This window comes from Pristis pectinata, chromosome 31, assembly GCF_009764475.1.
Source record: "Pristis pectinata isolate sPriPec2 chromosome 31, sPriPec2.1.pri, whole genome shotgun sequence".
NCBI classification, from domain to species: domain Eukaryota; kingdom Metazoa; phylum Chordata; class Chondrichthyes; order Rhinopristiformes; family Pristidae; genus Pristis; species Pristis pectinata.
In genome coordinates this window covers 16,095,416-16,239,594 of record NC_067435.1, presented here as the reverse complement: position 1 = coordinate 16,239,594, position 144,179 = coordinate 16,095,416, and the positions used below count along the sequence as shown (strand labels likewise).

Sequence of the window (144,179 nt, the reverse complement as noted above, 5' to 3'; positions counted from 1 at the left end):
TTTATAAAAACCTGGCACTTCCCTGGGCATTGGACATGCCAAAGGCAAGTCCCCCTCCCTCAGCGTTTGGAGATGAGCTAGAACAGGATTCCACAAAATCATCAAGCAACAACCTCATTATCCTTGCAGGATCCCACTGTACAGGTAATATCCTTAATTCCTCCATCCTGATCCCTGGGTGTGTCTTGCCTCACTTACAGGGCAGACCCAGCAGAGAGTCGGCACAGTGGTGCAGCTGGTAAAGCTGGTGCCTCACAGTGCCACAGACACAATCCTGACCTTGGGCTCTCTCTGTGTGGAGTTTGCACATTCTCCCTGAGACAGCATGGATTTTATCTGGGTGGTCCGGTTTCCTCCTACATCCCAAAGATGTGCAGGTTGGCAGGTTAATTGGCCAATTAAATTTACTCCAGTTAGTAGGTAAGTGGTAGAATCTTCAGGAAGCAGATGAGAATGTGGGAAGAGTAAAAACTGGGATTAATGTAGGATTATTACAAATGGGTGGTTGATGGTCAGTGCGGACTTGATGGGCCGAAGGGTCTGTTCCAATGTTGCGTCTCTCTATGACATGATTTCAGTTAGGGGGGAGTGGACCTGGCAGATCACAGCCTTGACTCCAGACCCTTTTGGCTTCAACTGAAATACTTCAAGGAACCCCCAAGCTAATTGGCACCCCTTGCCCTCCTCAACTGATGAATAAGTCCTCTTCCAAGTTAAAGGAACACTGAAGGCAACAAGGGCAGAGAGGTTACCCTAGGCAGGAGACACACTTCAATGCCCATCACCAAGATTGGCTTTGTGGCACCATCACTGGATACCGCTGACAAAGATCCCATATTGGGCCTGTGTTGGATGGAGAGAGAGCTGACACGAGGGATAAAACTATTTTGTCCTGTCCTCACTGAGTCACCAGTCTCGAATACAGAGTATTGATGGGAGAGACCACCACATCCCTGAGGAGATAAAGTCTTGTGTCCACTCTGAAGACACCCTACATCAGATTATGTGGTATGGAGCATTGGAGTATTGGTTTATTATTGTCACATGTACCTAGATACAGTGAAAAACTTTTATTTGCATTCCATCCAGACAGATCATGCCATCGAGGTAGTTAAAAGAAAAACAGAATGCAGAATATAGTGTAGTAGCTACTGAGGAAGTGCAGTGCAGGTAAACAAATAAAGTGCAAGGCTTCGATGCGGTAGATTGGGAGATCAAGGGTTCAAGAGTTCATCTTTAATGAATGAGAGGTCCATTCAAGAGTCTTACAACAGCGGGATAGAAGCTGTCCTTGACTCTGGTGATACATGCCTTCAAGCTTTTGTATCTATTGCCTGACAGGAGAAGGGAGAGAGAGTGACCAGAGTGGGAGGGGTCCTTGATTATGTTGGCTGCTTTCACAAGGCAGCGGGAAGTATAAGATAAGATTTCTTTATTAGTCACATGTACATTGAAACACCGAGTGAAATGCATCTTTTGTGTAGAGTGTTCTGGGGGCAGCCCGCAAGTGTCGCCACGCTTCTGATGTCAACATAGCATGCCCACAACTTCCTAACCTGTACGTGTTTGGAATATGGGAGGAAACCTGAGCACCCGGAGGAAACCCACGCAGTCACGGGGAGAACGTACAAACTCCTTACAGACAGTGGCTGGAATTGAACACGGGTTGCTGGTGCTGTAATAGCGTTCTACTAACCACTACACCGTCATGCCACATGAGGAAGACGAGGAACAGGTTTATAAACTCAAAAGAAAAGCAAAAAATCTGCAGATGTTGGAAGTCTGCAATAATAACAACTGCTGGAAATACTCAACAGGTCAGTCAGCATCTATGGAAAGTGAAACAGTTAATGTTTCAGGTCTGGGACCCTTCATCTACAGTACTCCAGAGCTTCATGGGCCCAGCATATCTCTCACTCTACCATTACAATGAATCTTGGTAACCAACCCATTTCAATGAGGAGTTTCAAGCAGATGGCTGAGTTCTACAAATGAAGCCCCAAATGGGTGAAGCTACAGCAGAGCAGTACTTCATCTGTCGCAGTGGATGTCTGCAATCCATGGCGTGAAATGGTGGTGAAAATTAAATAGCTCGTGGAAGGAGCAAGATCCAAGAACATTCCCCTGCTCAACAAAGATGGAGCCTGGTGCATTAGGTACCAGAGACATTGCTGATACTATGGGAGATTTGGGCAGAAGTGACAAGCAGATGATCCACCCTGGCTACCTTTGACCTCTCTGCATCACAGAAGGCGGTCTTCAGCCAACAACTGATTCCAGTTGATATCAAGAAATAGCTGAGAGCACGAGGGACTGGAAAGGTTTTAGGACTAGACAACATTCCCACAGGTGGCACCTGTAGTCACTCTGCTCCAGTACACTTACAACACTGGCACTGACATTGTCCAATTACATCCTGCCCATAACAGAGGACAAACTGTATCTGGCTAGCTCCTGCCCCGTCAGTCTCCTGTCAATCATCAACTGAGTGACTGAGGGACAGGACTGTTAAGCAGCACTTTCTCACCGATTCTCAGTTTGGTTTCTGCCAGGAACACCCAACTTTCAATCTCATTGCAGCTTAGTGGATTCTAGAGGTGAGGTGTAAGTAATAGGCCTTGCAAGCAAAACCGCACTTGATCGTGTGGGATCCAGGAACCCTGGCATAACTGGTCAGTCATAACGAAAGGAAAAAATTCTTCATTGGCATAAAGGAAGGTGGTTGTTGTCATTTGAGGCTCTGAGATCTCCTGCAGGAGTTTCTTGAGGCACAGTGAATACAGGTATGTTCACTAATACCTGCATATTATTCAGTAACTTTCATAACCCTTCAGGTTGTGATATGATCAGTCCATGCTCTCATGGAGTAAGTCCTGAAGAACATTCATTCATCTGTTGGGAAATGGTTTGCATTTTTCAAGGCACTCTTGCGCCAGACAACAAGCACCTCCAGCAAGAGAGAGACCAGCCACTTCCCCTTGGTGTCCAATGGCATTACCATCATGGGATCCCCCACTACCAATATCCTGGGGTGCACCATTGACCAGAAACTTAACTGGACTATCCAAATAAATACAGTGGCTACTTGTGGAGGGGTCAGACGATGATTATCCAAAAACCCTTCCACTATCTTCAAGAGTGTCAAGGAACGGGATGGATTCATCTCCTCTCACCTGGAAAAGTGAAACTCCCATAACACTCAAGAAGTTTGACTACAGGCAAAGCAATCTGCTTGAGTGGCAGCCATTCTCTACACCAGTTACTCCTTCTACCATCAGGGAGGTGTACGACAGCATTTTTAAAAACCGTGCCCCTATCACCTTTTTGAAAGACAAGGACATGGAAATGACAGGCCTGGCAAGTTCCCCGCCAAGTCACACACCATACTGACTTACAAAGGTACTAGTGTTCCTTTGTCATCATTGGGCCGAAGTCTTGGGTCAAACTCTCTACTCAGCACCTGTGAGTGCACATCTTCACCTGAAAGATTAGCAGTTTGAGAAGGTGGTTCACCACCATCTTCTTGAGGGAAATAAGAAATGGGCAATAAGTGATGGCTTTGCCAACAATACTCAAATCCCCTGAGAGAACTGGCCCCTGCAATTTTGCTCCCATCAAATGCATTTGTAATGTTCCACTTTTTTTGAAGATTCTCCCTAGTTGGGTTTTTTGGTCTTTACCTGCATGTTGAGATCCTCTTCCCAGTTCTAATGATTATTCTATTGATGGTCTGATGGTTGTTTAATCTTGTTTATTCTTCAGCTTTTCCTGAGAGTTCTCACTTTGTCAATTCCTTTAAGTGCTTCTTTCAGTAGTTAAAAGTGGCCACTGTTAAAGCTCTACATTGAATTTACCGTGAGATGCTGGTACTTAGATCTCCAAGTTGTTTGATATTTAATCATGTTCGCGATACTTCTTGGTAAGAAAACCTGGTTAAAATTAGTAGCTTCAAGGAGGATGTGAAAATAGAAACAACAATAATCAAATAAAATGACACCCTGGAAGTGTCACTTATAGGATTCTGAACTCTCCTGGAATCCTCAACAATTGGAAAATCAACTTCCTGCTGCCAGTAAAACCCGGAAGAGGAATCATAAGAGCAGTCAAAAAATAATCAATTGTTTTGGACACCATCATTTAATGTCTTTGGGAAAATTCCAGGCCAATGAAGGCAGGGTGTCTTGTGATGAAGCCTCCAGGAACTGGTAACTGGGGCTTCAAATAATCTTACTGAGAAGCATTTTCAGCAAAATGTCACCTTAGTTCAAAGAGGTGATGGTGGAGTCGGGGAGGGGGGCAGCTCTCCTTTAGTGCAGTAAGGTTGCTTTCAGTGTGGAATGCCCTTGTAATCAGGACATAGTGCCAGGAATAGACTATTCAGCCCCTCATGTTGCAAGCTATATAGGACCCTGGTCAGACCCCACTTGGAGTACTGTGCTCAGTTCTGGTCACCTCACTACAGGAAGGATGTGGAAGCCATAGAGAGGGTGCAGAGGAGATTTACAAGGATGCTGCCTGGACTGGGGAGCACGCCTTATGAAAACAGGTCGAGGGAAATTGGCCTTTTCTCCTTGGAGCGACAGAGGATGAGGGGTGACCTGAAAGAGGTGTATAAGATGATGAGAGGCATTGATTGTGTGGATAGTCAGAGGCTTTTTCCCAGGGCTGAAATGGTTGCCACAAGAGGACACAGGTTTAAGGTGCTGGGGAGTAGGTACAGAGGAGATGTCAGGGGTCAGTTTTTTACTCAGAGAGTGGTGAGTGTGTGGAATGGGCTGCCGGCAACGGTGGTGGAGGTGGATATGACAGGGTCTTTTAAGAGACTGTTGGATAGGTACATGGAGCTGAGAAAGATAGAGGGCTATGGGTAAGCCTAGTAATTTCTAAGGTAGGGACATGTTTGGCACAGCATTGTGGGCCGAAAGGGCCTGAATTGTGCTGTAGGTTTTCTATGTTTCTATGTCCATTCCTGTCTCTTAACTCCATCCCCTCACCTTGGTTTCCAAACACCTCGGAATCCACATCCCACAGAAGTATAGAGACACAGGTGCAGGGCTGATGCAGGGTTTCGACCGGAAATATCGACAGTTCCTGTCCCCCCACACTTGCTGCTCGACCCGCAGATTGTTTGTTGCTCCAACAAAAGTATGTTGACTTTGGTGGTGAAGTTTTCAATTGATCCTTAGTCTCAGCTTCTTGAAGGGAGTTTTACATTTCCACTCCCTTTTGTGTGACATAGTTAACCCCATAACACTGCTTAACCCCAAGTGACCCTTAACCCTTAATGAGTTTATCTCCAACAATGGTGCCTGTTTAACTTCCATCTCTGTGTTACTCCAGCGTCACATCAATAACATTGCTGTTTGACTCTAATAACTCTCCTGGTTTATCCCCGAGTTAACCCCAATAACACACTGTTACTTCACTGCAAACTCATAGATATACAGATTAATCACAAAGAAGTGAAGCTCCTTTGGGGAATGCAGTGAGGAAAATGGAGATGGAGAGAGTGAATCCTAGCCGGTTATGCTTGGCTTGGTTAGCCCTTTGCTTCCCAGGGTGGCTTGAAGCTCATTATCTTGTTCCTTCCACTCTGATGTTGATTGGCGTGCTTTGACCAAAAGGGCCTGTATCAACAATGAAGATAGCCAGTGGGACCAAGGGCCAGAGAACGCAGGAAGGCCTCAGTATCTGCACATGCCACAGTGCCTTTCCTACGCTGCCACTAGCCCCCGAGTGTTTGCCTCCAGGGCCGGTCTTGCCAGCCACACTTGGACTCACCAACGAAGACTGCACACGTGACATCATCAAACTCGATGGTCAACCGGCAAGGTTGACTTAAAGCGGGTGGTTAAACATCCTCTGGTTTTACGTGAAAGGCCCCACCGAGTGATCATATGGTTATCGGAGAACATAGACAAAGTACAGCTGGATCTTCTCGAATGTAAAAAGCTGAGTTGAGGGAGGAAGCGGTGGATCTGAGAACGTTATCAATAGATGTCGCATCTGCTTCAATGACCCTTGGAAAGAGAATGGAAGATGGCAATGTTTCCCAAGAGCAGAAAAGTTCAAGCAAAGACGAAATAGAAGCTTTTTTAAGTCATGAATGTTTTAGATCGAAAAAATAAGGAGAAATAGTTTGCTTTAGCTGGAGGGCATTAATTTAATTGGCAAAAGATCCAAAGGGATGAGTGATGGGAACGTTCTGTGTGGCGAGTTATGATCAGTGATGTCTCTATCAGTGCCACTGTCAGTGCCTGATAGTGTTGGAAAGAAAGATGAGTAATTTTAAATGGGTTACAGTAGCATAACGGGTAAGTTATTGGACTAGAATCTGGATGTCTACACCATTGATCCAGAGACAAGTTCAAATCACCACTTAGGCACCTGGAGAATTTAAATTCAAGTAATCAAATCTGGAATTGAACTAAAATCTAGTCTCAGTAATTGTGACCATGAAGCTAATGGATGGTCATAAAAACCCCGGAGAAACAAAGGACTGCAGATGCTGGAATCTAGATGAAAACACGATGATGCTGGAGGAACTCAGCAGACCAGGCAGCATCCGTAGAGAAAGGCAGGCGGTCAACGTTTCGGGTCAGGACCCTTCTTCAGGACCCCACCTGATTCACTACTGCCCTTCGGGAAGGGTATCTACAGTCCTTACATGGTTTGGCTGATATGTGACTGCAGGCTCACCAAAGTGGTTGACTCTGACAGCTTCCTCAGTTCAGGGTGGCACAGTGGTGCAACTTGTAGAGCCGCAGCCTCACAGCTCCATCGACCTGAGTTCGATCCTGACATCTGGCGCTGTCTGTGCGGAGTTGGCACGTTCTTCCTGTAACCGGGTGGGTTTCCCCTGGGCGTTCTAGTTTCCCCCCACATCCCAAAGACATGCGGGTTGGTAGGTTAATTGGCCGCTGTTAATCGCCCCGAGTGGTAGAATCTGAGGGTGGGGGGAATTGATGGGAATGTGGGGAGAACAAAATGGGATTAGTGTTAAGTGGGTGCTTGATGGTTGGTGTGGAGGACTTGTTTCAAACCGGCACAACTGTAAATAAAAAACTGTATACTTGAAGGAAACAGATGTACAGGGTCACTGGGGAAACAGCAGAGCACAGAAACCATTGTGTGGCTCTTTCCAAAGCCTGGGCACAGGGTCACGATGCTGCTTCTGTGCTGTAGAAAGTTCCGTGACCTCAAGGTGACTGGGAGGAATGCATGTTATGCAACAGCATGACACTCTCCAGGAACTCCACTCAAAAGTGCCCACAAATGTATTTATTGAGTAGCTGCCGTGTTCCAATATTTATGACAGAAGCCCTCCGAGAGTTCAGTGGTGCTGCTCTGATTGACGCCGCGTTGCTGTGTACTGTGCTTGGGTTGCTGCCATCTTTCACGGGTAGCTGCAATTCAGGACCCCTCTCCGGTGTCCCGGAGGAGAATTAATATTTAAAAAGCTTTTAAAGAGCCCTTGTATATCAACTTAGCACTTCCTAAGAGCATGTCCCAAAGCATCTTACAGCCAACGAGATATCTTAGAAGTGCTGCCTTCACTTATCTTTCATACATTGAACCAGCAGCTCATCAGGTCACAGGAGAGGGATGGGATAAATGACATCGTTTCGTTTCGATGCCTTGTTGACGTCACGGGAGATTTCTTCTTTATACGGAGAGAAACAGTTAATGTTTCAGGTCCGAGAACCTTCGTCAGATCATTCTGATGAATGGTCTTGGACCAGAAATGTTAACTGTTTCTTCCTCCATTGGTGCTGCCTGACATGCTGAGTGTTTGCAGCATTTTTATTTCAGATTCCCAGCATCTGCATGTGTCTTTTTTTGGATTTCTGTACAAACTGCATCTGATCAGGCAGATATGTTAGAACATAGAATAGAGAAAGTACAGCACAGGAACAGGCTCTTTGACCCATAATGTCTGCACTGAACATGATGCCAAATTAAACTAAATCTCTTCCAGAGAAATAAAGGACTGCAGATGCTGGAATCTAGATAAAAAACACTATGATGCTGGAGGAACTCAGCAAGCCAGGCAGCATCCGTGGAGAATGCAGGCACGGTAGTATAGTGGTTAGCGTAGCGCTATTACAGCACCAGCGACCTGGGTTCAATTCCGGCTGCTGTCTGGAAGGAGTTTTTACGTTCTCCCCGTGACTGTGTGGGTTTCCTCCGGGTGCTCCGGTTTCCTCCCACATTCCAAAGATGTACGGGTTAGGAAGTTGTGGGCATGCTATGTTGGCGCCAGAAGCGTGGCGACACTTGCGGGTTGTCCCCCAGAACACTCTATGCAAAGATGCATTTCACTGTGTGTTTCGACGTACGTGTGTGTAGTATGAAAAGCCAGGGGTCAGATGACAGTGACAACACTACTGACCCCCATGGTCGGATGATAGCATTGCCTACCAGGTCGGAAGCTATACCACTATCAATCAGGGGTCCGGCTCCGCCCCATTAGGTAAACACCTTTGTTTTGCTGGACCACTCGGATTGGTCTGTGCGAGCACCTTTGTTCCTGGCCACATCTACTATTGGCCTGTTTAAAACACCTTTGTCCTTGCTGGGCCACCCAGCCCCCCAGCAGCATAAAAGTGCTGCATGTTTGGTTTTTCTTCCTCTTTTTTTCTGTGTCGAGGATGTTGAGGTGAGCTGTGCACTACTCCAGGGCAGTTAGTTAAGGACTCCCGAGACCAAAGGGCCAATGTTTGTCCAGAATCAGGGTGTCCAAACATTGTATAGTTTATTCCTTGATCACTTGTACCCAGTTATTGTGTGTGTGTGTGTGTGTGTGTGTGTGTGTGTGTGTGTGTGTGTGTGTTTGAACCTCACCCTCTGTCGCGATTTCCCTCCACGTTCATGATCTCATGCTTGAGAGTGCGTGAGTGTGCATCTGTTCCCATTCATTCTGTCCCGCATTTGTCTTTGTTAATAAACCATTTTTAAATTACAAAGACTGTGTGTCCAGACCTTTATTTTTAAGATACCAAAAGAACCTTTCTCACAACAGTGTGTCTAATAAAGATATCTTATCTTGAAAGCAGGCGGTCAACGTTTCAGGTCAGGACCCTTCTTCAGGACTCTTCTCTTCTGCCTGTATATGATCTGTATCCCTCCATCACCTGCATATTCATGTGTCTATCTAAAAGCCTCTTAAACGCCACCATTGTATCTGCTTCCGCCACCTCCCTGTCAGTGCATTCCAGGCACTCATCACTCTCTGTGTAAAAAAACTTGCCCCGCACATCTCCTTTAAACTTTCCCCCCTCTCACCTTAAATGCATGTCCTCTGGTATTTTACATTTCTACCTTGGGGGAAAAATAATTCTGACTATCTAATCTATCTATGCCTCTCATAATTTTATAAACTTCTATCAGGTCTCCCCTCAGCCGCTGCCGCTCCAGAGAAAACAATCCAAGTTTGCCCAACCTCTCCTTATACCCTCTAATCCAGGCAGCATCCTGGTAGATCTCTCCTGCACCCTCTCCAAAGCCTTGTCTTCCCTCCATGGCCTCCCCTCCATGGACTCTGTCTACACTTTTCGCTGCCTCGGTAAAGCAGCCAGCGTAATCAAAGACCCCACCCGCCCCGGACATTCTCTCTTCTCCCCCCTCCCATCGGGCAAAAGATACAAAAACATGTACCACCAGGCTCAAGGACAGCTTCTATCCTGCTGTTATAAGACTATTGAATGGTCTAGTACAATAAGATTGACTTTTGATCTGACAATCTGCCTCGTTATGGCCTTGCACCTTATTGTCTGCCTGCACTGCACTTTCTCTATGACTGTAACACTTTATTCTGCATTCTTTTCCCTTGTACTACCTTGATGCACTGTGCAATGAATTGATCTGTATGGATGGCTTGCAAAACAAAGCTTTTAACTGTACCTCGGTACATGTGACAATTATAAACCAATTTACCAATTTTCTGAAAGATGGCAACTCTGACATTGCTGCAGCTCTCTCTATGGCACTGAAGTCCCAACCTGAACATTGTTCTGGAGTGTTTCCAGCATGATATTTTGTCTTATTACGATCCGCTGAAGCTATTTGCCACATTAAAGTGACCACGTAACAACAAGAACCCTTTGTATTTGTTGGTTTGTGAAGAGTTCATCTTGTTGCGGGTTCTTGGGCACCACGTTACTGACCCTGAAGTGAAAATTTCACACCTCTTGGTGCTGGCAACATAACACAATAAAGGAACATCCAGTGGTTAAGGACTAAAGTTATTGACTGACTCTCTGGGCCCCAAACTACTGTCTGAAAATACTCTTTGCTAATTGCAAGCACATGAATGAGACAGAGTCAAGGTCTAGGAAGTCAAGACTCTAAGGAGAAGATCTGGGACACCACCATCCTTGGTCAGCATCACTCAGTCTCTCTTGGTGTCTATTCTGTCACTGACACTCATAGAGCCATAAAGAGATACAGGCCCTTTGGCCCATTCAGCCCATGTTGACCATTAAGCGCCCATTTTTGCGAATCCTTCACTCATCTGATTTCATTCTCCCCACATCCCCATCAACTCCCCCCAGATTCTACCCCTCACTCACACACTAGGGGCAATTTACAGCAGCCAGTTAACCTACCAACCCTCATAGAGAACATGGAAAACCTACAGCACAATTCAGGTCTTTTGGCCCACAAAGCTGTGCCGAACATGTCCCTACCCTAGAAATTACTAGGCTTACCCATAGCCCTCTATTTTACTCAGCTCCATATACCAATCTAACAGTCTCTTGAAAGACCCTATTGTATCAGCCTCCACCACCCTTACCGGCAGCCCATTCCACGCACTCGCCACTCTCTGAGTAAAAAACTTACCCCTGACATCTCCTCTATATCTACTCCCCAGCACCTTAAACCTATGTCCTCTTGTGGCCACCAATTCAGCCCCGGGGAAAAGCCTCTGACTATCTACCCTATCAATACCTCTCATCATCTTATACACCTCTATCAGGTCCCCCCCCATCCTCTGTCTCTCCAAGGAGAAAAGGCCGAGTTCCCTCAACCTGCTTTCATAAGGCATGCTTCGCATCCCAGGCAGCATCCTTGTAAATCTCCTCTGCACCCTCTCTATGGCTCCCACATCTTTCCTGTAGTGAGGCGACCAGAACTGAGTACAGTACTCCAAGTGGCGTCTGACCAGGGACGTATATAGCTGCAACAATGCCTCCCGGCTCCTAAATTCAATTCCCCGATTGATGACCCAGAGTCAACCTGCGCCACCACTTGAATCTTTGGGATGTGGGAGAAAACTGGAGTAAATCCACCCCATTACAGGGACAACGTGCAAACTCCACACAGACAGCACCGGAGGTCAAGGTCGAACTCGGGTTGCTGGAGTCGTGAGGCACCTCTACGCCGCCCTGAACTGAGGAGGCCATAAGGGTCAACCACTTTGGCGATCCTGGAGTCACAGAGAGCCAACGCATGTAAGGACTGTAGATCTCCTTCCCAAAGGAGAGACGTGGGGCAAGAGCTGGCAAGTGATGGGTGCATCCAGGTGAGGAGGGGTGATTGGCAGCTGGAGTCAGGTGGAGAAGGGTGGAAGCCTGCTTGTTCTTGCCACACCCTTCCTCCTCACCTCTTTATACTGGCCACCTCCCCTTTACTCTTTCAATCCAGCTGAAGGGTCTCGACCCGAAACATCGACTCTCCATTTTGTTCCACAGATGCTGCCTGATCAGCTGACTTCCTCCAGCTGCTGGCTTTTTAGACGGGAATAGAAACACCTCCATCACCTCAACATTGCATGTGATGCATATTTGCTATGACAGCTTCTTAAGGATCTCCGGAAACAGAAGACATAAGCCAAATGAATGGGGGCAATTGGGAAGTATGGTCATTGAAATGTTTTTAGAGCTGGAAGAGTTGGCACATTGCTTTGAACACCCTCTTCTCAAGCACTCACATCAGCAGTGCCCAGAGTGGGATACTGGAAGGCTTTGAGCAAACCCGCAATTTTTCTAGCACTGAATAAAAGAGAGAAACATAGAAAAAGTACAAGAAAATCGATAACCCAATGCTCAAACTCATTGCCTTGTTAAAAGCATTAAAGAGGAATAATTTACAAGGCTCTGAACAGATAGCAGTAAACATTCCTTACTCACGATAGAATTTACCTTGAATAATTTCTGTAAATTAAAGAGAATCTTAGTGGACCAAATCTTATTTTACATGGCAAAAGGCATTGAAAATCAATTGGCTAAACATCTCCCTATTCAATCGCACTGCGCAGGATGCCAGTGGGTTATGTGCTTCCTATTCAATCCTATTCTACACAATCCCTCCCTTTCCCTGGTGGGCACATAATTTTGTGAAAGGTTCCATATTTTTCAATAACGATGATGTAGAGATTAGCATGGCCTCTGTGCAAATCCTTTTTCTTCCTTTTTACTGCAACAACACACTCGTTTTTAAATACCGCACAGCCATTACAACTGTTTGAAGAGTATTCACAATACACCACAGGAGGGCTTTGACAATGAAAAGCCTGGCTGAGCTACTGAGCTGCACACTCAATCTAAGCTCCATCACTCGGGCAAGGCACTGGAGCCCAAAGGTCCTGATGCAGGATTTCGACCCGAAACGTCAACAATTCCTTCCATCTCCCCCCACCCCCACCAAGGAGGCTGCCTGACCCACTGAGTTCCTCCAGCAGATTGTTTGTTGCTCCAGATTCCAGCATCTGCAGCCTCTTGTGTCTCCGCTGGAGCCTAGCTGCTGTCCAGGAGCAACTTTCTCCTGGGTAAGAGCTGAGGTCCTGAGGCAAGAAAAGGGAGGGGAAGTCTTGGGAAAGATGCCGCTCAGTATATCGATCTTTCTAAGGATTAACAATTGAATACAGCTCCAATTTTCAGCCCTGTTACTGTAAACCTCAGAATTCCTTTAAATGTTCATTGAAGTTGAGCAACACTAAGATACTGCAAACAATATAACAACAGGTACTGCAAGAAACTATCAAAGAATTAAATGAAGGGAAATGCTACAAATTGCAATAAACTACCATGCACCACTACAGCCCTTGTACTCCAAAGACTTTGCACACCTTTAATTCTTAATTGTTTTCTCTGCTCACATATAATTACCTCTAACTCTTTCTAAATGGTGTTGACCCTTGTCTGTACAGAATGACCTTCCTGTCTGTAGTTTCTTTATAAGTTCCCCTTCAAACTCCTGTTTTAAAAGAATCGCGCCCGTGACAATCAATTGATGCAAACACCATCATTTTTGGTTCTCCCTTCCCTACACAGTTATTTCTTCAGTCCTGTGCACCTTCACTCAATTAGTCCAGTGTCATCAATTGTCACAGGAAGGTTATTTTGATGGGGAAAGCATCATGTAACGCAAGTTATTGCAGGAGCTCTGAGATCGAAATCTTTGAACCTTTGCTGTCATGACAACACACAAACACATGTACTTAATCTCTGTGAGAACACAACTGAACCTGATTTAACCAGTTTTCTCAGGGACTATGTTCAGATTGGATGCTTGGTGTGTGGTCTGAAGGCTGCCCTGCTGTCGGCAGGTAAGCAGTGGGCTGAATCACATTGACTGGAACCGACGGCTTCAAACCCCTCCAACTGAAGCCAGAACTGAACTCCAGCCTCATCGAGAGGAACATTATCACCTGAAACATGAACTGTCTCTCTTTCCACAGATGCTGCCTGACCTGTTTGCTTTTTCCTGTATTTTCCACCTTTACTTTTAATATCACGTTGGCTCAGTTTATCTTATGCTACCCATATTAGTCTGGCCTGCTGGGCAGGTCCAACAACCTGGAACATGCTGCTAGGGAAGTTGTGGAAGCAGATACGATAGCAACGTTTAAGAGGTATTTAGACAGGTACATGAACAGGCAGGGAATGCACAGAGCACGTCCAGGCAGGTGGGATCAGTTTACATTGGCATCATGGTCAGCATGGACATTGTGGGAAGAAGGGCCTGTTCCTGTGGTGTACTGTTCTGTGTTCTATTTAACCTTACCATTAACAACACATTACACAGACCAAGAAACCTAACGTAACTACCTCCATCAAGCCATTTTGACTTGGCCTATCATAGACGTTCCCCTTGTTCCACACATCCTTCCCCCATCTTCTCTCCGACTGAAACTTAGCTTTCCCAGTTGTGATGAAGGGCGGCAGACCTGAAACATTGACTGTTTCTCTCTCCACACACGCTCCACACTCGGAGATTTGGAGGTCCAGGCCCACCACATTGTCCCCATGGAGTCCATCACAGGGATCTGGTCTGGCCAGGATTCCCCAGCATGGGTAACCTCTTGCTTCCTTCTCCTGAGCTGCACTGCTGCCTAGTCTAAGGTCTCATTGATTTCTATGCAGATTCTTGCTCTGAAGATTTGGAGGGCAGTGGGAAGCAAAGTTTTTTCCAATTTTGCTTCATGTTAATTTTTTAAAATTCTCTTGAAATTGATTTAATTAACATAAAAACAAAGAAAAATAGCTATTAAAGTTAAGCTGTATATTTTAACTTTTTACTGTTCAACAGTTTATTTCTGAATGTCAAAGACTTTTACTGCTGTTAAAAGCTTTGCTACAGGACAAAATTTTTTCACAGTTTGGACTTGAGGGCAATTGGAAGAGGCCCTGACTGAGTCCAGAATCACAGAAAGACGGTATGGAAGGAGGCCATTCGGTCCAGCAGATACCTGCCAGCTTGATGTAGGAGGATGTCTGGTAGTTCCACTCCCACTGTATAACCTGGCATATTCTTTCCTTTCAGATGCTTAAGCAGGTTCCTCTTGAATGTTACAATAGAACTTACTCCACTGCTACCCCTGGCAGAGCATTCCAGACGATGAAATACTCAGTCATGTGTCCTGTGGTTCTCCAGCATTTTGCCAATGGGAACCATTTCTCTACACTCCCTATTCCCCCTTGTGATAATAAATACATCAATCAGATCCCCTCTCTATTTCAAGTTTTACCAGTCTATCCTCATAACCAAAATCCCTCAACCCTTGAAATCATTTTGATGTCTCTTCCGTGCTCTCTTTAAAATCTTTATATCTTTCCTGAAGGTTAAACGATATTTGGCCATCTGACGATTTTGAAATCCTGACAGTCCGGCATCTGGCTCATCGGAGCCCCTGTTCCCCTGCTCCATTTAACACACTGGGTACCCTGCTCCATTTAACACACTGGATCCCCTGTTCCCCTGCTGCATTTAACACACTGGGCCCCCTGTTCCCATTCTCTATTTAACACACTGGGCCCCCTGTTCCCCTGCTCCATTTAACACACTGGGCCCCAGTTCCCTAGCTCCCTTCAACACACCAGGATCCCCTGTTACCACATTTCCTTGAAACTCACTGGAGCCCCAGTTCTTGCACTCTCTTGAAAGTCACAGGGCCCCTCGTTCCCTTTAAGCTTACTGGGGCCTTGTTTGCCTGTGCCCCCTTTAAACTTAGTGGGTTAACGACAAAATGTATTATTCTGATGTGTAACAAATAAAATAGAAGTGAATTATAAATGTGTTGGGGTATTAATAGGGAAAACATCCAATACTCCAGACACACGAGTCAGCAGATGCTGGAATCTGGAGCAATAAATAAAATACTGGAGAAACTCAGCAGGTCAGGCGGTATCTGTGGAGGGACTGTGGACTATCCATTTCCCTCCACAGATGCTGCCTGACCTGCTGAGTTCCTCCAGCATTTTGTTTGTTGCAATAGTCCAGAAAGTCTGTCAGTCCAGCAAAATCCCGAGCTTACTGGATTAACGGAGTTTTACTGTCCATGTACATCATGCAGCCAGTCCTTGGCTGGTGCTGGGTACATTTGTAGATGGTACACTCAATCCCAATGGCCTTAGGTGAGGCTGAACATGTGCGAGCATTAGGTTATAAAACACTAATCATCTGCAAACACGTCCAATTTAGCTCATAAGCACCTTGGAGAAGCTTTTTACAAAGTGAGTTATTACGACCGGGAACACACGACTGAAAAAGGATGGAAACCAATTCAACAGTGACTTTGGTAAGTTACAGAGTCATGCAGTGGGAAATCAGCCCTTTGGTCACTGAGTTCACACTGATCATCAAGCACTCCCATGCACTAACTCCATCTTATTTTATTCTCCCCATATTCCCATCAACTCCACCAAGATTCTATGACCAACCTACACACTAAGGCAATTCACAATTAACCTACCATTGGAGGATCTGGGGGAAATCCCTGTTCCTTGGGGAGAATGTGTAAACAGACAGTACGAGAGGTCAGGATTGATCCTGGATTGCTGAAGTTGTGAGGCGGTAGAGCTGTAGATGTGTCACTGTGATGCCCAGTTCATAAAGGTGCAAAGTGTGCTGAGCTGTGGGGAGAGGTAGGGGCCGTAGTGAAGTAATATTTACTCCCTTGTTATAGCACAGAGGAGGCTATTCAGACCTTCAGATCCATGCTGGCTCTCATCAGTCTCATTGCCCTTCTACTTATCTCCATGTAGCTCCTCAAATTCTCTCTCATACACCCATCTTATTAGGGGCAGGCACGGTAGTGTAGCGGTTAGCGTAACTCCATTACAGCGCCAGCGACCCGGATTCAGTTCCCGCCGCTGTCTGTAAGGAGTTTGTATGCTCTCCCCATGTCTGCATGGGTTTCCTCCGGGTGCTCTGGTTTCCTCCCACATTCCAAAGACGTACAGGTTAGGAAGTTGTGGGCATGCTATGTTGGCGCTGGAAGCATGGTGACACTTGCGGGCTGCCCCCCAGAACACTACGCAAAAAATGCATTTCACTGTGTGTTTTGACGTACATGTGGCTAATAAAGATATCTTATTTTATTGTTTATTAAATTTCCTTTTGGTAGTAACCTACACAAGGGGTAATTTACAGCAGACAATTAACCTACCAACAGCTCAGGGGTGTGGGAGGCCAGCAGAGCACTGGGGGTGGAATCCTCAAGGACACAGGGCAAATGTACAAGCGCCCGAGGTCAGGATCGAACTCAGCTCCCTCGGTGAGTGGGAATAATTGGATAATGCTTTCAAACAACTAGATATGAAGAATCACTGACTGGGCAAAGTAGTGGGGGCAACGGGCAGTTGGGCTAGGGGAAAGGAACCAGGCATTTTGCATCCCTCAGAACACAGCCCTGAATTCAACACTTTTAGATAACCAACCATTATACAGTTTGTCAGAACAGGACAGTTATGGGTGTATTTAAGGCAGAGATTGATAGGTTCCTGATTGATAAGGGGGTTAAGGGTGACGGGGAGAAGCAGGGAGAATGGGGTTGAAAAAATCAGCCACGATTGAATGGTGGAGCAGACTCGATGGGCTGAATGGCCTAATTCTGCTCCAATATCTTATGGTTTTCTAGTTTCAATGAAATGTTGTCAATCTGCAACATTAATTCTGCTTTCCTCCTTTCACAGATTCTTCTGATGCGCTACGTATTTCCCCTTTATTTCAGATTTCTGGCAACTTTTGTGTGTTATATCTCAGTTCCAGCATTTTTGTTTTATCTTTCTCTTCTGTCCTCATTTATCTGCTTCTATTACAAATCTTCCAGACAACTGAACTGTGATTTAACAAGCTTTAACTTCCCTCAGACTGAAAGAGTTACAGGGTCATAGAAAAAAGTACAGAAACAGGCCCTTCAGCCCATCAAATCTACACTGACCATCAGCCACCCATTTACATTAATCTTACATTAATCCCATTTATTTTATTCTCCCCACATTCCCATCACCTCTTTGCAGATTCAACCTACACCTACACACTAGGAGCAGTCTACAGCGGCCAATTAACCTACCAACCCGCACATCTTTGGGATGTGGGAGGAATCCTGCACGATCACAAGAAGAACAGGGAGGAATTCCTTCTCCCCCCAGAGATGCTGCTCGACAAGCTGAGTTCCTCCAGCAGCTTCTAACTCACTCACAAATTGCTCCATGCGCTTTGTTGTCATGAGTCAAACAGGAACAACCAGAGCCCAGTTGCACCATGTCACCCATGAATTAAAATAGTAACAGTTTGACTTCCCTGCTCTTCAAGCAGAAAATGACAGCATTTACAAACCACAGCCTTTCTTGAGCATTCCCCATTCTCCCCATTAACTGATCCCAGAGGGGTTTGCGCACAGTTATTCCCACACATGTACACAGCTCCTGACAACTCAAAACTTACTAAAGAGCTGTGAACCATTTGGATGTTTCCTTTTCTTTTTCCCACTTTGATGACGGACTCCGTGCATTAGTGTTGGGTGTCTCAGATAGCTGGATTCTGACTAAAGCTCTCCTGGCAGTGGTAACACCTGCAACTGTCCTCTCATGTAACAACCCTGATGCTTATTACAGTGACATTATGCCAAACTAAGGACAATTTAATTACGTGGGCCTCTGTTCCATAACGATTGCAGAGAAACTCACTGTCCAGTTCACACTTCACATCCTTAGCTAGCAGAGAGGACATTGATATCTGGCTTCAGCTTAGTCACGAGATATCCAACCAGTTGTGGTCTAAGTGCCTGATACTTGGTGGACATGAATAAGTTCTGTGTCACTTGTTTATTCAGAGGTGAAAGAAACTCACCAGCCGTCATTGTTGGCCTGACAAAATGGCGATCGATCTCAGTCAGAGATATAATGAATCTACGGCTTTAATAGTCACCCCTTCACCATCCGCAGAACACAATAGAACATAGAACATTGCAGCACAGTACAGGCTCTTTGGCTCACGATGTTGTGCCGACATTTTATCCTGCTCTAATATCTGTCTAACCCTTCCTTCCCACATCGCCCCCCATTTCTCTATCATTCATGTGTCTATCTAAGAGTCTCTTAAATATCCCTAATGTGTCTGCCCCCACAACATTTCCCGGCAGTGCATTCCATGCACCCACCACTCTCTGTGTAAAATACTTACACCTGACATCCCCCTTATATCTTCCTCCCATCACAAACTTATGCCTCCTCCTGTTAGCCATTTTTGCCCTGGGAAAAAGTCTCTGACTGTCCACTCGATCTATGCCTCTTATCATCTTGTGCACCTCTATCAAGTCACCTCTCATCCTCCTTCTCTCCAAAAAGAAAAGCCCTAGCTCACTCAACCCATCCTCATAAGACATGCTCTTCAATCCAGGCAGCATCCTGGTAAATCTCCTCTGCACCCTCTCTAAGGCTTCCACATCCTTCCTATAATGAAGCAACCACAACTGAACACAGTACTCCAAGTGTGGTCTGACCAGAGTTCTATAGAGCTGCAACATCACCTCGTGGCTCTTGAACTTAATACCCTGACTAATGAAGGCCAACACACCATACACCTTCTTAACAACCCTAATGCAACAATGCAGAAATCCACTGAATTACTTTAGCAACGGTACCCAGAACCTTGAGTTCTACCTCTGCGAAGGACAGGAGAAGGAGTACCTCCAAATCACACATATCCTCACTTGGACATCAGTCAACAATGCTCCTGGATGAGAAGTTTAGATTTCCCTATCTCATACTGCTAGATAACACAATATCATTAATCCAGTGTATCCAGGTTCAATCCTGACCCCCAGTGCTGTCTGTGTGGAGTTTGCCTGTTCTCCCTGTGACCATGTGGGGTTTCTCCCACATCCTGAAGGTTAGTAGGTTAATTGGCCACTGTGTGTAGCTGAGTGGTAGAATCTAGGGGAGTTGATGGGCATGTGGGGAAAACAAAATGGATTAAGGTAGGATGAGCGTAAATGGGTGGTTGATGGGTGGCGCGGACTTGGTGGAGTGAAGGGATTGTTTCTGTGCTGTGTCTCTCTGTGACCTTTGTGGTTTGTTTGAGTGATCTTTGTATCAGATCACATGCATTCGATTTTTCAACGATGTTAGCTGAAGGATAAATTTTAGCAACGAGACCAGGGAGAACTCCCCTGCCCCTCTTCAAATAAGACCCCCCCTGGGGTTCTTTTAATTCTAACCTGGAGAGCAGCAGTTACTTCAGATTAACATCTTATGTCAAAATTGGGATCTCCAACTGTGCAGCATTCCCTTGGGACTGCAACGCCGTGCAGCCTGGGTCATAGAGTCACACAGCACAGAAACAGGCCATTCAGCCCACAATGTCCATGCTGAACATCAAGCAACCATCTATACTAATCCCATTTACCAGCACTTAGTCCATAGCCTTCTATATCTTGGGGGCTTAAGTGCTGGTCTAAGTAATTCCTAAATCTTGTGAGAGTCTCTGCCTCCACTACCTTCTCAGGCAGTGCCTTCTGGATACCAACCACCCCCTGGGGGAAAAAAATTCTCCTCAGAGTCCCCGAAATCTCTTACTCCTTTTCCTGAACCCATGTGCTCAAGTTCCTGGCGTGGGCTCAGATACAAAATTCAAGCAACTGAGTCAAGCTATTCAACGCAACGGGCATCATTTCACAAGACAAATGGTGCAAAGTTTCAGTTTGTCCTTGTCCAGATTCTCAACCTGATGTTCTCAAGGAGCATCTGCAGCCCTTGACCAGCTTTTAGCTTCCTGTAAAACTGCAAAAGCTGGTAACTCACTGCAGGTTCTCCCCAGGTTACGGCTGGGTTCCGTTCCTGAGAAATGTTTGCCATCCGGACAGTTCGCAAGTTGGAAATGCGGCCGTGAACCGAGTTCCCAGCCGGCAGAAGATGCCTGCAGCCCCGCAGCAGCTGGTAAATCCATCCTGCCCGTCTCCCAAACGCTCGCTCGTATGTAGGAGCTGTACATAAGTTGGGTGTTCGTAAGCTGGGGAGGACCTGTGTGTGGTAACATCGTGGGCGAGTTACTGAACCAGCAGGCAGAATTCTGGAGAGACACAAGAGATGCTGGAATCTGGAGCAACAAACAATCTGCTGGAGGAACTCAGCGGGTCGAGCAGCATCTGTGGGAGGAAAGGAATTGTCAACATTTCCGGTCAAAATCCTGCATCAGGACCGACCTATCACAATGGACTCATTGTGCATTAGTCCTGATGCAGGGTTTCGACCCAAAACGTCGGCAGTTGCTTTCCTCCTGCAGATGCTGCTCGACCCGCTGAGTTCTTCCAGTAGATCGTTTGTTGAGCCAGAGTTCTAGTCTATTAATCCAGGGACCCATGTCTGAATCCCGCCATCGATGCTGGGGACTTCAATTTCAAGTAATCAAATAAATGTGCAATTAATGGACCGTAGTAACTGTAATCATAAAACCTTCTGGATTCTTGTTGAAAACCTACAAAGCAATCTAGCATCCTTACTCATTCTGGCCAATGTGTGACTCCAGACCCATCACTGTGGTTGAATATTAACCAGCTAGAGCAGTACATTAGGGATGAACAATATATGCTGGACTCACCAGTGACACTCATATCCTGTGAGCAAATAAATTTGAAAACTTTCCTCAATCCTTCTTTGTAACCTTCACTTTGAATTCCTTATCCCCAGCTCCCTGGATAGTTCCTTACTAGAAGGTTATTTGTGAGAATCATTTGCCTGGTAAGCTATCTTGTTTTGACTTCACACTGTTTCTCCAAGGAACCTGCGTGTTTTCCATTGCTGTAAGTTAAAGCTAAAAGATTTCTGGTTTTCCTCAGTGTCACAATTAGCACCTTCTCCAAATCTCTGTAGTACAAGTCTATTCACAATGAGAGTCCCACATAATCCTGGCATGAACATCAAATTAGACCTGCAGTAAATTGCCTCTGCAAATGAATTTGTTGATACAATGATCACTCAGTACATATAGCCCCATGTGGACATAGTGAAGCACAAAGTAGACCATTCAGCCCATAGTGTCAATGCTAGTGCTTTGAAAGAGCTATTCAATAAGTCTTACTTCTCTCTGTGAATTTCTCTTCAAATATTTTATTCAATTTCCTTTTGAATGTCCATATTATATCTGCCACCATCACCTTTTCACACAGTGCATTCAAGATCACAAGTCCTGCAAACTCCATTGGTTCTGCATGATTACAGCGATGTCATATTAAACCAAGACCCCCATCTAATCAGGTGGTCATAGACAATAGTTACTCTGTTTTTAAAGCAGTTTTCACTGGCCAACAAGTAACTCTTAACCCAAAACCAGTCCACTATCACAAGCTGATTGTGGGATCTTGCTTTGGCACAAACAAGTTGCTATGACATCCAACAACAGTGATTGTATTTAAGAAGAAATTCTTCGGCTGTGAAGTGCTTTGGGATGTGATAAGGTTGTAAAAAATGCGTGATGTCCAGACCTTTTTATCATCCTCCTTTACCTCTGCTTATCATCCCACTTGCCGTTAGGAGACTTGCTGCATCTACTCCAGAAACAGCCTCAATTCCCACTGATCTCTCCTCACTACATGATTAACTTGGCAGGGCTGCAGCTAATGCCTATCCCTTAACCCAGTGACGACAAAGAACTGGGAAGTCAGGTGGGTAGGTTAGGTTGAGGAACAGGCGGCAGTTGGTGCACTGTTCAGACCTCTTCCTCCTTGGACACATAAGAGTTAATGGTAGTTGTCATGCTGAAGTAATCTTGGCAAACTGGTGCAGTGCACAATGTAGATAGCTCACTCCATGGTCCAAATAGTCTGCGTTGGAATGGAAAGCAGGTCCAGTGGCAGAATATTATCAACTGTCTGCTTTACCCATAGTCCCTAGTTTCTTGAGTGTGAATGTGGCTGTGCCCATCGAGATACATGTAATAGGATGATTCAGTCACACTCCTAACTTGCGTCTTGTAGATGGTGGAAGAAATTATCAATCAGGATGTCTGCACCCACCATATGGTCTTTATCCATGTAGCTACGGTGTAGATAAGGTTCTATCAATGCAGGTCCCTACTGTGGGAGCTTCTCAATGGACCTGTGGGAGATCAGGAGGAGGTGGCTGTGCCTGGTTGGGGTCATCACTGTCTGTCTTTTATGAAGTGCCAATGATACCAACCACTTGGACTTAAGGCTTGTGCTCCTTCTGTATCTCGGCATTCCAAAAAACAGTCGTGAAGGTAACTGTGGAACCATCTGCAAATGGTCTTGGCACCAGGCTCAAGTACAGCTTCTATCCCGCTGTTATAAGACTGTTAAATGGTCCCCTAGTACGATAAGATGGACTCTTGACTGCACAATCTACCTCGTCATGATCTTGCACCTTATTGTCCACCTGCAGAATGAAGTGTAACTGTAACACTTCATTCTGCATTCTGTTATTGTTGTAATGAATTGATCTGTATGAATGGCATGCAAAACAAGTTTTTCACTGTACCTCGGTACATGTGACAATAATAAACTAATTTATCCTGGGATCATGTAAACCCAGGAGGTAACATCACTCAGCATTGTATGCAACATGGTGAGTCTCAACTAACTACCGATTAATTACCAATAAACATTTTTGCTTTGCCTGTCTCTGGTTTTGGGTGTCCCATAAGCCCATACAATGGGTGTGTAATGGAAAGGCCTCAAAAGGCAAGCATCACTCTGTTCTGCAGCCCTTCAAATTTATCCATGTTGCAGAGCCTACCATTGTTGAGGAATATTAATATATCATATTCCCATGTGCCTGATGCCCTTGTACAGATTACGGGTTTTGAGGGGTGCTGTTGGAGTAGCCTAGACTAGTACCTGCAGTGACTTGTGTAGATGATACACACTGCTTCTGCTGTGCGCCTGGTGTGAGAAGGGCCAAGTGTATAGGGAGGATGGGGTGCCAATCAAGCAGGCTGTAGTACCCTGGATGGCATTGAGCTTCTTGAGCGCTGTTGGAACTGAACTACCTCTGCCCGTGGGAACTATTCCATCACCCTTCTGAATTGTAGATGGTGGAGAACTCCGGGGAGTCAGTGGATGAGTTATGTGCCACAGGGTAACCATCCTCTGGCTTACCATTACAGTCCTTATATAGCTGGATGACAAGATCCTGATCGATATGGTCCTCAGGATGCTGATTGTCGAAGATTCAGTGACGAAGTGGCATTGAATGTTGAAGGAAAATGACTGGACTCTTTCTCTCTCTTGTTGGAGATGTTAGTTTCCTGCACCTTCACAATCCCAAGTCCAAGTAACTTCTGAGTTACTACTTCAGATTGATGAACTACTTCTGACGAAAGGATATCGACATTATACTTTAACTCTGTTTCTCTCTCCACGCATGCTGCCTGACCTGCTGGGTAGCATTTTCTGTTTTTATTTCAGGTTTCCAGCATGAGTAGTTTTTGTTTTTCCAAATGGCTTCATGTTGGTGAAAACAGAATGCACCTAACATCAGATTGTTGGGCACAGAGTGTGTCTAACATCAGACTAGTGGAATAGAGTGCATCTAACATCAGACGGTCGGCACAGAGTTATTCAACATCAGACTGATGGCACAAAGTGATTCTAATATTAGGGGGAAGGTTGGCTCAGGCAGAACCCCTGAAGACAACATGTTGAATATCTAGGCGGCTAAGATGATTGCCTCCAGCAATCACAACCACGTTCTATTGTTCAAAGCATCAGCCCAGCCAGTAGGTCTGACCTCATCCACCACCACCTTCACCCCACCAGCCCGCCACCAATTCCCACTGACTTCTTCCTAAGAATTTCTCACATAAGGTTAACACGTGCTTTGACGCCGAAGGCAGTTACTTTCATCTCTTTTCTGGAATTGAGGTCTTCTGTCTATGTTTGGTCCAAGGCTGTGTTAAAGTCTGGTGTTTACTGGTTCTGGCAGATCCCAGTTGAGCACCAGTGAGCAGGTTATTTTTAAGTGGTGTTAGATAGCGCTGTTGACAGCACCCCACATCAATTGCTAATGACTGACAGCAGACTGATGGGGCAATAATTGTTTGGGTTAGATTTATCCTGATTTTTGTAGACAAGCATTCCCAGACAATTTTCCACATGGTTGCATTGATATCCATTCTATAATTCTTTAGGGGCATTATACGTTCTGGAATACAAGTCTTCAGCACTACAAGTGGGATGCTGTCTGTTCCCTTGGTCTTTGCTGTATCCAGCGCTGACAGCTGTTTCTTGATATGATGTGGGGTAAAATGAGTTGGTTGAAGACTGGCTTCTGTGATGGACATGGCCAATATGTCCAACTGAAGATGTCTGCAGACACACAAACCTTCTCTTTTGGACAGGTGCTAGGTTCTACCATCAGGGGGAACCTCCCCTTGAATAATTTTCTCAATTGTTTTTGACTCAGCTGCAGATCTTTGATCTGATCAGTTGGCTGTGAGTTTGCTTAGCTCCGTTTTTCCATGTGCTTTTGCTGTTTATGAGGCCAGGCCTCATCTTTAGGTGTACTTGGTGTTCCTCCCCTTCTAGATGCCTCACTGAAACAGGCTTTGGTCCTTTGTTTGATAATAATAACACAGTGAGAGATATGCCTGGCTTGTAGACTCTTGTGTTGTTGTGCACAAGGACAAGAGCTCGCAACAGAAGGCAGTCTCTCAACAAGCAGCAGTGTCCAATCCAACAATGCATCAAGAGTCACAACACATGGTACATTCTGTTCTTAAATGTACACTTACACTTGTGTACACAACACTTCTCCTTAAAAGCAAACGCTATAAACCATCAACTATTCACATACATAAAATTATATGGTTAACTGCATACATCAATATCCATTGTAAATCCAACTAACCATAAAATTATGGTTGCTTTGTTCACTGAACTCTTCAATGCAAGCTACACTTGACATCTCTGAAATATTCACTCCGGGCACCAAATAATTCCAGTGGATCACTTCTCCAGAGAAGCCTTATATACTGTACATCTGGTCTTGTGCTGGCACTTCTGTAGACAACAGCTTTTGCCCAGTTCATCACTGACCACAGCAAAGTAGACATATGCCCAGTTCTCACTGACAGTCCCGGAACAGTCAACACTGTGAGTCCATGACCGTTAAAGGATGCCTTTGCTATTCTCTACATTTTTGAAGATATATTCTTTGTTAATGCCACCCATTCTTAATGTTGCTTTAACATAATTGTCTTCATAATTGTGTGAAAATTATTAGGCATTGTTGCATTATTGGTAACCACTGCATACACTAAATTGTTCACCTGAAACTTAACACAGGGCTAATAATCCTTATCCACAGCTACAGTGTTTACAATTATACATTGTGCTTGGCAGATTTGCTGGGTACTGTGAACACAGTTTCAACCATCTCTATTTTAGTTGTTCCTTAAGGATCTCCACATTTGCACCTTGCATCCTCACTTCCTGAAACATTAGAGCGTACCATGGCAGTAGTGTGTTCCATCTTTTCTGTGGCTCTCCCTGAAGTTACAAAGTCATCCCTGACTTTCCTCCTCTGGATTTTCTCCAAGGCTTTCAACTGTTTTGGTCTGTCTTGTCACACTCTGGATAAGCTGTATTGGTCTGACAATAAATAATCCATACCTGTTGTGACATTCCTAACAGAATCCACAGTGCTTTAGAACCACTTTCACTTCACAATGCAATCCTCTCTTAAAACATCCAACTTAATCTGTGCTTGAGTTAGGTCATTCAGCAACTCAGTGAACAACAAGAGCCTTGTGAACCTTGAGGTCATGCCCAGAACTTGTATGGTCTCATCATCAGTATTGTTACTATGTCCTGCTGAACCTTGTGCTTGTTGGTGGACTCCTGTATTGGCCCTGCTGCTGTTACTCCTGTGATGTGACACTCCTATTGTTCAGGTGATGGATTCTCTCTCTGAACTGCTTACCTTTGAGGTTTGTCAATAGACTCACTGTTCTGAAAATGCTAGGTCACTGTTGAAGTGTCATAGAGTCATACAGCACAGAAGCAGACCCTTTGGCCCAACTGGTCTATGCTGACCAAGGTTCCCATCTAAGCTAGTCCCATTTCCCTGTGTTTGACCCACATCCCTCTAAACCTGTCCTATCCATGTACCTGTCCGAGTACCTTTTAAATGTTGTTAATGTACCTGCCTCAACCACTTCCTCTGGCAGCTCATTCCATATACGGACCACCCTCTGGGTGAAAATGTTGCTCCTCAGATTCCTATTAAATCTCTCCCCTCTTACCTTAAACCTGTGCCCTCTAGTTCTTGATTCCCCAACTCTGGGAAAAAAAATGTGCATTCACCCTGTCTATGCCTCTCATAATTTTATATACACCTCTGTCACTCCTCATTCTCCTCTGCTCCAATGAAAAAAACCCCAACCTGCTCAGCCTCTCTCCATAACTCAATCCCTCTAGTCCCAGCAACATCTTCAAGTGATGCCTTTTACTGAGGTTACTCATAATGGACCATATTTCACTGGCTCTACACTCAACACATCTTCCCCTCAGCGATGTCCCACCCTGATCCAATCCTCTATCTTGTTGCTTGGCTTTGCAGGTCTGTTTTCCAATGTTGCTGCAGAGTCCACAGATGCTCCTGTAACCTGCCCCAACACCTCACTGCCATCACCAGCTAACCTGTGGCAAACATATGTCCAGCCCTCGCTGACAGAACAGTCAGCACTCCCAATCCATGGCTCTCCAACTGTGTCCTCAGTATCCTCTATGTCTCCATGGTACACTCTTTGCTTGTCATAGAGAGATACAGCACAGAATCAGACCCTTCAGCCCATCAAGCCATCGAGTCCATGCTGACTATCAACCACATGTTACCCACTCTCATTGCAAACGTGCTCTGGGAGTCCACACTGCCTTACCACAGCCATTGGCTCAATATTACATGACCTTGTTTCGATTTCCTTTGCACTTTGGTTTAAGCGGCTGTCTTCCTCCTCCCATTTAACTGCTCGTCCCTCCTTTCAACCCAAGCTTCGCACTGAGATGGTCAGTCATCAAATTCCATCTGGGATGGTGCTAGTCCGTTGTTTCCCATTCCTTGATCCCACAGTTTCCCCAGTGGGGAGAACTGCCTGTATTCACTGCCCTCTCATACCCTGTTGAACCTTCTCTCAATGCTCCAGAGGTAGCTGCCCAGCTGACATCAAACCACCATTTGGCATGGTTGGAGCTGCAGCCCATAGCCCCAGTCTGTCAGTGCCCCTCCCAAACCCCACCCAACCACCGATCTGCTCGGGCAAGGCCAATGCATCGAAGCCTGAGTGGCTCCTGCAGCTTCTTGCCACACAAGGCTTTCAAACACATATGTCCATAACCTCTGCGGCAGACTCATCACCTGTAAATATGATAGGTAACTGGAGTCACCTGTCTCCACTGACAGCCTGACAGATCATTGCCATAACCCGGAGGGTCCCTCCTGCATAAGTTCCCAACACCATTTGGTTCTGCCTCAACAGGAAAGTGGATGAGGCATATCTGATACATGTCCTGTTCCATGACGGACTGACTTACAGCTGGTTCCTCATTCAATAAGGTGGCTTTAAATATACCCCCTGTATCACCCATCTTGGGTGCATAATCAATACCATTCCACATTCCCCTGATCCAATGCTACCACATGTAGAATTCCCAGCCCTCAGATATTCCATACCCTCGACCCCTTGCATCTGAGACAAAGGGGGATTATTAGGAGATACTTTCGTCAAGGCTGTGAACCTACCAGGCATCCTGCCTCAACCTTTTACACCTCATCATTGTGAATGGACATCCTGAGGTTGAGTGGCTCAGGAAGCATCCATGGCAAGGACTCCCCACCTTATGTACCCAACATGACCTGCTGTCCTCCTACTCAACCCACTTTAGCATCAGCGTGACTTGGCCCCGGAGAAGACTTGTCGCCCATTGCCACTTCTACGTGCTTGTTTTGGAATTGGGTCCTGAGTGCGAATGACTCATGTTTTCAAGCAACGTCTCCACCTTGGTGGCGCTCTGTGTGCTCCCTCGAATGCCATGCCCAGCTACAGAGTCCCACCTGCAGTTCCTCACCAATCAGTCCACATACTCAGCCACCCTGCAGTGCCAGATCTGAAATGGTCTGGAACATTTTGCCATTTCTTGACCTGAATGACTATTCACCATCCATTTCTTCTGGTGCCTGTGCCAAACCTGAAGCTTTCAAAAATCTCCCACAGCAGTGGAATAAAATGACCCTTCAGGGCTTTCACTCTGTCCTCCTGTCAGATCACGTCTGTAGTCCGTGGTACTGGTGAATCACACGTGACGTAAGTCTCCTGCCCTGCCTCCAGCAACTCTACAGCAACACTGCCTTCTCCTTCTCACGCACTGCCCGTGTTTCCCTGCTCTGTGATCTCACCAGAACCTCAGCTGTGGTGTTTACTTTCAGAAGTATCTCCACTCGTTCCATGCACAAGATGAATCATAAGTCCGCTTGGACCTCTGGAACTTCCTGACGTATCCTCCACACCCTGTGCCAGCAGCTGTCACAACTCTGATTAGAAAATACACAAAAAGTGCTAGAGGAACTCAGCAGGTCAGGCAGCATCCATGGAGGGAAATAAACAGTCGACGTTTTGGGTCGAGACCCTTCATCAGGACCGGAAAGGAAGAGGGCAGAAGCCAGAATAAGAAGGTGGGGGGAGGGGGAGGAGCACACGCAGGCAGGTAATAGGTGAGTCCAGGTGATAGGCAAGTCCAGGTGCGAGGGGGAAGGTAGGTGGGTGGGGGAGGGGGGAAGATGTAATAAGCTGAGAGGTGATCAGAAAATCCTGTTCTCTATTTCTTCCGCATTGTCCAACCATTCCCTCAAGCAGCATCATCCAAAACTCAGCGCCAATCGGTGATCTTTTGTTACTCCTTGCAAAGGCAAATATCAGAGGCAAAGCTGTCAATCCTCTACTGAAGGTAGTAACTCTCAACCTATGGCACGGTTCGGTATAGCAATGTATGGAAACCATACCGCATGGTACACTCACTTCTCAAAGGTACATTTATGCTCATAGACACCACCAGCTCGTAGCTGATGGAACATGATTCACTTGGTGCTGAAGGGATATGATGCTTCAATGCCCATCCACCTCAATATAATAGTGTACATCCTCAGTATGATGATGGGCCTTTGTCTCCACAAGAACACAATCGTCAACGTTACTAATTTTTTTTTGTACAGATGCCCCTGTGACAAATGGTTTGCTGAGGTCATGTGTCATATTCATCTGTGTCTTTCTCTTATGACACAGAAGGAGGCCATTCAGTTGCACTGCTCCTATCAATCCCATTCCCCCACTTCTTTCCGTGCAAACCTGTTATCTCTCACATGCCCAGAAATTCCGCCCAATTCTCCCAACACCCACAGCCTCCAGCGGCCCTTTACAAAAACCAATTCGCCAACCAGTACGCCTTTGGGAAACCGGAACACCCAGGTCACAGCGGGAGTGTGCAAACTCCACACAGACAACACCGGAAGCCAGGATCAAACCTGGGTCGCTGGAGCAACGAGGCAGCTGCACTACCTGCTGTGGTGCCAGACAGCTGAGGCCATATGGATTTATCTCTGGGTCTGGCTCACCGCACCTGGGAAACTCTCCAGTCAGCACACCTCAGAAACTGACTGGTGTGCACTCAACCCCGGCATCGGGTGTGAGTGTGGCCTCAAAAACCCACGGCTGTGACCAAGCAGGTCAGCCATTGTCTGGCTCTGGAGGCCTGGAGCGATTTCGAGTTCACTCCACAGCTCTTGCAGTGGGTCCTGAATCCCCGACTGGCTGAAGTCTGGGGAGTCTGGGGAGTTCCCAGGTGTGTGCGTCTCCCGGTGAGCCTCGAGTGTGCCAACTGTGTGATTCAGTGTGCACCACATCTTGCACTGCACTTTAGATTCCAAGCTCAAAAGGTCCAGAGAGGGGGAGGACCTTGTGTTCATACCCAAGGACTCAGACCGGGAGGGAGAGCATCTACATTGCACCAATATCGGCCATCCCATGGACAGAATTATTCTCAAGTGTTACCACTGTGAAGAACAAGCAAGTGGACAACGAATTGACTCAAAGCCAATATATTATTCTAAATTAAAAAACAAACTGCCGGAGGAAATCAGCAGGTCAGGCAGCGTCTGTGGAGGGACTGGTGTTTTGGGTCTTCATCTGCACTGAAAGAGTAGAGGGCAGATAGCCAGTGTAAAGTGGTGAGGGCGAGGGGTATGGCAAGAGCTGGCAGGTCCTCACCCTTCCCTCTGAGGTCATGACAACCTGCCAATCACTCCTCCTCATCTGAATCCACCTACCACCTGGCAACTATTGCCCAACCACTCCCCTTTATTCTTTCAGTCCAGGTGAAGGGTCTCGACTCGAAATGTCAACTGTCCATTTCCCTCCACAGATGCTGCTCGACCTGTTGAGTTCCTCTAGCAGTTTGTTTTTTGCTCCATACTCCAGCATCTGCAGTCTCTTGTGTCTCCATGTTATTCTGAAATGTTAGCCTGACGTATTATTACAACATATTGTTCCAACATATTATTATGATATGTTATTCCGAAATATTATGCTGATATGTTATTCTGACATATTATGTCCTACGTATGTCCAGTTCCTCATGTATGTGTCTTAGGCTCCTTGTTGCTTGTCCTCATGTGTTCACTGACCTTGTTTGCCTTGATCACATCTAAAAAGACTTTTGGTCATCACAATGGAGGGACTAATGCTCAGCGTTTGACTCACCCTATATGCCTCGTGCTGGCGAATATCTCGGTCCAGTGCGCAATGACATGACTGCATTCTGCAGTCAGACAGAAACATCCCTTTTCGCTCTCTCTCTCTCATTGAGATGATGCATGTGAGGACTGCAGCAAAAAAAAATTCAAAACAGAGTCATGGGGTAGTCTCGTATCTCAGGCTCGCCGACAGTCTGTGGAGAATGGGTTAGGTTTCAGGAGAGAAAAAATGACTCCTCATTAGGAACGAGCACAAAGATCTTTATTCTGCTGATCAATTACTGGCCATTTAGGGGACAACAGAAACTAACAAGAGGCTCTATTAATAACCAGACAATTCAGACAGACTCAGGCAAAGCACAGAGATCAGACTACTGTAAACTCCTCCGTTCAATAAACAATGCTCTCGCCATCACTAATCGGCAGGTTGTCAAGTGTGATCAGAAAACACCATGAGGCATCAGCAACACATTGGTCATGGAGTGAATAAAATAGGACCAGAATACAGACATCAATTGCAGGAAACAGCCACCTGCTGCAAAACACAGAAACCAAGTGCAGAATACAGAAACATGCAGCAACGTGAACACACCTACTGCAGGACACGACAAGGCACAGCAGAACAGAGGAACAGAACAGCTAAATAAAGGCAGCTTGGAGAAAACAAGCCCCTTCTGCTGAATGCAGATATCCACTGCACTCCAACAATACACACAGCAAAGTGCTGACAGCCGCTTCAGAACAGATACAGCAAAACGCAGGCGACTGCAGCAAAATACAGGCAGAGATGGCAGAATGCAGACTACTGTAGAAAGCAGGCAACTGCAGCAAAATACAGACAGATATGTCAGAGTACAGGCAACTATAGCACAATACAGACTACTGTAGAAAACAGGCTACTGTTATGAAATAAACCTGCAGAATGCAGGCACGCATTACAAGATTGAGATCTCTACTGTACAATAAGGTACCTACAACAGAATAATAAGAATGGTCCTGCATTGATGTCCATATTCTCACTAAAGACACTGACTGCATCTTATTGCAGCCCACTTTAGCCACACTAGAGTTTGCATTTTCTGGCGGCTGATGTGAGACTGTCTGTCTCAACACCAAGGCAACATTTTACCGAGCTTGGTGTTCAAAAGCCCTGGTAGTACAGCAGTTAAAGGGATTCACGAGGAAGACTCTGCATTGGTTGGAGCTGCAGCCCGCACAAAGGAAATAGTTGTGTTTGTTGAAGGGTGAATCATCTCAACTCCAGGAGATCATCTGTGTGACGTTCTCCACTCAGTTACCTACAGCTGCTCCATCCACGAGCGCCTGTTCATCAGAAGTGGGTGTGCTCACCATTGATTGTTCAGTTCTCACCCCCATGGCAACCCTGGCCTCATCCTATCTCAGATATCCCCTTTGTCCTATTTAGCCCTCTCGCCACTTTCCCTGCAACTTATAACTACCTTTTCCCCGTTCAGATGAAGGGTCTTTGACCTGAAACATTGACTCTGTTTCTCTCTCTGCAGACGCTGCCTGACCTGTTGAGTGTTTCCAGCATTCTCCGTTTTGTGTTCGGTTCTACTCACAGTTCTTCAGGTAAAGCAGCAAACTATGCCCAAGTGCCGTGACATTCAGGAGCATGAACAAGTCAGCCGTGTGCTGCACATTGTAAGGGGTCTATGACAATCTCCAGTAGAAGGACCATCTCTAACTAACTAACCAGCTCAAACCACCAGCTACAACCAAGCTTTCCACTATCAGCCTTCCAGAGATCACGGTCAATCAGAAACTAACCAGACCACCCATGTAAATACAGTGACAACAGGAGTAGATCAAAGACCAAGTACTCTGCAGCAAATGGCTCAGCTGCTGGTCAATAGATATTAGTCTTCACAATTCTGCCCAGATCTTACCAATGGATAAATAATAGTCATGACTGTCATGGACTTATACAGCACAGAAACAGACCCTTCGACTCACTGAATCCAGAACAAACATCAACCACCCATTTACATCAATCTTATATTAACCATATTTTGTTTTTCCACATTCCCTTCTTCTATTTTCAACTTCTCCCAGGTGCTATCACCCACCTACGCACTCGGGACAACTTACAGCGGCCAATTAACCTACCAACCTGCACGTCTTTGGGATGTGAGAAGGAACCAGAGCACCTGGAGGTAACCCACACGGTCACCGGGAGAACATGCAAACTCCACGCAGACAGCACTGGAAGTCAGGATTGAACCCGGGTCGGTAGAGTTGTGAGGCAGCAACACTACTGGCTGCACCGCTGTGCTGCCATTGGAATATTTCCACTTGCTTGAATGAATGCAGCTCAAACAATACTCATGAAACTCAACAGGAGCTATAGAAAGCAGCCCAGTTGATTGACACCCAATCCATCACCCTAAGTATTGACTCCCTCCACTACCTGCAACCTACAGACAACTGCTGCAGAATACAAACATGCAATGCAAAATACTGACACCGACTGCACGAGATAGATATTAGAGTACAGACACTAGTGCAGAATACAGGCATTTTGGGCAGAACACAGAATCCCTCGAGGTGCTGAGGCCTACTGCAGAATATAGACACCTATTGCACATTATAGGCACAGTTATAGAGTCAGAGAGTCATACAACACAGAATTAGGCCCTTCGTGCCACCATGTTCATACCAACCTATCCTAATGGCATTTACCAGCACTTGGTCTGCAGCCTACTATGTCTTGACGATTCAAGTGCTCGTCCAGGTGAGAGTCTCTGCCTCCACCACTCACTCAGGCAGTGAATTCCTGACCTCAATCACTGTCCTGGTGAAAAAATTCTTCCTCAGATCCCCTCTTACTCCTTACCCTAAATCTATGCCCTCTACTGTTAGACAGCTCTGCTCTGGAGAAAAGTTTCCTATCATCTATCCTCTCTATGAGTGTCACGGTTTTGTGTGCCCCTCTCTGGCCCACCCCCTCACCTCACCCCCCCCCCCCCCCACTGCCACTTCAGTCTTCTCCATTCCAAGGAAAAACAAACCCAGCCCATCTCGTCTCTCCTTATAACTGAAATGCTCCACCCCAGGCAAAATCCTGGTCAATCTCCAATGCACCTGTTCCTGTGCAATCACAATCGTGTGGCGACTGAAACTGTACACAGTATTCCAGCTGTGGTCTAACCACTGTTCTATAAAGTTGTATCATAATCTCTCTACTCATATACTCTATGCTTCAGCTGCTGAAGACAAATATCCCATCTACCTTCTTTGGCACCTTCAGGGATCCTTGGACTTGCACACCAATGTCCCTCTGTTCCTCAATACTCTCTGGGGCCCTACTGTTCATTGTGTATGTCCTACCTTATTGCTTCTCTCCCAGTGCACTTATCAGAATTAAATTCCACCAGTCATTGTTCTGCCCAAATAGAGTGCAGAAGCCTCCCAAAGAATAGAGGTAACTTTTACAGAATAGATTTATTATCACACTCTGCAGGCAGCGACTACAGAATATCCAACTATATCTACAGCCCAATGCTGGTATTTACGTTAGAGTGCAGATATGACTCAAGCATACGATATGCCATAGGCACCTACAGTTGAATTCAGATACTTGGAGCACTATAGATATGAACTGCAGAATATAAGCACTGGAATTCACGGACATTATTGTAGAAGTAAGAGAGCCTACAGAGTCATGGCTTCATACAGCACAGACAGGCGCATTGACCATCAACCATCCACTTCTAACCCCACATTAATCCCATTTTTTGTTCTCCCCACAGTCCCATCAACTCCCCCAGATTCTACCCCTCACCTACACACTTTGGCTAATTTACAGCAGCCAATAAACCTATCAACCCGCACGTCTTTGCAATATGGGAGGAAACCCGAGCTCCTGGAGAAAACCCACGCAGTGACAGGCAGAACTTGCAAACTCCACACGGACAGCCCCCGAGGTCAGGGCTGAACCCGGGTCTCTGACACTGTGAGGCAGCGGCTCTACCAGCTGTGCCACTGTGCTGCCCACAGAATATGGGCAGCCGTTGCAATTGCAGGAAACTGCCGCACAACACAAACACAACACAAAACAGGGCTCTGATCCTTGTAGAACCACACAGGATACAGGGCCAATCTGCAAATACAGGAATCATTTGCAAAATTCAGGTGAGAAACAAAGGACTGCAGATGCAGGAATCTAGATGAAAATCACTGTGATGCTGGAGGAACTGGAGGAAAATTCATGTGTAGACCGCAGATAGAAAAAATACTGCAGAGTGCCCAGACCCAGTGCAGAATGCAGACACCTCTGAAGAATAAAGAGATACATTCAGGAACACATGTACTTACTGCAACCATCACCATCAGCTGCTATGTTTCTGCTATGAATATAGATGTGTATTGCAGAATGCAGGCAGACAGTGCAAGTTAGACACCTTGTGCAGAATACAGACACCCACTGCAGAAGACAGGTTGTACTGGACACACTCAGTGTACATGAATTGAATGCAGATTGTAGGAGCCTATGGGAGTAAAAGGGCAACTACTGCAGAAACAGACATGTGCAGCAAACTACATATGCATACCAACTGCACAATGCAGGCAGGCCTTGAGGTAAACTGATACCAACTGCAGAATGTAGACACACACTGAATACAGACACATGCTGCAGAATACACCTCCCGCCCATAGCAGATAACTGCTGCAGAATAAAAAGACCCAATTCAAAACACACGCCTTCCGCAGAACACAGACACACACTGCAGAAATAAGTGACTGAATGGGGAGAATCCATATACCTACTGCAGTGTAAAGACATTAATTGGAGAATTTAGGAACCTACTTTGGAATACAGGCTTTGAGCTCTGAAGGTAGTGACTATCTGATATAGACACCTACTCAGAATGCAGACACCCACTGCAGAATACAATGATGTACTGCAGGGTACAGGCTCCTAACACAAGGTATAGCAGGTTACAGGCACACTCTGTGGGAAACAGCTCTAGGGAAAAATACAAAGAATTAATGCAGAATACAAACAGAGTGCAAGCATCAAAGCAGAGCACAGCAGTAGCTGCTGTATATAGGGACCCCATGCTTTATACTGGCGTCTACCACACATTACACAGCAACTAATGCAGTCAGTAGGCAATGTTGTGGAACTCAGGCCCCTAGAAAAACCAACTGACTGCACAATGCAGACATCTACTGCAGAACACAGAATCTGCAGAAAGCTGATATACATGGCAGAATACAGACAGTTCCCTGTAGGTAAAGAGGAACCCACAGCCCACTGCGCGTAACTATACCCAGTCCAGAATATGGGAGCTCATGACAGAATAATGAGTTTCACAGCAATAAACTGAAACCTCTCCCCTTACCAGTAAACTGTGAGATAATAAATTCACGAACCAGAAAGTAACTATGGTCAAACACAGGTACCAAATGCAGAGTACAGGAACCAAATTCACTCCATTAGAATCTCCAATGAAATAGAACACCAATACCTCTGACAGAATAAAGGCAGAATTAATACAACTGCTGTAGGATATAGATAAGATAACATTTCTTTGTTAGTCACATGCACATTGAAACAAACAGTGAAATGCATCTTTTGCACAGAGTGTTCTGGGGGCAGCCCAGAACACTCTGTGCAAAAGTGTCACCACCCTTCCAGCGCCAACATAGCATGCCCACAACTTCCAAACCCCTACGTCTCTGGAATGTGAGAGGAAACCGGACCACCTGGAGGGAACCCATGCAGACATGGGGAGAACGTACAAAACCCCTTACAGACAGTGGCTGGAATTGAACCCGAGTTGCTGGCGCTGTAATAGCGTTACACTAACTGCTACACTACCGTGCCAAATATTATAGGGTATATTTAAGTACTGTAGGATAGAGACAGAATACTAGCTAGAGGAAGTAGGCAACCATTGATTGACTACTTAGAGAAGGATGTGGCCACCTACTTAGAACACAGGATATTGCAGGATATGACCACCCACTGCAAGATACGACCACCTACTGTAGGCTATGGTCACCTATGGTAGGATAGTGTCACGGACCACACAAAATGGACACATTTTTGTGTGGTTAGTGATGGTATCCTAGAGTAGGTGACCATATCCTACAGTAGGAGACCATATCCTACAGTGGGTGACCATATCCTATAATGAGTGACTAAATCCTACAGTAGGTGACCATATCCTATGGTGGATGACCATATCCTATAATAGGTGGTCATATCCTACAGTGGGTGAATGTATCCTACAGTAGGTGGTCATATCCTACAGTGGGTAAATATATTCTACAGTAGGTGGTCATATCCTACAGTGGGTAAGCATATCCTACAGTGGGTGCGCATATCCTACAATAGGTGGTCATATCTTACAATAGGTAAAGAAAGTTACAATGCAATATAAGTGTTACAGAATGCTGATGCCTGTTGTAGAAAACAGACACACATTGCAAAGTGAAGACACCTAAGGTAGAACAGAAGCACGTACCATCAAGTTCCACAGCCTAATGCAGTATACGAATACATTCTGCAGAATGCAGTTAATTGCTTCAAGCTGCCAAGTGCAGACACCCAGCACATATTGCAGGTAACCACAGTACACCACAGAAACCCACGGTGGAATGCAGTCAGCTCCTGCATAATGCAGACAACTGCACGAGGATGCAGATGCCAGAATACAGATACCAATGCACAGTTCAGATACTGCAGAATTCAGACATCCACCGCAGAGTATGATCACTGCAGAATGCAGTGAACGGTTGCAGAATACAGGGACTGAATGCGCAGTGCCAACATTTACTGTCACATAAGGCATGTAATGTAGAACGTAGATAACGGCTGCAGTATAAAGGGACTGCCTGCACAATATCAAAAGCTACTGCAGTACACAGAAAATATATGACATAGAAAATTGCTGCAGAGTACAGATATCTGATGCTGAATACACATAACAAATGAAAAATGCAGTAAATTAAAGGCAAATACCTTCTGTAGAAACAAGCCCCTTCTGCTGATTACATATAGCTGCTGAACATTGGTACTTAGTATGAACAAAAGCAACCCTTCCACCATACTAAAGCTAATGCAGAATGCAGGGTACAGGAGAATACATCCCACTGGGAGAAAATAGGGACACATATGGAATTACAGGCATCTATGTAAATATAGCCACTGATTTGAAGAATAATACAATTACTGTCAAGTGCAGAATACATGGTGAATACAGGAGTTAACTGCAGATTACAAAGACCTATTGCATTGTCACCCACTGCACAGTGGAGACTGTGCCCAGTGTGTTACAGCAGGGAAGACTGCAGTTCTCTAATGCAGAAAAGAGACACCCAATGCTGTTTACCGACAGCCACCATTTAACACTCAAATCTATGCATCTGCTGTATAATACAGCACATTAACTACAGTACATAGGCAGCTTCTGCAGAATAGAGAATTTTTCAGAAGAATACGTCCTTATTACAGGAGTATGCATCTCCATAGGAAGACTGGAATCCATTACAAACTACAAGCATTTAATGTAGAATGGAGATTGCTGCTGCAGAGATAGGAATGGACTGCCACGTGCAGGCACCTTTGATACAAAGTGCAGTATACAGGCACCTGCTGTGTAAAGCAGATAACCTGCTACTCATTGACGTCACTAATGAATAGAGATACTTAACGAGGAACATAAAGGCCTACTGAAGAAGCACCTACTGCACTGAACAGAAAGTGATGCAGATTACATACTGGTCAGTGTTGGGAGTGGAATTTGTATAGACCTTCCCTGGAGAATGGTCCTACTGGTGTGGGATAGGGGGTTCTAGGACTTAGACCCAGCAGCGATGTATCTTCAAGTCGAGATCGTGTGTAATGGAGGGAAACTTACAGATGATGGCATCCCCATGCCCCTGATGCCTTTGTCCTTCTTGGCAGTAGAGGTCATGCGTGTGGGAAGTGCAGTCAAAGTAGCCTTGATGAATAATTGCAGTGTATTTGTAGATGGCACACACTGCAGCCATGGTATGGCAGTGGTGGAGGGACCAAATAGATTAGTGGATTGGATGTCAATCAGGGCAGGTGCTTTGTCCTGGGTGATGTTGCAATTCACCCAGGACAAAGCAACTACCTTGATTGCTGTTGGGGCCCCACTGATCCATACAAGTGAAAAATATTCCCTCCTGTATTCAAATACACTGAAGATTGTGGAATTACTCTGGGGTATCAGGAGGGGAGTCACTCACTGCAGGATACCCTGCCTCTGACCTACTCTTCCAGCCACAGTATTTATCAATCCCACTGAATCCCAAGGGTAAATGGATAGACTGATTAAGTCAATCACTGTGGGGTGATTGTTACTTGCCGTGTTATAAGCCCTTGACCAGCTGTGCATGGCTTAATTTGCTGAGTAATTGTGAATGGAAGGGACATTGGGCAGTCATCAGCAAGCAACCCACTTCCGACATTAGGGAGGGAAGGTTACTGATGAAGTCCAGTACACCACCCTGAAGAAATCCTGCAGTGCTGCCCTGGGGCTGAGATGATTGACCTCAAATAATCAGAACCATTTTCCTTTATGTTAGATATGACTTCAACCATTTGACTGATTTCCCCTTGATGGCCATTGACCAGTCTTACCGGGGCTGCGTAGTGCTATATTTGGTTAAGTGCTGCCATGATATCACTTTCACCTCTCCTTTGTAATTCAGTTCTTTGCTCCATGTTTGGATCAAGGCTGTGTTGAGGCCTGGAGCTGTGGTCGTGGTGAAACCCAGACTGGGTATCACAAGATAGCATTGTCAGTGGTACCTTCCATCACTTGCTGTTGATTGAACGGAGACTGCTGTTGTGCTAAGTAGCTGGATTGGACGTGTCCTGTGTTTATAAGCACTACCTAAAGGGGTGCTGGAGGCAGAGACTCTCACAACATCCAAGAAGTATCTAGATGAGCTCTTGAATTGCCAGGACAGAGAAGGCTACAACCCAGGTGCTGATCAATGGGACCTGTATAGATGGGTACTTGATGTTCAGCATGAACACGATGGCCCAAACAACTTGCTTCTGCACTGTAAGACTCTCTGACCCAAGGAAACACCTTGGCAATTGTCCAGCTATAATTTATCCCCAGCGTTGTAATTGTACTGGAACGGCTTGGCCAGCGTCACAGCTAGTTCTGGAGCACAGGTCTTCAGTACTACAGTTGGGATGTGGTCCACTCACATAGTATTTGCTGCTCTTAAGTCGTTTCTTGATATCACTGGAGCGAATGGACTGCTGGTGTCTGTGAACCTGAGTCGGAAGCTAAGGCTGATCATGAACTATACACGTCTGGCTGAAGATGACTGCAAAAGCTTCAGCCTGGTCTTTGACACTCTCGCACCAGGCTCTGAGATTGGATATTTTGGAGCCTCCTCTTCCTCGTGTTTTTGATTGTGTAACATCACAGATTGTGGCATGGTTGCACAAGTTTGATCTGATCAGTGGGATTGCTTAGCTCTCTAAATGCTGCTTTTGCTGTTTAGCATGTAGTTTGGCTTTTTAGGTACATTTGCTGTACTTCCCACTGAACCAGAATCCTCTGGTTTGATAGTAACAGGGTAGTGAGAGATACACCAGGCCTTGAGGTTATACTGCAATACTGTAATACAGTTCCGCAGCCGTGGGTGGTCCTCATCGCTTCATGGAGAGTGGAAGTGGCCGGGTTACCACAGGGTTCCATTCCTGAGAGCCCGAACTGTTCATAAATTGGAAAGGAAATGAAACAGCGGTGACGGGAGTGCGAGCAGGTGCGGGAAGACTGGCCGCCGGCTGGCCTCACTGACTCAGTGAGTGAGTGAGTGAGCCTGCTCAGTGCGCCCAGCTCTGCTCAGCTCCACCCAGTCCCCGATCATTGCAGCTCAGGGATGGGGGTGTGGGGGTGGGTGGGTGGGGGGGTAGATGTGGGCAGAGAAGGCACATGGAAACGCCCCATCTCCACCTGGCAGGAGATGCCTGCAGACCCGTAGCGGACGGCAAATCCATCCTCATCCATCCCACCGGTCTCCCAAACACTCGCTCAGATGTACAGGCTGTTCATAAGTCGGGTGCTCGTAACCTGAGGAGGACCTGTACCCAGTATAAAGCAGACATGTCTGTTCTGTTTCCATCCCATCGATCACACAACACAGTGCAGGATACCTTCTGTGTGAAGACATCACTCCGTCTCTGCAAGAACTATGTGGTGGTCACATCTACCAATACTGTCCTGAATAGATGTGTTTTTAGAGGGATGAGATCTAGTGAGCACTCATCACCTGCCACTCACCCATTGTGGACACAATGCCTTTCAGGACTTGGCCAACTTGCCAGTAATGGACACTGAAGTACCCCATCCAGAGTACTAACAGTGCCCTTGTTACTCTAAGTATTTCTTCCAGTGTTATTGAACATGAAAGAGTCAAGTCGAGTTCATTGTCATTTGCACAAGTGCATGTACGCACAGGTGCAATGAAAAACTTACTTGCAGCAGCATCACAGGCATGTAGCATCAGATAAGCTGCATTCACAAGAAAAACATAAATTAAACCTAAATTATACACAAATTTTACCAGAAGGAACACAATTAGAAGTAAAAAAATACAAAGTTCATTTTAGTGCAAAGTGATCAAAGTGGTCATAGTGTAGCTGAACTGTAGAGAATAGGGTTTTGCTGGTCGGTTCAAGAATCGAATGGTCAAAGGGAAGTAGCTGTTCTTGAACCTGGTGTTGTGGGACTTCAGGCTTCTGTACCTCCTGCCCGATGGTAGCTGCAAGAAGATGGCATGGCCCGGATGGTGGGGGTCTTTGATGATAGATGTTGCCTTCTTGAGGCAGGGCCTCCTGTAGATACTAGCAATGGTGGGGAGGGATGGGCCCATGATATACTGGGCAGAGTCCACTACTCTCTGCAGCTTCTTACATTCCCATGCATTTGAATTGCCGTACCAGACCGTGATGCAAACAGTCAGGATACTTTCAAAGGTACATAAGTTTGTTCTTATATATTGAACATATACATTTTATATATTCATATACATTGAAGATATATAATTCATCAGCTGAAGGTGATAATCACCAGGAGCTTTCCTTGACCATGCTTGACACTACGTTATGAGTCTTCACATGGTCTGGAGTTATTGCTGAGGACTCTCAGGAACGTTCCCTTCTGGTTCTATTTCAGTAGCCACCACCTCTATTGGGCCTCTCCTACCAGTTCAGATGTTGGAGGAACAATTCAACCGAGAGCCATTTGAGGTAGTGGAGAGCAACAAATTTGCCAGCAGCAATAAAAAGCTGAGAGAAATCATGTGATTCCATTGCAGCACTCAAAAGCCTACCGAGGTAGGGTGAGTTTTTGGATCATGCACTCAGAGCACGTTCTAAGAGATGCAAGAATCCTGTCAAAGCTGTTAGGGTCAAAGAGACATCCCACTTGATTTGTCACGTGGCGTTTTCACTTCCATGGAAATGGCAGCCAAGAATGTGACCACGAGGAGTACGAGTCACGGTCATAGACACTGTCATCAGTCATGCCCTGTGCAACTTAGAGAGTTTAAGACCCTCTCATGACAAAGAAAGGATGTGCAGCAGTAGCTACAAACTGAACCACAGCAGGCAGGAAAGTAGGCTTGAAGGCAATGTCAGCACAGAGAGAAACCAAAGGGGAATTACAATCCCATAAAAAGTCACCAAAAGGGAATTACAATCGCTGCGTGAGAAACAGAGTTTAGGTTCTGCGGATCAAAACTACAAGCCACCATATTGTGCGACAGCAGGACCATCAGGTCAAAGTCCTGATTGACAGAAAGTTCTCAGCGATGTAGATTGACACACTGGTGGGCTGCTTCATCATGGAAAAGGATGTATATGATGAGTAGTTCAGTCAGTAGTTGAGTAGTAAGGAACAAGGCCAGGTGTAAGGAAGTCTTGGGACAAATGCAATGCATGGTATATTATGATGACTGGTTCCTCATTACCCAGAGTTGAAGTGCATGGCAAAGGGCAACCAGTGATAATAGGCAAAGACTAGTTGGTAAGATTGGAAATTTATTGGATGGAAAGGTTTACAGCTCAGTTGAATGATATTGGAAGTGTAAGTTTGAGTTTCACAGTGCAACTTGTGCATGAGCATTATCAGAAAGAGCTAATGAGATTGTTCAAGCGATTCAGTAAGATGTACTAAAGCAGGTCTATGTAGAGAAGGTGGAACCGGCTAGAAATGTGTCAAAATGAATCTTTATAGCCATTCTATAGTTGCATGTTGAATTATCAACAGATAAAGTGTATGTAAGTGGAGAAATGTTCTCAGATAAAGAACTGTGGAAGAGCTACATGCCAAAGACACTGGAATTGTCATTATAAAGGCTTCTGCTGGGAGTTCCGGGTACTGGAAAAATGTAGATAAATAGATGGAGGAAGTCACGTCAATGGTTGAAGCAATGCAGTCCAATACCATGTAAGAAACCATCATACTACGGCAAGGGCTGTTTGTGACCTCTCCTAGGGGTCCCTGACAACCGTTTGTCTATAGGGGAACAATTATTTCCTTGTGCACACACTCAAGATGGATTAAATTCGAATGTAGGTATTTATATTACAATGGAGTGAACTAATGAAGATAAGTCATAGAGTCATACAGCACGGAAACAGGCCCTTTGGCCCAACTGGTCTATGCTGACGAAGATGCCAATCTAAGCCAGTCCCATTTGTGAACCTTTGCTACTCAAATGATACCAGCAGAATTAATGTCCAACAATGAACCACAGTAGTTCACTTTTCATACTGTATATATGACAGTTTCATGCAATGTAGTGGCCTCAAATGTTTATTGCTTTCTTTGTACCAAGTCAAGAGTCTGCAGCCTCACAAACAAACTTGTCAGTAACAAGTACCTAGCTAAGGAACCCAATCGACTGAAGGAGACAGTCAACAGATCTGTAATGACTGTGGGTAACAGTGGGAAGGGTTAACAGGGTCTTCTTTGAGGAGGGAGAGCACTGTGGTGTGTGATGCTCCTACATCCTGTAACTCTTATAAATAGGACTTAGCTTCACTCTAGCTATATCCAAGGTGCCAATGAGCTGCAGAGAGATTTGTACATGTGTTAAAGAATCCTTGAAAAAGCAAGTTTTTCAAAATAATGAAACATAGATCAACTAATTTCTTGTTTAAATACCTATGACTTCACACTCTACCACTGACTATACTCTGGAAGAGCTGTTAATGTATCACAACCTCAGCACGGGGTCGACCTTGGTACAAACTAATAGGGGAGAGTATAGAGAGGCAGCAATTGAAGCAAAATGGAATGTTTCAAGGAAAAGATAAACAATTTTGATTCGGTGAGACAGTTGGAGTCATCAGACCACTGAGTAAGTACGAGACTCAGCAATATGAAGTAATCCAAATCTATAGTCTAAAAAGGTATTTAGTTCACATCGGAAGTCATGTCAGATATGTCCATGCAGATCAAATGATCAGAGCTAGAGTCACATCAGAAGGCACTGAAGTAACATATGATCACAAGTCTATTCCTAACGTCGATGCAAAATCAGCTACTGTTCAAGAGTCGCAGAGCAGCAGTGAGCCAAGTCAAGAGGCCTCAGGTTTCTCAGCTTCAAATCTGTCAGAAGCAAGTACACAGCTGAGGAGTCAAACGGACTGAAGAAGCTGGTCAACAGACTGCATCTGTAATGACTGTGTTGACAGAGGTCTTCTTCAAGGAGGGAGAACAGACCGGTGTGTGAAACTGCTGTATCCTGTAACTGTTGGAAGCAGAACTATGCTGTACTCCAGCCATGTCCAAGGTCCAGTTGATGATGGATTACACTACCCCGGGACTGTGATGGAGGAAGCTGCGACATTGGCTGAGAGAGCTATGATTATGTCAGGCTGCTCCCTGACTAGACTGTGGGACAGCTCTCCTAATTTAGACAGCATCCAGATGTTCATGAGGAAGCCTTTACAAGGTCGACTGAGCTGACAGCAAGGGCATTGTTTGAAGCTGGTGCCGAGGTTTAATGCCAGTTGGTGGCCTGATTTTGCAGTTGTGTTTTAATGTGGCAATATTTGCATCAACCGGATGGTGTGCGAGATTATTTCACGGCATGGACAAGACCCACCAACTGCCATGGAGCCAGACGCACAAATAGGTCACCGTGGGCAGAAGCGGCAGATCCAATCAGTGGAGAGTGAGTCATTAAAGAGAGTGAGTCATTCAGGGAAGTGAGATTGTGGTGAGTGAGTCATTCAAGGGTGTGAGTCATTCAAAGGAGAGTGAATCATTCAGGGGAGTGTGAGTCATACAGGGGAGTGAATCATTCAGGGGAGTGTGAGTCATACAGGGGAGTGAATCATTCAGGGGAGTGTGAGTCATTCAGGGGAGTGAATCATTCAGGGGAGTGTGAGTCATACAGGGGAGTGAATCATTCAGGGGAGTGTGAGTCATACAGGGGAGTGAATCATTCAGGGGAGTGTGAGTCATACAGGGGAGTGAATCATTCAGGGGAGTGTGAGTCATACAGGGGAGTGAATCATTCAGGGGAGTGTGAGTCATACAGGGGAGTGAATCATTCAGAGGAGTGTGAGTCATACAGGGGAGTGAATCATTCAGGGGAGTGTGAGTCATACAGGGGAGTGAATCATTCAGGGGAGTGTGAGTCATACAGGGGAGTGAATCATTCAGAGGAGTGTGAGTCATACAGGGGAGTGAATCATTCAGGGGAGTGTGAGTCATTCAGCAGAGTGAATCATTCAGGGGAGTGTGAGTCATACAGGGGAGTGAATCATTCAGGGGAGTGTGAGTCATACAGGGGAGTGAATCATTCAGGGGAGTGTGAGTCATACAGGGGAGTGAATCATTCAGGGGAGTGTGAGTCATACAGGGGAGTGGGTCATTCAATGGAGAATGATTCAGCCAATGGAAAGTGATTCAGTTAGTAGAGATTCAGCCAGTGGAAGGAGAATCACCCAGCCAACAGGAACATGGGTGAGGGGTGACTCCAGAGCCGGGGAGGTGGACGTGGGCTGGCTGTGCAAACTGAGCAGGGGACTAGGCACACGGGTTGGATCAGGAGGTGGACACTAGAATATGGTTGGGAACATGGACAGGAGGATGGGTGAGGGTGTGTGGGGATGAAAAGCAAGGAGGGAGGTCACGGGCAAGGACCCTGTGCCTTAATCCACAGGCGTGTGAATGTAAGAGTGTGTGTGCCCGTGAGAGTGAGTGGCAGCAGTGTGTGTGCCCACCTACGTGTGAGCATTCACACCTATGCAGCGCGCAGGATGTAGTCACTACAGGAAAAACGTATAAAGGGAGTTTCTGCTCTACAATACAAAGTTGGGACCTGGAATGTCAGGACCCTCACAGACAATCCCAGTGGTGACAGACCTGGACACTGCTCCGTTATCACTGCTTGGGAACTCAGACACTTTGACATCGAGTGCTCCACCCTGAGTGAGACAGGTTAGGCAGGAGGTGGCCAGGTCAGAGAACAAGGCGGTGGGTACACCTCCTCCTGGACGGACAAACTAGAAGAGGAACGACATCTTCATGGAGCGAGCTTCACCATCAGGAATGATCTGCTCCCATGTCTCAGCCACTTTCCCTGTGGAATTAATGAATGCCTCATGACCCTTTGAATCACTGTAGAACAGAACCTCATGCCACAGTACAGATGTTCCAACCCTGGAAGGTTGAGATGAAGCCAACGAGGAATTCCACTCCGATCTTGTTAAGACCATGGTCCGCATCCCAAAGGGAGCCAAGCTGATCCTCCTGGGTGACTTCAACGCCAGGGTAGGAAGGGATACAACCAGCTGTCAAGGCATGATTGGTAAAGAAGGAGTGGGGAAGGCTAACTCCAACAGGACCCTTCTCTTTACAAAATAGTGCTGCTTCACCTCAACAAACATCCTGTCCCTTCAGTGGGATGCTCACAAGATGGTCATGGTTACAGCATCTCTGACATATTCTGGTATATCCTCTTCTTCCCAGAGGTGGATGAGGAGGTAACTACCTTCAGTAACCACATTCCAGAACCAGGATTACCCAATCCTAAATAATTGGGCTGCAGTACACAGACAATGCTTACGTCTGTGCATGCTAGAGGCTGAGCTCCAAGCCATCATTGACTCTTTCACTGAAACAAGTGGAGAATGGGTCTTACACTCAACATCTACAAGACAAAGATCCCACACCAACCTATCCCTGCTGCAACATACAGTTCTCCAACAGGATAGGGGTCACAGAAACTGTGAACCATTTCCCATTTCTTGGGAACCACCACTTGAGAAATCGGACATTGATGATGGAACTCACCTAATCGATTGGGAAAATGAGTGTTTGATGATTAGGGCTCAGACCTGGCACAAAACTCACAGTCTACCAGCCAGCAGAGATTCCTGCGCTCACTTATGCTTCTGAGACCTGGACTATCTACAGCAGGTATCTCAAGGCACAGTAGAGATACCACCATCTCTTCCTCTGCAAAATCCTGTAAATTCACTGGAATGACTGAAAATCCCTCCTACATCAGCATCTATAGCACTGAGACCCTAGTGACACTGGTTGGCTCCATTGTCTGGTCATTTCCATCACATGCCTGGTACCAGAGTCTCAAAACAGGCATTCCACTCCCAGCTGAGAATATCAGGGAACAGAGGAAAAGGCTCAAGGAAGTGGTCAATGAAACATCCCCACTAGCTCACGGGAATCACTAGCCCAAGGCTGCTCAAAGTGAAGGAATATTTGAGATGGTGTTGAGAGCCTTGAGTCCATGCACGAGGAGCCCTTCATAAGTGGTGGAAGAAACACACCACCTCACAAATTACCCCAGCTCCTGCCCCATCTGTGGAGGGGTCCACAGTTCCCACATCGGCCTCATGAATCACTCCAGAACCCATAGAACTGGAGTGGATCACCCTTGATCCCAAAGGCACTGCCTGTGGAGAACATTCAGCCAACTTGCAGTGACTCAACCAGCGGGGCACGTCTTTTTACACAGAGATTGGTGGGTGCCTGAAATGTACTGCCAGGGATGGTGGTGGAGGCAGATACAATAGAGGCGCTTAAGAGGCTCTTAGATAGGCACATGGATGTGCAGGGAATGGAGGGATACGGACCATGTGCAGGCAGAAGGGATTAGGTGTCATTAGCTTAATTAGTTCAGCACAACATCGTGGACCGAAGGGCCTGTTCCTGTGCTGTTCTGTTCTATGTTCTATGTTTAGTCACATTGTCTCACAACTAGGAGGCCAATTCAGCCCAATGCTGGCTCACAGAGCAAGCCCCTTCCCCCACATTTCCCTGCACCCTCTTCTCTCTTACGTGCCAACAACTCCACCCTGATTTTCCATACAACACAGAAAGAGCACAGTGATTAACTTAGTGCAGAGTGACTCATCAGTGGAGTGACTCACCAGCATCCAGTGCAGAGTTAATCATCAGTAAAGAGTGACGCATCCAGTGCGGAGTCACTCATCACCTCAGTGACTCATCCAGTGCAGAGTGACCCAGGCTGCTTTGATTGTGTCAACTAGTGTGGAGTGATTCAGCCAGTGCGGAGTGATTCAATGATATAGTTATTCAGTCTACAGAGGTAAGCCGAGCATCATTCTAGTAATCCATGCAGCTATCACCACAACTATCATAACCAGTCTTGGGGTCTTGCTGATTGGACGGATGAAGGAATCGCCTGTGGCTGTTTTGTGTGTGAGTGTGTGTGATGGCAGTTTTCTCTGCCAGGGACTGCAGCCTCATAAAATTCCTCCAACAATGCAGAAGAAATGAATTTGCTCCATCAGTCGTGTGTTTTGTGATCCAGCCTGGGTCCAAGCTGCGTGCAGTAGCTGAGAGGAGAGCTTTCTCTATTGGAAAGTAAATGAATGGCTCTGCACCCGTAAGCCCCATGTCAGGTGCTCCAGTGCACCCTCACTGCAAGGTTTCTCCCCTTCCCAGGCTGCCAGCTGCAAAGGAAAGCACGCAATGCAACACTTAGACCGCGATCAGCGAGGTGCAACACCACCGGTTAAACGTGTTCACTACTGGGCTACATCATTTGGATCGCACCAAGCCCAGCCAAATGCAAACCCAAAATCAGCAGCCAAATATATCTGCAGATGTAGCACACCTGTGTGGCAACAACAACAAACTCTGCATTTATATAACGCATGGAAAAATCCAGTACTAACTGGCACAGCCTGGTTGCATGGACTGACAATGCAGAGCACAGCACAGGCAGGCACAGCAATGATAAAACAGTCCAACCAAGCATTCAACACCCAGCAACTGAAGTGCAATCCACCTGGGCACTGCCATGAAGCTGCATCAGACACATGGCTGATTTTCACCATTAACCCCAGTAATATGCCCTCGAAAGAAACCATCAATTTCAGTCCATTCCTTGAGTGTCCCAGACCTTGGGTGCACATCCATCCCCACCCACATCAGCTCCACCTCATCCTCATTCCGTAAACCCCACGTAAACTGACCATCCTCACGGCAGGTCAGCTCACGTGTCCCAACACTGAAACCTATTTGCCACAGTCCTGCCCACTGCCAGCATCAAGCCTGTGTGTCTTCTCACGCAACAGACGAAGCGCTGGAGGAACTCAGCGCTGGAGGGTCAGGCAGCATCTGTGGAGGGAAATGGACAGCTGACGTTTCGGGTCGAGACCCTTCGTCTGGACTGAAAGAGAGAGGGGGGTCAGCCAGTGTGAAAAGGTGGAGGGAAGGGGTGGAGTAAGATCAGGGGGTGGGTCCAGGTGAAGGGGGGTGATAGGCAGATGAGGGAGGGGGAACAATTGGTCTCGATGAAAAAAAGCAGGAAGATGCTGGAGGAACTCAGCAGGCCAGGCAGCATCTGTGGAGAAAAGCAGACAGCAAACGTTTCGGGTCAGGATCCTTCTTCAGGACTGAAGATAGGAAAAGGGGAAGCCCAATATATAAGGGGGAGAAACGGTGAAAAGTGGACAAAAGAGGGGAAGTGGGGTGGGCACAAGGTGGTGATAGGTAGATGCAGGTAAGAGATAGTGATAGGTAGGTGTGAGGGAGGAGGGGAGAGCAGATCCACTGAGGGATGTGTCAAAGGTATGGAGACAGGCGATATGTGGGGGAGGGGAAGAGAGAAAAAAATATAGGTGAGGAGAAAAAAGAGAGATTGGCTAGGAAGAAAAGAAGAGGCATGGTGGGGGGGGGTTGGGTTACTTAAAGTGGGAGAATTTGATGTTCATGCCATTAGGCTGTAAGGTCCTCTCTTCTGTGGTCTTCTTCTGTGTCCTCTTCCCCTTTTTAAGGGGGTCACTTGGGATCGAGCTTTCTCAGGTGACAGATGTGGCTCATGTGAGTCAGCACGGACTTTGGCCAAGTATGGAAGAGTGTTTGAAGACCAAGACCTCAAAGCCGGCATCAAGACTGATGAGACTCTTCTGTTGGTGGGTATAACGGGACAGGTTCCACAGGTTCCCAGGGAGACTCCGTGGCTAGTGCCATCCCACCTGCTCCTCTGGGTTGGGTGGTTACTTGCCAGGAACTTGCCAGAGAGCATGTTATACTTTTTCATAGAGGCTTTGGGAATACCATGGAAGCGATTTCTCCATCCTTCTGGAGGCTGCTTGCCGTGACGGAGTTCGGAGAACAGCCTTTGTTTCCGGAATCTGGTCTTGGGAATGCAGAGTTTCTCACTAGTCCTGTAGATAAACTCTGTTCCAAGATCATATCACACATCCGTTCTCTGCCCCTCTGAAGGCTGTTGCTCATTCAGTGCTCCAGCCAACAATCAGTTGGACAGGTACGTGGATCAGCAAGGTTTAGAAGGTTATGGGCCAAACGCTGACAAATGGGACTAGCTTGGATGGGGCATCTTGGCTGGCATGGACCAGTTGGGCTGAAGGGCCTGTTTCCGTACTGTATAACTCTATGACTCTATAAGTACTAACCATGAAGAGATTAGCAATGTGACAATGATGAATGCACCTTCCTGACAGACACATCACAGGGTCATAGAGTCGTACAGCACAGAAACAGGCCCTTCGGCCCACCATGTCCATGCCGACCTTTTTGCCCACCCGCACAAATCTCATTTGCCCACTTTAGCAACATATCTATCTGTGCCTTGCCTATTTAAGTGTCTGTCTAAATGCCTCTTACACATAGTGATTGTACCTGATTCCACCACCTCCTCTGGCATTGAGTTCCAGATAGCAACCACTCTCTGTAAAAATCTTACCTCTCAGATCCCCCTTAAAACTCCTTCCTCTTCTATGCCCTCTTGTTTTCAATACCCCTACCATGGGAGAAAGATTTTGACTACCTACCCTATCTATACTTCTCATATTTTTATATACCTCTATCAGGTCACCTCTCAGCCTCCTTCGCTCCAGGAAAAACGAGCTCCTTTAGAGCTGGGAACGCTTTCATTATTAAGTGTGAGGCTTAACCAGGTTTTCAGCTATCTCTTGTAACTCACCTTACAATTCTGATTAACAAATGCACTGCAGGCACCTTCAAAGGAACAAACTGTTCACAGTCAGATTTGCTGCAGATACTACACACAGATCACAAAGACACAAAGACACATCTCCTGGATGCTTCCCTGATGATGTACACAGCAATTACAAGCAGGTTCAGCAGAAGTAAATCGTCTGCTGCTTTGAGAGTCAGAGAGCTGTAGGTTCAAGTCCTGTCCAGAGACTTGGACACAAAATCAAGGCTCTTGGTCCAGTGCAATGTCAAGGGCCTCAGTACTGTAGAAGGAGCTTTCTTTCACATGAAATGTTATACCATGGACCCCAGCTATACTTTCAGATGGGGTACTGAGACCCCAGTTACACTCACATTACTACATTGGGCAGGACATATCACCTGCCTGTTGGAGAGTGTTTGCTCCCCAACAAGTCATTCTATTCTGAGCTCTTCATGGGAGAAGATTATCAAGCGGACAGAAAAAAAGATGTGAGGTGGTGCTCAAAGCTTCCTTGAGGGGTAACATCCCCACTGACTCCGGGAACCCCTGGCCCACGATTGCTCATAGTGGAGACGGAGCATTCGGGATGGGACTGAGAACCTCCAGTCCTTGCATTGGGAGCACACAGAAGCCCTGTGTAAGCGGTGGAAGGAACACACCACCTCACTAATCACCCACCTACACTGGCTTTGTCAGCTACCTCAGAACCCACAAAAGTGGAAGCAAGCCATCCTCGATCCCGAGGGAGTGCCTAACAAGAAGACTGTAAAACTTTCCAGGGTAAGACTTTGAAGAGGTGCCCCAGAACATAGGAACTAGGAGTTGGTCATGCAGCCCCTGGAGCCTGATCCACCATTCATCAAGATCATGGCTGATCTTCTACCTCAGCACCATGTTCCTGCCTATACCCATATCCCTTTCAAATACAAGACCTGTAGATGCTGGAACTTTGAAACAAGAATAAAAAAAAAACACCAGAAACACTCAGCAGGTCAAGTAGTTTCTGTGGAAAGAAAAACAGTTAAGGTTTCACGTTGATGATCCTTCGTCATCTGTTCTGATTGAGGGTCATTGACTGTGTTTCTCTCTCCACAGATGCTGCTGAGTTCTTCTGGCATTTTCTGCTTTCACCCATGTCTCTTGATTCCTTTAATATCCAGAAATCTATTGACCTTGCTTTGAATGAATGCAGTGACTGAGTCTCCACAGTCCTCTTAGACGGAGAATTCCAAAGGTTCACCGCCCTCTGAGTGAAGAAATTTCTCATCGCTTCAGTCCTAATGGCTGACCCCTTATTCTGAGATTGTGACACCTCCAGTTCTAGACTGCTCAGCTGTGAGAAACATCCTCCTTGCATTTACTCTGTTGACCCTTCTACACTTATCCCTTACATAACATTAGCTGGCCAACATCACATTGCACTTGTGGGAGCCTGATGTTCTCGAAGTACTATTCTGTTTGTAAGGACAGTCACCCAATACTTCAAAGAAATCTTTGAGTATACTTTGGAACAGTCTAAGAATGTGTTTATGTGCTTCTCTTTTCCTTCCATCCACCTCACCTGTGGAGAACCTTGGGACACCCCTGATGATGTCCAGGATGCTATACAAATGCATGTCCATTCTCTCCTGGTTGTTGCTGCAGGACTTGGCATTGTTTGTGTGTCGAGCATTGTGGAAATAATTAGTCATGGAATTGTACAACATAGAAACAGGCCATTCGGCCCAACTTGCCCTCACCAACCAGTAGGTAGGCACCCTTCCATATTAATTTTTCATCATCTCAGTATTTTTTCACTACGGCCTAGAGTGATGCTGGGAGTATTTTGGGGAGGAGGAGCTGCTTGCTAATTCCATCTCGGACTGATGATGCCATGATTTTGGAGTCTTGACTCAGCTGGCTAAAGAAGTTAGATCTGTTTTTTTTTTAGAAAATTGAGGGAGCGTTGTTATCGATAGGTATGACTTCAAGGGGGTGTGATAGGGAGGATGTGGAGACATTTCCATCAAGTGGGAGAGTCGCAAACAAGGGGACGTAGGTACAAGATTTGGAGGCAGTCATTTAAAACTGAGATGGCAGGACCTTCTTCACCAGAGGGTGGTGAACCTCTGGAAGTCTCTACCCCTAAAGGGTTGTGGGGGCTTGGGGCAGATCAGCCATGAGCATATTGAATGGCGGGGCAGGCTTGAGGGGCCAAGTGGCCTACCCCTGCTCCAACTTCTTCTGTTCTTCTTATGCTCTTAGGCAGCGTTAACAACAAGTTGCAGTTAAAGGGTTGGAACCTGGGCTCAGACGCTAACCAGAGGCAAGAGAAAATGGAGCGATTGCAAAGGACGTCTGGAAGCTTTGACCATTAGGAGGGTAAAGCAAAGCATGTAAAGTAAGACATGGCAGTGCAGGCATTTAGGGAGGGAATTCCTGACGGTAAGGAGATGAAACCAAGTCCAACAATAGTGGAAGAATAGGTGGGCAGTGGCTAGAGCTGGAGAGATGTAAGGAAATGTTTTAGGGCTGGAACAACACATCCTTCATGACATCAGGGCATCAAAGACTGCTTCAAGGTGTAGTTGACACCGTAATGTAGGAAACAAGGCGGCCAAATCTGTGCATAGCAAGATCCCATAATGATGTAGGTGGCACAGTGGTGCAGCTAATCGTGTTTAGCACCAGTGACTGGCTGGGGGGAGTTGATGACCATGAGAGAGAGAATGGATTGCAGGGAAATAAGTGGGGGAATGGGATTGATAGAATTGCTCTGAGAGCCAATATAGATTTGATGGGCCAAATGGCCTCTTTCTCTGTGTAAATAGAAATATGATTAGAATACGTATTTTAGTGATGATACTGAAGAAACTAAGGGAGCAGTTAGGCAATGAAGTAACATACAATATAAAGCAAGTCATGTTAATACTTGAGACAATGGAGAACTTGCACAAAGGGCTGGTGGGTTGCTGAATGCGGCAAGGGTCAAAGACACCGTTATTAAAAAAATTTGTTGCAGACTAAGAGGTCACCAGCCACCTTTCCCACTCCGTCTCTCCTGAGCTGAGCTGAATGTCTCCCTCCAATCTCTTCACAGGGACCCCTCCTTCCACGGATGCTGTGGCTGGGCGGAGACCCTGTGTTTCAGACAGCAACCTTCTCAGGTCCATGTCAGGAGGTCGTGGGTTCCAGCCGCAGTCAGGAAATTCGGCCCAACTTCAAGGCTGGCACTCTGATGCAAGAATGAGGGAGTGTTACACTGTCAGAGTTATCATCTTGGAGATAGGAAATTAAACCCTCACTCTTCCCTCTAGAATGGATCCCCTAAACTGCTCAAAAGAGCTGGGAAGCTCCCCCAGGATCCGTGGCCAAAATCCACCCCATGATCAACTTCATTGGAAACAAATCATTAGCTTAATTCGGCATCATTAGCTTAATTAGTTCAGCACAACAGAGTGGGCTGAAGGGCCTGTTCCTGTGCTGTACTCTTCTGTGTTCTAGACGTTCTATTGTGGTTTGTGAAGTCTTCCTGTGCCACATTAGCTGCTGGATTTCCTCCCTTAGAGCAAGAGTAGGCCATTCAGTCCCTTATGCCTGCTGGACCATTCAACCAAGATCATGGCTGATCCACCTCAACAGCATTTCCCAGACTAGCTCTTGATTCCTCTCACACAAGCGACCTCTGCATTACAGGCAGGTTGCATTCCTAGAAAATGTATGAGGAGCGTTTGATGGCTCTGGGCCTGTACTCGCTGGAGTTCAGGATGAGAGGGGATCTCATTGAAACCTGCTGAGTATTGAAAGGCCTGGATAGAGTGGATGTGGAGTGGATGTTTCCAGTAGTGGGAGAGTCTAGGACCAGAGAGCACAGTCTCAGAATAGAAGGACATCCCTTTAGAACAGAGATGAAGAGGAATTTATTCAGCCAGAGGGTAGTGAATCTGTGGAATTCATTGCCACAGACGGCTGTGGAGGCCAAGTCATTGGGTGTATTTAAAGTGGAGGTTGATAGGTTCTTGATTAGTAAGGGCGTCAAAGGTTACGGGGAGAAGGCAGGAGAATGGGGTTGAGAGGGAAAAATACACCAGCCATGATCGAATGGTGGAGCAGACTCGATGGGCCGAATGGCCTAATCTGCTCCTCTGTCTTATGGTCTAAAACAGTATGTATCACGATTTTCTAAACACCAAGCCACATCATCTGTGCACTCATGAAAATCTGGGAGTTGAAAAAAAATTGAACAATAAATTCTGAGACTTTTTGGTTGTGATTTGTGAAGTTCCTTAAGGGCAAATTTCCGCTGCCCAAACTGCAGTGCAGTGGTACTTGCTTGCACTGAGAAATCTGTCTATCTTTATCTGGAATGAACTCAGTGACTGAGTTTTCACAGCTGTCGGGGTCGGGGCATGGGGTGGTGGGCAGAGACCTCCAAAGATTCACCACCCTCTGAGTGACAAAACTTCTTCCCTTCTCAGTGGCTGACCCATTATTCTGAGGCTGCGATCCCTGGTTCCACACGCCTCAGCCAGGGGAAACATTCTCTCTGCTTCCAGACTGTCGAGGTCTCTGATGTTGTATGTCTCAATTACAGCAATGACTACACTTCAAAAACATTTCATTGACTGTAAAACTACTTTGGGACATAGTTATAGGCACTAAATAAAAGCAAGGTGGGTGAAGATGAAAATCTACCCCCGTGGTCTGTTCAAGCAGGGCTGTCAGGAACTATTAAGGCACACATAAAACACAATTGCCATGCAAACTGTTGTAGATTTTTATCGACCACTTTCATATTATGGCTCAGGCCTGTGATCAGTGTATTAATTATGTATTTTAAAATGATGGAGGAGCAGTTCTGAGCTTGGCAGCAGGTTATAAATAGTGGCTGGGTTCCAGCCAGGAGCTCCCTGGGTTGCGACAACACAGATGAGATTACAAGCCTGAGAGGTGGAGTGATTTTTCTCCCCACACCTCTCTGAGACATGGCTCGTGCTTCAGAGGTTGCACCTGAAACACTGTCGACTCTCAGAACGCAAACAAGTTCACACGAGGAACGCTGACACAAGAGGCAGCGGATGCTGGACTCTGGAGCAACACATAAAAAGCTGGAGAAACTCAGTTAGTCAGGCATTGTTTGTGGAGGGAAACAGACAGTTCACGTTTCGGGTCGAAACCCTTCATTTGGACTGGATAAAGGATCTCGACCCGAAATGTCGACTGTTCATTTCCCACCATAGATGCTGCCTGACCTGCCGAGTTCCTCCAGTATCTTGTGTGTCACACGAGGAATGACTGCAGACTCTCAGACACAGAATCCTTCAAATCATTCACCGGGCAAATAGTTGGCACTGAATGGTTTAATGTTTACTGCCCATCCTTACATCAACAGTGGCCACATAAAGAGGCCACAAAAAGGGGTTGAAGCTGTTTAGAGGGATTGTGTGGGTTTGTCATGGGTCAAATGGTGGGTGTGGATCAGTGGGTAACATTCCCATTTCCAAGTCTGCCGCGTATTTATGCCACTTGACTAGACTAAACTAGGCTGAAACCCCAGTTTAATACTGCTGCATTGTCACCAGTACCATCTGCTGGAGACTCAGTCTGCCCTCTGTGTTGGGTGCAAAACATCCTGTGGTACTACCCTGAGGAATAGCGGGGGGGATCTTCCCTGTCTGGAGTGTATCAATTACCTTTGTGCATACTCATTCAGCAAGTCTGGATTGGTTGGTGAGTGTGTAACTCACTCCATGAGTGTGGTTAGCCCAGTGAGTGTGTAACTCACTCCATGAGTGTGGTTTGCCCAGTGAGTGTGTAACTCACTCAGCAAGTGTGGTTTGCCCAGTCAGTGTGTAACTCACTCCATGAGTGTGCTTAGCCCAGTGAGTGTGTAATTCACTCCATGAATGTGGTTTTCCCAGTGAGTGTGTAACTCACTCCATGAGTGCGGTTTGTCCAGTGAGTGTGTAACTCACTCCATGAGTGTGTTTGCCCATTGACTGTGTAACTCATTCCACGAGTGTGGTTTGCCCAGTGAGTGTGTAATCCACTGAGCAAGTGTGGTTTGCTTGGTGAATGTGTGATACACCCAGCGAGTGTGGATTGCCCAGTGAGTGTGTAACTCAAAAGGTGTGATAGAAAAACTACTTCGACTAAACACAGAAGAAAGTGGCAAGCAGTCAAAACAGAAACAGACTTGACCTGAATCCTGGTTTCCAGAGCTGACCAGCCAATACTGTCACAATCCTCAGCACCACAGCGGCTGCTAGGCTCAGTGGGATGGGCTCCTGTTTCCCGAGGCAGAAGGTGGCAGGTTCACATCCCCAACGTGTCACAAGAAGGGGTCCTTATCAAGATGCTGTCTATTGCAGATGGCATGAAGGCCCACCTGCTGTCTCAGGTGTGTGGCACCAATCAAAGAAGAGTGGGGGATTCTAATCCAGGGTCCCGGACAATGTTTATGCCTCAAGCAATACCACTGAAAGAAATCATCTGTTCGGTACTACCCTGCTGTTACTGGTGGCTTACTCTGCACAGATTGACTGGCATGTCCCCTGTGTTACAAGAGCAACTGTTCCTCCATTGTACATCATGGGTCAAAAACACTCTGGGATGTTCAGAGGTTGCAGATTTTCTTTCAAACCGTCTCAGAGCGTATAATTATATTTTAACTTCATATCTATCCACTCCTACTGCATGTCATTTCTTTAAAATTGATATTATCAGAAAAGTGACTGGATCTGAGACAGAAAGCTTCTAATTATTTTGTGAAATATTTGTATCATAAAAAATTGTTTTGTGTTTTTGCTAAAGTGACAATCGGTGGACTGACTCTATTCCAAAGGTAAATACCACATCAGAATTTAACATAATCTGTCATCTCCACATGTATTAACTCTGGTTCTTTGCAACACTTGAAGATGCAAGGTCGGAACCTGGGTTAAATTCAGCTGACGGAACTGGACACATCAATAGACACAGGCAATTCCACAGGTTATAACTAGGGACAATGTGAGGACAATGACTAAAGGAAGAGGGAAATACTGATGGGAATATTTTTGAGTGAGGAGGGCGATGGCTGGGATGAGGCAGGAGATGATTGGTTTGGCAACTGCTCTGCCCAAGACCGCAAGGAAATGCAGAGAATTGCCAATGCAGCTCAGTCCATCACGAAAGCCAGCCTCCCCTCCATGGACTCTGTCTACACTTCCCACTGCCTCGGGAAAGTGGCCAACATAATCAAAAACCCCTCCCTCCCCAGACGTTCTCTCTTCTCCCCCCTTCCTTCAGGCAGAAGATACAAAAGCTTGAGAAAACCTATCACCACTGTCAAGGACAGCTTCCATCCTGCTGTTATAAGACTCTTGAAAGGATGCTTTGTATGATAAAGATGAACCCTTGCCCTCACAATCTACCTCATCATGGCCCTTGCACCTTATTGTCTGCCTGCACTTTCTCTGTAACACTGTATACTGCATTCTGTTATTGCTCTTCCCTTTGTCCTACCTCGATGTACTTATGTTCTGAAATGATCTGTATGGATGGCGTGCAAAACAATGTTTTTCACTGTATCTCGGTACATGTGACAATAATAAATCAATTACCAATTGGGATGAGAGGGGAGATGGTTGAGATGAGGAAGGAGATGGTTGGAGGTAGGAGATTGACAATGGCTGACATCCTCTCCCCTTCCTCACCTAAAGCACTGGACAGGGAATCTTAATTAACTGTATTAACGGATCCTTATGTGTATTCTGGTACAAACTTTTGAATTGCTTTATACTGTTTATTGGGGAATATTAATGGATACTCAGAGTGAACTTATTCTTTGAAGAACATGGGTCCTTGTTTAAGTTTCAAAAATCACACGGTGAATTTTAATACTTGTGTGTGCTTCCATGTCAATCCAGACCTTGTGAATTTTAAAACCACTTCATCGTCTGTAAAAAGTGCTTCAGAGTTTTCTGAGGTCACAAAAGGTGCAATGGAAACATTAGTTTGAATAAATGCAGAGAAACTGGCAAGCAGCTATATCAGAAACAGACTTGACCTGAATCCTGGATGCCAGAGCTGACCTGCTCAATGTGGTTGCAAATCCACAAATCATTCATTAGGACATGCAGACTCCTTTGTACCTTAGAGCTCTGCAATCTCTCACCATTTAGACAACATGCTTCCTTTTTATCTTTCCTGCCAAAATGGACAATTTCACATTTTTCTACATTATCCACCACATTATGCTCCAATTGCCTGATCTTTCCCCATTCATTTAACTTGTCTCTATCCCTTTTCACAAGTTGCGGTCCTACCTATGGAGACACAAGAGACTGCAGATGCTGGAATCTGGAGCAACACACAAGATGCTGGAGGAACTCAGCGGGTCAGGCAGTATCTGTGGAGGGAAATGGACAGTCGATGTTGAAAGGTCTTGCCCGAAATGCTGACTGTCCATCTCCCTTGACGACTCAACGTATATTTGTGTTATCAGTAAAGTTTATATCCATGCCTTTGATGCCTTTGATGCCTTTATCCAAGACATTTTTATAAATTATAAACAATTGAAGCCCCAGCACAGATCCTTGTGGCACATCAAGTGTTACATTTTACCGACCAGAAAAAGACCCATTTACGCCTATTCTGTTTCCTGTTAGCCATCCAATCTTTTATCCATCCTGCACCGTGAGCTTTTATTTTCCAAAGTAACATTTGATTCACGACCTTATCAAATGGCTTCTTGAAATCTAAGTACCCACAACACATGCTACTTCTCCAAAGAATTCCAATAAATTGATCAAATATGGTTTTCTTTCACAAAACCATCTTGCCCTTGCCAGAATATTTTGAAGTGCCCTGCTATTCAATAGTAGCTTCTAATGGTTTTCCCTGTGATAGATGTTAAACTAACTATCATATAGTTTCCTGGTCTCTGTCTGCCTCCCCCTTTGAATAAAGAAGTTATGTTTGCTCTTTTCCAACCTAATGGGACCTTCTCTGAATCTGGGGAATTTTGGCCAATGCATCAATTACCTCACCATCCACATACTTTAAGACCCTGGAATGAAGTTGTTCAGAGACTCCAATGATTAACTCCATTCCCACTTCCCTGGTGACAGTAATTTTCCTTCCTTCCTTCCTTCCTTCCTCAGACTCATGGGGTTAAAGGTGGACAAGTCACCAGGACCCGATGGACTGTACCCAAGGGTTTTAAAGGAAGTGGCTGCAGAGATAATGGACCAGTTGGTTAAAATTTTTCAAATGCGTTAAGTTCCAGAGGAGTGTTCCAGAAGATTGATAAACAGCCAATGTGACTCCTTTCTTCAAAAAAAAGGAGAAAGACACAAGGCTGGGAACTACAGGACAGTTGGTTTAACACCTAATGTTGGCAAGATGCGAGAGTCAACTATCAAAGAGGAAATAACTAATCATATAGGAAAGCTGAATATAATCAAACCTAGTCAACACAGTCTTTTGAAAGGTAAATCATGTCTGACAAGCCGGCTGTCACACAAAAAAAAAGATAAGATTTCTTTATTAGTCACATGTACATCGAAACACACAGTGAAATCCATCTTTTGCGTAGTGTTTTGGGGGCAGCCCGCAAATGTCACCACACTTCTGGCAACAACATAACATGCCCACAACTTCCTAACCTGTACGTCTTTGGAATGTGGGAGGAAACCGGAGCACCCAGAGGAAACCCGTGCAGACACGGGGAGAATGTACAAACTCCTTACAGACAGCGGCGGGAATTGAACCTGGGTCGCTGGCGCGGTAATAGCGTTACGCTAACCGCTACACTACCGTGCTGCCCACTTGGAACTGTGGACCAAGAAATCTCCCACTAGAGATCCTGTGAGAAATCCTTGGAATCTTGATGAGTTGGAGCGCGGCTGGTTGTGAACTGTTCTATTGGATGCTCATCCTGTCAAATCACCCCTTACTGCAACTAATAAAGAAATCTTATCTTTTTTTTCTGTGTGACAGCCAGAATTGAACCCGGGTCACTGGCACTGTAGTAGTGTTACGCTAACCGCTACAGGACCGTGCGTCGTTTTCAGACTGGAGGGATGTAACCAGTGTAGTACCCCGGGGGTCGGATCTTGGCCCTCAATTTACATTGAGGATCTGGAGGAGGGAACAAAATGTAAGGTTTCCAAGTTTGTTGATGATGCAAAGATGGATGAAAGGGCAAGTTGTGATGAAGACAATGTGATTCTGCAACGGGATGTAGACAGGTGAAGTGATTGGTCGAAAACCTGGCAAATGGAGTTTAATGTGGGGAAGTGGGAGGCCGTGTATTTCAGCAAGAGGAATCAAAAGGCAGGTTATTATCTAAATGGAGAAAGACTACAAGCGAGTGAAGTTCAGAGGTATCGAGGTGTACAAAATCACAAGACGTTAGCAGGCAGGTCCAACAAGTAGTTAAGAAGACAAAGGGTATGTTGGCTTTCATTGCAAAGGGGTTGGAGCTTAAGAATAGATTTTGTTGCAGTTGTACAGGGTGTTGGTGAGGCCACACCTGGAATACTGTGCACAGTTTTGGTCCCCTTACCTGAAAGAAGGATATAATTGGATTGGAGGCAGTCATTCACCAGGCTAATTCCTGGAATGAGACGGTTGTCCTGTCAAGACAGGCTGGACAGTTTGGGTCTGTATTCCTTGGAATTTCAAACAATTAAGATTCTAAGGGGGTTGACAGGGCAGTTAAGTTTTCACCAGTGGGAGAGTCATGAACAATGCCCCAGCGGGTGGTGGAAGCAGGATCATTAGAACAATTGGAGCTGGATAAATATTTGATGGATCGAGGAACAGAAGGTTATGGAGAAATGGAACAGAAGGGGAGTTAAGGCCAGCATAGATCAGATTGAATGGTGGGGCAGCCTTGACGGACCTGGTAAGCCTATTCCTGCTCCTACCTTCCTGTGTTCTTGTGTTTGCTTTCAATTCCCGGTTTACAGCTATTTCTGGGATCCTCTGCAGTAGAGACTGATGCAAAACACCTTTTTAATTCATCTATCATCTCCCTGTTTTCTATTACTAATTCTCCAGACTCACTTTCTATATAACCAGTGCTCACTTTGTTAACTTTTCTTTTTAAATACTTACAGAAACTCTTTCTATCTATTCACATATTTCTGTCTAGCTTTATCTCCTAATCTCTCTTTCCTTCCTGATTAATCTTTCAACATTCGTTTCTATTTTTATATATATTCTGTCCAATCTTCTGACCTACTACTTGTCTTTGTGCAAAAATATGCTTTCTCTTTAAGTCTGATACTATTTTTAACTTTGAATTAAGCCATGGGTGGTGGGTCTTTCCCTTTGAATTTTTGCTTGTCATTGGGAACTATGTATTCTGTGGACTCTGCATTTAAGCCAGTTCCATTGCATGGACATTCTGCCTGATATTCCTGGCTCAGCATCATTCTTGATTTTAGTCACTCCATTCCCTGCCTTCAACTTCCCTCTCTGCCTCTCTGTCTATCTCTCTCCTCCCTTAAGACACCCCTTGCTACCTCTTTGACAAAAGTTTTGCTCATTGACCCTAAAATCTCCTTATATGGCTCATAGTCAAATTTTATTTGATGACACTTCTGTGGTGCCTTAGGGATATTTTACTTTGTTAAAAGTGCTGTATAAACACAAGCTGTTGAAGCGCCTCTTTGGGACCCACATTCACTTTTGCTCATTTCTTTCTTTTTTACATGGTTTTAAATGCTCTTGCAATCCATTTTAATACCACTTACTAGCTTATCTGATGTTCTATTTCCTTGGTCACATTTTGCCGATTCTGACAAGTTTTTCAATCCTCGAATATATTGTTCAGACTTATCAAATGATCTCATTCAGGCATCGGAATTAATTACATTTAAACAAGAACAGGTTCCACAATTATCTTTTCTGAAAAATACTGTGTTTAATGTGTTGTGGCTTCAAAGTTTAATTCACTTAAATTGATAAGATGAAGGAAAGGGACAGAATTACATTAAATATCGACCTCTGAATGTCCCAGAGCCAATGAAGAGTTTTACATGTCATTATGTGGTAGTAAATTTGCCCACAGTAACTTCCTAAAATACCACAGAGAAAATTAAACCACTTTAGTATTGCTGATTTTATATATTTATTGACCAGGAAATCACCGGAATTTTGAATGGTTGATGGCATACAGGGCTTCAGTTTAAAATCTCATTCAAAATATAGCATTGGCAACAGTGGAGCATGTCCTCAGCACTGCACTGTGGTGTCCACCTGAGCTTTGTACTCAAGTGTTTGCTGTCAGGCCTGAATTAACAGCTTTCTGATTCAGAGGCAACAGTGCTCCTCCTGACACACTGAAGGATTTACAGGAGGGTGTTGGGGCCTCAAGTTCCTGGGAGCTGAACCAAACCACTGCAAAGGATCAAGAAACTTCAGACACAAATGACATCTGGTACAAGCTGAGTCTTCACGATTGTTTTTGTTTCGGGTTGATCAAGAGCACAAAACAGTCCATGGCATGTTTCTGCTGACTTTCCAAGACTTTAGACTCATTGGATGTGTTGGAACTTATAGACTTCTCCAACTTAAGTGTATTTGTTCCTTCTTTCAGTTTGCATCTGGACTGGCCACTTGTGCTCACCATTGTTTTTTGTTCCATTTGTATAGGGGCAGGCACGGTAGTGTAGCGGTTAGCGTGATGCTTTACGGTGCCAGTGACCTGGGCTCAATTCCGGCCACTGCCTGTAAGGAGTTTGTATGTTCTCCCCGTGTCTGTGTGGGTTTCCTCTGGGTGCTCCGGTTTCCTCCTATGTTCCAAAGAGGTACAGGTTAGGAAGTTTTGGGCGTGCTATGCTGGCGCTGGAAGTGCGGTGACACTTGCGGGCTGCCCCCAGAACGCTCTACGCAAAAGATTCATTTCACTGTGTATTTCGATGTACATGAAATCTATCTTGTCCTCTGCTGGGCATGTGTTGTGAGAAATCCACATGGCTGTCACGTGACAGTAACGACACTGATCCCCGCTGACCGGAGGACAGCATTGTTCCTCTGATCGGAAGTGATACTACTGTCAATCAAGGTGCGACTCCACCCACCTCTCAGGTGTGAGAGTACCTTTTGCCTCTGAACTTGCCTGATCAGTACCCTGTGTCTCTGAACCTGCCTGACCATTGGCTGTGGCAGGAACCTTTGTCTTTGACTCCCACACCATTGGCTCGTTTAAGTCACAACAGTGAGGCTCCACCCAGCCTCCTAGCACCATAAAAAGGGCTGCATCCCCTAGCCCTTCCTCATTTGATGACCCCAGGAGTAGTGAGACAACGCTGCAGAGATCACTGGTAAGAGTGCATCACCACATGGTCTGGGAGCATTCCACTCAGACTCCAGGTAGTATTAGAGCCAATGCTAGTGTGGGACAGGCATTGAAGTGTTATATCCTAAAGTTGTACATTGTTATTGTGTGCTTGTTTGTATCTGTGTGTGTGTGTGTGTGTGTGTGTGTGTGTGTGTGTGTGTGTGTTTTACCCTCATTGCGATCCCCTCTCGTGTTTGTGGTATCCTGCGTGTGAGTGAGTGAGTGTCTGTTCCCATCCATTCTGTCCCGTGTTTGCCTTTGTGATTAAACTAGTTTTGGTCTACAAAGCTCGTGTCCAGAGTCCTTGATCCTTAAGACAGAAAGAATGATTTCACACAACAGCATGTCCCAGGAGGCCAAACTAAACCACACCCCCCACATTTCACAACATTAGCAACACAGACTACACAGACAGAAGAGCTTAACTGTCTATTCAATGGCTACATTAATTCACCGGATTACAGACATTCTGTTTGTTCCATCTACTGCCCTCCTTTGCCTTCCCTGCCACACAGACGAATACTTTCTCTCTTTCTCTTCGACCTGGAATATTAACGGTCTCTCTTCCCACAGAAGCAGCCTGGCCTGCTGAATTTTCCCAACATTTTTTGTTTTTAATTTAGACTCATGGGATTTGACTGTTTCTTCAACAATATTAATCACTTTAAGTTTCTCCCTTTGATTCAATATTTGGATCCCCATAATTTCTGGAATGTGCTGTGTTCTCTGCTGTGAAGAGAGAAAAATATTTGTTTAACCGCTCAGCCATTCTCCTATTCCTCATTATAATCTCTCCCATCTCTCCCTTTATGGGAGCCACATTTTTACAATGTCTTTTCTTATTTCTTGCCAGCTTATCTCAAACTCTCTTGTTTTGACTGTACTGTGGTGATCCTGAAAACTTTGCAAAACTTTAATATCGTCACTCCTCTGGTAACACTGCCAACCACTTTGATTAATCAAATACCATTTGGAACTTCTCCAGTTAACTATAGCTGTATCAGTTTTCCAGTGGAAGTTTATTCGTCAAGGGAATGCATAACTGTTGAGAATTCTGAATTATTTTATTGAATATTTTCCATTGCTTACCTACCTTAATAATTGTTCCGTCTTTAAACTAATTTCCCAAGCTATCTCAGCTAACTCATCCCTCAAACATTTGTGTGGGCAAGGCTGAAATTGAAATTGCTGAATTTGTGATTTAACCCATTCACTCTTAAAATGAACTGAATTTATATCACATTATGATCACTCTTCCCCAGAGGATTAATCACTTTAATGCCAATTAACTCTGCCTCATTACATGAAGTCAAATCTAAAACTGCCTGCTCCCTAGTTAGTTCCTCAGTTTACTGTTGAGTGCATTCCCTGGAATTCACACCCAAGCCTGTTTTATTTACCCAGTCCATATAAATATATCCAGAATTATTAGTTTCTGTCCACACAATGATTGTTATTACCGAGGCTACAAAAATTTCAGTTTCTGCCCTCTGTTTTTTTATATCCCAATTGTTTTGATCTTGATCTTTTCCCTCTACAGCCTTACCTCATCTTTTATTTACCAGTCAATTCCTTTTTCATTTTGTCTGCCTTTTTTGTTTCCATCCTCTTTGTAGTTAACATTTCGGTGTTTATTTTTATGTACAGTCAGTCCTCATTATCTATTGATTTGCTCTCCTTGGATCAACCTACTCTCAACGTTGGCCTCAGACTCATCTTGATTTTTTTCTCGCTAATATATCTATGAACAGATACACATTGAGGAGCCGATCACTGCCTGTGTGAATGCAGTGACAGGTTTCCAGACCATTTGTGTCAAATGGCACCCAACTATGTGCTGTTCTTAGAGAAAGCCACCTCTGCAAACACTGCTGCATCTTGTGATTTCAAACCTCTAACTGCTTGTAGGTTTCAATGGAAGTTTCACCTTGTTAGCTAAAAGCATTTCCTTTCAGGTGCTTAAGCATTTTAATGTGCTTATTAATGTGTGTTAATATTTTTAAAACACTAGAGGGTGTATTTATGTTTATTTAGGGGTGTATTGGGTACAAAGGAGGAGACTTTTGTGTTAGCTGTTACCTGCAGAATGTCTGTGATACTATCCCTCATGGACAACGAGGACTTAGTGTGATTCACTCTTGGGATAAGATACTATTTTTATTGTCCATCCGCACTTTCCCTGAAGCAGGTGGTGATTCCTCTTAGATCACTGCAGTCACTTAGGTAGATGAGCCACGTTGATGCCAGGCAGGGAACACTAGGATAACCCTGTGATGATGAAGGGATGGTGAGAAATGTCAAGCCAAGATGGTATCTGTGTTAAGGGGAATCTGATGGTGCTGATATTTCTATGCCCTTGGACAACCTGTTCATTCTAGGAATCAACCTACTGAACCTTTGAATTGGCCCCAACACCAGGCTCTCCCCCCTTATACAAGTAGAACAAAACTGGACACGGTAGTCCAGGTAAGGATTCACCAATGCCCTATAGCTAAATTCCCCACCCTTACTGCAACAAAGCCCAACGAGCCATTTGCCTTCCAAATTATTTGCTATAACTGCATGCTCGTGTTTTGTGCCTCTTGCACACGGACATCCAGATCTTCCATCAAGGAGTCTTATTTACTTATTACAGCAAAGAAGGAGGCTATTCGGCCCATCAGGTCCATGCCAGATCCCATCCGAGCAATCCCATCAGTCCCGATCTCCTGAGGCCCTGCAACTTATTCTCTCTCTCTCACACATGCACAGCAATGCCCCTTTGTTTTTTATCAGCCACTCACCTACTCTAGGGTTATGTTACAGCGGCCAATTGACTTACCAGCAAGATGTGGGAGGAAACCGGAGCGCCTGGAGGAAGCCCACACGGTCACAGGGAAAACGTGCAAACTCCACGCGGACAGCGCCTGAGGTCAGGATCGAACCCAGGTTGCTGGAGGTGTGAGGCTGCGGCCCTGCCTGCTGCGCCACTGTTTCTTCTGTCTCTTTTCTTTCTCCTTCTAAATCATGTCTTTATTTCCCTCTTTAGATTTCCTTCTGTCCCTAACTATCACACAACATTTAAGGAGTATCTTGAATCGACAATGCACAGCAGGCTATATGGGCTGAGTGCTGGAGAATGTGCTCAGTGTAGATAGGTACCTGATGGCGTATGGATGTGGTGAGCTGAAGGCCTGTTTCTGTGCTCTGTGACTATATAATATGACCCTAATTCACCTGCTACCCCTTCTGTGATCTTTAATGAGATTGGTTAACACAGACACATAGAAATATGGGGCCGGAGTAGGCCATTTGGCCTTTTAAGGAGATTTACTGTTGCTCCTGCCCTTCGCTGGGGTCTTAAATGCCCCACTCTATCACCAAACTTACAATTCAATTAAGTTATGTCCCCTAAAAGACCGTTAGGAGCATTGATGTACAGAGGGATCTTCGGATGGAAGTCCTCAACTCCCTGAAAGTGACAGCACAAGTAGGTAGGGTGGGAAGAAAGGGTTATGGGATGCTTGACTTCACTGGTGATGTATAAATGTTGGGGAGCCATGTTGTAGCTGTATAAAACTGTAGTTAGGCCATATTTGGAACGCTGTGTTCAGTTCTGGTCACTGGATTACAGGAAGAATGTGGAAGCTTTGGAGATGGTGCATTGGAGATTAATCAGGATGTTGCCTGGATTAGAGAGAATTACCTATAAAGGAAGGTTGATAAATATGTGTTGTTTTCTCTGGAGCATCGGAGGCTGAGGGGAGACCCGATAGAAGTTTATGAAATTATGAGAGGCATCGATAGGGTAGGCAGTCAGAATCTTTTCCCCAGGGTAGAAATGTCAGCTACTAGAGGGCATAGGTTTAAGATGAGAGGGGAAAAGTTTAAAGGCGATCTGTGAGGCAGATTGTTTCTTATACAGAGAGTGGTAGGTGCCTGCAACGCACTGCGAGGGGAGGCAGTGGAAGCAGGTGCCATAGTGACATTGAAGTGGCATTTAGACAGGCACATGAACAGGAAGGGGATGGAGGAATATGGATCATGTGCAGGCAGATGGGATTCGTTTAACTTAGCATCATGCTCGGCACAAACATCGTCAGCCAAAGGACCTGTCCCTGTACTGTACTGTTCCATGTAAAATATTTTGAGCAGAAAATTACAGGATAAAAACTAACAGAGCACATCGCAAGATGTCCTGCTCCAGAAGGTTCAGTCCAATGACTGTGTCAGTCAATCAACTGGAGCAAACACCAATCTTCTGCTATAAAAACTGGTTGTCCAGTCGTGCCGATAAGAATCGTTGAGGAACACTGCGCATAATGTGTTTAATGTGTTGGACACACTTCCATTGCAAGTATCCAACTCTTCCATTCTAGACCAAAATTAACTGCTGTCCCATTCATATTACAATAAACTGCAGCTGCTGCTTTGTGTTGACAGAAAGAAATATGTATCTGGCAAATGGAACAGATGTGAGTGGGTTTTAAAAGCTTTAAATGGAATCAAATCAATATTAATTCCACAGAAGGTAAAATGACACTGAACGTCAGAGTCAGCTGAGAGTTCAGCGCCTGAGATGAAACAATACTCTTGATGCTACATCAAATCTTCCTTCAGTAGGTTCACTGTTGACAATACCTGCCTCTGTTAACTCTATCCTCTTTAGTTTTTGGACAGAACTCAAATAACTAATCTGCACCACCAAAAAATGTGTAACCTGTGTTATTCATGCCAAGATGTTCACAGAATTATTCCATTTGCCTCTTTGTTCTGTGTTAGTAAAACCGGATTGTAATGTTTCAACAGATGCTTCCCAGCCCTGACATTCACAGGCACAATCCTCCCCACAGGCACAACCCTCCCCACCAGCAAGGACATCTTCAAGAGGCGGTGCCTCAAGAAGGTGGCATGCATCACTGAGGACCCTCACCACCCAGGACATGCCCTCTTCTTGTCACTACCATCGGGGAGGAGGTACAGTAGCCTGAAGACCCACACTCAACGATTCAGGAACAGCTTCTCCCCCTCCACCATTAGATTTCATGAACCCATGAACTCATGAACCCATGAACATGACCTTGTTATTCCTTTTTTTTGCACTATTTATTTATTTTTGTAATTTAAAGTAACTTTATGTCTTTGCACTGCACTGCTGCTGCAAAACAACACATTTCACATCAGAATCAGGTATATTATCACTAACTTATATATTGTGAAACTTATTGTTTTGAGGCAGCAGTACAGTGCAAGACATGACATTACTATAAATTATAAAATAAATCAATAAGTCATGCAAAACAAAAAGGAATAGCAAAGTAGTATTCATGGGTTCATGGACCATTCAGAAATCTGATGGTGGAGGGGAAGAAGCTGTTCCCGAATCGCTGAGTGTGGGTCTTTAGGCTCCTGTACCTCCTCCCCGATGGTAGTAATGAGAAGAGGGCATTCCTGGGTGGTGAGGGTCCTTAGTGATGGATGCCGCCTTCTTGAGGCGCTGCCTCTTGAAGATGTCCTTGATGGTTGGGAGGGTTGTGCCTGTGATGGAGCTGGCTGAGTCTACATCTAAATCAGTGATAATAAATCTGATTCTAATTCTGAGAGATTAGGAAGTTTGATCAACAGCTGAGAAAGGGTCAAAACTGATGGGGGTTCTGACAACGGGTCTTTGACCTGAAATGTTAACTCTGTTCCCTTGCTACAGATGCAGCCCCTTTCGCTGAGTGTTTCCAGCATTTTGTTTCTATTTTGGTCAAAGACGTGTTTCGGTAAGGTTTAAAAGAGAGTCCGAGAGGGGCTTAGGGAGATTCACAGAACGTTAGCACCACACAGCGCAGAGTGAGGTCACTTGTTCCATCTGACTGTGCTGACTCTTTGGAAAAACTATCCTTTGCAACTGCCTTTCGTTGTAGCTTTGCAAAATTTTGCCTCCACGGATGTATCCAATTCCCTTTTGAAAGTTATTAAATCTGCTTTGACTGTCCTTTCAGGAAGGAGATTTTGGACCTTAACAATGTGCTGTGTTTAAAAAAAACAACAATCTGCGCGTGCCTCTGGCTATTTTCCCAATTACCTTCAAGATTAAAGCACAGACTACAGCCACCTGGAGCCAACACTTGAGAGATATGTTGGCTGGATTGCAATTGTTGCAGAAATATTTGTGCTCCCCACTAACATCAGGGGACACACTTAAATTAGGAGTGCCCCTCCACAGACTAGTCAAGCAGCAACTTTTAACAATCAGCTTTCCCACATCTTTCCAAACTTCCAGACTCCTCCATCAATGTCTCTGGATACCTTTTGCCCCAGATACTAAGGTGTGCAATTGAAATGCTGTAGCACTGACAGTCCACAAAATCGATTTAAGACCCTCCCTTCCGGCCCAACGACTCCGCGCCACCCATTTTAAACCCAATTAACCTACCCGTATGTCTTTGTAATGTCGGAGGAAACCGGAGCACCTGGAGGAAACCCACACAGACAAAGGAGAACGTACAAACTCCTTACAGACAGCGCCGGGAATCAAACCCCGATCGCTGGCGCTGTAATAGTGTCACGCTAACCGCTACGCTACCGTGGGATGTCTTCTTGTAGAGGGTGGTGAATCTCTGGAAATTTCTACCTCAGAGGGTTGTGGAGGTCCAATCACTGGGGTATTTAAAAAGGAAGGAGATATTGGGGGCTAAAGGGAACTGACACAGCAACGGAGATGGGGTCTGGGGTAGATCAGCCAGGGCAGGGAAGGTTTGAAGGGCTGAGTGGCCTACTCCTCCTCCTCTTCATACGTTCTTCACCTGATGATCTGGTGCTCCACTGTGCCAAACACTAATTGGAGGAAGTATCTGGGGCTGCGAGGGCTGGAAGACTTCAGTGCCCACTGCTGAGAATGGCTTGGTAATATCTCTACTGACTGAGCTGGCTGGGTCCAGACGGACACAGCTACCAGAATGGGACAGCAGAAAGGGGAGAGGGAACCCCCACGAAGGGAGAACTCACCAATCCTCAGCTCATGGATAGATCTGCCAAGACATTGGTAAAGGTGACCACCGCACAGTTCCTGTGGAGGCATGGTCATATCTTCATACTGAAGATACTCCTCACCATGTTACGCAGCATTACTAGGGAAACAAAGGACTGCAGATGCTGGAATCTAGATGAAAAACATTATGATGCTGGAGGAACTCAGCAGGTCAGGCAGCATCTGTGGAGAAAAGCAGGCGGTCAACGTTTCGGGTCAGGACCCTTCATTGTGCTAAATGGGATGGACTCAGAATAGTTCAAGCAGCTCAAAACTGGGTAACCATGGGATGCCGTGGACCATCAGCAGGACTGGAGTTGTATTCCACCACAAGCTGGAACCAAACAGCCAAGCAAATCCACTCCAAGAATCAGAGCAAATCCAATCTGCCTAATTATCACCGCTCTGGCCTCACCCAGTCACTGAGAGTGACAGAAGAGTTGTTGACTGCGTTAACAAGTGCCGTTTAATCACCTGCTCACTGATGCTCAGTTTGGGTTTTGCTAGGACCACTCAGTTTCTGACCTGGGGAATGGGAGAGGCGGCCTCACCACTGACCTGGCTTTGAAAAGCAGAGTTAGAGCACAGGTGACAAAGGTGATTGATGAGGGTAGAGCTGTGGATGTTGTCAATGTGGATTTTGGTAAGGCGTTTGACAAGGTCTCTCATGGGAGGCTCATCCAGAAGATTACAATGCATGGGATCCACAGTAACTTGACTGCTTGGATTCAGAATTGGCTTGCTCATAGAAGACAGAAGGTAGTGATTGATGGGACTTATCCATGACTAATGGTGTTCCGCAGGGATCCATACTGGGACCTCTGCCGTTTGTGATATGTATTAATGACTTTGTGAAAACGGGGATGGGTGGGTTAGTAAGTTCACAGACGATACAAACATTGGTGGTGTTGTGAATAGTGTAGAAGATTGCCAAAGGATACAGCAGGATATAGATCTGTTGCATATATGGGCAGAGAAATGGCAGATGGAGTTTAATCTGGCCAAGTGTGAGGTGTTGCACTTTGGGAGATCAAATGTAAAGGGACAGGACACAGTTAATGGCAGGACCCTTAATGGAGTTGATATATAGAGGGATCTTGGGGTCCAAGTCCATAGCTCCCTGAAAGTGGATGCACAGGTTGATAGGGCGGTAAAGAAGGCATATGGCATGCTTGCCTTTATTAGTCGAGGCACTGAATTCAAGAGTCAGGAAGTTATGTCACAGTTTTATAAAACTCTGGTTAGGCTGCATCTGAAATATTGTATTCAATTCTGGTCACCCCATTATAGAAAGGATGTGGAGGCTTTGGAAAGTGTGCACAGGAGGTTTACCAGGATGCTGCCTGGATTAGAGGGCATGTGCTATAAGGAGAGTTGGACAAACTTGGGTTGTTCTCTTTGGAGCGGTGGAGGCTGAGGGGAGGCCTGATAGAAGTTTATAAGACTATGAGAGGCATAGAAAGACAGCCAGTACCTTTTTCCCAAGGTCGAAATGTTTAACACTAGAGGGCATGCATTTAAACTGAGAGGGGTTTCAAGGGAGATGGGTGGGGCAAGTTTTTTTCACAAAGAGAGTGGTGGGTGCCTGGAATGCACTGCCAGGTGTAGTAATGGAGGTAAATACAATAGGAGCGTTTAAGAGGCTCTTAGATAGGTGCATGAATATGCAGAGAACAGAGCGATTTGGACTTCTGAAGGCAGAAGGAATTAGTTTAGTTCAGTGTTTAATTACTAGATTAATTAGTTCGGCACAACATTGTGGGGTGTAGGGCCTGTTCTTGTGCTATACTGTTCTATGTCCTATGTATGCGAGGCAAAGCAGCCATTTAATATGTCTATCATACAGAGAAATGCGATGGGATTGAGGATGTGATAAAGAGATGTCGAGGAGATGAATGGTCAGTGGTGATGGGTGGAGAATGAGAATCCATGATGGGGTGTAATGGGGATGTCGGGAAGGGGCTGGTGATGGGGAGGAGACACAATGTCAAAGCCAGTTGCACGAGGCTCTGTTTGAATCTGTTGTTTGCTAAAATTTTGAAAGAAATTCAGATTCAATGTACAGATTCATTCCCCGCATCGCACAGAACAGTTCCCTGTAATTTGCAGATCAGAGATTTGTCCTGGTGATGAAGCAATTCACGTCACTCTGGATACGAGAAGGTCAAGGGTCAGCTTCAAATTTACTTCGGCTTTGAAGCTGTGCATGTAACATTCCAAAATCTGCTAACATATCTTATTTGCTGTTGTTTTTTATAGATACGGCTGTGTAGTCCTTTAATCCCTCTGCCTTCCTCTCTTTCATACACACACGCGCACACAAACGGAAATACGCACTCAAATCTGCAATGTAAAGAACTAAAATCAATTCCTACCTCCATCTGCACACTCCCCTGAGCCTTTTAATGTATCTCTCTTCGCATCCACATTATGAATAAAACTGGAAAGGAAGAAGGTGAGGACAGAGTGACTCCTTGCAGAGACTCACTTTACAAGACAGCTCTATCAGACACAATTAAACTCATTACCAGTTTACTCAAGGCATGTCAACTGCTGAGCTCTGTCCTAGATTTGGTGTGCACCATTTTAGACAGGTTCAGTTAGGGCTATTCTTTTCAGTTACCAGCTGCAAATAGGTGTGTGAGGATTTTCCATCAGGGGATTGCGTTATGCTGGGAAAACATGGACACCTTTGTTCACACCAACCTCTCCTGTAATTACTGACTGACACTTGCTTTTGTATTTAAATCGCACCATAATCTCACACTTGTGCTGTCTCTGTAACGTCCTCCATCCTTATAACCTCCAGTTTTAGCCTCTCGTGAATCTCCCACTTCCTGCCGCAGCTTCAGCTCTCTAAGGTCAAGCTTTGGATTTCTCTCTCTAATTCTCCCCAAGTCTTTCTCCTCCTTTATCTCTGTGGTGCATGGTATAAGAACATGTGAATGACATCATCACGTGACAGAATGATGACATCATATGTGTGATGTAAGCACATGTCAGTTGTTGTTAGCAAAGTGTTTGCATATGTTCTGAAGCCCCTGGAGGTGATTAAAGATATTTATCAGCATTATCAGAGTGGCTGAGAGACCACCTCCAACACACTGCACATCCCCTTAAACCTACTTCTTTACACAAGCTTGTTGTTACCTCTCCCGACAAGTAGTGTGTCACACTGCTGTGGTATGCCACGGAATGCTTTAATACCTTGCTGAGATTGAGAGGGTTCAGAGCTTCAAGTTCCTTCAAGTGAACATCACCAATCACCTGTCCTGGTCCAACTACATAGACGCCACAACCAAGAAAACTCACCAGCGCCTCTACTTCCTCAGGACGCTACAGAAATTTGGCATGCCCCTTTTGACCCTCACCAATTTTTATCGATGCACCATAGAAAGCATCCTATTCGGATGCATCACGTTTGGTATGGCAACTGCTCTGCCCGTAACCACAAGAAACTGCAGAGTTGTGGACACAGCTCAGAACATCACGGAAACTAGCCTCTTCTTCATGGACTCTGTCTACACTTCTTGCTGCCTCGATAAAGCAGCCAACATAATCAAAGACCCCACCCACCCTAAACATTCTCTCTCTCCCCCTCTCCGATTGGGTAGAAGATACAAAAGCCTGAAAGCACGAACCACCAGGCTCAAGGACAGCTTTCATACCACTGTAATAAGACTATTGAACAGTTCCCTAGTACATCACAATAACCCTCCTTATGACCTCGCACCTTATTGTCTGCCAGCACTGCACTTTCTCTGTAACTGCAACACTTTATTCTGCATTCTGTTATTGTTTTCCCTTGTACTACCTCAATGCACTGTTATAATGAAATGATCTGTATGGATGGCATGCAAAACAAAGTTTTTCACTGTACTTCGGTACATGAGGCAATAATAAACCAATTTACCAATTTAATTGCCAGCTGTTATTGTTGAATGGAAGTAACAGGAGAGATTCCTGCCGATTATGGGGACCCAGGTTCGATCCCAACCCTGGGTTCTGTTTGTGGGTTTCCTTCCAAATCCCAAAGAGGTGTTGATAGGCTAATGGGCTGCTATAAATTACCCCTTGATGGAGGCAAGTGGCAAAAGAACATGAGACAAATAAGAAGGGGGGGAGGGAAGAACGGCACTGATGGGATTTCTCCCCTTGAAGCCAGCATGGACGTGGTGGGCTGAAGGGCCTCCTTCTGTGTCGCAATGAGTAAGTAGTACTGCACATAGTGACGTCGAGAACCATAATGGTGAACACATTAAACAGTGTCTGCTGGATGATCTGAGGTAAAAGCTACAGTGAGTTGGGTGATGAGTAACTAAACTCTAGGAAAGGGGAAGCAAAACTCTGTGTTGATCATGAGGCACTGATTAGCAGACTTGGTTTTGGCTCCAATGGAACCCATTCTGGACACTTTAAGAAGAACTCAAATGTGCTGGACAAGGCAAATAAAGATCTCCTGGAATAGTTTTGGGGATGCTGGCACAGAGGTACCCAGATAGTCAGGAGGAAATGCAATTGTTTGTTGAACAGAGGGGGTTGGTGCACGTTTATAAAGAATTACAATTCTTTCAATGTCTTTTAAATTCTTTTATTGAATTCTTTCAATAAAATTATAATGGATATAAATGAAGAAACTGTTGAAGATTTGATTATCAGAGGGCACAGTTTTAAGATGACACAAGTGAAAACTTTTAGGCTCGTTGAGTGATTAGAATTTAGAATGCACTGAGAGATTCTAAAAATTGTTGGATAAATAATTGAAGAAATGAAAGGACATGGGAAAAGAACAGGGCAATGAGACAAACAGATTGTTCTTTGAAAGAGCTGGGGCAGACTTGATGGATCAGTTCATCACCTCCTGCACTTAACTACTCCATGACTCCATTAGCTGAACCCCTTCCTCTTCTGCACGACTGGTCAGAGTGTGACAGTGTGCTATTTAAATTGCAGAAAGACACTGAGAGAATCACAGGATCTTAGAATTGTCTCTCACACACACACACACATAGACACACACTAACACTCACACAAAGACACACACACACGCACAGACACACACACTCGCACAGACACACATACACACATACTCACACAAAGACACACACACAAACACACACAAAGACACACAGAGAAACACTCACACAAAGACACACACACACACACACACGCACACGCACGCACCCTCTGACCACCCATACTCATGTACATTAAAGTGCACACAGCCCATTCAGCTGATCGAGTTTATTCTGGCTCCTTGTAGAGCAACCCCATTAGTCCCAGTCCCGATCCCATCGCAACACTAAAGCGGTTCAGAGGGTGGATTCATTCAAGTCCAGTTCCTCTCCACTACTGGAGACACACGAGCCTGCAGATGCTGGAACCTGGAGTCTGGAACCTGAATGCTGGAATCTGGAGTTCTGACGCAGGGTTTCAACCTGAAACGTCAACAATTCCTTTCCTCCCACAGATGCTGCTCGACCTGCTGAGATCCTTCAGCGGATTCTTTGTTGCTCCTCTCCACTACTGATTCCAATTCTCACTCCTGGGCTCAGCAGGTTTGATAAGTTGGTGTGGACACCTTCCCACCTGGTGTTCACTGGACCCATTTCACCCAGCATTTGGACCTTCGTCAACCTATCTAAACCAGCTGTGACATGGTGGTACAGCAGCCTTACAGCTCCAGTGACCCAGGTTCAATCCTGACCTCTGGTCTGTCTACATGGAGTTCTGTGACCACGTGAAATTCCCCCCAGTGCTTTGGTTTCCTGCCCCTACTGTGAGGGTGTGTGGTAGATGCTCAGGGGAGGGGTTGGGGAGTTGATGGCATTTCAGGGAAAATCAGTGGGAAATGCAAACTCTGTTCCCAATTGAATCAGGGCTGCTGGTTAACCAGAGGTAAACTATATGGTGACTTGAGAAAAGCGTGGACACAGACTCAGTGGGCTGAATGGCCTCCTTCTATGTCATAAGGAAACATGGAGATGAACAGTCAGCAACCTCAAAATCTGTTTCTTTTAACACAATAAGAACCCCACTGAGTCTGTTTTACCAAAGCCAAAAGGTTAGATAGTGTGAGGGTGGTTTGATGGACGGCACAACATGGTGGGCCGAAGGGCCTGTTTTGTGCTGTACAGTTCTATGGTTTTGGTTAAATGTTATAAAGCACATGCCTGGATCCAGGAAGCAAGGTAATATATGATGAACTTTCTCTGCTAAAACTAAGCAACTTTATCATTCTCAAGGCACCAAGCTGAAAGCTGCAAGAATGCACAGCAGCAGCCTTTCACATTGGTCATTCTGTTGCCGCAACAAATCCCCCACCTGTGCCCACTCCCTCTCAACTTTCCCCATTCACAATATGAATGGGGACCTCCTAATGTAAACACTTGGGTCAAAACTTGCTGGTCTGAATGCATTCTGCAATCAGTGGTCCAATCACTGCCAACTTCAAAAGGTCCTTGGGTTTGCACACAAGCTCATTTGGATATGGGAGAGTAAAACCTCCCTTGCATGAGTTCTATCAGGCAGCTTAAATGTTCCTTGACAAATCTAAGAGTGGTTGGAAGCTGTTGTATTAGTCTAGCCTGAAATGGATTTGTCCTTCAAAAAAAGTTTTTTTTCTCAAAAATCTCTTCTCAGCGTCTTGTAAAAAATCCAATTTCAAATAATTGAAAGAGACTCACGCAAAATCACTACTAGTTACAGATTACGTTGGTGAGGTTTGGTCTGTTCCTTTCTGAAGTTAAATACACTGATACATCAACTATTGGGAGGGTGTTGGGAAAGTGTAAGGAAGGTGAAAGGGAAAGGAAAAGGGCCTGGGGGAGATGGTTTTCATGTGTATGTGTTGTCAGAGTGTGTGCGGATGTGTGTGGGTGTGCATGTGTGTGTGCTTGTGCACATCAATATATGCGTGTATGTGTGGTCAGAGTGTGCGTGCACGTGTGTGTGTATATGTTTCGTATGTGTGTGTTTTGACTGTGTGTGGGTGCAAATGTTTTATGTGTGTGCATCCACATATATGTGTATGCTAAATGTGTTCGGTAGATCCTTTGTCTCCAGTCATCTCGGACCCTCTTGCCACCAGACCAAGACCTTCACTGTCCAGATATACCTTTTTTTGTCTTTGCACCCAGAACAGTTTAACTTCAGTAGACTCTTTGTAAGTCTACAAATGGGTCCAGTTGCTGGAATGGTGATTAATTCAAGCTGGTGACCTGGCCAGTTTTGGAAGCAGATTGTTACCTGTGTGATTTTTTTATTAATTAGCTCAAAAGATCACACAAACTCAATTGGTGCAAGTGGCACTTGTTCACATTCTTTCCTCCGACATAGTCGAATTCGACTGACCTGCACTGAAACAAAGACAGTGGATCTGTGCGGATACTCTTGCCCTTTACTCTTCAATTATCTGTTCCTGTGGGTGCTGTGGACCCTCCCATAGGCCGGAGGTTGTAATTATAGAATTCCTGCTTCCATTATAAATGAGGAGATAGGAATTTATAGATATAAAATTAAGGTCAGAATGTTTGACTGTAAAATGGGGATGAAATTACATCTGTGCTCCCTAGTCTAATTATGCCAACGCTCTCTAACATTGCTTGATTCTGAGGACAACACTTGATCCCAATTTCCTCCACACAAGGCCACAGGACATTGTCTGATGTACTTATATTTTTATTGAGGATCCCAAGGTGAAGCATTAGAGCTGGCTGTGTGCGGGTGAGTGGGAGAGAAACAAGGCAAAGTCAAGTAAATTAATTCAGTAGCCTCCAGTCGAAAGATCTTCATGGTTTTGAAGTCTTGAATGAATTGGCAGGTGGCCATATTGCAATGAAGAGGGACACATTTGGGTGGCACAGAGAACCGGGTTCAACCCTGACCTCAGGAGTTGTCTGCATGGAGTTTGATCATTCTTTCTGTGAATGCATGGGTTTCTCTGCGTGCTCCGGTTTCCTCCCACATCCCAAATACAGGCAGGTTTATAGGTTAGTTGGCTGCTGTAATTACACGTAGTGTGTAGGCAAGAGGTGGAATCTGGGGCAAGTTGATGAGATTGCAGAGAGAATAAATAAAAGATTCATGTAAATGGTGGTTGGTAGTCAGCAGGGATTCAATGGGCTGAAGGGCCTCTTCCCATGCTCTCTGTCTCTACGACAGGAACAGGGAGGTGCAGTGACCAAGATACGAGTACTTGCAGTTGAACTATAGCTGAGATGTGGCTACCTTCTTATCACTGACAGTGTCTGTGATCCCTCACCAGCCCCCTAAACCATTTAATTTCTAGTTGTGGGCATGGATGGTATTGCATCTTAACTGTTTCCCGATATTGAACCACCATTTCAGTGCTGAGATTGTGAAAAGAAGCTTAATGTTGAATAGAAGAGCTGAGATTCACATTCAAGCTAATAATGTATTCAGGAGCATCAGTATTGCAGGAGCAGGTAATAATTTACACCAACTCACTTGTGTGGGAGTGAACTACATAAGCACCAGAGACTAAGAACGGGCAAAGGGCATCCAGTCACATCACAGGCATTGGACATCCAACAGATCCCCTGGTGCTTTAGAACAAATAAATCAGTCACCCAATCAATCAGTAACAGAACATTCTTTTTTATAATTAAACAACCAACTGGTAATAATCAGAGCCCACGTCCAACCAATCATCAACACATCAGTAATTTATAGACCACACACCAAATCAGTGATCAGCGGACCACAAACCCAGTTGATAATTGACAGGCCACACCTAACCAGTAATTAACAGGTCACACACAAAATCAGTAATCAACAAACTGCACACCCAATCACTAATCAACAAACCACACACTAAAACATTGGTCAACAGACCCTGAACCTAATTCCTATCCAAGTGACCACATGCTCAGTCACTAATCAACAGACTTTGCTTCCAGCTGATAAATAAAGATCACCTACTGATTGAGTAAGCAACAGACACCCACCCATTTAATAACAAAGAGACTACCAACCTGTTCAATATCAATTCAACAGATTAACCAAACATTTATTATTTATTAGATCACCCAGTTATCCAGCCATCATTAGGTCATATAGCCTCAACCAGAGACCAGCCAACCTAAATATTGAACTGCCATCACCCATCTACTCAATCACTAGGAGAAACCACTTACTTATTCAAAAGCCATCAGACCATTCATCCATGCATGCATTCAGTAACTAGCAAAGACGAGCTCACCAATTCAGTAACCAACTGGCACCATTCATCCATTCAATCTGACCATTCTTATTAACAGTAGTTTGTACCTGGTCCAATCTACTGCCGAGAAAGATGGCACCAATCATTACATTATGCCCAAAGATTTCCTGATCTATTTAATACCTTCATAGATGATCCATCTGATTAACAACAAGTAGAGGTTCATCCATCTGCTCGATACCCAGCAGGAATTAACAGATATATTTATTAACTACCAGAACCCTTCAAGAACAAGCAATTTTTGAAAAACTATTCAAAAACTAGCACAGTAGTAAAGAATCTAGCATCAGCAGCCAACTGGTTACCAGGGTAAACAGGTACCAAGCTGAGGGAATGGTGGGGCTTGATGATGTACAGCTATGGTGGCCTGCAGTAAGATGGCTGTGTGCTCTTGTTTAATGAACAAGTGCTCCTGGTCGAACATTCTTTTGTGCATCCTTGATTTGTCACATAGGGAGAAAAACAGGAAAGTAAGTTGTTCTTCCCTTGTTAAGGCCGCACCTTTCATTAGTATAAATCCATGGCAAGGGATTGTTTTGCAAATCCTTTCACTCCCATTAGTATAATTTAATCTTTGCCTGACTTCCAGCTGGTGTACAATAGGATTAGTTTTCGCTCCAGTGAATCTACAATGGACTCCGTATCTCTGCACATCTCTTCCCCAAATTACATGCATGCCACGCACCCCCCCCCCCCCCCCCAGGGCTAAACCAATAGTGCACCTCCTCCCCTCAGCCAATCACAGCTCCTCTGCTCTGCTGCCTGAAGAAATGTATTGGTATTTTCTATCGTCCTTCAGCACCTGCCATGGGCACAGCCTTCATGAAGCTTTTCTCTCTGGGTCAGGCAGACATAAGGGGCCCTCCAATTTAAATGTTTGGCCAGGTTCCACTGTGCGCAAGAAATAGGAGCAGAAGTACACCATTCGGCCCCTCGACCTCATCCAATCAATACTATGACTGCTCCTCTAACAGCTCCATCCTCCAAGCTGAGTCCCATGACCCTTCATTCCCAAAATCCATAGATCTAAGTCACTGAGAATCCACAATCTTTGGAGGGAGAGTGTTCCATGGATTCACTATCCCAAGCTGATGGATTCTACTTCCAGACCCTCCATTCAGGAGTGACAAGCCAGACTGGAGAATGACCTCAGGGTTGACAATCCTCCTGGATTTTCCTGGTGTCTCCAGTAATTTAAGGCTAATCTCCAAGACACCTATTACAAGCAACAGCCAGGAGAAAGAAAGATCATGGCACATTGAAATAAAAGAGCAAGTTTCTTTTGACACCTTTGTTTATGATTTTTAGAGTCTTGGAGTCATACAGCATGGAAACAGGCCCTTTGCCCATCGAATCCGTGCTGACCACCAACCACCCACTGTTACACTAACCCTACCCTAACCCATTTTATTCTCCCAACAGTTACATCAAATGCCCCAGATTCTACCTCTCAGTTACACATTAGGGGCAAGTTTCAGTGGCCAACTAACCCACCAACCCCCACATCTTTGGGATGTGGCAGGAAACCGGAGCACCCGGAGGAAATGTATATGGTCATGGGGAGAATTTGCAAACTCCACACAGACTGCGCTGGAGGTCAGGAGTGGACCCGAGTCGCTGGTGCTGTGAGCCTGCAGCTCCACCCGCTGCACCACTGTGTAACTTTTGGTTGTAATGAGACCAGGGAGAACTCCCCTGCCCCTCTTCAAATAAGCCCCCCCTGGGGTTCTTTTAATTCTAACCTGGAGAGCAGCAATTACCTCAGATTAACATCTTATGTCAAAATTGGGATCTCCAACAGTGCAGCATTCCCTTGGGACTGCAACGCTGTGCAGCCTGGGTCATAGCACAGCACAGCACAGAAACAGGCCATTCAGCCCACAATGTCCATGCTGAACATCAAGCAACTATCTATACTAATCCCATTTACCAGCACTTAGTCCATAGCCTTCTATATCTTGGGGGCTTAAGTGCTGGTCTAAGCAATTTCTAAATCTTGTGAGAGTCTCTGCCTCCACTACCTTCTCAGGCAGTGCCTTCTGAATACCAACCACCCCCTGGGGAAAAAATTTCTCCTCAGAGTCCCCGAAATCTCTTACTCCTTTCCCTGAACCCATGTGCTCAAGTTCCTGGCGTGGGCTCAGATACAAGAATCCAAGCAACTGAGTCAAGCTATTCAACGCAACGGGCATCGTTTCACAAGACAAATGGTGCAAAGTTTCAGTTTGTCCTTGTCCAGCTTCTCAACCTGATGTTCTCAAGGAGCATCTGCAGCCCTTGACCAGCTTTTAGCTTCCTGTAAAACTGCAAAAGCTGGTAACTCACTGCAGGTTCTCCCCAGGTTACGGCTGGGTTCCGTTCCTGAGAACTGTTTGCCATCCGGACAGTTCGCAAGTTGGAAATGCAGCCATGAACCGAGTTCCCAGCCAGCAGAAGATGCCTGCAGCCCCGCAGCAGCTGATAAATCCATCCTGCCCTTCTCCCAAATGCTCGCTTGTATGTACGGGCTGTACGTAAGTTGGGTGTTCGTAAGCTGGGGAGGACCTGTGTGTGGTAACATCGTGGGCAAGTTACTGAACCAACAGCCAGAATTCTGGAGAGACACAAGAGATGCTGGAGTCTGGAGCAACAAACAATCTTCTGGAGGAACTCAGCGGGTCAAGCAGCATCCATGGGAGGAAAGGAACTGTCGACGCTTCGGGCCGAAACCCTGCATAAGGACTGACACAATGACATGAGGACAAGTCTGAATCACAGCCGTACATAACGTGTGTGTGTGTGTGTGTGTGTGTGTGTGTGTGTGTGTGTGTGTGTGTGTGTGTGTGTGGATGTGTGTTTGGGTGTGGGTGTGTGGGGGTTTTTGTGTGTGTGGGTGTATATCTGTGTGTGTGTGTGTGTGGGGGGGGGTTGTGTGTGTGGGTGTGTATCTGTGTGTGTGTGTGTGTGGGGGGGGGTTTGTGTGTGTGGGTGTGTATCTGTGTGTGTGTGTGTGTGTGTGTGTGTGGGGGGGGGGGGGGTTTGTGTGTGTGGGTGTGTATCTGTCCGTGTGTGTGCCCATGTGTGTGTACTTCAAACATAGGGAGAAGAATGGTTTAGTCATTTCCCTGAACATGTCAGCCTTCAGCTGGATCATGGCTTGTCAATAGCTCAACACCAATTGTTCCCTTCACGTCTCTTGATCTCCATAACCAACAAATAGCTCTGTTTTGTTTTCCTACAAACTCCAAAATTATTACTGAGTCTGTTCTAGATTTCCACCACCATTTGTTTAACTACTTCTCCACATTTCACTGCTGAACATCAATCCGATTTTAAGATTATGCCCCCCCTGTTTGGATCTGCCACCTACCCCATCAGGGAGAATACATCTCATCAAGGAACTTTTTTATACCTAATCTTCTCCTCTCCATTAGGTCAACTCTAATGCTTTAACTCAAAAGACACAAACCAGATTCACTTAATCTGTCCTTATTATTTAAATGATACCCTGTTATCATTCTGGTGAATCTGCACTAGGTAATCTCCAGAGCAAGTGTCTCCTTGCTGAAGTATGGTCCTTAGAACTAAACAAGAAAAGTGCAGATCAAAGCTATATAAAACTGAAACATAAATTCTTCACATTTGAATTCTAAGTTCCCAACATTACAGCATCTGCAACATGTATCTCCAGTTCCCCAATCTATCATCCAAATCATTAATATATGTGCTGAAAAGCTGAGCCTCTGGTACAGATCCCCAGGGAACATTAACCGACACATCTTGCCAGCTAGAGAAGAAACCCTCTATTACTGCACTCTGCCTGCTCCTTCCTCACCAATTACCCACCCGTTACAAATGACAGACAAGAGAAAGACAAAGTTTGGAAAAGAGACACAAAAGGAGTCTGGCTGCATTTAACGGTATATAAGGTGGATGAGTTGAGGGCACACATTATAGGTATTAGAGAGACTTGACTTAAGGAGGTTTAGGACTGAAAGTTTGATTCCAGGGTTTCAAACAAGAGAAATCAAGGTTGTAGCTATATTCATTAAAGAGGCACTCACAGCTGTACAAAGGGAATAAAAACAGAAAATGCTGGAGTTACTCAGCAAGTCAGGCAGCATCAAAGGAGAGAGAAACAGTTAGCATTTCAGGCTGATAATCTTTCGGATAAACAACTTGTCAGAGTTAGCACTTAAGGTCCAATGAAAGGCCATGGCCTGAAACATTAATGCTGTTCTCTCTTCACAGGTGCTGGCTGACCTGTTGAGTATTTCCAGCATTTTGTGTCCTTATTTCAGATTTCTGCCACTTTTTTGCTTTTTGAGAAGGGATGTTTTGTTATTCGCATTATGTGGGTTGAACTAAAGAAAAGAAAAATAGAGGCAATCACACTGTGGGGAGCAGCTATAAACCTCCAAACAATCCAAGGGAGACAGAAGTATAAATTTATGAGAACATTTCTGATAAATGCTAAAGCACTTTGGCAGTAATAGCTTTACCTTAGAGTTATCTGACTGCTAACTGCGATACACTCAGTGTAAGACATTTTGACAGCATTGAAATCCTAAGTTGCATTCAGAAGATTTTTGTTTCGCCAATGTATGACAAATCTAACGACGGGAGAGAGACAGTGAGATTGCAGTATTTGGGGTGCATTTCTAAATTTAGTTTTAGGGAATGAAGCTAAAGATGGGGTGCTCTGTGGTAATGATTACAGAAGTCTGTCTACACTTCTCGCTGCCTTGGTAAAGCAGCCAACGTAATCAAAGACCTCACCCACCCCAGACATTCTCTCTTCTCCCCTCTCCCATCGGACAGAAGATACAAAAGCCTGAAAGCACGTACCACCAGGCTCAGGGACAGCTTCTATCCTGCTGTTATAAGACTATTGAATGGTCCCCCAGTATAATAAGATAGACTCCTGACCTCACACTCTATCTCATTATGGCCTTGCCCCTTATTGTCTGCCTGCACTGCACTTTCCCTGTGTAACACTTTATTCTGCATTCTCTTATTGCTTTTCCCTTGTATGTCCCTGTACACATGTACTGATGTGATGAAATAATCTGTATGGACTGAATGCAAAACAAAGTTTTTCACTGTACCTCGGTACATGTGACAATAGTAAACCAATTTACCAATTTAGATTTAGCATAGTTATGGAAAAAGGATGAAAATAAAAGTTGTAAGGGTAAGGACCAAGTTTACTGGACTAAGAAGTGAATTAAAAAATGAAATTAAAAAAAAGTGAGGATGCTGGAAATCTGAAATAATAACAGCAAATGCTGGAAACACTCAGAAGGAGGGAGAAACTGTGTTAACGACTCAGATCAAGAGTTCCTGCATGAGAATGAAGACTATTCGCCAGCTCTGATGAAGGTTTTCAACTTGAGATATTAACTCTGTTTCTCTCTCCATAGATGCAGCTCGACCTGCTGAGTGTTTCTAGTGGTTTCTGCTTTTATTTTGGTGAATTCGTAAAATTGAACTGGAAACAGCTACTTGAAGGTAATTTAGTCTTGGAGTGGTGGGAACCATTTAAGGAGGCTATCAAGGGTTTAAAGTAAATGTTTCCACAAATGCAAAAGGTGGAACAGCCAAATGTAGAGACCATCAGATAACAAGGTGCACAGAGGCCAGGTTAAAACAAAAGTGGGAAGCCCATGTCAAAAATTGAGAGAATACAGTATATGGGAAGTGGAGTATTGAAATAAAACAGGGAATGAGGAATGTAGGAAAAGCTGTGGAAAAACATTAGCAAGCAAACTCAAAAGAAAATCCCAAAACATTTTTTAAATACCTGGAATTATTGCCTGGAATGCACTGCCAGGGGTGGTAGTGGAGGCAGATATGATGGAGGCGTTTAAGATGTTCTAGGATGGGCACATGGATGTGCAGAGAACAGAGGGATATGGACATTGTGTAGACAGAAGGGATTAGTTTAGTTAGGTGTGTAATTACTAGTTTAATTAGTTTGGCACAACATTGTGGGCCAAAGGGCCTGTTTCTGTGCTGTGCTGTTCTATGTTCTATAAGCAAGAGGACAATGAAAGAAAGAATAGGGTTTGCTGAGGAACAAAACATCCACCTGTGGTGTGTGGACGTGTGTATATTCTCAATGAGTATTTTGAGACTGTCTTCACAAAGAGAGGAACGATGTTGACATTGTAGGAGGACAAGTCTGAAATACTGGATGGAATAAGCATAGTAAAAGAGGAAATATTACGATGCCTTTTTATCTTTAAAGTGGATAAATTACCAGGCCTGTATGAAACATAGCTCATGTTGTAATAAATCTGATTAGGAAAAGGTTGACTACAGAATATACTGCTGTCACTATATTATTTCTGAAGCATCCACTGTTTGTTTCATTTCTTGGGAAAGATGAATCCATTCTTCCTGTTCAGTTTCCTCTATATTCCCTCTTATCAACACACCATTCTCCAATAGTAGGGTTCTGTGCTTATTGATTTGAAAGGGATGGAGAGTGGGTGGGTGAATGACTCATAAGGGCAAGGGCAGAATGGTGTAAAGATGTTCGTGAGTTATGGAATGCTGAAAGTGAAGTTAAAGTTACTTACTTCAAAATTTCATTGCATTATATGCAGCCCACAGTCCTTCAGCTGTTAAGTGCTTTGGGATATCATGAAGTCATGAAAGTTGCAATAGAAATGCAAATCCTCCTCACTTCTTCTCTTTGCAGAAAATTCAGGACCAACATCACAAGGTCAAAATCCTGGAGGTCTCCATCCAGTACCATTGGGAGCACCAATGGCAACAGTTCATGGAGATCAGAACTACTGGATACAGGTAATAAATGTGACCTTGCCACTATTGCATTCATCCCAAGAGGCTTCTTCTTTGATAAACAATCCATATCTGTCCTCCAACCTCTTGTCCGGAACCACACTTTATTGATTCTACTACATAATGTCTCTCTGAACTTTGCACTTATGTTCCTGCCCAGCTTTACTCTCCTATAGGCCACACATCTAGATGGTCTTCATGTTAAGTTACACCGCACGGCCTGCTCTGTTAACCAGAGCTGAAACTAACAAACTTTTTACCAGTATGGTTGCCCTGTAAATGTAGTTTTGACTATCTCTCTTGACAGTAAATCGAAGAATCATACAGCACAGAAATGGACCCTTTCAGACCACCTTGTCCATGACCACCGTGAGTACAGATTTCTTGCCGTAAAGAACGCTGGGAAATGCTATTGGGTTTTTATAACAACCTGACAGGTTTGTTGTCATTTTGTTGTTACCAGCTTTTTTAGTTCCAAACTTTGTTCTAAACTGGATTCAATTTCTTTCAAAGTCATGGTTGAATTTCAACTTCTGTTCTCTGGATTAATGTTGAACAACATAAATAGCATTCTTGTGAATTATCGTTTCCTGATTAACACAGAATTTGTAGCACAGAAACTGACCATTCAGTCTAGTTGGATTATACAGGGATTTTCCATTCTCCTCTCTATTATTCCTTACCAAGGATCCTGAGTAATATAAAATAAGCTACAACTATATCTAATGTGTAGGTTCAAGCAGGGATCAAAGGATGCTCTCTCTCTATCAATACACAAAAGTGCTGGAGGAACTCAGCAGGTCAGGCAGCGTCCATGGAGGGAAATAAACAGTTGATGTTTCGGGCCGAGACCCTTCCTCAGGACTGGAAAGGAAGAGGGCGAAGGCAGAATAATAAGATGGGGGAAGGGGGAGGAGCACACGCAGGCAGGGGACAGGTGAGCCCCTGTGAGAGGGGGAAGGTAGGTGGGTGAGGGAGAGGATGTAATAAGCTGAGAGGTGATAGGTAGAAGAGGCCAAGGGCTGAAGAAGAAGGAATCCGGTAGGAGAGAGCAGTGGACCATGGAATAAAGGATGGGGGAGGGGAGGAGGGGAGGAGGGGAGATGATGGTGGGCCGAAGGGCCTGTATTGTGCTGTTGTGCTGTATTGTTCTATGAGTAGGTGATCAAGGCGGGGGAAGGGAGCCATAGGAATAAGGGAAGACAAATGAGTGGGGGGTGGGGGAAGAAGAAGGGGTAGGGTTACCAGAAGTTAGAAAACTCGATGTTAAGGTTGGAGACTCCCAAGGCGCAATATGAGGTGTTGTTCCTCCAACTTCCGCATCCAACACATCATTCTCCGCAACTTCCGCCACCTCCGACGGGATCCTACCACCAGGCACATCTTCCCCTCAACCCCTCTCTCCGCTTTCCGAAGGGACTGCTCTCTCCGTGACTCCCTTGTCCACTAGTCCCTCCCCACCGATAACCCCCCTGACACTTATGCCTGCAACTGCACCAAGTGCTACACCTGTCCCTACACCTCCTACAGATGAGATGGATGACAGGTCAGTCCTACTTTGATGATGTTGGTGGAAGTGTGAAATGGGCCATGGGGGCTTTTAGCTGCCTGACCCAACACTGGCAAGTTTTGGAGAACTTTATACAAACTGGTTATAACATGCCGGTTCTTATGGAGACAACATTGGACCTGTTAATGCCATTCCTTTCTCCTACTCTGAAGGCTGTTGATTCAAACCAGAAGACATAATCCAACCTCACAATTCACTTTAATATTGCACAGTTGTATAACAACACTTGTTTCTAATTTGTTCACATCTCCCAGTGTATAACAGACGTCCAAGTGACCATGGACAAGTTGGCCCATAAAACTGATTCAGTATAACTGGCAAACTCTGCCTAAGTATCCATAGACTGCCTCTGGAGATATTAACTTCCCAGTCACAACTCAAAGCAACAGAATAAAATCAGTCTGGGTGATCCTAAGAGAGGTATAACACCCCCACACATTACTGTCCAGATAGTGTGAGTGGAAGGGCACCCCACTCCATAGAAAACTGTGAGTCAATAGCCAGGATGGGGTTGTTGTTGGACTTAAGCCTTCTCCTCCATTCTGCAGAGCATGAGACCTGCTCAGGAAAATTGTCGGGCAAACCATCTATGTGGAAGAAAGCTGGATTCGTTGAGGTAGATGTTTACAGAACAGAAGGAGGCCATTTGGCCCATTGTGTTGCAGCAAGCTTTTATTCACAGGATGCTATGGGTGGCAAGCCATGGGAAGTCAAACTGCCCACCCCAGGTGGTGTAAGATATTTGCCCTGCAGAAGGTATCTGAAGATGGAAGGTGCCAGTATAGAACATAGAACACTACAGCACAGTACAGGCCCTTCGGCCCACAATGTTGTGCTGACATTTTAACCTGCTCTAAGATCTATCTAACCCTTCCCTCCCACATAGCCCTCCATTTCTCTATTATTCATGTGTCTACCTAAGAGTTTCTTAAATGTCCTTAATGTATCTGCCCCCACAACCTCTGCCGGCAGTGCATTCCATGCACCCACCACTCTCTGTGTAAAAAACTTACCCCTGACATCCCCCTTATACCTTCCTCCAATCACTTTAAAATGATGTCCCCTCATGTTAGCCATTGTCACTCTGGGAAAAAGTCTCTGACTGTCCACTCGATCTATGCCTCATCATCTTGTATAATGTGGTGTGTACAGAGGGGACCCTCCCTGTCACATTAAAAGCTTGAGAACATGCATCACCTGGCTCAAGGACATCCCTCTGTTATAAGACTCTTGAACAGACCTCCTGTATGATAAAGATGAACTCTTGATCTCTCGATCTACCTCATCGTGGCCCTTGCACCTTATTTGTCTACCTGCACTGCACCTTCTCTGTAACTATATTCTGCATTCTGTTACTGCATTTCCCTTTGAACTACCTCGATGTACTTAAGTTTGCAATGATCTGTCTGGATGACATGTAATACAAAGTTTTTCATTGTATCTCAGTACATGTGACAGTAATAAATCAATTACCAATTATTCGGCCCAGCTCTCTGAACTAAGCCCAGCCAGAGACACAACCACTCTTCACCAGCGACACTTGGCACCCTGAGCTCTGTGCTGGGCAAGGACAGATCCACTACTTTCCCTGTCGGGTCTGACCGGAACTGAGGGCTCCAACAATGAGCACAGGCTGGACTGTGCCAGTCTGTGCCAGGCCCATTCAAACAAAGGTCCCCAATATTAAGGTTCCCAATACAAAGGTTCCTAATACAAAGGACCCCAGTACAAAGATTCCTAATACAAAGGTTCCCAACACAAAGGTCCCCAGTACAAAGGTTCCTAATACAAAGGTTCCTACAAAGGTCCCCAATACTAAGGTCCCTAATACATAAGTCCCTAATACTAAAACATGAAAATAAATGCTGGAAGAACTCAGTCTGTCAGGCAGCATCTGTGGAAAGAGAAACCAGTTAACATTTCGGGTCAGTGACCCCCTCCTCAGAGTCCCTTCTTAATCCTTAATCTGGCTAAAGCCAGGCATCACCACGCTAAAGCCAGTTTCAGATCAGACCTCTCTACACTGGGTTTACCTCAAGCCCAGCCCTTTCCCTGGTGGATTGGATCTATAATCCCCTCAACACTAAAGCACAGGAATAAACCATGTCTTTCTAAAGGCAGAACACAAGCAGCATGTGAGAACAGCACTGTAGGGTCTGGTCAACAGAAACATTAATGACCAAAAACTCTGAGCTTGGAAAGGAAATGATTCATGCATAATAAATTCAATATTTCATTTCTGTAACAAGCTGAATAATACAAATAGCCTTGTATGTTACTCAATTCCTTTTCTATTCAAGCAGATAATTACTTATTTAACAAATAATTACCTGATCTGACTTATTAATTACTCAGATTAAGTTATGCTGCAAGGTCTAAAAAAAAGCCAAAGTTTAATCCTGTTCTAACCCATTGCTCAACAAAATAGGTACTGGCCACTTTAAGCGGCATCTCGCTGATTAACCACGTGCGCGCACACACACACATACACGCATCCACACACACACACACGCACATATATACACACACACATGCAGATACAGGACATGTACTCAGATACGTGTGCACACACACAATGTACACATGGATACAAGCACAGAATTGCACACATGTGCGCACACACACACACACATACACACACATGCACACACACACATACGTGCATGCACATACACACACATACACACATGTGCACACACACATACACATGCATGGCACACACACACATACACACATGCGTGTGCACACACATGCATGCACACACACACATACACGCATGCACATACACATGCAGACACACAGGACATGTACACAGATATGTGCACACACACAATGCACACACGGATATAAGCACAGAATTGCACACACATGTGCACACATGCAAATTGCAACATATGAACCTGAGTAAAAATACATGGACATCCATGCAAGCTCAAGTGCTCACTCTGTATGCATAGATGCACATGCATACTCACACATAAACGCAAATGCATACACACACGTACAAACCACAAAAACACAGTACATTCACATGGAAAATCACGTACATTCTAACACAAGCACACTTTAAGACAGAACTGGCAGCACATGCTGTGCAGACATAAACCCTTCACTTCAATTGCAAATTCATGCAACCCCATTCACACTCTAACAGCTGAATGTTATAGTCTGGAATTTATGATTTAGTGACAAGTCTCAGTATTCTGGGCTTGAGGTGGTGGTCTCCTGCTGGATACCCCTCCAGGTTAAGGTGGGGAAGGAGGCTTCTGTTGTCCAGTGGCTCTGCACTATGTGACAGTTGAAAATAAAAATGTTTAATCCTTTTTAAACATTTTCAGCTTTTTCTCTTAGAATCTGGGCACTAGGAAGATGGTTGTGCTGCTGCCTTATAGGACAGGGACGGAACGTATCTGGCAAATAAATCCCTGCAATTAGAAACTCCCTATGTGACCCAAAGCACTTCACAAAACTTTGGAAGTGTAACCAGTGCCAGAATGATAGGAAACAGAGCAGCCAATTTTCACACACAAAATTCATATAAACGACCATGATATTCTGAATCAGTGACGCTGGCTAGAATGTAAATATTGGGGATAGAACTGAATGACTCAGGTCTCAGGCCCTGGGGAATCATGACAGAGTGGATGCGGAGCCAATGTTTTCTCTTGTGAGAGAATCTGGAACTAAGGGTCAGAGGAGAGAGAAACAGAGTTAACATTTCAGGTCAGAGAACCTGCATCAGAATGAAGATCCTTTGGCATTCCAATGAAGGGTTTTCAACCTGCAACGTTAACTCTGCTATTCTCTCCACAGATGCTGTCTGACCTGCTGAGTGTTTCCTGCATTTTCAGTTTTTATATAAGTGAAAGGTGAACTGGATATACTGTAGCTCTTCGAAGGTAAGTTGGTCTCAGGGTGGTGGGAGCCATTTAATAAGAGATAAGATATCTTTATTGGTCACATGTACATCAAAACACACAGTGAAATGCACCTTTTGCGTAGAGTGTTCTGGGGACAGCCCACAAATGTCGCCACACTTCCAGCGCCAACATAGCATGCCCACAACTTCCTAACCCGTACGTCTTTTTTTAGAATGTGGGAGGAAACCAGAGCACCCGGAGGAAACCCACACAGTCACGGGGAGAACGTACAAACTCCTTACAGACAGTGGCAGGAATTGAACCCAGGTCGCTGGCGCTGTAATAGAGTTACGCTAAACGCTACACTACCGTACCCTAAAGATGAGGCGAAACTCTTTCTCTCTGAGGGTTATTTCTGGGACTCTCTTCACCAAAGGGCAGAGGAAGCAGAGGCTTTGAATATCTTTAAGGTCGAGCTCCAGTAAAATTCTGATAATCCAGCACCCTTGGGACTTTCCAAACTGGCAGTTTTTCCAGACTATTGGATGTTACTCCGATTAATATCCCAACACACTTTTAGTTCACGTTTTTTACATGTTCCAATGTAGTCTAATAAATTTTCCAGTGAACTTGGAGAGTTTAAAGGGAATGGGAATTCTGCAAGCGTTCTGGCTCTGGCCACATGCTCCAGAGCACTGGCTCACACTTTGGCCGAATGAGTGAAGCAGATACTGAACCATCAGAATTTCCAAACAGTCCCATGCTGGATTATTGGAGTTTTATTGTAAATAGATACTTGGTAAGCATGGAGGTGAAAGGTTGTCGAGGGGAGGGGAGGAAGACAGAGTTGTGGTTAAGATCAGATCAGCCACCATCCCATTGAATGATGGAGTGGGTGTGAGGGGCCGAGTGGCCTTCTCTTGCTCCTAGCCTGAAAGGTGGGACTGTGCAGCATTTAATACTGCAGTGGAACTTCAGCCTGGATCTTGTGTCCGTGTTTTTGGAGTGGGGTGAAACCTACAACCTTCTGATTCACAGGTGAGTTGGAAACCAAGCCATGGTTGATGCAAAGACAGCATGGTGTCTCTTGTTGGTCCCCATACTCCATTTTGCTCCACTTTTCCGGGACTCTCAGGACCCTTTCAAAAACAGCTGCGAGCCCAGACTGATCCTGGGTGAAATCACTGAGCACTTTGTAAGACAGGGATGAACTGGGACAGCCACCATGGATTTGGAGAGGACAAATTATGCTCAACTAATTTAATCCAATTTCTTGAGGGAATCCCCAAGTGCATTGGCAAAGGAAATGTCATGGCTGCTGTACAGAATGCATTTGATAAGGTGCCCCACAAGAGACTTGTTATGAAAATTAAGTCACGCAGATGGAAAGACAGCTAAAGCAAACAGTCGAGGTTACTGAAATGTTCAAGGTACCACCCTTTTGCTTCTTGTTTCTACAAAGGGTTGCTACAGGACGAATGAAGCAGAGTGGTGTGTGTGAGGAAGAATGCACACCAACAGTTTGGGGAGTGGGCAAAGAGAGGGCTGCTGCAGTTTGATGCACTGAAACCTGAAGAAAGACATCTTGGACGACTGAAAGGGGAGATTCTTAAAAGCAAAGGAAGAGCAACCTCGGGTAACAGATTTGTGCAACTGTGTTGCTGGAAGATTAATGCTGACAGCAACATTGAGAAGGCAAATAGAAGTCACAGAGAGGTACAGCATGCAAATAGCTCTTCGGCCCAGCGAGTCTGCACTTACCATCAACCACACATTTACACTAATCCTACATTAATCCCATCATTTTAGTCTCTCCATAATTCTTATCAACTCCTCCCAGATTCTACCACCCATCTAAACACTAGAGACAATTTACAGCGGCCAATTAACCTACCAACCCGCACATTTTTTGGGATGTGGGAGGAATCCAGAGCACCCAGGGGGGAAACCCATGTGGTCACAGGGAGAATGTGGAAACTCCACACAGATAGTGCCCGAGGTCAAGATCGAACCCGGGTCTCTGGTGCTGTGAGGCAGCAGCTCTACCAGCCGTGCCACTGTGTTACCATAATTCTGAGCATTACGTACACGGGGCAAAATTTCCCGAGAAATTCAAACTGGTTGGGAGTGGACAGAATTTTGGAAACAGAGTTTAAAAAAAGGCTGCTCATCTGGACTTGGTCATTGGTAATCGGTTTATTATTGCCACATGTACCGAGATACAGGGGAAAGCTTTTGTCTGTGTGCCATTCAGACAGATCAGTCCATACATAAGTACATCACGGTAGTTCAAAAGGGCAAAAAAATCTATCCCATTTTCCCACATTAGGACCGTATCCTTCTATGCCTTGCCTATTTAAGTAGCTAAATGCCTCTTAAACAAAGCAATTGTATCAAATTCCACACCTCCTCTGGAAGCACGTTCCATGTATCAGCCACTCTATGTAAAAAAAATTCTCCTCAGATTCCCTTTAAAGCTCCTTCTTCTCATCTTAAACACATGCCCTCTTGTTTTTGATATCCCTACCAAAGGAAAAAGCTGTTGATACATAATCATAGAGAGAGAGACGGCACAGAAACAGGCCCTTCGGCCCATTGAGTCTGTGCTAACCATCAACAACCCAGTTATACTCTCTACTTTATCATAATCTTAGCTACTTCTATCAGGTCCCCCCTCAGCCTCCTTCGCTCCAGGGACAACAAAATAAAAAAAAAACAGGAAATGCTGGAAACACTCAACAAACAGTCAGTGTTTCAGGTTGAACCCCCGTTCATCAGAACTGGGAAGGAGAGAAAAGCATCAGTTTTCAGTTGAGGGTTGGAACAAAGAGAATATCTCCGATGGGGAGGTTAGGGTTACCCATGTGATCCCGATGTTCATGGAGTACTTGGTTAATAGATTAATGTTTAATGGAGGTCTAGAATTCTGACTAAGGGTCATCAATCTGAAACGTTGACTCTGTTTCTCCCTCCACAGACGCTGCCTAACCTGCTTGAGTGTTTCCGGCATTTTCTGTTTTTATTTCAGATTTCCAGCATCTGCAGCATTTGGACTTTCATTTTGATTCGGATGTGTCAGGATGATCCAGTCAGCCATGGCTAACACTACCAGTTCATATGGACACGAGTTCCTCATTCACACTTCATAGAACCTTTCACAATAAGAACGCAGTCGGTGACGTGTTTTTGAATCAGAGTCAACATTGGACTAGAGTGAATAGAGAGAGACTGTGCAGGGCAAGATCCCACAAATAGCAATATGATAGTTACCAGATAATCTGCGGGATAAATATTGGACAGGACACTGGGGATTACATCCCTGCCCTTCTTCAGAACTGAGCCACTGCATTTTACAAGTGACCAGCGAGCAGAAAGTAGCAGCTCCTCCAGTAGTGTAGCACTCCCATAGGACTGCACCACTGAGATGTTTACAATGAAGTTGGAACCGAGTTCCTAACCTACCTAAGAGACAAGAGTACTACCAAGACATAGCTCAGAAGGCAAAACAGACTGAACTATGTTTCTCCTGAACTTCTTACTGAATCCAATGGTGAATATCCAATCTGGATGTTTCCTGGTTTTGAACTCCCCACCAATGGAAACATCTTGGCTTAGAAACTGAAGTTCCTTCTCTTTCTGGACACTAAACCTATGGTGTCTATGTGCCAACAGCTACTTAGACCTCCCAAAAAATTCTCCACATAAGGCAAATATATATACCATAGAAGGCATCCTATCTGGATGTATCATGGCTTGGTATGGCAACTACTCTGTCTGGGACCACAAAAAACTGCAGAGAGTTGTGGACACAGCTCAGCATATCACAGAAACCAGCCTCCCCTCCATGGACTCTGTCTACACTTCCCGCTGCCTTGGGAAAGCAGCCAACATAATCAAAGACCCCACCCACCCTGGACATTCTCTCTTCTCCCCAGTTTCATCAGGCAGAAGATACAAAAGCTTGAAAGCACCTACCACCAGACTTGAGAACAGCTTCTATACTGCTGTTATGAGATTATTGAATGGACCTCTTGTACAATAAAGATGAACTCTTGACCTCATAATCTACCTCATCATGGCCTTGCACCTTACTGTCTACCTGCACTGCACTTTCTCTGTAACACTATATTCTGCATCCTGTTATTGTTTTCCCTTTGTACTACCTTGATGAACTGAAGTGATGAAATGACCTGTATAGATGGCATGCAAAACAAAGTTTTTCACTGTACCTCGGTACGTGTGACAATAATAAACCAATTACCTCTGGATGCTGCCTGTATAGCTTGAATCTGCTGCATTACTGACAAGCTGGTGACTGTTGCTTCAGTGCTAAGCTGTCTGTGGAGCTTGCAACTATTGTGCTGTTGCTGAGTTTGCAATTGATGCGTTATTGCCAAGCTATCTGTACAGCTTGCAACTGCTGTGTTGGCTTTTTCTGCAGAGATCCCAACTGTTGTATGATCATTGAGCTCATACGTGCTGCATTATTGCCAAGCTGTTTGTAGAACATGCAACTGCTGTGTTAATGCCAAGATTACAACCGAAGCATTATTGCTTGGCCGACTCCAGAGCTTGCAACTGATGCACTATTGCTGATCTGAATTCAGAGCCTGCAACTGATGCATTATTGCTGAGCTGGGAGAGCAATCAGACCTTAAAGCACATTTCTTCATGTCAGCCACAGATAAGCTGCAGAAAAGACGGACATGATAACTCTCAAGGGAAAGACTTGAGAAAGATGTGTAGCACCCTTACCAAAACACCCCACATGATCCCATGCCCTGATCAAGCCCGGCCTCACCACAAGGTGTGGGCTGATGAGGCTGGCAGGCACTTGCAGCATCTTGCACCTAGCTGCATGACCCGGACGGCATTGGGCAATGGTTCTGCACGTGAACTGAACGTTGAAGAATGATTCTGGCAGAGGCTTTGAGTGAAGCATCAATGTGAAATCAGAGACCCTTTAATGCACAGCTCTATGGCAACCTGATGTGAGCTTTGCCCCTTGTTTAGCTGAGGTTGTATTTGCACACTAATGCACAAATTTACCCCGGTAATCATTGAAGCAGCCATGCACTGGTGATGATATCATCACCTGTGCAACTACTGCCAGGCAAACATCGCAAGTGCGGACGGGAATCTTGCATGGATCTGCCCGGCCCAATTTTCCAATGGGTGCTAAACAACCTGAAAGTGATCACTAGCTCGACCTAACCCACGAAGAATCACTTCAAGAATGAAAAAGTTAAAGGGTGAAAATGGGATCATTTTCCCAGCGCTTGTCTCCGTCTGACTTTCAGCACGGAAGTGGAGTTGAGACACTATGGGGAAGAATGAGAATGGGAACAGAGAGAGAAAAACTCAGAGTCCGAAGGTGAGTCAGAAGCAAATAAATAGGACATTGAAACGGAGGGGGAGAGTGGGCGAGAGGGTAGGTAAAACAGAAGGGGCTGAGACATTAAGAAAGCACAAAAGACATAAAGAGAAAGAAATGGGAAGAAATATGACATGGGAAATACTATGATGGATACAGGGAATTGAAAAATTGTGACTTGGATACTGTTGCCAATTAGGTCGGATGCATTGCTGGAGGTTTCATCACATGACTTGGACTCACATTTCCCCGCCCCACACTCTCACCATTGGTCACGTGCACATCAATCGTCACTGCAAACTGCCCTCCCCTGCCAAAGGGACACCCAACTGAATGGGTGTCAGCCAAAAATTCATCCTCCAATCCCTGGCACTTTTATGATTAGGGAAAAAAAACAGTCAAAGAAAATTGTTTTTGGAACAGTGTTTTTATTGCTCGAGGATTTTTCTCCCTGGTGTGACCTCACACCATTGTCCTGAGGACAGTCTAATTTCTGGAGACTTTAGGCCAGTTGTGGAAGATTGGCACCTAGCTTCTGTTGTTAGCAGCCAACGTTGGTCTAATTGGTCTCCTGTGTGGACGGTTTGTGTTCAGACAGTCTCCAGTCTGCTCTCTTGTGTGATTCCCAGATCATTGATCGATATAATTACACATTCCTGACACAGTTTCCTCGCACGCTATGCCACTCTGTCCCTGAACAGCCAACTTGCTTCCTCCACTAGCCTCTGAACCTTGCCTGGGCCCGATTCAGCTAATTGTAAAGGGCGCACCGATCCAGAGACTCCGCAAATTACTCTGCCCATGTCCAGAGAACGACCAATGTGTGACCCCTTGCACTGTGAGACAGGGTTACCTTCCCACCTTCGCTGCTACCTGGACCAACTTGTTTCTGTGCATCCCAGTTCTGATGTAAGGTCCTTCATCTGAAACGTTGCCTGTTTCACTTTCTACACGTGCTGTCTGACCTATTGAGTGTTTCCAGCATTTTCCATTTTCTCTTAATTATTGTTTCATGTTGGCTCAGTTTTTCCCATCCTATTTGCATAAGTCCAGCTCACTGAGCAGGTCCCCCCACCTTACCACAGGCCCAATAACTTAATGCGCTGATAACTTCATGTGCTGATAACTTCCCCCATTAAGCCATCTTGACTCATCCTATCACAGACATTCCCTTTGCTCTACACATCCCTCCCCCACCTTCCATCCTACTTCATTCTCTCTTTCCCAGTTCTTACGGAGGGACTCGGACCCACACTGTTGATTGTTTCTCTCTCCACAGATGCTCCCTGACCTGCTGGTTTTATTTTGAGCATTTTGTGTTTTTATTTCAGATTTCCAGCATCTGCAGCTGGTTTGGTCGTCACTTTCTATCTCCCCACCAGCAGCCACTCCCCTCACCACAGGGAGTTTAGGATTCAGGGTTGATGAGTAACCAGGAGATGATGGGGAATTAAACTCTGACCCTCCTCCTGTAATGATATGACCCCTCGTGCAAGGAGTGTGTCCAGCACTACTGTGAACCTCCCTGCTCCTGAAACATGGGTCTCCTCCTGTTATCAGCATTCCCCCTCCTGTGTATCAGTGTAGCTTTTCCTATAGCTGGTATATCGCCACTAGAAGCAGTGACTTCACTTACATAACCCGTGAATCACCTCCTGTAAACACAGTGCCCATCTGTAACCAATATCGGTCTCCCGGAATCTCCCTGGTGATCAGGACTTCCCCCTATCCCATGTAATCTGTGTGCTAATTCTAGTAACCAGTAATTCCTTGTGTAGTCACCGTGACCCTCCTCAGACCATTGTCCCACCTATTATAACCAGTGTTCCCCTCTTCCCATCGTTTGAGATAAGATAAGATTAGATTTCTTTATTAGTCACATGTACATCGAAACACACAGTGAAATGCATCTTTTGCATAGAGTGCTCTGGGGGCAGCCCGCAAGTGTCGCCGCACTTCCAGCACCAACATAGCATGCCCACAACTTCCTAACCCGTACGTCTTTGGAATGTGGGAGGAAATCAGAGCACCCGGAGGAAACCCACACAGTCACAGGGAGAACATACAAACTCCTTACAGACAGCAGCCGGAATTGAACCCTGGTCGCTGGCACTGTAGTAGCATTACGCTAACCGCTACACTACCGTGCTTGACCTGCCCCCAACGATCAGTTGCAGAGTGTGTTTAAACTGTCAGCATTTAGCTGCTGAGATGCTTATTCCACAGGTGCCTCAGTAGTAACATCACTGATAGCACTCCATTAGCTGAGGCAATGCCAGCAGCTGCCACACCAGTGTCACTTACCTCTGCATAATGCAGAACGTTACTTGCCCGAAATGAAAATGCATTTCAGCAGCTCAAGTGTGTTCAGAATCATTTATAACAGAAAAAAAAATCAGATAAAGTAAATGTTGAAAATTATAACCAGAATAAATAATTATAAAATTGTAATTTTCAGTAAAATGACACTCCATGCTGCCTATCCTATTTCATTATCTTATATGTGGGCTTTCATGTGTTCTAGCACTATGTCACAACATCTCCTGTGTGGCTGTAGCCTGGATGGTGGAAGGAAGGTTCCTGTGATTTTGAGTCTCACACATGTCCTCAATGACTCATAAGAAGCTCCTGCCCTTGAAGGGTGAGACTCGCACTGCTCAGGGTTAATTGAAGGAGCAGTCAGGGATGGCTGGCTGTGGGTCATGGGCTAGGATTGTGTTGCTGTGATAGGAATGAATTGCTGCTCTCGTTGGTGGGGGGGGGGGGGGGGGGGGGTGGGGGGTGGGGGATGGGGGCAGCCAGACCCTGAACCAGATGACAGGATAGACAATGGAGCAATGATCTGCTGGAACGCAGATCATACGGCAGACACAAGAGACTGTGGGTGCTGGAACCTGGAGCAACACACAAGATGCTGGAGGAGATACACCATCAGGCAGGAGGTACACCATAACTACCATCAGGCAGGAGATACAGAAGCCTGAAGTCCTACACCACCAAGTTCAAGAACATTTACTTCCTTTCAACCATTTGGTTCTTGAACCAACCAGCACAACCCTAATCATCACCTCAGTATGGCAACACTATGACCACTTTGCACTATAATGGACTGTTTTTTTGGTTCTAATTGTGATCTTTCTTGTAAAAATTGTATAATTTATGTTTAATTTATGTTTTTCTTGTGAATGTTGTTACCTGATGCTATGTACCTGTGATGCTGCTGCAAGTAAGCTTTTCATTGCACCTGTGCATACATGTACTTGTGCAGATGACAATAAACTCGACTCTGACTTTGGAGGAACTCAGTAGATCAGGAAGGAATTGAACAGTCAATGTTTCGGGTCAAGACCCTTCACCTGAACCATATTGCCATTATTTCCACCTCCGGACCAAGGCCAACAGAGCCCAAATCACACGTATCTGGGCCGCACTGTCCCACAGAAGTAAAACATGGCTGAATTGGGGCAGGGCTACTCACAATGAAGAGGGCTGAGAGTGGTGGGACAGATTTCTCTGCACCTGCATCAGGAGAGGAACCCACTGAGGTGCGGCATAGCTTTCGTTCCAGGGATCCATGCGCTGTTCATGGGTTGCATCCCTGCACCCACTGAGCGCAGAAGTCTGTGCACGAGTGCTGCCTCATTGCTCAGCGAGGGTACCACGCTGCTCCCTGGTGGCAGAGACCAGACCTCCACCTGGGCCAGGGTGAGACTGCAGAGAAGTGCGCGGCCTCCCACCATGCACCCACTGCGATCGTCATTGACACCATTAACTCCGTGACTGGGACAAGGAAGTATGCCTGGCCTCAGGGGTGCAGGGCATGGTCTCCTGGCTCTGGTAAACCTCCTGTGAAGTGATTGAGATGAGTTCCACCAGGGTCCTCGTCACCTCTTGTATTTGACGAGCTAGGCCTGGGAACACACAAACTATCTGAGAATACCCACACACTCCTCCCACTGGGTCCCTTCCCCCCACTGTTCCCCTCTGCCCTTACTTGATTTCATGTTCCATTTTCCTTCTCTATCAGATTCCATCATCTACAGCCCTTTGTTGCCTCCACCCATCACCTCCTAGCCTCTGTCACCATCTCCACCCCTCCCTCCCCCACCTGACTCCATCTGCCAATCCACCCCTCCTCACCTGGATCCACCTATCGCTTGCCAGCTCCTGCCCCACCCCTCCCCCTCACCTCTTTATACCGGCTTTTCCCTCTGGTCTTTTAGTCCAGATGAAGGGCCTCGAACTGAAATGTCGACTGTCCATCTCCCTCCACAGATGCTGCCTGACCCACTGAGTTCCTCCTGCAGCTCATTTTTTGACACAAACCTTCTCACCGTGCATCTAGATCGGCCATACCATTAAAGCATTCGGATTCTGGTCCTCATCTATCTTATACGCCATTCTGCCCTATGGATCCATCCCAGCTCCCAGGCCAGCAATCCCATCAGTCTCTTTCCCCCTCTCCTTATTTTCCTGCAACCTATTCTCTCTCACACATGCCCATCAACTCTTTGATTCTTTCTTTAACCTTCACTAAGGGATAATTTACAGCAGCCAATTAACCCACCAGCACGTCTTTGGGGTGTGGAGAAGACCAGATCACCTGGAGGGAATGTGCAGACTCTTGTACAGACAGTGTCCAAGGTCAGGATCAAACCTGGGTCTCTGGAGCTGTGAGGCAGCAGTACTGGCTGCTATCTGAACCTCTGAGGCAGAAGAGATGAGTGCACCATCCCTCCAGCGAGCCCCAAGGTGAGATTCTCTACCCCTGGCACCAGACTGTAGCCCAGTAGTATCCAGTGTACTTCCCCGTGACATACAGTCCTCTAACCTAATCTGTTCATCGCCCGCAGGGTCAGGGTCTCTAAGGTGATACTGCGGGGTGCCAGGTGTTATGATGCACTTTAGACAACATTATCATCATCCATCTCTTCCTGTCCCTCCAGTCTCCCCTCCTTCTCCTCCCTCTCCCCATCCTCCTTTCTGCTTTTCTTCTGGGGACAGAGAAATACATGCTCTATCCCGACACCCTGCAAAGACAAAACGGGAGATAGATGCACTGGCAAACTGTGGCCAAGACCTTACTGATGCAGGTTGCTGGCTGGTGATCGATGCAGCGATGGCAACATAATGGTGTTAGTGAGTATAGCTGGTGGACTGTGGGTTGCACTTTCTCCTGAGCTGGTTTGGGACTCAGTAGCCTCTCTGCCCATGCGATAAGGGTAGGCACTGTACGTGCGTGGGTTCCTCTCATGCTGGTGGCTTCTCTCCTATTCCTTCAAAACTTGGCTGAGTTTAAGGGTGTGTGTGTGTGTGTGTGTGTGTGTGTGTGTGCCTGAGATAAAGTCTGCAAATGAAAGAGCAGTATATTTTTGATGGTCTGAAGCTCACTTTGAGATTACTAAATTCCTTCCACCATTGCTTCATGACACTGGGAGTCTCTCTCCTGAAGGAGACAACTCTTGTTACCCCCTTCTCCCCCTGCCAAGCTCTTCTAATGGCCATCCAGGGGGAGGGGAGATTGTGGCCAGCAGTACTGGGGCAGGGGATGAGGGGTGAGGGGTGAGAGGTGACAGGACCACGAATGTCCCCATCACAGTTGCTTGGGAGGGGAGAACTTGCATCAGGACGGTGAAGTGGCAGAATTGGGGGTCAAGGTAGCTTCAGAAGGAGGGGGGAGATATTTGGGGTGTTTGGGAGGCTGTTCCGTGCAGCTTAGGGGATGGGGGAGTTGGGTGGAGACGAGACTCACCTGCCTACAATGGGACTAAGACCACCATGTTCTCCTGGCAGTGGCCCAGGGCAAGAGCCCCCAGGTCAATAAGGTCCTAACCCCCTCAAAAACATTGCATGAGGAATGAGATCATCTCAGACAGAAATCACATCAGTATCAAAGCAACCCATGAGTTTCTTGGAAGAGTCAAGGAGAAAGCTGGTTATGGGGAAGCCCAGAGCAAATGAGCTCTCCCCAGTGGGAAAGAGCAAGTCTCAATGTCAGACAGATCTGTTGTTGGGTTGGGCTCCTGTGCACTCAGCGGCAACCACTGGACATGAGGGAGCTATACTGGGGGTCATGCCAGAAGAATGATGGGGGGGGCATGCCGTAAATTACCCCTTAGTGTGGACTAATGGCAAAAAGAATCAAAGGGGAGCTGAAGGACACGTGTGGGGGGCAGTAAGTGTCAGGGCTGCCGGGGAATGAGGAGAGGGGAATGGGGCTGATGTTGTGGCTCTTTTGGCAGCTGGCATGGACCAATGGATTGAATATTCTTTTCTGTTTCATAATAAGTGAATGTTGAGGTAGATAGGTCCTCCCCTGTCTAACTGTGCTGACCTTATCAGCATACCAGCAAAAATGGCCCCACCAGTCTCTCCTCCGAACTATAGTCTTCAATCCTGCCACCTCTCTCTCTCTCGCAAGCTGGTCTCTGTAACAGTAACCATGAAATTATCCGATTATCACACCCACCTGGGTCACTCGTGGAAAGAAATCTGCTGTCGTTACCCAGCTGGGGCTCCATGTGACTACAGACCCACCAATGTAGTTGACTCTTCGCCTCCTCTACATTTCAGGGGCAATTACGGATGGGCAATAAATGCTGGTCTTGCCAACAACACTTCCATGGACAAGTAAGTAAGGAAATATCACTGGGTTAATGTGTTGAATGGCCTCCTCCCATCTCAGAGCATCATTGAGCTTGGAAGGAAGCCATTCAGCCCTTTGTTCCCCATGGGGTTTCTTCAAAAGACTGATCCAATAGGCCCCATTCCTCTGGCCTTTTCCTTTCTATATCAGTATCCATTTCCTTAAAATTGCACAGAATGAGAACGGTTTCCAAATATCTGCAGAGCAGCCTGAGGGGTGGAAGCAAGAACTGTTGGAATATCACCACATGATCACGGAGCACCCCTGGAGATTGGCAAGAAAGACAACTAAATATAGTCGTTTACTACCTGGCACAGGCAAAGACTTTGAGAGCTGGAGACTGCCTCCTCCCCACGTGACCAGGTGACGCCAAGAACTGACAGAGCAAGGGTGCTCCCGAGGGCTCTGGGACTTTCACGTCTATTTTAAGCCAGTTCTGGGGCACAAAGTGCATCAGTATTGCTGCAGCATCGCTTCCAGCCACGGGAACTGTGGGGGAATGTGCCACTCGGAGACACCAAGGGTCCGTGCAGGAGAAACCGGCACATGTTCGCCCTCCTCAGGCGTCGGATCACTGCCACAGTGAAGCTGCTCGAGGCCGCTCCTTGCAGCGCTCGTGGTGGCTTCAACATCTGGACCCAGCTGGGTCTGGCCTGTTCAGCACACTGAACCTCCAGGGTCTGGGCCTCAGCGACAGTGACATTCGCCCAGGAGTCAGCAGGTCATGAGTTCAAGTCCCACTCCCAAGACTTGAGCGCAAAATCTCGCCTGACCAGTGCAGTACTGAGGGGGTGCTGCACAGTCAGGTATCCCACCCTTCAGATAAGATATTAAACTGACTTCACCTGCCCTCTCAAGTCGATGTAACAGAACCTGCAGTACTGTTTTGAAAAGCAGTGAAGTTTTATTCTGTATCCTTGCCCGTATTTTTCCTTGAACCAACATCATTATTAACAGATTTTCCAGATAACATTTTCATGCTTTGTGGAAGCTTGATGTGCAATAGTTGGCAGCCGTGTTTCCCACATCTCAAAAAGTACTTCATTGGCTTAAGGTGCTGTGGAACATCTCGGGGGTGGGCAGGTTTGTTTGTTCCTTCACTGTTGTCTCTCTCCTCATCCAGCGGCAGAGAGTAACAGGATACTCTGCAGGCCTGGAGAGGGTGTGCAGAGGAGGCTCACCAGGACGCTGCCCAGATCGGAGCATCACAGTCATAAGGAGAGAGTGGACAGGCTGGGTTTGTTTTCCCTGGAGTGGAGGGGGCTGAGGGGGCACCTGATAGAGGTTCACAGAATTATGAGGGGGAAATTGGCTGTGTGGGAGAAGACAGAGAGTGGTAGTGGATGATTGTTTCTCAGACTGGAGGCCTGTGACTAGTGGTGTGCCTCAGGGATCTGTGCTGGGACCATTGTTGTTTGTTGTCTATATCAATGATCTAGATGATAATGTGGTAAATTGGATCAGCAAGTTTGCTGATGATACTAAGATTGGAAGCGTAGTGGACAGCGAGGAAGTCTTTCAAAGCTTGCAGAGGAATCTTAACCAACTGGAAGAATGGGGCAGAAAATGGCAGATGGAATTTATGCAGACAAGCGTGAGATGTTGCATTTTGGAAGGACAAATCAAGGTAGGACATACACAGTAAGTGGTGGAGCACTGAGGAGTGCAGAGGAACAAAGGGATCTGGGAGTTCAGATACATAATTCCCTGAAAGTGGCGTCGCAGGTAGACAGAGTTGTAAAGAAGGCATTTGGCATCCTGGCATTCGTAAATCAAAGTATTGAGTATAGGAATTGGGATGTTATGGTGAGGTTGTACAAGACATCGGTGAGGCCAAATTTGGAGTATTGCGTGCAGTTCTGGTCACCTAACTATAGGAAAGATATTTGTAAGATTGAAAGAGTGCGGAGGATATTTACTAGAATGTTGCCGGGTCTTCAGGAGTTGAGTTACAGGGAAAGACTGGACAGGTTAGGACTTTATTCCTTGGAGCGTAGAAGAATGAGAGGAGATTTGATAGAGGTTTACAAAATTATGAGTGGTATAGACAGACTTAATGCGAGTAGGCTCTTTCCACCTAGATTAGGAGAGATAAGTACGAGAGGACATGGCCTTAGGGTGAAAGGGGAAAAGTTTAGGGGGAACATTACGGGGGACTTCTTCACTCAAAGAGTGGTGGGAGTGTGGAACGGGCTGCCATCTGATGTAGTGAATGCGGACTCACTCTTGAGTTTTAAGAATAAATTGGATAGATACATTGACGGGAGAGGTCTGGAGGGTTATGGACTGGTTGTAGGTAAATGGGACTAGAGGAATACCGTTTCAGCACAGACTAGAAGGGCCGAATGGGCTGTTTTCTGTGCTGTAGTGTTCTATGGTTCTATGGATAGACAAGGTACGTAGGTGGTAAAAAATCTCTTTCCCATGGCGGAGGGGGTGTCTGAGACAAGAGGGAATGGGTTTAAGCTGAGAGGTAGGAGGTTGAGAGGGGATCTGAGGGGGAATTTTTGCACCCAGAGGATGGTTGGGGTTTGGAATGTGGTGGAGGTGGTGGAGGGAGAGACTCTCATGACGTTTAAGAGACATTGGTCAAGTACCTGAATCCAAAGGCATGGAAGGCCGTCAACCTAATGTGGGTAACTGGGATCAGTGTAGATAGGTCCAACAGTCAGCATGGATGTGGTGGGCTGAAGGGCCTGTTTCTATGCTATACCATTCTGACTCCAGGACACTTGTCTCTCCACTGGGGCTGTTGTCCCTCCATGTCACCTGGTGGGACCCCTTGCTTCTCTCAGCCTGGTTTCCTCCTCTAACCTTCGAGCTTTCCAAAGTCAATATTGGCCTCACCCAACACGTCCTGTCTGGCCCCAGCATTCCGAAATGGTGGCCTTCTGCTGTCTTTCATCATTCAGCACTGTACCCAAGCAGGTACCACCTCCTGGTGTCAGGGGTGGTTGGGGTGGTCACAGCTGGCACAACCTTGGGGAATTTCATACACGCACAAAAGCAAAGACGACTGCACACTAAACAATTCACAACACAAACCAGACAATGCGCGGTGCAAGACAGTCAGTCCACTGAATAACTAGTGCAGCACAAACCAATATAGTGGGCAAAATACCAGACACCAGCACTGCACTGAACTAATTGGTCAACACTAGGTTCAAACCAGATACCAGTCAGTGTGCTGAGTGAAACAGGCAATGAGTAACCCAAACCGAACGCTGTACTGAACCAAATGGACAACACAGAACCCAACCCAGATACCAGACACCTTACAGGGTCTGAACCATACACCAGACCGTGAGTGCAAGTACAAACCAAACAGTGCACTGAGCAAACCCAACGTCAAAACTTAGTTAGACCCAACGTGCAGAAGTACAAACAGGCCTTGACATTGCACAGCAGGAAGGATATATTTGAAGAGAGACAGAGTTCATGTTTCAGTTTTTCCTCCCACCCCACAGATGCTGCCTGACCTGCTGAGCATTTTCAGCATTTTCTGTTTATATTCTAGATTTCCAGCATCTGCAGCTTTCACTAATTTTCAGGAGGGACATACTGCACTGAAAGAGGGTTCAGCATAAGATATCTTTATTAGTCACATGTACATCGAAACACAGTGAAATACATCTTTTGCGCAGAGTGTCCTGGGGACAGCCCGCAAGTGTCGCCACACTTCCGGCGCCAACATAGCATGCCCACAACTTCCTAACCTGTACGTGTTTGGAATGTGGGAGGAAACCGGAGCACCCGGAGGAAACCCACGCAGACACGGGGAGAACGTACAAACTCCTCACAGACAGTGGCCAGAATTGAACCTGGGTCACTGGTGCTGTAATAGCGTTACGCTAACTGCTACACTACTGTGCCTGCCCTACATAGAGCCACCTGAATGGTTTAGAGGGATATGGGCCAAACGCTGGCAAATGGGACCAGCTTAGATGGGAATCTTGGTCAGCATGGAACGGTTGGGCTGAAGGGCCTGCTTGACTCTATGATACTGTGACTGAGGCACGAATTATAAGGCTGGCTTGGCTTGACCAGGAACGTGTTCCTCTGAATGGAGAAGGCTGAGGGGTGGCTTAATCAGTGTTTAAAAAAAGGATTTGATAGAGTCGATATCATTTCATGCCCGAATCAGACATGTGATAAAGCGCAGCGCAAAGCGCAGGAATATACGCAGGTCAAACACCAGCCAGGCTGATGCACCTTGTAGCCTTCCTGTGGATCTTCAGTCAGCAGGGTGGTCTCACACTAAGGTCAATGTTAACTTTAAATGCTCTGGTTATGAGTGCACTGTCAACAGTCTGGACATGAGCGCTCTGTCTATTTTCTGCAGAGGTTAGTGGTGGGAGTGCTGCACAATGATTCTACTGCAGCACTCAAAGCACCCGAGACTCACTGTTGGTTTGCAAAGAAAGGAAAATTGGGACTGTGGCACCTCTACAGAGCACTGTGAAATCATCTGCCTCCTAAAAATAGAACCTCCTCCCCACAAGTAAATCCCCAGGACTCATTCAGAATCGGCAGCGTAGAATATAATTGCTAGTTGCTACGTTTTATCAATGCATTGGAGTCACAATAAGAATAGGGGTGTGATTTTATGATGCTGTGCTCCGGGGCGTTTAGCTGGAGGAAGCGAAAGGAAGAAGGGTTCGTCCATTGTCGATTTAACAAGTCGACCTAAACAGGGGGAGCGTAGTGACGCAGCGAGAACAGCTGCTGCCTCATTGCTCCAGAGACCCGGGTTCGATCCTGACCTTGGGTGCTGTCAGTTTGCACGTTCTCCCCGTGACCGCTTGGGTTTCCCCCGGGGTGCTCCGGTTTCCTCCCGCATCCCAAAGACGTGCTGGTTGGTGGGTCAATTGGCTGTTGTTAAACTGGAAAGAGTGCAGAAAAGATTTACGAGAATGTTGCCAGGACTCGAGGGCCTGAGTTACAGGGAGGGGTTGGCCAGGCTCAGTCTTTATTCCTTGTAACGTAGGAGAATGAGGGGCAACCTTACGGAAGTGATAAAAGTTATGAGGGGCATAGATAAGGTGGACAGTAACAGTCTTTTCCCCAGGGTAGGGGAGTCCAAAACTCTGGGGCAGAGGTGTATGGTGAGAGGGGAAAGATTTAAAAGGGACCTGAGGGGCAACCCTTTCACACAGAGGGTGGTGAGTATATGGAACGAGCTGCCAGAGGAGGTGGTGGAGGCAGGTACAATAGTATCATTTAAGAAGTACTTGGATAGGTACATGGAGGGGAGGGGCTTAGAGCGATATGGGCCGAACGCAGGAAATTGGGACTAGCTGGGTGGGCACTGTGGTCGGCATGGACTGATTGGGCCAAAGGGCCTGTATCTGTGCTGCATTGCTCTATGACTCTATGACTTGAAAGGCAGTGTCAATTAGAGGGGCATTCACATTACCATACATTCAACAAGCAGATACAGAGGTCCATTGGGGCTGGGTTTTGAACCAAGGATCGTTTCTAGAGTTTGTATATTGTGTAATTCATCTTAAGGTGAGTGCAGCAAAGATTGATTACAATGACCCTGTGGCCAACAAATATATGAAGCTTCACAGACAAGGCACGCCTTCCCTCAAGTACAGGCAATTAAGGTGTGACCTAAATGTGTAAGATGATTAAAGTATGTGTAAGGTAGAAGAAGAGCAACCATTTCCTTTGGGTTAAGGAAGTCCGGGACCTCAGAACATAATCAGACAAATTAGAGCAAGTTCATTCAGGGCTAGGACAGCCTAAAATCTTTGTGTTGGCCTCAACGTTTTAGAAACAGCTTCTTCCCCTCCGCCATCAGGTTTCTGAACGGTCCATGAATGCATGAACACTGCCTCGTTATTCCTCTTTTCCACTATTTATTTATCTTTGTAACTTATAGTAATTCCTATGTCTTGCACTGTACTGCTGCCACAAGACAACAAATTTCACGACATGTCAGTGATAATAAACTTGGTTCCGATTCCGAAAGTAGGAAATAAAAACAGGAGAGGCTGCAAATACTCGGCAGGTCGGGCAGCATCTGTGGAGAGGAAAGCAGAGATAATGATTCAGGTCAAAGACCCGTCATCAGAACTCTGATGAAGGGTCTTCCATCCAAGTTCTGACGAAGGGTCTTCCACTTGAAACATCTGTTTCTCCCTCCACAGATGCTGCCTGACCTGCTGAGTGTTTCCAGTATTTGCACTTTTTATTTCACATTTCCGGCATCTGCAGTGTTTTTTTTTATTTTTTCAGCTACAGCTTGAGGCTGGTGGGGGCCTGGGACGATGATCAGCTGAAGATTCCATAGATGAGACACAGTAGTGTAGCGGTTAGCGTAATGCTATTACAGCGCCAGCGACCCAGATTCAATTTCGGCCACTGTTTGCAAGGAGTTTGTACATTCTCCCCGTGTCTGCGTGGGTTTCCTCTGGTTTCCTTGCACATTCCAAAGACATATGGGTTAGGAAGTTGTGGGCATGCTATGTTGGCGCCGGAAGCATGGCAACACTTGCGGGCTGCCCCCAGAACACTCTACGCAAAAGATGCATTCCACTGTGTGTTTCGATGTACATGTGACTAATAAAAAAATCTTATCTTATCTTGTAATATGTGTTGGGTAAGTTCATCATGAATTAAGGAAGCTGAGAGAGTTAAAATTCTGATAGATCTGTGGGACCAGAAGTCCTCTTTCTAATCCAACCTTCCTGGAGAAGTGGTTGAGGGAGCACTAGTGAGTTTACAAGCTCTTTCAGTGTTCTTAAGTGTGCCCAGTGCTGAATCTCGCCCTTGGCTAAGCTCCTTTTCAGAGATAAGTGCTTCTCTTCGGTCACCGAGTGGCTCCTGGAAAGAAGGGCAATTTCTTCAGCTGATATTCGCAGGCAGTTTCTCTTTGCGCTCTCCGTGTGTGACACCAGCCCTCTTCCACAGGGCTTTTCACACCGCTGGCATTGGACACAGTCCACGGAGTCGCCAGCAATTGAGGAAGCCACAGAAGCGCAACAGGGGGCTGTGCTTGGGAAAGCGATCCTGAGGGAATCAATAGCTTTGTTGCGGGAAAAGAGGACCTGCCTCACAATCTTCTGCTAATACAATGGAATATATTGCCTCAAGAACATGCCAAACATAATAATTAAGAGCAGGAGTAGGCCATTCGGTCCATCAAGCCTGCTGGCCCATTCAATCAGTTGATGCAGTGACTCAAACCCCATGTTCACAGCCTTGATACTCAACAACTTCATAGGCAATGAAACATCTGCAGAAGTGACAGTGTTGCTTTAATCTGGTGAAATGCAGCAGTCAGCTTGTTCAGCGCAAAGTCTGACAACGACAGGGTGGTCAGGGCAGATAATCTGCTTCAGGAAGCTGCTGAGGGGTCAACACTGGTCAGAGGTCCCCGACTCCACCAGGTTCTCAGACCGCCCCGGTGAGTGAGCTGTATAAACCGCTGGCACCTCTTGCAGACTAATCCCCGGGTCTGCCTTAGAGGTGAAGGCTGCCATCTCTTCCTGCTCAAGTAATCCATGCACAGTAACACTTGCAGCAATTAATAAAGAACCACAGATAAAGAGTGAGCTTGACTAGCAATCAATAGGGTAAGCCTTAGCAAAGCAACCATTAGAGCCACAGTATAGAGTCATAGAGCAATACAGCACAGGTACAGGCCGTTCAGCCCAACCAGTCCATGCTGACCACGGTGCCCACCCAGATAGTCCCAATTTCCTGCATTCGGCCCATATCCCTCTGTCCCGCCCCTCTATGTACCTATCCAAGTGCTTCTGAAATGATACTATTGTACCTGCCTCAACCACTTCCTCTGGCAGCTCGTTCCATATACTCACCACCCTCTGCGTGAAAAAGTTGCCCCTCAGGTCCCTTTTAAATCTCTCCCCTCTCATCCTAAACTTATGCCCCCCTAGTTTGTGGTTCCCTTTGCCTGGGAAAAAGATTCACTCTATCTATGTCCCCATGATTTTATACACCTCTATAAGGTCACCTCTCTCAGCCTCCTACACTCCAAGGAATAAAGTCGTAGCCTGCCCAACCTCTCCCTATAACTCAGGCCCTCGAGTCCTGGTAACACAAGTGATGACCCCTGGTTATTTATTGTCCCCACAAGTGGAAACATCTCTCTCTGCACCCACTCCATCGGACCTAATTTTACAGGTGTCTATTGGGTCACCCCTCAGCCTTTTCTCATGAGAAGAGACCCATTTTGTTCACCCCTTCCTAATATGAATACTCTCGTATTTGTGGGATCATCCTTGCAATTCTCCCCACCTGCTCTCGCACCTCTGTATCCTTTTCACCTTGTGTAAGCGGTGGATCACCTCACTAACTGACCACCACCCCGTCAGGCACTTCCCGCCCCATCTATGGAGTCTGCAGTTCCCACATCGGCTTCATCAGTCACCCAAGAACCCACAGGACCAGAGTGGAAACAAGTTATCCTCGATCCTGAGGGAATGCATAAGAAAATCCTCCTTTTTTATGCTGACCAGACCTACATGAAGTAATGGAGCAATCTAACCATGGTAACCAAAGACTCATGGTACGGTACAATAGCAACTATCAAAGCTTATGGTTGGGTACCATGGAAATCACAAAACTGACGGTTGGGTACCATGGAAACCACAAAGGCTCACAGTTGGGTATCATGGGAACCACAAAGGCTTATGGTTGTGTACCATGGAAACCACAAAGGCTCATGGTTGGGTATCATGGTGACCACAGAGGCTCATGGTTGGGTACCATGGTGACCACAAAGGCTCATGGCACAGCAAGATGGAAAGCACTGCAGAGAAGAGCAGTCAAATCAGAGAGTAGCTGATTCAAAGTCACTGAGCTGGGAGCGGAAGAAGGGAAAGTTGAAGATGAGAGCACATTCGACCAGGTGAGTCAGACTGAGAGAGTGCAGTGTGCTGCCTCAGTACAGGAAGGGAGACTGGAGAGAACTGCGGTGAGGAGAGAGAATGTCTTGCCCTTTATGGCACTGATAGTAAATCTCTTCTGCAGATGCTTGTCAAAAGTAAACAGCTGTGAGTTCAGAATCCAGCAGAGTGGGATTGATCCTCCCAGGATTAAGCCGCACAACCTAATCCAAAGCCGAATGCCAAAGACACTTAATCGATGCCAGGGAAGGTAATCTCCAGAAATTAAATATGGATTTCTGTGCTCCACTGCAGTGACTGCTTACAGTCCTTGCAACAATCAGAGAGCTCCACTGGTAACAACACAACTAGCAGTCAATGCGCACTGACCCACAACTACATGATATAGAGGATGGTCTACCTGCTAACTAACCACCTTCACTTAACTGTCCAGCACTCAACTCACTGTGAATACTTGCATTACATTTTTTACAAATGTTTGCCTCCTAATATTGTGCACAGATATCAAATATAACCCAAAAGGCTAAAAGACTTTGGCTAAATGAAATAAATAAAAATGCAGACGCTAGAAATCTGAAATAAATGCAGAAAATGACAGAAACACTCAGGAAGAGAGGCAGCGTCTCTAGAAAAAGAAACTGATAAAAGGGTCTTTGACTCTGTTTCTCTCTCCACAGATGCTGTCTGGTGTGCTGACTATTTCCAGCACTGTCTGATTTCATTATGAAAGATTTTGCTTTTTTAGCTCAAGGAACACAAGGGTGGAAGTTTAGATTCTGTTGAGATGTGGCCAGGTCCCATCTGAACAACTGTATTCAGCTCTGGGGATCTCACCCCTACAGGGATATGATGGTTCTGTATCCCTGGGGGAGGAGAGATGCAGGGGCACAGGACGGTGCTGTGCAGATGAACCAGAAATGGCACCGGGTTCTAAAGGGTTAAGGATTGGAGACTTGACTGCAAAACCAAACGTCCGCTCCTTCAGTATAGAAACTCGTGGGAGTGAACTGGTCGAGGTGATGGAACCAGGGTAGGAACAGGTAGATGGGGTGCGGGGGATGTTAATGGAACGGGTAGATGGGAGGGGGGAGTTATTGCGTCCATGGGCACTCAGCAGGGGTGCCATCTTCAAATTAGAGCTGGGCTGTTCAGTGGGGCTTTACGCATAGAGTGCGTGTGTAAAACTAGAGGCTTCGGTTTTGGGTAAGGGGTTTAGAGAGGATCTAAAGAAGAAGTTTTTCCATGCAGTGGGTGATTGGAATCTGGAACACACTACATGAAGGGCTGGGAAAGGTAGAGACTCTCACAACATTTACAAAGTACCGAGGTGAGCATCTGAATTGCCAAGGCATAGAAGGCTACAGACCAAGTGCAGGTAAATGGGACAAGTGTAGATGGTTACTAGATGGTCAGCATAGGCCTGGTGGGCCGAAGGGCCTGTTTCTGTGCTGTGTGACTCCATGAAGTGCAAGGACATCCAGGATTTTCTGCCCAAAACACAGTCAATATTGACAGCTCTTTGGAGCTTTCACTACATAGAGACGGAGATCTCTCAATGTACAGTGAAACTCTAATAATCCAGGACTCTTGGGACTTTGGTGGTGTCGGGCTATCTGATTTTCCAGACTATTGGATGTTATTAATCTTCCAACAAACTCTTAATTCATTTTTTGAAAGATTTCACGCCAGTGTGCTGATAAATTTTCTGGTGAACCTGGTGCTTGGAAAGTGAGTCCAGGAGCCAGGGTCCTGGGTATTTTTCAGGAGACAGCAGGAATAAGCAGCAGGTGAGCCAGATGCTGAACCTTCAGGATTTCCAAACAATGGGATAATGGATCATTGGTGTTTTACTGTACCAGGAACTGGGTTTGAACCATTCCACAATTCCTACAGCACCTTTCACAGAGTGAGATGTATTAATGTGCTTCACATCACTGTAACAAGACGACGTTTTACACTGAATGGGGTGACAGGGTCATGGAGTTTTTATAATGAGGGTTTTATGGAAGGAAGGAGAGACAAGAAATTCCGGAACATGGAATTTCCATAGAAGGGGGCTATTTGGCCCATTGAGTCTATGCCAGCTCTCAGAGCAATCCCATTGCCCTACACATTTTCCCTCTAACCTATTCTCAGCACATTCCCATCAACTCCTCCCACCCACCTACACAGTAGCAACTACTTACAGCGGCCAATTAACCTACCGACCCGCACACAGAGGTAGAGCAGGTGAAGGAGTAGTGGGTTTATGTGCAGAAGGCCAGAACTGAAGGCGGGGCGTGGGGGAGAGCAGAATGTGGGGTGGATTGTGGGGCTGGAGGAGATGGAGCAAGGGAATGCAAGGAATCTTAAAATCGAAGTGTGAACAGGGCACAGAGAGTTGAGGGAGCCTCTGTAACTCACAAGGAAATGCAAGACATTGGATACGTGCAGGAGGGGTGACAATGGCTAAAAGAGAAACAGAGGACTACAGGTGTTGGAGTCTAGATGCGAAAAAACAAGATGTTGGAGGAACTCAGCAAGTCAGGCAGCATCCATGGGGAAAAGCAGCCGGTCAACGTTTCGGGTCAGGACCTGGCTAAAAGAGCTGAGAGGGACAGTCAGTGAGGGAGAGGATCCTTGTTACAGGCAGACACCACTTCCTCTCCCAATTACCTGTGGAATTTGTGTGCTTGAAGTCCCTCTTGTTGTTGTCTCTGATACCTAATGCTTGGCAGCTTCTCTCTCACCCTCTCTCTCCCATCATTCACTTGGAATATCAATGCTGGAACTCTTACTGGCATCAGTACGCCAGGAACACAAGACCTTCCTGTTTACAAAGTGAGGGAGAAGTACTACCAGGGGAGAAGGGCAAAACAGCCTTTCATGCAAAAATGCGCTGTTGTGCGGAAGATTAAAGACCATTCATTATCTGTCACTACTCACAAGAAAGATCACACAGCACAAACAGAACGAGCAGTCTTTACACAACAGTACATAAAAGCCAAGACAGCTGGGCAAAGGAAGGCTCCTTCTAGTATCTAGACAGCAGAATGAGCTATTCTCTGAAATTCCAACAGATGGGACCGGATTGAGAACAATTCACAGAGCTAAACTCTGCGGCTTGTTGTTGAGCGTGGAGCCAACTCCATTTGCTGGACTGCTCTGCCCCTAGTGGCGAGGAAGGTTGCTGCTGCAGCTGCTCAGCACTGACGGAAGCAGTGATGGAGGTACTTGTCATGACAGCTTGGCTGCAAATTACAACCAGGTTTTATTCACCATTCGCACAATCAAACCTCCCATTCTGAAGTCACGTTCTGCTATTGTTACTTTATCCTCTGACAACCCTCAGGGGCTTCAGGCTATACAAAGACAGTGCTGCAAAAGTACTCAATGAACAACAATAGAAACATATCAACATTAAATGTGGAGATATCAGTGGGAGGGAGCAACAGAAGTATCCCCAACTCAGAGAAGCTGGGGACGTCACACGGTAACACTGTAACCAGGGGGGAGTGGGTACAGGTGAACATCACACAGTAACAGTGTAACCAGGGGGGAGTGGGTACAGGTGAACATCACACAGTAACAGTGTAACCAGGGGGGAGTGGGTACAGGTGAATATCACATAGTAACGCTGTAACCAGGGGGGAGTGGGTACAGGTGAATATCACACAGTAACACTGTAACCGGGGGGAGTGGGTACAGGTGAACATCACACAGTAGTACTGTAACCAGGGGGGAGTGGGTACAGGTGAACATCACACAGTAACACTGTAACCGGGGGGAGTGGGTACAGGTGAACATCACACAGTAATACTGTAACCAGGGGGAGTGGGTACAGGTGAATATCACACAGTAATACTGTAACCAGGGGGGAGTGGGTACAGGTGAATATCACACAGTAACACTGTAACCAGGGGGGAGTGGGTACAGGTGAACATCATACAGTAATACTGTAACCGGGGGGAGTGGGTACAGGTGAATATCACACAGTAACACTGTAACGGGGGGGGGGGGGGGAGTGGATACAGGTGAATATCACATAGTAACACTGTAACCAGGGAGGAGTGGGTACAGATAAACATCACACAGTAACACTGTAACCAGGGGGGAATGGGTACGGGTGAATATCACACAGTGACACTGTAACCAGGGGGGAATGGGTACGGGTGAATATCACACAGTGACACTGTAACCAGGGGGGAGTGGGTACAGGTGAACATCACACAGCAACACTGTAACCAGAGGAACTGGGTACAGGTGAATATCACACAGTAACACTGTAACCAGGGGGGAGTGGTTACAGGTGAATATCACACAGTAACGCTGTAACCGGGGGGCGGGGGGAGTGGGTACAGGTGAATATCACACAGTAACGCTGTAACCAGGGGGAGTGGGTACAGGTGAATATCACACAGTAACACTGTAACCAGGGAGGAGTGGGTACAGATAAACATCACACAGTAATACTGTAACCAGGGGGAAATAGGTACAGGTGAACATCACACAGTAACACTGTAACCAGAGGAACTGGGTACAGGTGGATATCACACAGTAACAGTGTAACTGGGAAGGATTGGTTACAGTTCAATATCACACAGTAATACCGTAACTAGGAGGGGGTGGATACAGGTGATTACTACACCATGACGCAGCAACCGAGAGGGATTGGTTACAGATGAATATCACATAGTAACAGTGTAACTAGGAAGGACTAGTTACAGTTCAATATCACACAGTAATACTGTAACCAGGAGGGACTGGGTACAGGTGATTATTACTCAGTGACACTGTACCTGGGAGAGATTGGATACAGATGAATATTACACGGTGACATTTTAAAGAAAGGCATATGATAGAAGTGAACACCACAGAAGATGAGTAACTGTACTCATGATGTTGACGTTGGGGATGCAAAACCAATCAGACAACACCCATATTGGATGAATGTAGAAGAAAGTAAACTTGTTGACCAGGAGATTGAATATATGTTAGAAAATGATATTATTAGACGTTCCACTTCAAACTGGAGTTCGCCCTGTGTTATTGTGCCTAAGCCTGATGGAACTGTTCGATTTTGCACAGGTTACAGAAAAGAGAATGCTGTAACGAGTCTGACGCTTTTTGGGGTGAGGAAGTCACTACAGAGTAAACACTGAGGTGTCATTTGGGTTCCATCGTGGAACATTTGGATTTCGTAATTACTCTCTATGTTCTCTCTACATCTACGTCTTACCTTCAGACAACGGTGATTGTTGAAGAAGCCTTTGCTCGCGTTTCACCTTATGGCTTGCGGAACTGAACTTTAATAACCATTCCTGGACTTGGAGTTTGGGACTTTGCCACACACACACACGACGAGTTTAGTTTTGGGGTTAATGTTCAAGGTCTAACATTTTTACTTCTAACATTCTAACATTTTTACTTTTATTTTTCTTATTATCATAAGTGGTTATTAATAAAGTAGTTTTTAACACTGAATCATGACTCAGTGTGTTTCTTTCGTTGCTGGTTCGTAACAAAATTGGCCTACAGGTGAATATTAAACAGTAACTGGGAAAGGGTCAGATGTATCTGAATACTAAAAGGTGATTGTGTAACTGTGGATATGGGTTACTATCACATAGTGACCGAGGAGAGATCAGAAGTAGCGGAAAACATTGCACCAGCATAGGTTAACTGGCAGATGTCATATACAGGGAAATACCAAACCATGAAAGTATCAGGTGGAAGGTAATGATCTATCTCCCAGTGACCGATATATCCATCTGAGGCAGTGGTGTGTTAACTTAAAGAACAGGTACCAAGTTATTCACCAAATGTAGAACTCCCAAAGAATTTTGTGGACCTCACCCACACATCTCTGGCATCCATTTCAAATACATTAAGCTAAACAACAGTGTGGAGATTGAGCTGCAAGTTCAGAATCAATGGAATATAGAGTGATGTAATGGGGCAAGGAGGGCATTGGTATTGGTTTATTATTGTCACTTGTATCGAGGTACAGTGAAAAACTTGTCTTGCATACCGATCGTACAGGTCAATTCATTACACAGTGCAGTTACATTGGGTTAGTACAGAATGCATTGATGTAGTACAGGTAAAAACAATAACAGTGCAGAGTAAAGTGTCACAGCTACAGAGAAAGTGCAGTGCAATAAGGTACAAGGTCACAACAAGGTAGATCGTGAGGTCAAGAGTCCATCTCATCGTATAAGGGAGGGGCAGGTAGGACAGAAGTTCACAGAATACCAGCAGACCAAAGTGTGCAAGGCTGACCAAATACCACAGCTTGACAGGGTGCTCCAAGGAGAGTCAGGCACACAAAGCTATCACACAATGTCATTCTAATGCCCGCCTTGTTGAGCTCCCATTTTTCCACCCTCCAACAATTGGAATTCATGCAAAACTCTGCTGTTCGAACTTGACTGAGTCCCATTCACCCTCCTGTTCAGTAATCTGCAACGGATTCAAATCCTGCAATGCTTGCACCTGAAGATTATTATGCTTGTTCCAAGGAGCTGGAAAGAGACTGGTCAGAGAGCCCACTGAGTTCCTGCTGACCATCAACCATCCATTTTCACGAATCCCATTTTTATTCTCCCCAGATTCCACCACTCACCTGCACAGGGGGGTGATTTACTATGGCCAATTAACCCACCAACCCGCACGTCTTTGCAATGTGGAGGCAAACCGGAGCACTCGGATTAAACCTACAGTCACAGGGAGAATGCGCAAACTCCACACAGAGAGCACCAGAGGATTGAACCGGGTCTCCGGAGCTGTGAGGCAGCACTCTACTCGATGTGCCACTGTGCTGCCTCTTGTTCACTCATTCTGCAAGAACCTGCATAATCCAACCATGTGGAAAATATTCCCTTTCGTCCATTTCCAGTACAAATAAAAAATACAATTTCAGTTTTTTAACTGATAGACTTGCTTTCTAAAGAAAGGATTAGAGTGAACAATGACCTTTACAACTACTAGGGGAAGTAATGTCAGCAAGAAGCCTGGACCAGAGTAGCTCAGACCAATTGGTTCATAAGGCCTATTTTGCCACTGTGTTAATCGTGGTACTTTTTTGTTATCCAGGTTTACTGCCCCACATTTTAAACATTTAAACATTTATCCATTTTCCAGGATTTGGGTATCACTGGCCCGGCCAGATTTTAGCACTTGCCTCCAACTGGCCTTGAAGAGGTGGTGTTGAGACACCTTCTCAGACTGCTGAGGTAAACTGGAGAAATGGTCAGCATGAGCGAGTTGGACAGAACTGCCTGTTTCCCTGCCGTATTATCCCATGACTCTATGGATAGGAGTTCAGCTTGGGCGGGGGCCGGGAGAGGAATGGGTGGACAGGCGGTTAGTGCAGACTAGGGTCCAGGTGGCAGAGCTGCAATGTGTGGTGGGGGCGGATGGGAGAATTGGTAAAGTCTGGAAAAGGAAGACCAGAATTTACAAAGTGTCAACTAAATGTGGGCCAGGAGGGAAGATTAGGTGGGACGGGGACCAAGAGAGCAATCAGTGGATCTTATGGTGGAAATCAAAGAGAAACAGACTCAGGGTTAGACTGAGAGGAAGCAGGAAACTGGGGTCAGGTACAGGAAGCAAACACATCATGTGACAAAGTCCATAAACTGGACCCAAAGAGCATTAGGTGGAAGAGGTTCAAGATCAAGTTTATTGTTGATAAGAGATGGGAAAGGTTCAGTAAAGAAGATAGCAATTATTTGCTTCCCATTCTCCAGGATGACCCTAGATCTGTGGTAGAGAAAAGCAAGGCCCAGGAGTCTTAGATGTGGACTAGGCCTGTTGACGAGTTGTAGCTAAACCTGTTGTGTGCCAGAGAGACTGGTCTCCTCCGCCTGGATGGAACAGTGAAGATGGAGGCCACGGAAGTAACACTAAGGACGGGAGAAAGTCAGACACCACTGGCGTTTCAAAGATGATGACAAGGTGAATCAAGAGCTCCAAAAAAGTTGTGGAAAATGGAGTGTCAAATGTTGCTGGATGTTGGACGCATCAATTTATCAGTACTGTGATGGATGAAGATGCAAGTTGGGTTGGAAGATGTGGTAGGAGATGTAGATACGAGAAAGTGTCTGGTGATGGCTTTATCTTTGACAAATATCATGAGGAGGTGGGGATATAGAGGGGCCTTGGGAGATGCCAAGGACAATATAGTGATTAGGAAGGTCACCTCTAGGAAAAACGGTGGTGAATGAAAAGACAGTGGAATTAAAGGATTTAAAAGGAGGTGTGAGGGGTGAGGTATCAGAGAAATGAGAGAAGAGACAATGCCGCATTTTTATCAGGACCACCTTGTGGCAGGGCGGGACAGGTTATAAACAGATGACAAGACTTGAATAAAGCAGCAAGGAACTACCATCCATAAGGCAGGTGTCAGTCAATGCCAGAGTGCTAATGGTATCCTCTGCACATGGGGTCGGGAGTGGGAAGAGCCTTGCTCATGACTGAACAGATAGATTGGTGGGAACTGCCCCACTAACAGGCATCAGTGAGTGGGGAGGAAGGAATGAGGAGCAGGTTGATCAGGAAAGACCTTTAATGGCTGTGTTGATGTTAATGGGTAACATTGCTGGGAACTTGCTTTGACATTTCCGCAAGTGGTCCTTGCATACTCTGCAATCAGGGGAACGCCCAACTTTCCGAGAGTCCTTGCTCTGTACACCAGCTACTTTAACCTGCTGTCTATCAGCTGATGGAACATGAAGCCTTCCAAGACTTGGAGTTCAGCCTCTGAACTATTAAACACAAATGGGTGCACTCCCTATCTCTTATCATAGCCATTTAGTGCTAACTAATTTTTATTCCCATTGCAAAGGCGCTGCTTACAACACATTAACTGTGATACTTTATTTATGGAAGGTTGGGTGGCAACAATATTGCTGACTTACTGTTCGGAAGCTCAGTAGTGTTGTCACACTCAACAAGTGTCTCAAGTGGCAAATCAAGTTGAAAGGTGCTAGAGAGTCCCAACCCATGACTGGTACTCCCTGAGCAGGTCACAAAGCAATGACAGTGTTAGCAACAAAATGTCCGTGTCAGCAGTGGGGACTGGAGAGGTGTGCCGTCTGGAAGAGTGAATCAGAATCTGATCAGCTCTCAGTGCATCAGACAGCAAAACCTGGCCCCTCTGTCTCCTCGGAAGAACTGAGTTTCCACTGATCAGCCGTCATAACTTTGACACAAGCCTCTGTCCTCATAAACTGCAGTGGAAAGTTATCTACATTGCACTGTGCTTCGGCAGAACTTCCCTTCAAAGTATGGCAGGCAAGCTTATTGCACTTACAGGACACAACAGTCCACTCAGGACAGTAGGTTTTATCACCCATACGTCCTTCTTCTTTAAACTAAATCAGCACAACTTTCTTTCATCAACACATCAACAGAGCTTAAAGGCAAAACATCTGTCAGCAGAAATGCTTCACCCACATGAGCCTCTGAGTATTTTAATAATTGATTGGAGTAGGGGGTGAAAGGTGGAGGTTGCCACGGTGGACGGGAACATGGAGCCAAGCTTACAGTCAGATAGGCTCTGATTCTGTTCACTGGTGGAACAGGCTTGAGGGGCCAAATGGCCTGTTCCAACTCCCAGTTTTTGTGTTCATTTTCTGCCAATCAGCTAACACACAGTCCAATAGTTGGGACATCTCAAAGTGTGCAGTCCTGGACAAGTTGGAAAGCAGATCATCAACGGTGTATCAGAGTACTCGATCAATACAAATCAACCCCTTTGTTGGTGTACAGGAGGGAGAAAAAACACCAGGAAATGGATCTAAATCTGAAGAAAACTGGGACAAGTGTGGGAAGTAGAGGCTGACCACGCACTGAGATGGGGTTGGGTCAGCAAGAGGGAAGTTGGAAGGGATGGTGGGCAAGAGGAATTCATAGAAGTTCCTCAGTTCCTCATTCATGTTACAAACTATCGAATCCAACCCTGTCCGATATCAGAGCACATGTCAAAAGCACTGTCAGAGGAAGGTTTTATTTCAAAAGAGAGGAGGGGAGGGAGGAGAGTGAGGGAGACAAAGAGGAGAAATAGAGACAGACAAAGAGTAGAAGAGAGAAAAAGTGAAAGTGAGAGAGAAAGAGAGAGGAAAAGAGAGAGTGAAGGAGAGAGAAAGAGAGACAGAAGTGAAAGAGAGAGAGACAGAGAGATGGGCTGAAAGAGTTATGCAGCAAATTCAAAAGCTTACGGTGCAGAAGGCTAAAGATGTAGTATCCCAAAAACCCAGAACCGGAGGAGTGTGGAAATGCCGAAGGCTTTAGCCTGGAGGAGCTTAGAGACACGGGGAGGGTGAGGCCTGAGGGGAAATGAAACAACTGTGAGAGTTTTAACATCGAGCTGCTCAAAAGCCAACTGATCCACAGCTTTCTGGGGGAGAGAATTTCAGATTCCCATTGTCATTAATTTGTAAATGTCCTTCTCTGAAACATCCAATTCCTATTTTAATTGTGTTCTTTGATCTTGATGCACAAGAGCAAAAGGATTCTCGTTATCCTTATTTTTATACTATCCTTATATTTTCCTTATTGAATCCTTTTGCACTTGACCTGACGGATAAGATATGGCTCCCATCACAGTTGTTAGCCATTGCAAATTTGGGAAACAGACAACGTACCAGGGTCCAACTAACTGTCTGATATCACCCTCGCTGGCCTTACACAGTGTGGTCATAGTTGCTCAATCCTCCTCTCATTCTCTGGTTAGTGTCTGAGTCTGTGTTAAATGGTCCTGAATCTCCCACTCTTCCCTAGTACACTGCACATGGAACAAGGCCCAGCTCGACCCTGCAGAATCTGGTTGAAGACAGAGGGACCAGCTCTTGAAAGTGTCAGCTGTCTCTGAGGGTGGCATTTTGAAAGGCACAGGTTATCTCATCCATTTACACCAATCCTACACTTATCCCATTTTATCCTCCCTACGTTCCCATCAACTCCCTCAGATTCTACCACTCACCGACACGCTAGGGGAAAATTTACAGCGGCTAATTAACCTACCGACCCACACGTCTTTGGGATGTGGGCAGAAACTGGAGCATCCGGAGGAAACTCACATGGTCATGCACCGGAGGTCAGGATCGAACCTGGGTCTCTAACACCAGCAGGCAGAGCTGTGCTCCAGCACAGGGGCATCACTGGCATCAGCCTGAGCACCCTGTCTGGGGGCTAAATCCACATCTACATCTACTGAAGATGACAATGGTATCGCTGCACTACATTCACGCTGCCCGATTTCTCTTCTGAGAGAAGTCAATGGACAGGGAATGGGATGTTTAAATCAAGAAGGCAATCCAACGTGGTCTGGTTTACTTCATCAATGAAACATATGATCCATACCGGCTTGCTCTGAACAAGCTGGCTGCCTTGTTGCTGATAGTATGGCAGTGACTATGCTTGAAATGTTACTTCATTGGCTGTGAAATATTTTGTGTCATCCTGATGTCATAAAAGGTTTAATGTAAATATTGGTCTTGATTTTGACATCACCCTAAATCTTTGTAAAACTATCAATGCAAGGCATATGCTTGTAAAACTGTGTGACTCTTTGAAGGTCAGTCACTGTTTGTTTTGCATCTGGAAAGATATAATTTGCCTGAAATGAAGAGAGGCTGTAATTATCTTCCTATTGAGGTGGTGATGGAGTAGGCAACAAACTGTGTTGAGCCACGCAAGGTACCACAGCCACACTGGTGTTAAACGAAGGCTGGATGCTCCAACATTTCCACAAGTGGTGACAAATACAATGAGTCAATTTGACTAATTTTTTTCAATTGCTAAATTCAGAGCCAGTGAAACAAAAATCAAAATATTGTCAAAGCTGGAAATCTGAACCAACTACTAAAATTGCAGGAGACACTTGGGCTAATTTAAACGTCTACAAATGTGCCAAATGGGTCACATCAGAATGTGTAAAGCAGCGTATCTGGAGGGAAATGGGCAGTCAACATTTCGGGTTGAGACCCTTCATCTGCACTGAACTTGAGTCCAGATGAAGGGTCTCGACCTGAAACGTCAACTGTCCAGTTCCCTCCACAGATGCTGCCTGACCCGCTGAGTTCCTCCAGCACCTTTCGTGTTGCTCCAGATTCCGGCATCTGCAGTCCCTTGTGCCTACATCAGAGTGTGTACCTGACAGTCACCACACCCCATTTCAGGGAAGGTCATAGAGGGGAAATTCGGATGGGGTTCAGGACAACTCATCTTGTTTGGTTTTCACTAATGGCACAATTCCAATGATCCCCACTTCACCACAGCAGGCAGCATCTGTGAGGAGAGGGAGAGAGTCCGCTCTCTCCACAGGCTGCCTGTTTCCCACGTTTTATGCGCCTTATTACTGAACTTAATTTGGTGATTTTGTCAAGACTCATGAAATAAAATGCAGCCCATAAAAGATGACAACTACCCATATATTTAAATTTATTGGTTTTGTCTTAAAAAAAATTGATCAGGCCACAACTATTAACGTACATATCTCCATTTCTATGAAATCAGACAACATTAGACCAGTGAACATTGATCACTCGAGGGTCAGGTTTTAGACGCTCTGTGTGAGGAGTGCTTCCCTCTTCCTGTCCCTCCTAACTCTGTACCACAGGATCCTGCACCAGTGACCCACACTCAGTGCTGACGGGAGTACGATGTGGGTGGGATATAATGAGTGTGTGTGGGGAGGGGGGGGTGGGGAGACCAGTGTTGCATTGGGAAACTCAGGGTGAAGGATGGTGGTGGAAGACAAGAAAGAGAATCTGTTTCAAGGGTGTGTGGGCAACATCAGGCTGTATCCCAGACCTGGGTTGTCCTATCAAATCATCCGAACAAAATCACCACCCACATTACAAACAAGCTGCTGGAGGAAGTCAGCAGATCGAGCATTATCTGCGGAGGATTTCGGGTTGAGATCCTGCGCCAGTCCTAATGAAGTCAACTATCCCTTTGCCTCCACAGATGCTGCTCGACCCGCTGGGTTCCTCCAGCAGCTTGTTCTTTGCTCCAGATTCCTGCATCTGCAGTCTCTTGCGTCATTTGGTTAAAGTGTGGCAAACTGGCAGATTCTGTGGAGCGAAGATAACAGAGTTATGGTCCGAGGAAGTTAACTCTCCCTCCCACTCTCCAGTCACCGCCTCCTCTGGTAAGTGTGGGACATTGTGGGGAACCACACCATATAAGGACAGCTCCTGTTTATTGGAAACAAGTTCATCCGAGAGAGACCTTGTTCTTTGCCTGACTGGAAGTTCTGCTGCCTGTTCTAGCAGATGAGCCCGTCTCTGCTTAGAATGGCAAACACATGGATACATCACCACTTCCCAACTTGTGCATCATCCTGACCTGGAAATATATTCCCATTCCTTCCCATCACCTTCTCAAGGTCAGTTAGGGGTGGACAATAAATGCTGGCAGTGATGCTCAGTGGAGCCTGAAGACCCACACTCAGCATTTCAGGAACAGCTTCTTCCCCTCTGCCGTCAGGTTATCCACGAACTCATGAACACTACCTCTTTATTCCTCTTTTGCACTATTTATTTATTTTTGTAACTTATAGTAACTACTATGTCTTTATGTCTTGCACAGTACCGTTGCTGCAAAACAAAAAATTTCACGACATATGTCACCGATAGTAAACCTGATTCTGATTCCATGAATGAATATAGAATGAACAATACAGCACGGAAACAGGCCATTCAGCCCAACTCATCCATGCCAACCAAGATGCCCATCTAAGCTAGTCCCAATTGCACGGGTTTGGCCCATATCCCTCTAACCCTTCCCTATCCATGCACATGTCCAAATGTCTTTTAAATATTGTTATTGATCCTGCCTCACCCACTTCCTCTGACAGCTCGTTCCATACACGGACCACCCTCTGAGAAGTTGCCCCTCAGGTCCCTTTTAAATCGTTCCCCTCTCACCTTAAACCTATGCCCCCCAGCTCTTGATTCCCCAACCCTGGGAAAAAGACTGTGCAGTCACCCTATCTATGCCCCTCATGATTTTATACACATCTATAAGCTCACCCCTCAGCCTCCTACGCTCCAAGGAATAAAGTCCTAGCCTGCTCAACCTCTCCCGATAATTCAGGCCCTCAAGTCCTGATAACATTCTTGTAAATCTTCTCTGCACTCTTTCCAGCTTAACGATGTCTTTCCCTTCCCGTAACAGGGTAACCAAAACTGTACACAATACTCCAGGTGTAGCCTCACCACCGTAAGTATTCCAACCTCTAACCAAAGTCTACCAAAAGCAGATTAACAAACCATCTCTATATACATCACAGTGACAGTTCAGCTCATTCTGAGAGATTGCAGAAGGGAATATGTACCTTCTGTCATCCTTCATAGAAATCTCTCAAAGGTCCCTAGGGAAAGGGTGAGGATATCAACCAAGAGAGACAGATACAGAGCAATATCTCACAGCAACGGAATAACGGACTGGGTCAGACGGAGGAAGGTGCCTCACAGCGAAGGAGTAACAATGGGGTTAACTACTGGAAGCTTTAGGTGACAAGTAACTGGAGGCAAAGGCTCTGACATTTCCTGGTCACAATCTGAACTGCATTCCTATAAAGCCAGTGCACAGAACCCTCTGCAACAGATCTGACCATTTGATGGAAATCTTCCATTTTGAGAAGAGCATACTCTGATAGCACAGCACCATGGGGTGTTTATTGGGGACGTTGGAATTAATTTTATCATTGGATCTGCGAGTATTTTTGTTCAATACCATAACAGCACAATCTACCACTCACTTAATTGACTGTGACACATAGGTCCCCCTCACAGCCACCATATCCTTTACCACCGCCACAATCTGACATTCACTGCAAAAGGGAAGTGAGAAAAAGTCACGGGTTTGTGCAGATGTTTTCTGAGAGAAAATGTGTGCTTGGAAAGCTGCAGTGTTCAGGGAGCTGTGCTGGGACACGGAGAGCTAGAGAAAGGGAGAGGGAGATGGAGAGGCAGGGGCAACAGAGTCAGATGGAGAGAGGGGCAGAGACACAAGGAGATACAGAGAGATGGAAGGTAGGCAGGGGAGGCGCAGACATAAAGTAAGCCAGAGAGAGGAGGACGGACAGAGTCAGAAACAGGGAGAACCAGAGAGGGGGAAATTGAGATACAGAGAAGGCGCAGAGAGTCAAGCAAAGAGAGAGACAATTGAATGGAAGGGTTCAGCAGGACGAGAAGATATGCAGAAGAGGTAGCGAGGCAAGTAGAGGGATAGAGAGAGGGGGAAGGAGAGAAATACAGAGAGAGGGAGAGAGATAGAGAAATACAAAGAGAGAAATATAGAGAGAGATAAAAACAGAGAGAATGAGAGAGAGAGGGAGAGAGGGAGGGAGAGAGAGAGAGAGAGGTGTGGGGGAGAGTCATAGATAGGCAAGGAGTTGGTTGGAGGGACAGGGAGAGTTGAAAGGAACAGTGTTAGGGTGAGGGAGAGGGTCAGAGATACAAGGAATGGATCTAGAACAGCTATACCCATGAGAAAAATAGACACTAAATACAACAGAAACCACACACACATTCAGAGCACACGAGAGAGAGGTAGAGGTAACAGCAGACTCTAACGTAGATGCACAAAGAACCTGAAAGAAGCACAGAGACACACTGGGAAACAAAGACAGAGCAACAGACAAAGGAATAGAGCGTGAAAGAGGAATACAAACAGAATAGTGAACTATGTATTTATGGAGGGAGACACAGAAATTTTTAAGAAACTGAGAAAAGTTAAGAGTGGCATATATAGAGAACGCAGAGAGTAGATAGGGCAGCAGACAAACAACATGTATCACACCAAAACCGATTGAATTGTAATACTTCAGAGTAAATTACATACCTCCCCAGCCACCTCTAAATATACATTATAATCTGTATATGTGTGTACACACAAAGTATGACAAATGCACACATCTCTTCAGTCTGACTGCCCTTTGCTTCCCATTGCCGAACCTTCAGTGTGCAACATAATAATTATTCAGAACAAATTCAGAATGTGCCGTTTGTTTTAGCTCCTTTACTGAGCACCACACTGAAACAAAAACACTTAACTCCAACACCACACCATTTCGGGGGTGTGTGGACTTCAGGACGTGTGGTAAGAATGGAGAGTGGATCAAAGTAAATAATAGAGTGAGAGAGATGAAGCGAATGAAGAGACGATGGTCAAAGAGCAAGACCATGAAACCCGTGAAAGGTATAAAAATCAAAGAGTAAAGTACAGCAAGGAGGAAGCATAATGTGTTGACAGCAGAGAGCAAAGGACACAGATGGAGAGACAAAGAATTGAAGAGATATGGGTGAGAGAAATATACACAGACAGACACACACACACACACACACACACACACACACACAAAACCCAGGCACATACACACAAGGCATGTGCACACGCACACACAGACACACACACACACAAGACCCAAGTACATATACACATACACACAAGCACCCACATGCATGCACACAACACTCACATACACATAATGCAAATGTACATTTTCGACATACACACACACTGACATATATTCACGCAATTCACATACACTTATATTCAAGCAATGTGTACACAACAACACGCAAACACACACACACACAAACAAGTTGCGCATACTCACACCACCCAAGCACACACAGTGACAGGGAAGAGATGCAGCACTAGAGATGCAGATAGAGGAAGACAGGGTGTTAGGGGAACTGAGATATACAGCAAGATCACGGAGACATGAAGAAAATGGAGGGTAATGAGGAGAGAGCACAAAAAGCAGCACATGCGAACTGGTAGTGAATATAAATATTACACAGAGGATGTGAACAAGTGAAACTGTCAATATGCAAAAATCAAATACCTGCAAAGCTGCAACATTTTCCTGTCACGCTACCTCTGACCATTCCCACCACTAATCCCTGCTTCATACCTGGTGCTTCAGAACCAAATGGCTACTTGCATCTCACTGCATCCGGCTTGGGAGGGAGATGGTGGCAATGGAGGGGCTGACAATCCTGGTAGGATCTGCGGAGAACAGAGACCTGGCCCCAAGCCTCCCTGGAGCTGCTGCCTCTTGCTGTGGTTGGAAGCTGCTACATTGCCCAATCCACTTAATCTACTACACTGCCCTCTCCACCTTAAGCAAAAATGGCTAATATGGATGTGTTTAGGGTGGGTGGGTAGGACTTTAATGGAAGCCAATCCTTCTCTTGCCCAATCCGCAAAGACACCGCTGGGTAGAGATTGGGTTTACTGGTTGGTATTGTTCAAATGTGGAGCCAATGGTAGTAGCCCAACTGAAATATTCCTTCCCTAACACAAGGACACTGAGGACAATTGCACCTTCTGCATTAACGTCTGGCTGAAATTAGTCACCACAGCTCTCAACACTGGGAATTGTCTGTTCTAGAATGCAATGGAAGGACTGCGCAGTTTAATCAGCTATTGTTGCCTGCGCACCTCCCTGTATATTGACACAGTTGCTAAGTTATGGCAACACATTTGTTTTACTCTTTTCAAATGAGCAAACAAAAGAAAAATTGATGGAATGGCCATCAACAACAACAAAAAAATAAGATGGGAGAGCCAGACTTGCTCTTGCAGTCTACATCTCAGCCCAGGTGCCCACAGTGCTATGGAAGCTCCCTCCGATGATTCTATGAACCTTCTCACTACTGGTGGAGCTCAGCATGAAGCAGAAACCGGGCTCTCGACTCCAATGCTGGTGCCAACACTGCACTTCTGAACAGATCTCACGCAGTCAGCTCTAAGCCCTTGCAGGTCTGACGCAAGTCGTGCTTATGCAATCTTCTAAAATGCCCCCTCCGGTGGATGCCAGGCAGGGGGGCAGAGGGGGAGAGAGAGAGAGGGGGCAAGCGATCGGGGAAACGGAGAGGGGGAATCTTTTACCATAACAACACGATCCCAGTGTTACGAGCGGGCATGGGGGCAAGCTTCCCTCAAGTGCTGCACCTTGTGTTTCGAAACACGAACTGAGCTCGTCCAGCTCCTGGCCACTTCATCACCGAGGCAGAGGTGGCCACCGTGGTACCCCTATCTGCTCCCACCACAAGACCCCGACCCAGCCCCCGGTACCACCGAGACCACAACCACAGTGGGAAAGTGAAGATCGCAAGCCTAAGCGAGGGTGCCCAGAAAGGCACAGACATCAGTTATCATGGCTGCCATGACTAAGCTCCCTCGGAGAAGCACTCTCCAAGGACTGTTGCACAGAAAGATAGAAAACTACCAGTACATGCGTTGCCCAAATGGGCTCATTATCACCTCTTCAAAGACTGATATTCCAAGAGCGAGAAAATATCCTCATTTCCTTCTTGCTGCCCCTTTTTTTTCTGGAATGTTCCTACTCCCCAAGACTGACAAACTACAGACAAATAATGCTGGACACTGCTGAGAGAACCAAAGAGAAAGACCTCACAGAATTTAAAGTTTGAGCACACAATAATCACTCCAAAACGCCTGGTCTAAATAAATAGCACAGGGAGTTTAAAATGGGAGGTTGCAGTCCTGCATTACAATGTACCAGGCATTGTTTCCGATTGCTCTTGCATCCCATCCTGCTACTGATTCCCCAAAGTCTCAGCCGCACTTCTAGACATGAATCCATCCTTAGCACTGATACCACGAAGCCACAGCACCAGCGCAAACAATATTTTTTACTCATCCAGTATAATCAGAATAAATGAAAATATGGCAGCAAAATGAAAACCGCCAGTGATGAATCTCATTCTTAGGACAATATATCACACCCAATTACACAGGACACTGTCCTCAATTTTTAATCTGAGCATCCTGAAACCACACAGGTGGCAAGCCCTTTAATAACTGGGCGATCCACCTGATGGGCAAAGACATCATGTTGAACCTTATTTCATTTTCACCCCCCCAAAATCTGACACAGACGCTGTTGCAATATTTAAACAGCTCTTGCACAGTAATTCCGAATGTGAACACCCCTGTGTGTCACATTAAGTGCAAGACTGTCTGTGGGAGGATGTGTGCCTCTGATGAATATACCTCACTACATGGTAGCATGTCAATAATTGTACAGATTCATTTCCTCCTGCAAGCAGATCTTTGTAGGGGGATAAAAATGTATAAATATTTATCGTGTTAATGTTGCAACCAGGACAACAGCAACCTCACTGCAAAGAATGAATTAGCTACAATCATTTGAGGTATACACACACACACACACACACACACACACGTACAGGTTTAACACCAAACATCACGAGGCTTTGCAATGTGTCGTTGCAGGGTGGTTTGGTCAGGGTACCGCTTGCCTAACGTGCCCACTGCTGCCTGTAACCGAGGGAAGGGGTGAGAAGAGGTCAGGGCGACTCTCACCAGCCAACGTCCCGGGTAGGCACAGAGGGTGAGGGAGACCAGGACAGGTGCCCCAGCCTCAGTCATCCCAACTGATGCTCCCCTGCCTTCCCGATCCCGTTGAGTGGATCCGACGCCAACGGGAGCGCTGCCAGAGCTGCCCCCGGGTCCCGGCCGCCCCCGCCCCAGCCTCAGCCCGCCTCACCCACCCTCTCCCCGGCCGGCCGGGACACAGAGGGAGCCGGCACCGTGTGCCCAACCATGGCGGATTTACCCGCAATCGCTCGGATTGTTTACCCGTGATTTTTTCACACACACACACACACACACACACACACACACACGAGGAAAATGCGGTGCGATTGCGGACATGTTTTCTTTTTTTCGCGGACACCATATCCCCCCTCCCTTCACTGGTCACTCTCCCGCCTCTCCGGGGTTCCTCACACCTCCCCCGTGGTCAGTCCTTCAGTGGTCACTCCCCGGCCACTCTGCCCGCTTCCACGGATCACTCCCCCACCTCACTCCCCCGGACACTCTGGCCCTTACCACCGGCCACTCCCCCACTCCCCATCAACACCAGTCACTCTCTCCCCCCTCCCCTCCAGTTCGGTCACTCTCACGGGCCACGGCCATTCTGCCCGCTTCCATGGTCACTCCCCCCTCCCCGCCCATCTTCACCACCGGTTATTCTCCCCCCTCCTTACACACCGATCAGTCTCCCCTCCCCCTTCACCCCCCTCCTTCACCACTGATCACTCTCCCCTCCCTCACTCCCCGGCCACACTCCATCCCTCACTCCCCCCTCACCACCGGTCACTCTCCCCACTCCCCGACCATTCGACCCTCAGCAGTGCTGGTCACTCTCCCCGCCGGTCACTCCCCTCCCATCCCCAACCACCCAGCGGACATTCCCCTTCACCCCTCCCCTCACTCCTTCCCTGCCCTCTTCCCTCTACCCCACACCCCCTCACCTGCTCTCTCCGGGGCACCAGGATCAAGACGCTCCGCATCCGCCGCAGCTCCGCGCCGCTTGCATGCCAAGGACGAAATCCGGCCGCCGTGATCTCTTCTGTATTTCAATATAAACCTGGTAACGTCCCGCTTTCTTCCCTCTCTCCCTCTCTCCTGTGTGTGTGTGTGTGTGTGTGTGAGAGAGAGAGAGGGAGGGGGGTTGGCAATCCCAATCTTCACCCACAAATGCAACGACCAGTCTCAGGGCTCAGCTGCTCCGCCACTTCCCATCCGGACACACACTGCAGCTCCCGTCGCCCTTTCTCAGACGGTGTAAGGCCGGCGCGGGAGCCTTGACGCTAAAGGTTTCATCCCTTTTTGCTGCCGATAGTTTTTTTTTCCTTTTTCTCTCTTTTTTTTTAATCCGCTGGGTCTCCCCTGAATAACACAAGACAGCTGCTTACTGCTGGTAGGTGTGTGTGTGTGTGTGTGTGTGTGTGTGTGTGTGAGAGTGAGTGAGTGAGTGAGAGACAGAGAAAGAGAGACAGGAGAGGAGAGAGATGGAGCCGGACAGACTGTCCCTCACACAGACACGCACACACACACACACACACAGAGGGGGGGACAGACAGAGAGAGAGAGAGGGAGAGACACAGCGCTACGGGGCTGCAAATAGCGACTGCCCCGCTCTCCACCTCCACTCAAATACACCAGCGACAGCGATCTGGTGGGTTGAAAATCTGGCATGTCGCTCCCGCTGAAGCAGGAGGCACGACCAACCTTGCCGGGATATGAGGGGGGGGGGGGAGCAAGGAAAGCCTGATATGGATTCTATCCTCCCGGAATCCTTCAGCAACAGATATTCCCGCTTCTATATGTGTAGCACTTTTAACAAGCACATTGTATTGGTTAATTATTGTCACATGTGCTGAGATACAGTGAACAGCTTTTGTATGCCTGCCATCCAGACAGATCATTCCAGACATAAGAACATCGAGGAAGTAAGAAAGAAAACAGAATGTAGTGCCACAGTTACAGAGAAAGTGCAGTGCAGGTAGACAATAAGGTGCAAAGGCCATGACAAGGTAGATTGGGAGATCAAAAGTTCATCTTCTGCTTTCTGTTGTTGTACCACCTCGATGTGCTCAGGTCTGGAATTATCTGTCTGCATGGCAGGCAAACAAAAGCTGTTCACTGTATTCTCAGTACATGTGACAATAATAAACCAATGACCAATCTTTAGCGTCTGTTCGAGAGTCTGATAACAGCAGGATAGAAGCTGTCCTTGAGTCTGGTATTAAATGCTTTCAAGCTTTTGTATCTTCTACCCGGGTAGAAGAGAGTGTCCAGGGTGGGAGGGGTCCCTGATTGTGTTGGCTGCTTTCCCAAGGGCACAGGAAGTGTAGATGGAGGGGAGGCTGGTTTTTATGATGGTCTGAGCTATGTTCACAACTCTCTGCAATTTCTCACAGTGTTGGGCAGAGCAGTTGCCAGACCAAGCTGTGATGCATCCACTTGGGCTTTACATATGAAGCAGAGGGGAAAAAAACAACAAATGGCTGGAAGAACTCAGCGGGTCAGGCAGCATCTGTGGAGGCAGAGGGATGGTCGACGTTTCAGGAGACGTGTGTCTATCCTGATGATGTCCACCATTGCTGCTCGCCCTTCCAACTGTTTTGTTTTCTGCTCCAGATCCCAGCCTCTGCAGTCGCTTGCGTCTTCATACGAAACAGAAGCAGGAGGAGGCCATTCAGCCCCTATGTGCCTGCTCCACCTTTAAGCAAGATCATGGCAGATCTTTTACCTCAGTCCCACTTTACCTCATATGCCTTCTTCCCTTAATGTCCAAATATCCATGGATCTCTGCCATGGGTGACTGAGCCTCCACTGCCCTCTTGGGTAGAGAATTCTAATGATCCACCACCTTCTAGGTGAAGAAATTCCTCCTCATCTCAGTCCTAAAACACTCAACCCCTTACGTTGAGACTGTGACCCTGGTTCTGGACACCCCGGGCAGGGGAAAACATCAACTCCACATCCGCCCTGACAGAGCTGGTTGAAAGCCGTAAAAGATGCCCCACGGGTGATGAAGGAAATGGAGGCAGCAGAAGAGGAGATGAGGCCTGGGGCATTTGAGCCATGATCATACTAAATGGCAGGGCAGGCTTGAAGGTCTAGGTGGCCCACTCCTGCTCCTATTTTCTTATGTTCTCGTGTATATACTTCCCACAGTCTGTAATAAGATGTGCCAAGCCGAATTCAGAATTCATTATCAGATTTATCAGCACTGACATATGACGTGAAATTCATTGTTTTGCAGCAGCAGTGCAGCGCAAAAACATAACATTACTATAAATTATAAAACTAAATAAATAGTGCAAAACAAAAAGGAATAATGAGGTTGTGTTCATGGATTCATGGATTGTTCAGAAATCTGACGGCGGAGGGGGAGGGTGGGGGGGGGGTGGGAAGAAGCTGTTCCTGAATCATTGAGTGTGGGTCTTCAGGCTCCGGTACCTCCTCCCCAATGGTAGTAACAAGAAGAGGACATGTCCCGGGTGGTGAGGGTTCTTAATGATGGATGCTGCCTTCTTGAGGCACCATCTCTTGAAGATGTCCTCAATGGTGGGGAGGGTTGTGCCCATGTTGGAGCTGGCTGAGTCTATAACCCTCTGCAACCTCTTGTGATCCTGTGCATTGGAGCCTCCATACCAGGCTGTGATGTAATCAGTCAGGATGCTCTCCACTGTACATCTATAGAAATTTGTAAGACCCTTTGGTGACACACCAAATCTCCTCAAACTCCTAACAAAGTAGAGCTGCTGGCGTGTCTTCTTTGTGATTGCATCAATGTGTTGGGGCCAGGATAGATCCTCTGGGATGTTGACGCTCAGGAACTTGAAGCTGCTCACCCTTTCCACTGCTGACCCCTCAATGAGGACTGGTGTGTGTTCTCCCGACTTCCCCTTCCTGAAGTCCACAATCAATTCCTTGGTCTTGCTGACATTGAGTGTGAGGTATCCCCATAGAAGGCACAGTGACATTGATCAGGTGGTGATGCTGAGTGAGGGATATTATTGACCAAGATACTGGGAATAGTTTCTCTGCTTATATTCCAGAATTTTCTTTACGTTCCCCCTTGGTTTATTTGGAACCTGGCACCTGCATAGGAGGAGCACTGCCTCAGTACTTACTGGAGAGTCAACCCAGATCTTTACACTCTAAAGTCAGACAAACACATAATCTTATGATTCAGAGGTGAGAGCATCAACCCCCTGAGCCACTATTGACTCACAGCTGACACAATTATATAAGGTAGAGAATCATCACAGCATAACTTAATTGCTGATCTATCGTACCCATTTATAAAAGTACAGGAACTATGTATCCAGAATAATTAGGATTGATTCTGAAGGTTATGATAGCAGTGCTTTACATAACTATAGGAAAAACTGATTCTTTTCAAGAAAATTTCTAGGAGTGTTCTGTTCATTACAGTAAGGATTTATTTAATTTCATGCACTGTTTCAGTATCAGACATATAGTACAGCTTGAGCTTACGTTAGATACAGAATAAAGCTCCCTCCACACTGTCCCATCAAACACTCCCAATGCAGGAATAGCTCAGGTTAGATACAGAGTAAAGCTCCTTCCACACTGTCCCATCAAGCATTCTCAGAACAGCACAAAATGCACTATATACAGAGTAAACCTTCCTTTATGTTGCCCCTTCAAATACTCCCAAGGCAGACGCAACATAGAGTTGAGCTCTCCCTGTGCTTATCGATCAAGCACTCCTTTGGCTAGTACAACACAAATTGGAGACAGAATATAGTGCCCCCTACAGATTGTGCCTTAGCCCTGAATTTACAAGAGGACATCTATGGAACCAATATAGTAAGTGTCAAACTCTAGTCCAACTCTATTCTCTGAGTGGAAAGATAATGTCAAATTGTGCCAGATTTGGGGAAGGTTTGTAGTGTTTTAGTGCTTGCTGGAGATCCTGTTGAGAATTGTGAAGCTTGTTTGATATTGAACCATTTCAGCCAGGCAGTAGTAGGGAGTTTCATTCCATCTGTCTGAGCTTGAACCCACACGGTGGAGATGAAAGATGTGTTCTCAACCTACCGTAGGATCCAATCAGAGAGAAAAGAATAAAAGTAATTGATGTCGGTAAACAGCAGCACTCATTAAATGTGAGCAGAAATGATTTGTATTAAATTGGAACTGCATCGTTTCAGGATTATGAAGCAAATAGAGTTATAAATGACTGGTTAAAAGAATTCATTTCCTTTAAATGGTTTGCATAATATACTTCTAGTGCAGAACTGAGGTGGGACAGTTGGAAGAGATGATATTGGAATGTTAAACCAAGGCCCAATCTGTTTCCTGAGTGGATGTAAAATATCTAGTGGTCCTGTTGGAAGAAAGGTTGAGGAGCTCCTCAAGATGTCATGTCCAGACAATGCCGAAAACTGCAGCCGACCTCTGTGCCACGGAGGGGCTGTGTTGCTAGTAAGCGGTCCGTACAGTTATTTTTGGTAATGCAAAGCTGCATCATCTGCTCACAAGTGCAGAAGTGCGAGATGAAAAAATATTTGTGTTCATTTATTTACTTTTCTCACATAAATTTTGGAAGAATAAATTTTTATTCTGTATCCCAGATATTTTTGGAGGTGTTTTGAGGTCATGAATGATGCCACAGAAATATAAACTCTGTCTTTATTTTGCTTTGTGACTCGTGACAATATTTCATTAGGAATGGCCATTTGTGTTTTGCCCTCTCAGTGGCTCTCTAGGACACACAGATATGGAACCAATATATTCTCCATTGCTAATGCTGATCTCAGCATGGAAACAGGCCCTTCAGTCCACTGCGTCCACAAGCACCCATTTACTCAACTCCCACCAGATTCTGCTACTCGACTACATACCGGTGAACCTGGGATGCTGGAGGTGTGAGTCAGCAGCTTTATCAGCTACACCACTGTGCCGTACTTATTCTAACATCTGTGTGCTATGCTCTACTTATCAAATTAGGTTCTATACTGGAAATTTACAGTCACCAGTTAACCTACCAACCAGCACCTCTTCGGGATGTGAGAGGAAACCAGAGCACCCGAGGGAAACCCACGTGATCACAGGGAGAACGTGCACACTCCACACAGACAGCATGGGACCTGGGTCGCTGGAGCTGTGAGGCAGCGGCTTTACCAGCTGCAATACTGTGGTGCACCCATCGTGCTATATCCTGCTTCCATGATTGAGGGTGATGGAGCTGCACCTCTGAAGCAGAGTGCCACACATCCACCCTTCATTGGCCTAGAGACTGAGGGTGGATTTCTAACTTAAGGTCCTTCTGCTTCTTCATCCCATCGATGTGGATAATCCAAGTGCCAAGATATTTCTCCTGAGGTTTCCATTCCATGTTACTTTGCTCAAGTTTATAAAGGTGAAAGTAACAACACATGTGTGGATTTATTAAAATAATTGCACAGGAGAAGATAGAAAGTTAAACCAACTTGCTTTGACATTATATTGTTTCATTTCCTTCATGGGTTCAGCCCACCCCATTCTCTGGAACCGCCATAACCTGCCTGACGCAAAGTCCCACCCAGTCAGCACCCACTCATTGGATCACGAAAGCTCAAAATTCGCTCCCCCTGTGTAATTCCCCTCTTGGCTTCTCCCACAAGTTGCCGCAGCCTCATAGCTATCCCAGACTTGGCAGAAATCCCAGTTCCTCTATCTCTGGCTGTTGATGTGACCCCTTCCACTGGTTTGATAGCCCCTGCACTGCACATTCCCTGTAACTGTAACACTATATTCTGCATTCTGTTGTTGTTTTCCCCTTTGTAACACCTCGATGTACTTCTGTTTGGAATGACTTGTCTGGAATTTTTCACTGTATCTCAGTACACATGACAATAATAAACCAATTATCCAATTAGCAGGAGTAAGCTATGGAGACCCTCAAACTTGCCCCCCCATTCTTTATTTTAATTCATTTTTTTGGGATGCAGATGTCAGTGCTTATTACCCATGAACTGACTGATGTGCTAGACGATTAGTGCAGCACAGTTGGTAGACCTGCTCCAGTGACTCTGGTACTATCTGGACCTCTGATGATGTCTGTGTGGAGTTTGCATATTCTCCCTGTGACTGCACGGATTCCCCTGGGTGCTCCAGTTTCCTCCCACATCTCAAAGACGTGCAACTTTATAGGTTAATTAGCTGCTGTAAATTGACCCTAGTGTATAGGTGAATGGTAGAATCCAGGGGTTAATGGGATTAGTGTAAATAGCACAAATGTGCAGGAACGTAAGAAGCTGCAGAGAGTCGTGGACTCTGCCCAATACATCACGGGCACATCCCTTCCCACCATCGGTGGGATCTACAGGAGGCCCTGCCTCAAGAAGGCAACATCTATCCTCAAAGATCCCCACCATCCGTGCCATGCCATCTTCTCACAGCTACCATCAGGCAGGAGGTACAGAAGCCTAAAGTCCCACACCACCAGGTTCAAGAACAGCTACTTCCCTTCAATTATTCGCTTCTTGAACCAACAGGCAAAACCCTAATCATTACAATTTAGCAACACTATGATCACTTCGATCACTTTCCACTAAAATGGACCGCGTTTTTTTGTTCTAATTGTGTTCTTTCTTGTAAAAATTGTGTATCATTTGTGTTTAATGTATGCTGCTTATCTGATGCTGTGTGCCTGTGATGCTGCCTCAAGTAAGTCTTTCATTGAACCTGTGCGTACATGTACTTGCGTATACAACAATAAAATCAACTTTGACTTTGAATAGATGGTTGATGATCTGCCTGAATTTGGTGGGTCAAAGGGCAAGCTTTCATGTCATGGTGGACATTTAAGAGTTAACCACATTGGTTGGTCAGGAGTCACACCTAGGCCGAACTGGGTAAGGACGGCAGATTTCCTCTCCTGGTTGTCAGTCAGCCCTCTGGATTACTAAATGAAAGGCAAAATAATGCAGATGTCAAAAATCTGAAATAAAATCTGAAATAAGATGCTGGTAACACTCAGCAGGTCAGGCAGCATCTGTGGAAAAGGAACCAGACATTGTCTCAGATAGAAGAACCTTCATCAGAGCTGGTAAATAAGTTGAAACTACCTTGCTTGAAATTCCCAGTTCTGATGAAAGATTTTCCACCTGAAGTGTCAACTCTTATTTCCATTTCCATAGGTGCTGCATGTCTTCTGGGTTATTACTCTGATCACCCAACCACGATACCACCACCTTACCCATTAACTAATGACAATACCAACCCTTTAACCAACTCCACTGTTTCACCCTCTTCATGCTTCTCTTTGTTATAAGGCATGAGCTGGCTGTCTCCCAACCATCTCACTGCAAGGAGTAATCACCCAGAACCCAAGAACCACTTGATTTCAGTCTTGACTCTGTGTCTGAGCATCGATTATCCTCTGGGGCAGGCTCAAACATTCACAGTCCTCTCCTCTTGGTCCCACTTTTAGAGTCATAAGATTGTGTGACGGCTATCTACACTAGTCCCATTTGCCCGCATTAGGCCCATATCCCTCTACACCCTTTCCTATCCAAGTACCTGTCCAAATGCCTTTTAAACTGCAAATGTACCAGTTCCTCTGGCAGCCTGTTCCATATACCCACCACCCTCTGTGTGAAGAAATTTGCCCCTCAGGTCTCCTTTAAAGTTCTCCCCTCTCACCTTAAACCTATGCCTTCTAGTTCTAGACTCTCCCTCCCTAGGAAAAAGACTCTGACTGTCTACCCTATATATGCCCCTCATCATTTTATAAACCTCTATAAGGTCACCCGTCAGCCTCCTACTTTCCAGTGAGATTAAACCCAGCCTATCCCATCTTTCTTTATAACTAAAGCCCTCCTCTGAGGACCAGTCTCCAGTTCTACTTGGGAACAGTTTCTCAATATTTACCCTGTCAACCATGTTGTGCACTTTAATGGGAACACATTCTTCTAAACTTCAGAGAATCTTGGCCATTTTCCTCAATGTCACAGCCTAGTCCCTCCACATTGCAATGTCTTGTTTAAACCACTGCCCACCTTTCCTCACTTAAGGACCTCTTTACAACACACCAAGCCTTCAGATAATCCCAAGCTCTTCTTCCTTTGGCTTTCCGAACAAGGTCATTGGTTGTTTGGAATTGGCTGTTTTCTCAGTTAAAAGCACTATATAAATTCAAGCTGATGTTGAATGCAAGCATCCCAAAGAGCATCAATTCCGTCAATGATTTTGCGTTTAGATCAATGAAAGAGGAAGCTGGTTCCTGCCAGCAAAATCCAAGCAAGAGCAATGAGCTGAAAGAGAAAGCTTCTTTGGAATTGGAGGTTAGGGAAGGAAGGTTCGTTCAACTGCAGTTTCTGTTGCTCTTCTTAAGATGGTGCTGAGGGAACCTTTATAATCACAAGAACAGATCAGGTCTTAGTGAAGGTAAGAATAGGAAGAGAAGGCAGATGAATGCGTGGCTAAGGAGTTGGTACAGGAGGGAAGGTTTTAGATTTTTGGATCATTGGGAGCTCTTCTGGGAAGGTGGGGCCCATACAGAGAGGACGGGTTACACCCGAACCCGAGAGCGACCATTATCCTAGCAGGCAGGTTTGCTAGGGTGGTTCAGGAGGGTTTAAACCAGTTTGCAAGAGGGATGGGAACTGGGGGGGGGGGGGGGGGGGTAGGTCAGAGGAAGAAATGGATGTGGAAAAGTCTGATCTAAAATGTAGAAAGGCTTTGAGGAAGGAGGAGCAGAGTACAGGGTATAAAAATAGAAAGGTGGATGGGCTAAAGTGCATTTATGTACTTAAACACAAGAAGTATCAAGAACATGAACTGAGAGCTTGGATAAGTACATGGGACTATGATATTGTGGCTCTTGCAGCGACTTGGCTGTCACCAGGGCAGGAATGGATATTGAATATTCCTGGATTTCAGTGTTTTAAAAGGGAGAGGGAGGGGGGGGGAGAAGAGGAGGAGGGGTGGCGATACTGGTCAGGGACACTGTTACAGCTGCAGAAAGGGTGAATAATGTAGAAGGATCCTCTCTAGAGTCAGTATGGGTGGAAGGTAGGAAAAAGAAAGGAGCAGTAACTCTACTGGGAGTATTCTATAGGCCCCCAGGTAGCAGCAGAGATACTGAGGAGCAGATTGGGAGGCAGGTTTTGGAAAGGTGTAAGAATAACAGGGTTGTTATCATGGGAGACTTCAACTTCCCAAATATTGAT

The 144,179-nt window shown here is 45.8% G+C and overlaps 1 long non-coding RNA gene across 1 annotated transcript; it reads right to left on the bottom strand.

The window, feature by feature from the left end:
- Positions 1 to 64,715: 64,715 nt before the first annotated feature.
- Positions 64,716 to 135,086, bottom strand: LOC127584936 (uncharacterized). Its single transcript, XR_007958447.1, has 4 exons — positions 134,952 to 135,086; positions 74,656 to 74,720; positions 67,363 to 67,551; positions 64,716 to 64,735 (listed from the first exon to the last, which is right to left on the bottom strand). It is a non-coding gene; the product is annotated as an uncharacterized LOC127584936 (long non-coding RNA).
- Positions 135,087 to 144,179: the final 9,093 nt, after the last annotated feature.